At 34.3% G+C, this 144,179-nt stretch overlaps 12 protein-coding genes and 1 long non-coding RNA gene across 19 annotated transcripts in view; 7 read left to right on the top strand and 6 right to left on the bottom strand.

Annotated features, from left to right (window-relative positions):
- LOC126653858 (peptidyl-tRNA hydrolase, mitochondrial) overlaps positions 1–3,663 on the top strand; it is a 4,033-nt gene extending 370 nt beyond the window's left edge. Inside the window, exons 1-8 of the mRNA XM_050347837.2 lie at positions 1–58; positions 708–792; positions 1,687–1,754; positions 1,858–1,908; positions 1,991–2,064; positions 2,618–2,676; positions 3,017–3,093; positions 3,219–3,663. The exon at positions 1–58 is cut by the window's left edge and continues 370 nt beyond it. Coding sequence (XP_050203794.1) covers positions 1–58; positions 708–792; positions 1,687–1,754; positions 1,858–1,908; positions 1,991–2,064; positions 2,618–2,676; positions 3,017–3,093; positions 3,219–3,332 — 586 coding nt within the window. The 3' untranslated portion in view covers positions 3,333–3,663. The remainder of the gene's footprint in view (positions 59–707; positions 793–1,686; positions 1,755–1,857; positions 1,909–1,990; positions 2,065–2,617; positions 2,677–3,016; positions 3,094–3,218) is intronic.
- A 28,787-nt stretch (positions 3,664–32,450) lies between these two features.
- On the bottom strand, positions 32,451–35,177 carry LOC126686079 (uncharacterized). The gene is made up of 3 exons (XR_007643779.2): positions 34,712–35,177; positions 33,917–34,003; positions 32,451–32,641 (listed from the first exon to the last, which is right to left on the bottom strand). It is a non-coding gene; the product is annotated as an uncharacterized LOC126686079 (long non-coding RNA).
- Positions 35,178–51,458: 16,281 nt separating this feature from the next.
- On the top strand, positions 51,459–51,965 carry LOC126687534 (uncharacterized). The gene has a single exon (XM_050382095.1). The coding sequence runs from the start codon at positions 51,459–51,461 to the stop codon at positions 51,963–51,965; it is 507 nt and encodes a 168-aa protein (XP_050238052.1).
- Positions 51,966–52,106: 141 nt separating this feature from the next.
- On the top strand, positions 52,107–53,265 carry LOC126685808 (uncharacterized). The gene is made up of 2 exons (XM_050379766.2): positions 52,107–52,484; positions 52,766–53,265. The coding sequence occupies exons 1-2, from the start codon at positions 52,139–52,141 to the stop codon at positions 52,801–52,803; spliced, it is 384 nt and encodes a 127-aa protein (XP_050235723.1). The 5' UTR covers positions 52,107–52,138; the 3' UTR covers positions 52,804–53,265.
- A 9,735-nt stretch (positions 53,266–63,000) lies between these two features.
- On the bottom strand, positions 63,001–64,887 carry LOC126685806 (protein ASPARTIC PROTEASE IN GUARD CELL 1). The gene has a single exon (XM_050379764.2). It carries the CDS (start codon positions 64,745–64,747, stop codon positions 63,284–63,286), a length of 1,464 nt encoding a protein of 487 aa, XP_050235721.1. The 5' UTR covers positions 64,748–64,887; the 3' UTR covers positions 63,001–63,283.
- A 15,506-nt stretch (positions 64,888–80,393) lies between these two features.
- LOC126685807 (actin-related protein 4-like) lies at positions 80,394–90,195 on the top strand. Of its 3 annotated transcripts, XM_050379765.2 has the most exons (20): positions 80,397–80,529; positions 80,647–80,738; positions 80,876–81,043; positions 81,150–81,223; positions 81,292–81,372; positions 82,069–82,129; positions 82,257–82,306; positions 83,098–83,152; positions 84,537–84,614; positions 84,720–84,773; positions 85,432–85,485; positions 85,574–85,634; positions 85,961–86,012; positions 86,134–86,200; positions 86,991–87,053; positions 87,152–87,214; positions 87,879–87,941; positions 88,697–88,761; positions 89,679–89,747; positions 89,852–90,195. In XM_050379765.2, the coding sequence occupies exons 1-20, from the start codon at positions 80,517–80,519 to the stop codon at positions 89,895–89,897; spliced, it is 1,329 nt and encodes a 442-aa protein (XP_050235722.1). In that variant the 5' UTR covers positions 80,397–80,516; the 3' UTR covers positions 89,898–90,195. The 3 variants fall into 3 exon arrangements, 1 of the variants encoding a protein (XP_050235722.1); XR_007643736.2 differs by lacking the exons at positions 88,697–88,761; positions 89,679–89,747; positions 89,852–90,195 and having other exon boundaries at positions 80,395–80,529; positions 86,950–87,053; XR_007643737.2 differs by lacking the exons at positions 85,961–86,012; positions 86,134–86,200; positions 86,991–87,053; ... (3 more) ...; positions 89,679–89,747; positions 89,852–90,195 and having other exon boundaries at positions 80,394–80,529; positions 84,537–84,606.
- A 15,041-nt stretch (positions 90,196–105,236) lies between these two features.
- Positions 105,237–110,122, top strand: LOC126653555 (aspartyl protease APCB1). Its single transcript, XM_050347470.2, has 9 exons — positions 105,237–106,102; positions 107,195–107,312; positions 107,888–108,117; positions 108,214–108,453; positions 108,848–109,001; positions 109,090–109,175; positions 109,504–109,618; positions 109,692–109,764; positions 109,865–110,122. The coding sequence occupies exons 1-9, from the start codon at positions 105,534–105,536 to the stop codon at positions 109,981–109,983; spliced, it is 1,704 nt and encodes a 567-aa protein (XP_050203427.1). The 5' UTR covers positions 105,237–105,533; the 3' UTR covers positions 109,984–110,122.
- Positions 110,123–110,993: 871 nt separating this feature from the next.
- LOC126687121 (serine/threonine-protein phosphatase 2A 65 kDa regulatory subunit A beta isoform-like) lies at positions 110,994–117,494 on the bottom strand. Its single transcript, XM_050381505.2, has 13 exons — positions 117,355–117,494; positions 116,569–116,975; positions 116,222–116,468; positions 115,348–115,460; positions 115,009–115,088; positions 114,707–114,848; positions 114,482–114,562; positions 113,705–113,809; positions 112,774–112,956; positions 112,515–112,607; positions 111,897–112,036; positions 111,750–111,816; positions 110,994–111,278 (listed from the first exon to the last, which is right to left on the bottom strand). The coding sequence occupies exons 2-13, from the start codon at positions 116,959–116,961 to the stop codon at positions 111,159–111,161; spliced, it is 1,764 nt and encodes a 587-aa protein (XP_050237462.1). The 5' UTR covers positions 116,962–116,975; positions 117,355–117,494; the 3' UTR covers positions 110,994–111,158.
- Positions 117,495–122,093: 4,599 nt separating this feature from the next.
- On the bottom strand, positions 122,094–126,106 carry LOC126688075 (aluminum-activated malate transporter 9-like). Its single transcript, XM_050382649.2, has 6 exons — positions 125,443–126,106; positions 124,838–124,975; positions 124,467–124,736; positions 124,204–124,340; positions 123,960–124,106; positions 122,094–123,168 (listed from the first exon to the last, which is right to left on the bottom strand). Exons 1-6 carry the CDS (start codon positions 125,825–125,827, stop codon positions 122,476–122,478), a joined length of 1,770 nt encoding a protein of 589 aa, XP_050238606.1. The 5' UTR covers positions 125,828–126,106; the 3' UTR covers positions 122,094–122,475.
- Positions 126,107–128,983: 2,877 nt separating this feature from the next.
- On the bottom strand, positions 128,984–130,186 carry LOC126687981 (uncharacterized). 2 transcript variants are annotated; one of them, XM_050382535.2, is made up of 3 exons: positions 130,000–130,186; positions 129,818–129,896; positions 128,984–129,333 (listed from the first exon to the last, which is right to left on the bottom strand). In XM_050382535.2, exons 1-3 carry the CDS (start codon positions 130,123–130,125, stop codon positions 129,218–129,220), a joined length of 321 nt encoding a protein of 106 aa, XP_050238492.1. In that variant the 5' UTR covers positions 130,126–130,186; the 3' UTR covers positions 128,984–129,217. The 2 variants fall into 2 exon arrangements, with proteins under 2 accessions (XP_050238492.1, XP_050238491.1); XM_050382534.2 differs by having other exon boundaries at positions 129,812–129,896; positions 130,000–130,182.
- Positions 130,187–131,979: 1,793 nt separating this feature from the next.
- Positions 131,980–132,982, top strand: LOC126688129 (non-specific lipid transfer protein GPI-anchored 10). The gene is made up of 3 exons (XM_050382723.2): positions 131,980–132,415; positions 132,497–132,622; positions 132,724–132,982. Exons 1-3 carry the CDS (start codon positions 132,070–132,072, stop codon positions 132,861–132,863), a joined length of 612 nt encoding a protein of 203 aa, XP_050238680.1. The 5' UTR covers positions 131,980–132,069; the 3' UTR covers positions 132,864–132,982.
- Positions 132,983–135,660: 2,678 nt separating this feature from the next.
- LOC126688128 (uncharacterized) lies at positions 135,661–137,588 on the bottom strand. The gene is made up of 2 exons (XM_050382722.2): positions 137,096–137,588; positions 135,661–135,978 (listed from the first exon to the last, which is right to left on the bottom strand). Exons 1-2 carry the CDS (start codon positions 137,528–137,530, stop codon positions 135,805–135,807), a joined length of 609 nt encoding a protein of 202 aa, XP_050238679.1. The 5' UTR covers positions 137,531–137,588; the 3' UTR covers positions 135,661–135,804.
- Positions 137,589–140,165: 2,577 nt separating this feature from the next.
- The window catches only part of LOC126654012 (uncharacterized), a 4,067-nt gene continuing 53 nt past the window's right edge, over positions 140,166–144,179 (top strand). Inside the window, exons 1-2 of one of the 4 annotated variants that reach the window (XR_008791032.1) lie at positions 140,166–142,036; positions 142,158–142,446. Coding sequence is in view for 3 of the 4 variants with exons in the window: in XM_050348046.2 (XP_050204003.1) it covers positions 140,377–141,132 (756 nt within the window). In the remaining variant the exon portion in view is untranslated. Of the gene's footprint in view, positions 142,447–144,020 lie in introns of those variants that run through there. The other 3 variants (XM_050348046.2, XM_050348044.2, XM_050348042.2) reach the window with 3 other exon arrangements.

The following is a 144,179-nucleotide window of genomic DNA, read 5'->3' as shown; positions in this document are numbered from 1 at the left end:
TTGGCTCATTGTTGGGCTCGGTAATCCTGGCAAAAAATATCAAGCCACTCGCCATAATGTTTGTTAACCCTTCTCATCTCTCTCTACAGTAATTTTCATTATCTCATGCAACTCTTTTAATCATTGCTTATTCTTAAGTATTCCAACTAGGGGTGTAATCGAGTCGAGTCGACACTGTCAAGCTCAAACTCGACTCAACTCTAAAACCTTAGTCTCGAAATAGACTCAAACTCGATTGAGTTTCATTTTAGGAGCTCAAATTCGCACTCGGTAGAAAAATTGAAACCCGAGCTCGGCCTGAGTCATTCGATATAGAAATAAAAATATTATTGTAAATATATAAAAATATTAAGGGTAAAAAAATAAATTACCTAAAGCTCGATTAGGCTTGCGAGCTCATCGAGCCCATCAAGCCAAGTATTTTAGAGCTCGAACCCGACTAGATAATTAACTCGAGTAGCTTGAACTTGAGCTCGACTCGATATGAGTCGAGTCGGTTTTGAATATTTTTCGAGTTAATCCCAAGTAGCTCCTGAGTTGGCTCTACTCGGTTACACCCCTAATTCTAACACGACAGAAGCCTAACTGGTTTGTTATATGAATGACGTGGCACAATTATTACGTTAAAGTTTTGTAATTATTCGAAACAAAGAGATTTTAACTGTTTTTGTTTGTTAGTTTGGTTAATTTTGGTTAATGAACAACAGGTAGGTTTTCAGATGGTTGATGCTATAGCTGAAGCTGAAGGGATATCTATGTCCACTGTTTCCTTCAAAGCTCTTTTTGGAAAAGGTTTTTTCTCAAATTTTGTTACATTTACCAAATACAAAGCTCACAACTTTGATGCATTTCTTATTTTACTTTTAATGAATTGACGAACAATGGATTTTTAGGTTTTAGAGCTCTTTTTGCTAGTTATGTTCTTCATCATATGTTTCTGTCGATTTTTCCTTTTTTTAATATAGGTGATATATGCAAAACAATTAAGTAATTGACTATGTAGTTACCCGTGCATTGCCTTAAGTGTCGTTTCCATTATTGTATTATTCAGCTTAGAAAATTACAAACTTGATTCGGCTCTAGGGTATTATACAGCATTTATGTTATTTTGGAAATAATGCTATATCTTTTAGCTTTAAAATTCAAGGTTCTTGTTGCCATTACTATGGGATTCAAATAGTTTATGTCCAGTCATTTACAATTCTGATTCACTATTTAAAGGAGTGTCTTTAGCAGATATTCAATAGTATAGGGGAAATAGATATCAGTTTGGTATATGTATGAACTTCTCTAGTTTTTTCGATAGGATCCTTTAGTCATATTTCTCTGCTTATCTTTTTCCACTGTAGAATGTGATTCGTAATTTCACAGTGAAGCTACTATACCGGTGATCAACCGCCGACTGTCACTGCTTAGAATTTGCAATTTAGTATGAACTAAATGTGATAATTAATGTTTAGCAAGAAATTATATATGTTATGGACATTATCCATCTTAATTTACACTGAAAATTACCATCTATTGAAACCACAAAGCTTTTAATAAAGGACAGAAATTAAGGAGATAAATGAGTTACATCGTAGGTTCTCCATCTATGGGAATCATAGTGGAATAATACAACATTTGATATATCATAACATTTTAGTTCCACTTTCTCTCAGTAATTATGATATTCTCATATTCCAGGTCTTATCGGAAATGTTCCTGTAATGCTTGCCAAACCACAAACTTTCATGAATGCAAGTGGTGAGTCTGTAAGTAAGCTAATCTGGTAAGACCTTTACATGCACCTATTGTCACGGTCTCTCTTTTTCGTGTATATTAAACTCTGATGTTGACTTGTGATGCATTTCTTAGGTTGGGGCTATTGTCTCATATTACAAGATTCCACTGAAACAAGTACTTGTGGTAATGTGTTGGCCTTCCACTGCTCTTGGCTTACACCTGATCTTATTTGGCTATATTTGATCTCATTTATTATTTGTTACAGATTTATGATGACCTAGATTTGCCTTTTGGGAAGTTGCGACTATTGCCAAAAGGTGGACATGGAGGGCAGAATGGGTATCTTTCCCTTTTTCACTTGATCTCAGTGCCTTTATACTACCGTTATAAATTCAGTTGAAAATTTTTGGTTTCTAAATTACATATGCCCATCGATCATTATTTGGTGTAGTTTTCATTTTGGATAGGATCAATATTGGTGGGTAAGATGCACATTAGTCATAGAATCCATAGACAGACGCATCGTTGTACAAAAACGGAAAATGCTGATATGAATTTTTTTATATAAGAATAGGCTATAATTATAGAGTTTCGGAAGCATAACAGAAATAAAACATCAAAATATAGAATTCGATAACATTCCGTGCAGAGGTATTTTCCTCCTATGCAAACCATCCTGTTCGATTTTGGAAGTTTGCTTTCCATGTTTTTGCATTGCAATTTGAATCTAATGTGATCTGCAATTTTATCTCGGTGCAATATTGTCATTTCCTTAGCAACCATTTTACTGCTTCTTCTGCCAAACATGCGTCAATGCATCTGTGGATTTAGCACATAACTATATCAGTATGAGTAGTAAATTTGATGTTGTCTTACTTTTGCTTTCTTTTAGGATGAGGAGTATAATTGATCGCTTGAAAGGAAATCGGGATTTTCCTCGTTTAAGAATTGGTAGGTTTGGTTTAGCCTAGCACTATAACATAAAATATATTCAGCAAAGGTTCATTTCGACCCGCCAACTTGAGAAAAAAAGATCAAAAGAGTACAGATTCGTGGAGGAAAAGAAATCCTCAATTTGGGCCGGTTACACCCTAATCTTACGTTAGGCTTGATGGTCAAAAGTGGTAACTGACCTGACAAGTTGAAAATTGTTATTTTATCAAAGTCACGAACATGGACTCTTTTGATCTTTTATTCCTAGTTGGAGGGTCGAAATGCACCTTTATTGAAAATGTATTCAACATGCTTCTTTTATATGTGCTATACTAACATATTGTAACACCATTCCTAGGTATTGGGCGGCCACCTGGGAAAATGGATGCAGCGTACTATGTTCTCCGACCTTTCGATAAACGAGAGCGTGAAGAGGTATATCAATTTACAGAATTACTTAAAAACAAGACATTATAAATTCTAGGGAATACTTTATTTTAAGTATTTGCTCTAATTCCCATTTCAGTTGGAGTTTTTTTTTCTTTTGTCGAAAATTTCAGTTGGAGTTTACGATTCATCAAGGCATAGAAGCCATCCGAATTCTCTTACTGGAGGGATTTAATAAAAGTGCAACGTTTGTCAACACTGCAAAAACTGTGGACCAATGTAGTTAACAGTGGCTCTTATACCTATCTATTGATTCATTGATCACAAAAAAATGGTCATCAAAATTGAAGTTTTTGGTCCGTCGAATATTTGTTTTGTTGGAAGAGAAGGCGGGCAAAAACATCAGTCCTTTTATAGCTTATGATTCTTTTTTTTTCTTTTAAAGAACAAAATGATGTTTTATTATTGTCTGTCCTATAATTAACCCCTCATTATACTTGTCTTAAGAAATTGGCAATGCTAAACCTATGTCTACTTCAACTCATTTGAATGACTGTAGATGGAAAATTGGATATGCATTAATGCTTGGTAGGGGAGTGTACTTGGATGGTTACTTAATCGAAATGTCCAATATGAATTCACTGATTGATTGAATGCTTAAAATTGAACTGATCAATTATGAAATTTTAATTGAAACTGAATTGATCGATAAATAAAAATAAAACAATATCAAAATCAAACCAAGCCGAATAGGCTGGTTCGGTTAAAATCGAAAAAATACAAGAAAAAATTAAAACAGAAAGAATGTTAGTTTATTTGGTAACAATCCAAATTTCAAACTAATCAATAAATAAGAAAAGAAATTTTAAAACTGAACTAATATTTTTCACCGAATTGAAGAGACTACGAAACATCTGTTTGATTGGTTAAATCGGGCAATCATATATTTTGGAGAAAATATCCATATATACTCTTAATGTCTGGACTTGAGATTATTTATGTTCTCATGTTCCGGAAAGGTGCATATATGCTTCTAACATTTTAAGTGAGTTTATTTAGACTCTAGTATTTTTCCGAAAAAGATCATATATGCACCTAAACATGTTAAAGTGTGAAGGTCTAAATAAGCAAATTTGAAAACGTTTGAGATACATATGCACTTTTTCAAATCATAAAGATATATATGATCTGAACCCAAATGTTAAGAAAATATATGAACAAATAATCAATTCACTCCTGAACTTGGCACAAAACATCAAAAAAACATTTTGGAGGCTCTTGGTACAAATAGATCCACAACTATGTGACATTGCTAATTACACTGATTAATTACAATCAAAATCCTAATTAAACACAATTAAAACCTTGATTTAACCAAATTATTCTAATTAAACAACTAAACCTAATCCACCTGAAACCGCCGCCGCCACTGCCCCTATCTTGAAAACTGCCGCCGAAAGCCGCTCCTTAGACGAGGAATTGTTGCTCCTAGTTGACGGGGCAACGACAGGCTAGGAGCAGAGCTAATCGCTTGAGACGATGAGCTGTTGTTCAATGGAGCAGATGTGCTCGGAGTGGTGGGTGGAGGCGGACAGTGGTGGGTGGCGGCGGACGGCGGTCGGAGGAAAAAAGAAGAAAAGGGAAGAAGAAAAAGAATGGGAGAAAGGGTGGAAGGAAACAAGAAGAAAAACAAAAAAGAATATTGAAATTATATAATTATCTAATTTTTAAAATGATAAAGATATATTTAAAAATTTAAAAATCATCAAGCATTAATTTAATAAATAAATAAAATATAAAGAATTTTTTCGAAAAAAATCCATTTTTTATATGGAGACCATAACTTATTTATGAGAATGAGAGTGGAAAGAAGTTTTTTTAATGCTAAATGACATAGTAGTGAGTTCATTTGTACCATAAATTAGAAAATGATTTTTTTAATATTATATATATATAAATATTTCATTATTAAAAAAAATATTGCTATTTTTTATATGTATATTTTGCTCATCCTGATGCATAGAGTGTATTGTAATATCCCGTATTTTTAAATTATTTTTTTCATTTATTTTAATTATAATTTTTGCATTCCGTCAAATTTTAGGTAATTTATTATTATTATTATTATTATATTTTTTATTTAAATTTATATTAATCGCTCGTTGATTCGATCGTGGTTCGATTCGTGTTCAGTGTGTGTTATTAATTTGTTTTTTTTAAAGGAAAGAAAAGAAAAGAAAAAGAAAAGTGTATATAATTTTATTATGCATTAAAGCCCATGTATTGCTTTTCTTTTTTTCAAAAAGCGTGGCCCATTCTTTTCTAAGAATGAAAAGCCCACACATTTGTGCTACATGAATAATCCATATTCATGTTGCATGAATATTGCAGCAGAAACCTTTTTTTCCTTTCTATAAACATAACCTGCATCACGTTTCTTATTTAAACCTAATGTTTCATTCGACTTATAACAAAAAAACTCAGCCGCCATTCCTCACTTTGATAATTTGAAACTTCATCATCATTCATCATCTCTTTTCATCCGTTAGCTTCGGTAAGTAATCGTTTAACTTATCGCTTTGTTTCGATATCGTCAATTACGGTTCTTGATTCCTATCTCTTTGTATTAGTTGTAATCTGATTGTTCTTTGACGATTTATATCGACTCAGCGATCTCTTCGATCCTTACGTATTGGAATCAATAAAGGTACGTAAAAATCCCTCCGTTTGTCGCCGTTTCGATGTCGACTTGTTTTAGCTATATAACTGCCGATATTTTGGATTTGCTGCTACGTTTCTTTGTTTGTTCTTTGCTGCCATCATACCTTTGTATCACATCATATTCGTACAAAGAACCCTTTTGCTTGAACTTGAAATTGTTTCGTCGCCGTTTCGATCGCCGCCATAATTCTTGAGTTTTGCCAAATGTTTGGTTGCCGTATATAATTTTCCTCTTAAGCTGAGGTTATTCTTGGAGTTTATACGTTATTGTTGTGATATCAAATTAGGGATAGTATTGATTATGGTAATGATTTGGTTTAATTAATATACTTGGTTTCCATTGATTTCTGTAACTTGGTTATGAGTAACATATTGTGTGTTCATGGCAAACATGGAGTTGTTATTTGTTTGAAGGTGATGGCTAATTGATCAAAATGGTCACCAAATTGTTTTACTTAAATCAATTGAACTATTCAAGTTAGTTTTGCATATTAATCTTGTTTTGATAATAACTTGAACTCATTTGATTTTAAATAGACAAATTGATTACGTTAAATATTTTATAACTTAAATTATATAATTACTCTGGTAATTATATTTAATTTTAATTAAAATGCCAATTTGGCTAATTTGCAATTTGGCCCCTAAAGTTTCTAAATATTTATTCAAGTTAAGTTTTATCTATTGGATAACTTTTGGACTTTCGATTAAATTATGAATTAGTAAATTGAGATCGAATAACTAATTCGTTTTAAATGTCAAATGGGCTAAAGTACCATTTAGTCCCTAGTTGGCTAAAGTACAGTTTAGTCCCTAAACTTTTATAACTTAAAATAATTAAGTTTTGGTTGTAACTTGGGTTAGTTGAATTATAAGATATTAAATCCTATTTTAATATAGATAATTATTTATCAAGTATCTAAATTATAAACTCGGGTTTATAAATTTAATAAAGTTTGGTTTGGGTTAGACTGTGGTCGCCCAACAAGTGGGAAGAAGCTTGGTAGTTTTTAATAACTCGGCTGACTCACTAATATGGATTTTAACTCGGATTTATTTAATTATTTTATGTACCATTTTAAATATGTTTATATGATCTGTACTTTATAACTTGGGTTATATTTGGAATGCATTTAATATAAGTGTTTATTAAATGTGACTTGGTTTTGCGTTGTGCTAGTCCTATGTGGTGTCTAGTACTCTTTAGAGTTAGGGCCTGATTTTAATTATGATTTTAATATTTTATTTAGACCCGTCGACTGTTCGTACTTCAGAGGCGAAACAGAGTTAGGTGCTTGTCAGGATCACGTGGATTTAGCAAGCAGTGAGTTTATATCTCTATTTATCTCTTTATTAAGCAAATGTTATATTTTATATATATATATATATATATATATATATATATATATATATATAAACAGCTTTTGAACTGTTTTCGGCATTGTGGATTTAATTTGGAACGTGCTACTCGATGGGCATCATTGGGACTGCGTGCGCACCGGTAATGATTATGGTATTGAGGTAGGTTTGAGATACGTCTCACCTTAGTGAGGGCACCGGTGGAAGATACGTCTCCTGGGCTCACTATTTATTAAGTGATAGTCGGGGGTCGGTTATTGAGATACGTCTCACCGACACGATAATGGATTTAGAATTGTGGTTTAGGGTTTCATTGATAATCCATAATGAAAATGTTTTATTAAACGTTTTAAAGGTTTTTAACTTAATAAATGTAAATGGTTATATAAACTCTACTCAGTAAATCTGACCCCGTTGTTTTCCCAAATTTTCCAGGTTTATGATTTGAGCTTTGGTCGATCTCCATTTCTTCTTTCTCAGAGGTTTTTATTTTATTTTCAGAATAAAAGAGTCGAACTATTTTAAACTCTTAGACCGCAGTAGTAGTTTCATATTATTCTTGTCTTAGTTTTACGTTTATAGTTTTGACTATTGTTTGTTGGATTGGTCCAACTATTACTTTATCGCTTTTGGCATGATTACAGTGTTTATGGTATTTATATTATATTGCCATATTGTTGGAGATTATTCTGAGATAAGCGTACTTTAAATATATATATTACTTTATGTACTGCTAGACTAGGCGTCTCGGTTGCCCCCGAGCATGTGGTTTTATATATAATTTGAATTTTTATAGTTTTTTTTTGTTTGCTAAAAAATCAAATAGAATTAAAAATATATCTTTTTTTGTCTTTAATTTTTCTAATGGTTATATGGTTAAAAACCGCAAAACCGAAAAATCGAACCGTTTTTTTATGGTTAACCAATTTACCGGTTAACCGTTTAAAATTTTAGGTTTAGGTTTTTAATTTTAAAAACCGTATTACAATGGACCGGTTTACAAATTACCCTCATGGACCGGTTAACCGGTCCATGCCCACCCCTAGTTATAGTTGCACTCCAATTCTTCCTATTTTATCTATTAATGACTTTGTTATCCTTCATTATTTCTTCTATATTCGGCAAATATCTTTTTATAACGGCCAAATATTGTAAAAAGGCTAAACCTTTCACAAAGGTTTTACAAAAGTCCTGACCTTTTAATTTTGTCGATTTTGACCAAAAATTGATTATTTGATTTCACAAAAGTCTTGACTTTTCATTTTGTCGATTTTGGCCAAAAATGGATTATTTGGTTTCACAAAAGTCATGACCTTTCAATATTTGGCATGCCACATAGGCGTCACATAGATAAATTGAAATCAAATTAAGAGTTGGCCACAATTGAAACCAAATAATTTGTTTTTGGCCAAAATCGACAAAATTGAAAGGTCGGGACTTTTGTGAAACTTTTATGAAAGGTTTCACCTTTTTAAGAGATTTGGCCTTTTATAACACAATCCTATACTTTTCAGCTGTGTTTTAAAAACTGGACCGGTTCAACCTGTTTAATAAATTTTAAAAAAATATAAAACAATTAGAATCTACCGATATTTTACCGGTTCAATCTCCGGTTTACTGGTTCAACACCGGTTTTTATCGGTTCAACCGAAAGATCCGGTTTTTGTTGTTGTTTTGGACCGGATTTCGGTTCGACCGACCGGCCCAGTTTGATTTTTAAGACACTGCTATTCAGCTTTTTAATTTTACTAGTTTCGCATTACGTGCTATGCACGTGGCTCGTAACGTAACTCGTCAATGAACATAATAGTAAATTTATTGTAATTGTATTAATTTTTTATTTATAATTAATATTAAATTAGTTAAGAATTTTTGTAAAAATAAATGTTATTCGGTTATTAAATTTTTTTTCCATACTGAATTTATTCTTCTTTTGGTTTTATAATAAACATAATTAAATAATTAATTTAATTTTATTAATAATATCTTTAAAAATAATAAGATGGAAATTTAAATAATATTATTTAATCAAATACAGTATTTGCATTTTGTAGTTCAATCAAAATAAAAGATAGGCATTCCTACTAATTTGGAGACAATTTAGTTATTTTTTACATCTAAAAAGTAAATTGAAGATAATTTAGCTACCTATTCTAATTAGGACTTTAATTATAATAGTGATTAATTAAATAACTAATTAGTTAATGACTATAAAACCTTTATTTAGTAATAAACTGAAAAGGATTATTCAGTAAATTTGTCTGTCCCCCCCATCCGTACTTTTATATATAGTACTAGTTTTTCGCCACGTGCTACGCACGTGAGCGGCATTTATATGACCCGTTATATATATATATATTTATATTTATACATATATTATTAACAATTTTTTTGAATATTATATATAATTTTTTTACATATAGTTACAAACTAATTTCAATTGGAATAGTAGTATGTTTGTGATATTTGCATGATCTCTTATATATAAATATTAATTAAATTATTAAATATAACATAAATATCTTGAATTTTAAGAATTAATTATACATTATTTTGTACAAATTAAGTTAAAAATGTAGCACATAAGTTATATATATATATATATTAAATATTATTTTTTTATTAAATTATTTTCTATTGGAATCAAAATTATAGAACATGGGTGATATTCATATGACTCGTTATATATATATATATATATATATATATATAATAAATATTAAAAAATTATTAGATATAATATTTAGCTTTTGCTAAATTAATTTAATTATTTTACACTTAAATTAATTTTTATAAATTTAAATTGTCATTTGTAGATGTATCAAATAAGAAAACAATCTTCATTCCAAAAATTAAAATAAAAAGATAACCTAATTAACAACAATGCAAAGTCCATGCGTATAGCAGTATAACTTGATTTTCCCCTTCTTTTTGATAGAAATATGTATATCTTAGGCTAGGGTTAAAGCTAATGAAAATTACATGAATTTTCTTCTGTTCTTCAATTTCTGAGTTCAAAACTGATTTTAAATTATTAGCTTCCTAAAATATTTTAATTTTACAAGAATTTTATTAGTTATTACCCCCATAATTCTATATATCTTCTATCTCTACTTTTTTTATTACTAAATACTATTTAATTTATGAAAGTAGCATAAATTAAATAAATATATACTAATAATGTATAGCTTTCAACCTTTCTTTTCCAAAGAATGCCAAATAACATAAATTTGCTTCTAATAATCCAACATCTTAAATCGTATATTTTAATCATGCAAAAAACAAATCGTAACTATCAAATGTTAAAATAGAAATTTACAGAGCACTAATATATAATTATTAATCAAATTATCCTCCAATTCCAAGAACAATATATCTAACATTCATTAACAAAAAAAATTCTACATTAATTTAATACTAAAATAACCACCATAGATTACTAACCTTTAATATGCTTAAAATTCTTGTAGTTTTGATGGACTTTCAATTCAAAATAATAACATTCCGATGGATAGAGAGCAACATGTCGAAGAGAAGAACCAAACAAAACACGTATTATAAATCGCCATTATTTTGTAATATAGATCTGATTGCAACATAATGTATTTTATAGTTTAGATAGTAGTGGTTTAGTTAAATTCAATAAGCGCGACTTGGCTATTTCAATTAGAATTGCTTTCTTTATATTAATTAAGACTAAATAGTATTATTTTTATTAGAATTAGATTAGTATTAATTTAGTAATTCTTGAATTATTGAAATCTATTATTGTAATTTTAAATTAGACGTACACTAAATTTTTCATATCTTCTTTATTTTTAAATCATTAAAAGTTGAGATTGTTGTTATTTTTATTGGCTATTGACAATCAGAGTGGAGAAAATAAAATAAAAAGGTTGAATGTTCAGGATTTCCGCATGCTTCCAGTAGAAGTTACACCACACTACAATTCTTTGTTTATGGGAATTAGCTTGTAGTGATTTACAAAACGTAAAGAATAAATTCTATATTCCTATTGTCTTAAGTAGTAGTATATTACTTCTCATAGTTACTTACCGAAACTAAACTCTAACTTTATACATTTTTTGATTTAAAGTTAGACTCCTATTTATTTTTGTATTCTTTTCCTTATTAGAGTAAAACTCTTAGTTAATTACACTTGTTGTAATTATTAATTTATGTTGATCCATTATTAATTTATGTTGATCCTAATATCGTAATTTCCCCCCCCCCTCACACTTATAGAATAGTTACTAGCGTTTCGCCACATGCTACGCACGTGAGCGGCATTTACATGACCCGTTATATATAATAAATATTAATTAAATTATTAAATATCATAATTTCATTTAAAAAAATTATAATAGATTATTTAAATTTATATTTAAGTTATATCTCATGATTTATATTTATATGACCCGTTATATATATCAAATTAATTTTTAATTGCTATAAATTATATAGGATTTGGCCACGCACTACCCCTGTGAATGGGTGGTATGTATCTAACCCGTTATATATATTAAATATTAAATTTGTTAAATAAAATAATTTAGTTATTAATGAATCATTTTAAATAAATAAATTTACATGATTAGTTGTGTAATTTTTTTTTTAGTTTAAATTAAAATACTGTAACTTTTAATTATAGTTAGAATATAAAATCGTTTTCTTACACTTGCACTAAATTAGTAGGAAGCCTTTTTTTAAAGGAAAAGAAAAATAAAAAAACCCTAAGAAACGTGTACTGAAATATAGTTTTCTTTTGAATTTTTATCACTTTTCAATTTTTACTCCTAGTTTAGTTATTCTTGTATAGGTATATTACGGAGGACCAATAGACTGTTAGTATTATCTTTAAGACTCCTAGTTGATTATGTAATCCTATATTCCTACGTTTTAAACGGTGCACTAATTATAAAATTTGGACTTTTAATTTAATTAAAATTCTATTTTATTTTGAAAATTTTCTAATTTTTTTCCTACTTAACTTTGAACTCCCAACTTCATACCTCTTATACGAAATTCTTTTTTTACTTTATCTTTTAATTTTAACTTTTAATTAATTACTAAAATATGCATAGTTAAACTCTTTGAATTTTTATTGTATTTAAACTATTAATAAACACTACTATCGTAATTTTTTCTGTCCCCCCCTTATTCGCAATAATTTAATTAAAATCTAATCACATGAGTAATTTTATACGGTCCCTAATTTTAGCATTAGAAAATATGTTTTCTCTTAATTAGTTTATCCTTTTTATTAAAATTAACTTTTTAGTTATTTAATATTTATAATTGGAATTAAATGCTTAATTAACTTTACGCTTTATTAGAATTAAACTCCATTTAAATTTATATATAAAACTAAATATGTTATACCTTTAGCTATTTTTTAAAATCTAAATTACAGCTATATTTTTAGAAATAAAATTAAATCTATTATTTATTATTTAATATGTCACTTAGTAAAACATGTAGATGGACAAAACTTTAGCTAACTACCTTAACTAAAATGCTTCTCCGTGCATATCTTGCTAATTTAAGCAAATATCCCTCACCTCTTAAAGATCTGCGTATTGAAAACTATTAGCATTAGTTTTGCAATTAAATTCTTAGTCCTTATTCAAATCAAACACTCATTTAATTATTATTTTTAAAATTAAACTTATATTTAACTTTGTAATTTTTTTGGTTATTAAAGACTAATATCATAATTTTGCATGTCCCCCCTTCTCACATATAAGATAATTATAGATAGATAGATAGATATAATTCATAATATGCGTATGTCACATTTTAATATTTATATGTATTCTTAATGAAAGCCATTGATATAACAAAAGGCTAGAATTATTACTACTACAAAGATTATGGAACTTTAATTTTTCTTATGATTATTTTATATTCTGTTATAAAAGAGGAAATGAGAATATTTTATTTCTATTTGAATTTTTAGTTTTTAAATTTTTCATAATCTTATATTTTTGGGGCTGTTTTTAAAGTTATTATTTAGAAAAATTCTTAAGCTTAATACATCATTTGACCCCTAAACTATGCAATTTTATTCTCTGAGACTCTTAAACTTATTTGATATTCTATTAGACCTCTTAATTTTATTTTTTGTTCTATTTAACCCGTCAACTGAATTTTTTTTGCCGATCTGACCTTTTTCCTCCTACGTGGCAAAAGTGTGTGTTTTCAAACGTTTTGAAACGCGTGAATGATAATTAAAATGCATAAATTGTTCTATTGAACCCCCGAATTACACTATCTTGTTTTATTTGACCCCTGAACTTATTTTATTTTCCTATTGCACCTTCAAACTTTTAAATTTTACCTATTTAACCTTCTCGAAAATACAATTATTTAATTTTTATCCATTTAATCTTCTAGAAAAATAAAAAAATATTGAAATTTTGTCAAATAATTACATAATATAACTCCTTGTACATGCAAATATTTGTTTACATTTCAATAATGATAAATGAAGTTTGTCTGTTTTAACGATATTATAAAATATATAAATTTACTACTGTGATAATATTAAAAAAAAGACTAAATTTTTTAAAAATTATAATTTTTAGTGTTTCACGAATTTCCAATTTTAAAATTTTTAATACACCAGCTTTTAATTTTTTGCAATTTCAAACTTTTCAAATCAATTCTGAATTTTTAAAATTTGTGTTAAAATTGAAAAACACGCTAAATTTCATGATTTTTAAAGCCTTAAATGATTTTTTCAAATAATATATAAAGTACATCAGTTTTTATTTTAAATAAAAAAACTATTTAGACTCAATATATTTTTTGACCCCTAAACCTTACCCTTTTATTCCCTATGATCTCTAAACTATTTTAGTGTTCTATTGGATCTCTTAACTATTTTTTAATTCTATTTAACCTCATGTCAGCAAAGCCATGTCAGCAATTTTATCCACGTCATCGCGCGTGGTGTGCACATTCCGAATGAGGGGTTAAATAGAACAAAAGAAAGAGTTAAGAGATCCAAAAGAACACGAAATTAGTTTAGAGGCCGCAGAGAATAAAATTGTATAGTTTAGGGGTCAAATGATGTATTAAGCCACCACGTCATTCATAGACTAAACCTATCATATTATGACACGTCATTAAAATAATGGCACTATTGTAATATACTATTTAAAAGTGTAAATAAGTAATAAACAAAATTACAATAATGCCACTATTTTAATGACAAGTCATAATGTGATAAGCTAGTTCACGGATGGCGTGGTAGACTGAGTCTAAATTTATTTAAATTATGCGTGTACATATGTCAGGACCCAAATTATTGAGCACAGACTGGCGCTAGGGAATGCCAGTGGTAGCTCTGAATCCCGTAGCAAGGCTAAAATACTCTATAAACTTTTCGCAATTAAAAATATATTACTCGTAAAACGTTTTCAGAAAAGTCTTTAAACAAGATAATTATGATTATTAAAATATCATATTCGTTTTCTGAAAACCAAAGCGAAACAATTCTTAAAAATCAGGGTCTTATAAAACGATATCTCATATCCAGCACCGCCCTGTTTCTAATCATAATCACAACCAATTCCATTCATGAAAATTGGTTAAGTAAATCAAACGGAAAAAGGGCACAACATTATAAAACTATGTACATGCATTATATCATATTAGAGTTAACAACAAAACACCGTTTAATACAAAACATCATTCATGGTCGGACATCTATTGACTACTGCAGTGCTACAAAGTAAGCATACTTTTGTACATAATTCAAAATGTCATAGACTTCCGGAACAAGGATGGAAGTCCAACACGTCAAAATACTATTTACTTGAAAGGAAATTGTGAGGAGTTAGTATATGGGGATTAACGAAAATATAAAACATCTTTATATGCATCCAGATACCGAACCGAATGAAACCCTAAGTTCATTATGTTTCTCTATTAAGTTCGTACTTCTTATTTATTCAAGCAAAGCCTAGTTATTGTCCCAGTCCCGGGATAGTTCCACCGTGCTGACTGGGAGAGATACAGGTCCCGGGATAGTTCTACCGTGCTAACCTCGTATCTCGATTGATGTAGTCCCGGGATAATTCCACCGAGTTCAACTCACATCAATCATCTTAAAGGATATTCTTCATGGCTTCATATCTTATTGAATATTGGTTGTATTTTATGTATATTAAGTTTATTATGACTGGTGTACACACAGTTCTATTGTTGCCCAATAGATAGCTAGTTTCATCGGATTTTTATAAGGATTTTAAAATATTAAAATGCAATAATACAGTTTAAATAAAGCATTTTATAAAATAATGCAAGTATTAAAAATCGACAATATTAATATAAACTCACAAAACACGTTATTCCAAAAACACCGCGTTGCTCAGAAACCATTAAGCTTCCCGAGCTCCTTGTTCGGTAGCTGGTTGTCTCTCCAGATCTAAAACGATTCCAAATCAAGAAACCCACATTAGAATCTTATTCTAAGATCGATTCTAAACTCAAGACACGATACACTAAACTCATCGCATATGGACGTATAGACTTTAAACTATTTCCGTCTATAAACTACTCTAACTAAATCTCGATATTGAACTTCTTGTTCAATTCTAATACCATTATCGGTAAGGACTTATAGTCCTTTTAACATTAATCACTTTGATTAATGTAGGGCTTTATTAAAATCATATCGTTTTGATAACCGAGGTACTATTCCAAAATATCTAGGTTCTTTTAAATCTTTTAAGCGTCCTAGTTTACCTTTTGAAATTCAATCGAATCACGATGGATTACGCGACTTGAAATTGTCTTAAATCAAGTTTTCGCGTCGCGTCAGGGCCCTGAAAGCCCGTATCGAAGATTTTCCTTGGCGAAGGACTGAACGTTCGTGCAGCAGCGTACTGCACGTTCGTGCAGTTGCTGTGCTGCACGATCATGCAGCAGTCTGCATAATCGTGCAGTTGCTGTGCTGCACGATCGTGCAGCACTTACTGCACGTTCGTGCAGCACTTACTGCACGTTCGTGCAGCCTGCTCGTTGCTGACGTGCAGCCCCGGGGTTCACTACCCTGGTCATTTCCGACCTTCTATCGCCTCTAAATCAATCCCGCAACGCTCAAAAACATCAAAGACACAAGATTCAAGCTTAAAACGTCGAGATTGAATACAATATCGTTAAAACGATAAAACCGCTCGAAACCTTAAACTTTAAATTAATATTTCATTAATTATGTTCAATTAAACGGAAATACGACGTGCTTACTAGGGATGGCAATGGGGAGGGGATTTCCCGTTCCCCGTGGGGACCCGCCCCTAATGGGGCGGGGAATCCCCACCAATTACCCCCATGGGTACGGGGATGGGGGAAAATCATTCCCCAACCACGGAGATGGGGAGGGGACGGGGAGTATAGTCCCCACTCCATGGGGATCCCCATCCCCGTCCCCATGGGGATCCGATTTATATTTATGTATATTTATATTATATTATAAGTTTTAGTATGTTATTTATAATTTTAAATAATTTAACATAATTTTTTTTATTAGTTTCTATTTAGTTATAAATATATAATATTATAAAAGGTAATAATATTTTCTATAATGATTTTTTTTTTAAATATCTTATGAAAATAATAAAATTATTTATAAATTATATTTAATTATACGGGGAACGGGGATCCCCATGGGGATGGGGAATCCATGGGGATGGGGACGGGGATGATTTTATCCCCATTAATTAAATGGGGACGGGGATGGGGATTCCCCATAGACGCGGGGATGGGGATGGGGATGGCTTCCCCGTCCCCACCCCGCCCCATTGCCATCCCTGGTGCTTACCGTGATTTTCCGTTGGATTACGATCAATTCGAGCCAAGAAATGTCGAAAACGGACGAGAAACGAAGATCGTGCGACGAACCGATGAATTCGACGATGATAGTGATGAAGGATGAAGATTGGGGTTTCTGGATCATTCTTTGAATGATAAACTTATATATACTTGGATAAATTGCACTTTGGTCCTTGAAACTTTCAAAAGTTGCAATTTAGTCCAAAACGTATCCGCGTCGAAATTTTAAACGGTCTCCGACTGACTCGAAACTTTTACCATAAATACAATAAAATATTTCGCGGATTTTGGCGAGATAATTATTATCACGGGATTTATATTTTATTTTATATTAATTTTCTAAGCATTTTCCTCCAATCCCGCTAATCTGCTCAATAAAAATTATTCTAAATTTCCGATATTATTAAATTAAATCCATCTTAACTTAATTTATCGGAACTTACGACACGTGGAACGACTTAATTATTTTAAAATATTTGGGGTATTACATTCTTCTCCCCTTATAAAAATTCGTCCTCGAATTTTCCTAAATTCTTCTTACTTACTTTATTCCATTGATACTTTTACAGTCGTAATACTTTTACCTATCAAGTATTACGTTCCTTTGTAAAAACTTGAGGTTTTGTGCTTAACTTGCCATCCTGATGAACTTTCTTGATAGCGGGATTGCGTCCAAAAGTTGTTACCATCATTGCATTTCACACTTATCGCTTCTTCTTACACCCGACGTCCTCAGGTTAAGCTTGCTGGTAGTAGACTCCCTTGTTTGCGTACTTCATATTACTTGCTAGAAGTAATTGTTTCACTTATGGCGTTCCGCGGTCGCTTCTTTATTGAAAGTTACTTAATATTTTGTTCCTTATTCCGTTACTGCCTTGATTACAAGTTCTGACGGTCTTGTCTTTGTAAATACCATACGCTATCGTCTCAGTAAACCATCGCGTCTTTTGAAATTTCACTTGTCTTATTTCTTGACGGTTTCTTGCTTACTCGCCTGTAGCAAGGTTTTCTTATTTGCATTATGCAAATTACTTATCCACAACAATCGCCTCACTTGTAGCTCTATTAATTTTAATCTTGTGTTTATTATCTCGTTATCTATCTTCTCATGATACATAACTTCACGCTAGTTGATCGTAGAGTGAGAAGATACTTTGTCCTTATTACTTATCAATTCTTCACTTCATTAACTTCGTGGTCTTGTATCCCGAATCAAATCGCTCTCTAGTTATGTCATGGTATGAGTACCAGAACTTGTTCAAACTACTCATATTTACGTCTATGTCCTTATTGAAGTGGTTTTACTTAGACTAGGGAAATCTTGCTATAGCATCTGTTTTTGCTACGTTATCCGTACACATTCTCCTAACTTGTACAATTTAACTTAATATTTCCTTTTCATATTTCATGATTTCCTGGTAATGAATCTTATGACGTTGAATGCATTCTTGGCAATACTTGATATATTTCATATCCATGTTCCATAGCATATCTTGTCTCTTGGTCTTTGATTCTATTCGTTTCACTAATTGGCATTACTTTTCCTTCACCTAAGGTGTATCTTTTCAATTTCCAAATTTATAGGTTAATTTTGTAGCCTATGCTTATCAATAGCTATAAGTATTCTTCATGCTGTTTCGATCCATTTCTCAATGCGTCGTTGTCCTTTTACATTCTTTCAATAGCTTCTTATCTTAGTGACTTATGGTTTTCATTAGACATTCCTTATCTAACGACACTTTACTTTAATCTGATCTTAATCTTCATGTTGTTATACTCTTATGTCGTTACTGACCTTGTAGATTCTCAAACAATCTTGATTCTTCATAAGGCTTTTTCTCCAATAAGAGAATTAGACCTTACTAATTCAGTCCAATTATTCATCTATCCATCATGTTTAATAGATGCCTTGCCCCTTTTCCATTACACATCCTTTATGAAAATTCTCTCCATGTTAGTTCGTACATCCGTAGATAACTTGTACTTGAAATTATAGAAGTAACGTTTGTAGACTTCTATAATCATCCTTCGTTTCCTTCTTGTACTCGAACTCCTTATGAATACTTTTACTTACAATTCATTCTTGTCGTAATTCATTTTCTCCTTTCATATTCCTTAATTTCATTTACTAATACTATCTCTCTTATAGCTTTCATAACTCCTTCCATATACTTCTTTGTCGTCGTTCTCGCACTCCTCATCATTAATGAGAATCTTGGACGTTGCTTCCTTTGGATCATTTTGAAATCCAATTCGTTAACATTCACTTATACTCATGGAATGCATCCACTACTGACATTCATTAAGTCAACAAGACTAATATTGGTCTCCTATTAACGCATTCTCTTAAGATTCCTTGATTTCTCGTGCGAAATCCTTGTTGAATATTGTAATCAATCTTCGTAACTTTTTTCGAATCTTCTCCTCATACTAGTCACTTTGTACATAATTGCCTCGATCTGTCCAGACGTCTCTTGAAAATTTCCGGATCCTAAAATAAATGTCGCTACCACAAAAAGTTTGATCTCGTTCCATCAACCTCTCGAAAGTTGAAACATCGATCATTAACGCTCTTCATGTCTTTTCTTTCTATTCTAATTACTTATGAATCGTTAATAAACTCTTAGCCAAGAATAGCTTATATTGTCCTTTAACTTGCTACTTTAGGTACCAATCCTAACTTCGCGCATCCTCGCTTTGTTCTCTCTCATCGCAAATTTAACTGTTTCATCTTTACAAACACCAGTTTCTAATTCCACAGAGGTCTGTCTAGTTATGCTTATTCAAAACATTTCAAACTAATTGGAAATCTTTTGTTTCTTTACAACGTATACCTTTATGAACATACTTGTAAATACATTTGTGAGCTCACGTTTAAAATATTTCTATCTTAAATAGTACATAGTAAATCATAAAATACATACATAACTGTGGCAGGGTAATGACACCTCTCATCACCAAGGAGTTGCTCAACTCTATAATCGTCATCTAATGCACATGACGCATGTTCTAATCATATTTCGTTCTCTTGTTTAATCATTAATTGTGATATATGTATTTCTAATAGTGAGTGCACCATGCATGCTTATGACATGTCTAGCCACAATTACACAAATTTTAGAAAGTTTTAATGAAAGTTTTTAGGAAGTTCAAAATCTCTTCTATAATACGTTAAAACATTTTAATATTCAAGCTTCACTAGACATTTCAGCTCTATGGATGATAAACCTAATCCCAATATTCATGGGTAGATGACTGCCTCTACTAAGCACATAACAGTTTATCATCTAGTTCCTATATATAAATAAGCATAATATAAATTAATTAACTTGACCTTAACGTAATAATACCTCGATTTATAGTGTTGTGTTTTAAAGCATTATGAGTTTGTTGTGCTGTTCCACTTGTCGTAGCTTGCTCCCATAAGTTAATAGGTTCACCTGGACTAATTCCCGAGCTTCCAACCCTACGCCTATTCACCCTTGGCATATTCCTTCTCCGGCCATACCCTTGAAATTGATGTGTATCTTCGTAAATATTCACTCGAGTTTGTCTAGTAAATCCTATACCCATTGGTCTTGATTGCTGATAAAAGGGATTCATCCTTCCTACCTGAAATCTCTCTTGTTCTAAAATAGGGCATTCTCTTATAAAATGACCATACTGGCTGCACCAAAGGCAATTGTGCAGAATATAACGGCAAACACCTGAATGTCGCCTTCTACACGTTGGACAGGCTAATGGAATGTATTCTGGATGTCTTGGCCTGATATTTTGGTGAATATTACCACCTCTTACACGTCCAATATTCATTTTGCGGTTAACTCTTATAGGCCTTTGTGGGTTTCTGGGTCTTACCTGTAACCCGTAAGCACCTTGTCCTGATCTTTCTAATAATTCTGGTGCACCACTAAGAGATGCAGATCCTAATATGTTTGACTGCCTGTGTTCTAACATCTTATTCCTATTCTCCAATTCATTCATACGCCGACCTTGTTGTAGCATAATTTGATTCATCCTCAATCATTACTTTGCATAACAGCAATTCCTGGTAGCAATTGATTCATATCGATGTTGGGTTGTGGTTGCACTTCTAATGCTTGCGCCTCTTCTCTGAAATCTTGATTCATATCATCCACTTGATTACCAAATTGTTGCGGCATTTCCAATGCCTCCCCCACTCTAGTGTTACCTTGAATTCCATCTTGATCATGTACTACTTCTTCTTCCATATGTATTGGTCCATCCTCTATCATGTCGTCATAGGCTTCATCATGAGTCCCCACCTTACCATATGTATTGGTCCAACCTCTATCATGTCGTCAATCGTCTTTGATCCTCCATCTACTAATAATACGTAACTCGTTCAATCCACTACCGAATTATACTAAACAATCGCAACATGCCTATGTCATACTAACATGGCAAGCACACATCTATATAATCAAGGCTTAACAAAAAAAAAACGATATATTAGCGTCTAACCGAGACATATAAACATAAATCAAACGTCTACACATAAGCAAAATGTTTACGCGTACGTACTTCGTCAACCGATCCTACCGAACTTACAAACGGACTCGCATCGAAAAAAGTGGAATAAAAACTTTTAAAATCAAATGAAAACTGATCAAAGACATGACTCGAACCCTATGTGCTGCAGTAGTTCCTAGGTAGACTCATACACAAAGCAGTGGTATCCTGGACCAACTGCTCTGATACCAAATATGTCACGACCCAAATTATTGAGTCGAGCCCGTCGTAAGGAATGGGAGCGGTAGCTCCGAATCCCGTAGCAAGCCTAAAATCCTCTATTAATTTTTCGCACTTAAAAATATATTACTCGTTAAATATTTTAAGAAAAGTCTTTAAACAAGATAATTATGATTATTAAAATATCATATTCATTTTCTAAAAACCGAAGCGAAGCAATTCTTAGAAACCAGGGTCTTATAAAGCGATATCTCATATCCAGCACCGCCCTGTTTCTAATCATAATCACAACCAATTCTATTCATGGCAATTGGTTAAGTAAATCAAACGGAAAAAGGGCACAGCTTTATAAAACTATGTACATGCATTATATCATATTAGAGTTAACAACAAAACACTATTTGATACAAAACATCATTCATGGTCTGACGTCTATTGACTACTGTAGCGCTACGAAGTAAACATACTTCTGTACATACTTCAAAATGTCATAGACTTCCGAAACAAGGATGGAAGTCCAACACATTAAAATACTATTTACCTGAAAGGAAATTGTGAGGAGTCAGTATATGGGGATATACTGAGTGAGTTCATTTAAATACTGTAGAAAATTAACGAAAATATAAAACATCTTTACATGCATCCAAGTACCGAACCGAATGAAACCCTAAGTTCATTATGTTTATTATACATTATGTTTCTCTATTAAGTTCGTACTTCTTATTTATTCAAGGAAAGCTTAGTTATTGTCCCAGTCCCGGGATAGTTCCACCATGCTGACTGGGAGAGATACAGGTCCCGGGATAGTTCTACCGTGCTAACCTCGTATCTCGATTGATGTAGTCCCGGGATAATTCCACCGAGTTCAACTCACATCAATCATCTTAAAGGATATTCTTCATGGCTTCATATCTTATTGAATATTGGTTGTATTTTATGTATATTAAGTTTATTATGACTGGTGTACACAGTTCTATTGTTGCCCAATAGATAGCTCATTTCATCGGATCTTTATAAGGGTTTTAAAACATTTAAATGCAATAATACAGTTTAAATAAAGCATTTTATAAAATTTTGCAAGTATTAAAAATCGACAATATTAATATAAACTCACAAAATACGATATTCCAAAAACACCACGTTGCTCAGAAACCGTTAAGCTTTCCGAGCTCCTTGTTCGGTAGCTGGTTGTCTCGCCGGATCTAAAACGATTCCAAATCAAGAAACTCACATTAGAATCTTATTCTAAGATCAATTCTAAACTCAAGACAGGATACACTAAACTCATCGTATATGGACGTATAGATTTTAAACTATTTCCGTCTATAAACTACTCTAACTAAATCTCGATATTGAACTTCTCGTTCAATTTCTAATACCATTATCGGTAAGGACTTATAGTCCTTTTAACATTAATCACTTTGATTAATATAGGGCTTTATTAAAACATCATATCATTTTAATAACCGAGGTACTATTCCAAAATATCTAGGTTCTTTTAAATCTTTTAAACGTCCTAGTTTACCTTCGTGCAGTACGCTGCACGTTTGTGCAGTTGCTGTGCTGCACGTTCGTGCAGCCTGCTGGGTGCTGACGTGCAGCCCCGGGGTTCACTCCTTTGGCCATTTCCGACCTACTATCGCCTCTAAATCAATCCCGCAACGCTCAAAAACATCAAAGACACGAGATTCAAGCTTAAAACGTCGAGATTGAATCCAAAATCGTTAAAACGATAAAATCGCTCGAAAATTTAAACTTTAAATTAATATTCCATTAATTAGGTTCAATTAAACGGAAATACGACGTGCTTACCCGTTGGATTACGATCGATTCGAGCAACGAAACGTCGAAAACAGACGAGAAACGGAGATCGTGCGACGAACCGATGAATTCGACGATGATTGTGATGAAGGATGAAGATTGGGGTTTCTGGATTATTCTTTGAATGATAAACTTATATATACTTGGCTAAATTTAACTTTGGTCCTTGAAACTTTCAAAAGTTGTAATTTAGTCCAAACTTATCCGCGTCCAAATTTTAGACGGTCTCCGATTGATTCTAAACTTTTACCATAAAAACTATAAAATATTTCGCGGACTTTGGAAAAATAATTATTATCACGGGATTTATATTTTATTTTCTATTAATTTTCTAATCCTTTTCCTTCAATCCCGCTAATCTGCTCAATAAAAATCATTCTAAATTCCCGATATTATTAAATTAAATCCATCTTAACTAAATTTATCGAAACTTACGACACGTGGCACGACTTTATTATTTAAAATATTTGGGGTATTACAATATATGAGAAGAAAATCTATTTATTTTTAAAAAATAATAAGTTTTATGAAAATAATAATAATATGATGTGATGTATACAATCTGAAAATGAGTATTTTTATTAATAATATTACTATTGAATAATTAATTTATTTAAATAAAATAAAATTGGTAATTTAGAATAAATGGATTAACAAGATTCATATATGAGAATAAATAAAAAAACAAATATAATCCTATTAACCTATCACAACCGTTTGATCTCGAAACCTAATTAACACCCATTATCCATCTATTGTTTTTAATAATATCCTAATAGTCTCTTTTGTTGTCCGCCGTCTCTGTTTAAAAGAGATTGCAACTGAGTTTTTGTCTGAAGAAAATTCGGTGAGTTAATATAACCAAATTAATGTGATTTCTTTGTGGTTCTTATTTTAATTTTATTTGTTGCTTCTGTATAGAGCTTGGCTGTTGGTTCTTTTTTCTTCCTCGGTGGACCTACAATTGGGATGTTGCCGCGTTACGCCTCCATCAGACCACCGTCGATTCTCCTAGGTCAGTTCGACCTGCCACTGATTACAGGTATGGAAGATGAAAATGAAATGTGGAAAGACATATATGATGCTCGTAAATCAAGTATATGGGTAGTTAGTATGTCTGTTAGTTTTTAGGGAAATATCCAGACTTCGAAAGCCATCGGTTTTAGCATATATAATGTTGGGCTTATAATGACATGTGCTCATATTTTTGCAACTGAAATTGGAAAAAGACATCCTATTTGTGTTCATAAGATAGATCAAAATAAGTCTTTCAATGTTAGAGCTGAGTTAGTATTTACTTCTCTGAATTGGGATATCTCAATACTCAAGATAAAACCTCAAGATTTGTATTATGAAAAATTTGCAAATGATGGCTCACTAAGTGTAGGTCAAACTATTTGCCATATTGGAAATAATCACTTGACATTGGTAGAGTTGCATTTCCCTGTAATGATATAGTATTTCCAAATAAAGCTAATTACAAGTTTAGTCTTGAGGCCCAACCCCGGGTTTATCCCATATATGTCCTATATCTGAAACATTTTTACTTATTTGCACCCCGGAAATCGATATTTCCGGGTTTGTGCCATTTTTATGGGCCGTCCGCAGAAAACATATGCGGACGGCCCATTTTTGCATGCCGTCCGCGGATCCTTTATGCGGACGGTCCTTTTGCTCCACGTCTGCTTCAACGTGGAGAAAAAGGCATGCCGAGAGTATTTACTTCTCTGAATTGGGATATCTCAATACTCAAGATAAAACCTCAAGATTTGTATTATGAAAAATTTGCAAATGATGTCTCACTAAGTGTAGGTCAAACTATTTGCCATATTGGAAATAATCACTTGACATTAGTAGAGTTGCATTTCCCTGTAATGATATAGTATTTCCAAATCAAGCTAATTACAAGTTTAGTCTTGAGGCCCAACCCCGGGTTTATCCCATATATGTCCTATATCTGAAACATTTTTACTTATTTGCACCCCGGAAATCGATATTTCCGGGTTTGTGCCATTTTAATGGGCCGTACGCAAAAAAGATATGCGGACGGCCCATTTTTGCATGCCGTCCGCGGATCCTTTCTGCTGACGGTCCTTTTGCTCCACGTCTGCTCCAACGTGGAGCAAAAGGCATGATGAAGGTATTTACTTCTCCGAATGTGGAAATCTCAATACTCAAGATAAAACCTCAAGATTTGTATTATGAAAAATTTGCAAATGATGGCTCACTAAGTGTAGGTCAAACTATTTGCCATATTCGAAATAAATCACTTGACATTGGTAGAGTTGCATTTCCCTGTAATGATATAGTTTTTCCAAATCAAGCTAATTACAAGTTTAGTCTTGAGGCCCAACCTCGGGTTTATCCCATATATGTCCTATATCTGAAACATTTTAACTTATTTGCACCCCGGAAATTGATATTTCCGGGTTTGTGCCATTTTTATGGGCCGTCCGCAAAAAAGATATGCGGACGGCCCATTTTTGCATGCCGTCCGCGGATCCTTTCTGCGGACGGTCCTTTTGCTCCACGTCTGCTCAAACATGGAGCAAAAGGTATGCTGACAGTATTTACTTCTTCGAATTGGGATATCTCAATACTCAAGATAAAACCTCAAGATTTGTATTATGAAAAATTTGCAAATGATGGCACACTAAGTGTAGGTCAAACTATTTGCTATAATGGAAATAAATCATTTGATATTGGTAGAGTTGCATTTCCCTGTAATGATATAGTATTTCCAAATCAAGCTAATTACAAGTTTAGTCTTGAGGCCCAACCCCGGGTTTATCCCATATATGTCCTATATCTGAAACTTTTACTTATTTGCACCCCGGAAATCGATATTTCCGGGTTTGTGCCATTTTTATGGGCCGTCCGCAGAAAACATATGCGGACGGCCCATTTTTGCACGCCGACCGCGGATTCTTTATGCGGACGGTCCTTTTGCTCCACGTCTTCTTCAACGTGGAGCAAAAGGCATGTTGACAGTATTTACTTCTCTGAATTGGGATATCTCAATACTGAAGATAAAACCTCAAGATTTGTATTATGAAAAATTTGCAAATGATGCCTCACTAAGTGTAGGTCAAAATATTTGCCATATTGGAAATAATCACTTGACATTGGTAGAGTTGCATTTCCCTGTAATGATATAGTATTTCCAAATCAAGCTAATTACAAGTTTAGTCTTGAGGCCCAACCCCGGGTTTATCCCATATATGTCCTATATCTGAAACATTTTTACTTATTTGCACCCCGGAAATCGATATTTCCGGGTTTGTGCCATTTTTATGGGCCTTAGGCAAAAAAGATGTGCGGATTGCCCAGTTTTGCATGCTGTCCGCGGATGCTTTCGGCGGACGGTCCTTTTGCTCCACGTCTGCTCCAATGTGGAGCAAAAGGCATGATGAAGGTAGCCGTCACAACTACCTTCCTATTACTCTGAAAATCAACGTCTTAATCGCTCTGTTCTTGGCTTGAAATCCGTAAGTCCTTATCTCTTTTTCTGTTTTATTTCAATAATAGTCACGTTCCGTTTTTAATGGATATCTCATTCGTTTTAGCATCAAATTGGAATCCGTCTCGTCTCAGATGTAGTAGACACAAGCATCTACGATCCTACGCTTGAAAATCGTTTTTTTGTACGCTAACCTCTTCGTTATAATCACCGTCGTTTCATCGTTTTTTTGATGTTTTTGGTTGCGTATGCAAATGATGGCTCACTAAGTGTAGGTGAAACTATTTTCCATATTCGAAATAAATCACTTGACATTGGTAGAGTTGCATTTCCCTGTAATGATATAGTTTTTCCAAATCAAGCTAATTACAAGTTTAGTCTTGAGGCCCAACCCCGGGTTTATCCCATATATGTCCTATATCTGAAACATTTAAACTTATTTGCAACCCGGAAATTGATATTTCCGGGTTTGTGCCATTTTTAAGGGCCGTCCGCAAAAAAGAAATGCGGACGGCCCATTTTTGCATGCCGTCCGCAGATCCTTTCTGCGGACGGTCCTTTTGCTCCACGTCTGCTCCAACGTGGAGCAAAAGGTATGCTGACAGTATTTACTTCTCCGAATTGGGATATCTCAATACTCAAGATAAAACCTCAAGATTTGTATTATGAAAAATTTGCAAATGATGGCTCATTAAGTGTAGGTCAAAATATTTGCCATATTGGAAATAATCACTTGACATTGGTAGAGTTGCATTTCCCTGTAATGATATAGTATTTCCAAATCAAGCTAATTACAAGTTTAGTCTTGAGGCCCAACCCGGGTTCATCCCATATATGTCCTATATCTGATACATTTTTACTTATTTGCACCCCGAAAATTGATATTTCCGGGTTTGTGCCATTTTTATGAGCCGTCCGCAGAAAACATATGCGAACGGCCCATTTTTGCATGCCGTCCGCGGATCCTTTCTTGGGATGGTCCTTTTGCTCCACGTATGCTCCAACGTGGAGCAAAAGGAATGCTGACAGTATTTACTTCTCCGAATTGGGATATCTCAATACTCAAGATAAAACCTCAAAATTTGTATTATGAAAAATTTGCAAATGATGGCACATTAAGTGTAGGTCAAACTATTTGCTATATTGGAAATAAATCACTTGATATTGGTAGAGTTGCATTTCCCTGTAATGATATAGTATTTCCAAATCAAGCTAATTACAAGTTTAGTCTTGAGGCCCAACCCCGGGTTTATCCCATATATGTCCTATATTTGAAACATTTTTACTTATTTGCACCCCGAAAATCGATATTTCCGGGTTTTTGCCATTATTATGGGCCGTCCGCAAAAAAGATATGCGGACGGCCTATTTTTGCATGCCGTCCGCGGATCCTTTCTGCGGACGGTCCTTTTGCTCCACATCTGCTCCAACGTGGAGCAAAAGGCATGATGAAGGTATTTACTTCTCCGAATGTGGATATCTCAATACTTAAGATAAAACCTCAAGATTTGTATTATGAAAAAATTGCAAATGATGGCTCACTAAGTGTAGGTCAAACTATTTGCCATATTCGAAATAAATCACTTGACATTGGTAGAGTTGCATTTCCCTGTAATGATATAATTTTTCCAAATCAAGCTAATTACAAGTTTAGTCTTGAGGCCCAACCCCGGGTTTATCCCATATATATCCTATATCTGAAACATTTTAACTTATTTGCACCCTGGAAATTGATATTTCCGTGTTTGTGCCATTTTTATGGGCCGTCCGCAAAAAAGATATGCGGACAGCTCATTTTTGCATGCCGTCCACGGATCCTTTCTGCGGACGGTCCTTTTGCTCCACGTCTGCTACAACGTGGAGCAAAAGGCATGCTGACAGTATTTACTTCTCCGAATTGGGATATCTCAATACTCAAGATAAAACCTCAAGATTTGTATTATGAATAATTTGCAAATGATGGCTCACTATGTGTAGGTCAAACTATTTGCTATATTGGAAATAAATCACTTGATATTGGTAGAGTTGCATTTCCCTGTAATGATATAGTTTTTCCAAGTCAAGCTAATTACAAGTTTAGTCTTGAGGCCCAACCCGGGTTCATCCATATATGTCCTATATCTGAAACATTTTTACTTATTTGCACCCCGGAAATTGATATTTCCGGGTTTGTGCTATTTTTATGAGCCGTCCGCAGAAAACATATGTGAACGGCCCATTTTTGCATGCCGTCCGCGAATCCTTTCTGCAGACGGTCCTTTTGCTCCACGTCTGCTCAAACATGGAGCAAAAGGTATGCTGACAGTATTTACTTCTCCGAATTGGGATATCTCAATACTCAAGATAAAACCTCAAGATTTGTATTATGAAAAATTTGCAAATGATGGCACACTAAGTGTAGGTCAAACTATTTGCTATATTGGAAATAAATCACTTGATATTGGTAGAGTTGCATTTCCCTGTAATGATATAGTATTTCCAAATAAAGCTAATTACAAGTTTAGTCTTGAGGCCCAACCCCGGGTTTATCCCATATATGTCCTATATCTGAAACATTTAAACTTATTTGCACCCCGGAAATCGATATTTCCGGGTTTGTGCCATTTTTATGGGCTGTCCGCAGAAAACATATGCGGACGGCCCATTTTTGCACGCCGTCCGCGGATCCTTTATGCAGACGGTCCTTTTGCTCCACGTCTGCTTCAACGTGGAGCAAAAGGCATGCTGACAGTATTTACTTCTCTGAATTGGGATATCTCAATACTCAAGATAAAACCTCAAGATTTGTATTATTAAAAATTTGCAAATGATGTCTCACTAAGTGTAGGTCAATATATTTGCCATATTGGAAATAATCACTTGACATTGGTAGAGTTACATTTCCCTGTAATGATATAGTATTTCCAAATCAAGCTAATTACAAGTTTAGTCTTGAGGCCCAACCCAGGGTTTATCCCATATATGTCCTATATCTGAAACATTTTTACTTATTTGCACCCCGGAAATCGATATTTCCGGGTTAGTGCCATTTTTATGGGCCTTAGGCAAAAAAGATGTGCGGATTGCCCAGTTTTACATGCCGTCCGCGGATGCTTTCTGCGGACGGTCCTTTTGCTCCACGTCTGCTCCAATGTGGAGCAAAAGGCATGATGAAGGTATTTACTTCTCCGAATGTGGATATCTCAATACTCAAGATAAAACCTCAAGATTTGTATTATGAAAAATTTGCAAATGATGGCTCACTAAGTGTAGGTGAAACTATTTGCCATATTCGAAATAAATCACTTGACATTGGTAGAGTTGCATTTCCCTGTAATGATATAGTTTTTTCAAATCAAGCTAATTACAAGTTTAGTCTTGAGGCCCAACCCCGGGTTTATCCCATATATGTCCTATATCTGAAACATTTAAACTTATTTGCAACCCGGAAATTGATATTTCCGAGTTTGTGCCATTTTTATGGGCCGTCCGCAAAAACGAAATGCGGACGGCCCATTTTTGCATGCCGTCCGCAGATCCTTTCTGCGGACGGTCCTTTTGCTCCACGCCTGCTCCAACGTGGAGCAAAAGGTATGCTGACAGTATTTACTTCTCCGAATTGGGATATCTCAATACTCAAGATAAAACCTTAAGATTTGTATTATGAAAAATTTGCAAATGATGGCTCATTAACTGTAGGTCAAAATATTTGCCATATTGGAAATAATCACTTGACATTGGTAGAGTTGCATTTCCCTGTAATGATATAGTATTTCCAAATCAAGCTAATTACAAGTTTAGTCTTGAGGCCCAACCCGGGTTCATCCCATATATGTCCTATATCTGATACATTTTTACTTATTTGCACCCCGGAAATTTATATTTCCGGGTTTGTACCATTTTTATGAGCCGTCCGCAGAAAACATTTGCGAACGGCCCATTTTTGCATGCCGTCCGCGGATCCTTTCTTGGGATGGTCCTTTTGCTCCACGTATGCTCCAACGTGGAGCAAAAGGAATGCTGACAGTATTTACTTCTCCGAATTGGGATATCTCAATACTCAAGATAAAACCTCAAAACTTGTATTATGAATAATTTGCAAATGATGGCACATTAAGTGTAGGTCAAACTATTTGCTATATTGGAAATAAATCACTTGATATTGGTAGAGTTGCATTTCCCTGTAATGATATAGTATTTCCAAATCAAGCTAATTACAAGTTTAGTCTTGAGGCCCAACCCCGGGTTTATCCCATATATGTCCAATATCTGAAAGATTTTTACTTATTTGCACCCCGGAAATCGATATTTCTGGGTTTGTGCCATTATTATGGGCCGTCCGCAAAAAAGATATGCGGACGGCCTATTTTTGCATGCCGTCCGCGGATCCTTTCTGCGGACGGTCCTTTTGCTCCACATCTGCTCCAACGTGGAGAAAAAGGCATGATGAAGGTATTTACTTCTCCGAATGTGGATATCTCAATACTTAAGATAAAACCTCAAGATTTGTATTATGAAAAAATTGCAAATGATGGCTCACTAAGTGTAGGTCAAACTATTTGCCATATTCGAAATAAATCACTTGATATTGGTAGAGTTGCATTTCCCTGTAATGATATAGTTTTTCCAAATCAAGCTAATTACAAGTTTAGTCTTGAGGCCCAACCCCGGGTTTATCCCATATATATCCTATATCTGAAACATTTTAACTTATTTGTACCCTGGAAATTGATATTTCCGGGTTTGTGCCATTTTTATGGGCCGTCCGCAAAAAAGATATGCGGACAGCCCATTTTTGCATGCCGTCCGCGGATCCTTTCTGCGGACGGTCCTTTTGCTCCACGTCTGCTCCAACGTGGAGCAAAAGGCATGCTGACAGTATTTACTTCTCCGAATTGGGATATCTCAATACTCAAGATAAAACCTCAAGATTTGTATTATGAATAATTTGCAAATAATGGCTCACTATGTGTAGGTCAAACTATTTGCTATATTGGAAATAAATCACTTGATATTGGTAGAGTTGCATTTCCCTGTAATGATATAGTTTTTCCAAGTCAAGCTAATTACAAGTTTAGTCTTGAGGCCCAACCCGGGTTCATCCCATATATGTCCTATATCTGAAACATTTTTACTTATTTGCACCCCGGAAATTGATATTTCCGGGTTTGTGCCATTTTTATGAGCCGTCCGCAGAAAACATATGTGAACGGCCCATTTTTGCATGCCGTCCGCGGATCCTTTCTTGGGACGGTCCTTTTGCTCCACGTCTGCTCCAACGAGGAGCAAAAGTCATGCTGACAGTATTTACTTCTCTGAATTGGGATATCTCAATACTCAAGATAAAACCTCAAGATTTGTATTATGAAAAATTTGCAAATGATGGCTCACTATGTCACGACCCAAATTTATGAGCCGCGACCGGCGCTAGGGAATGGGAGTGGTAGCTCCAAATCCCGTAGCAAGCCTAAAAACCTGTGTAAATTTTTCGCAAATCAAATCATATTTCATATATCAAAATACATGTGACCCCATTTTACATAAAAACATCAGAGTTCAAAATGCGTTATACAAATACATAGACAAAAACATCTAGACTACTGCGGACCGCTAGAATGAAATCCTTCTTTTACTTCTTGTGCAAATGACTTCCGAGAATTAAAACTTCGGAAGCTTAACTCTTCAAATCATATCATACTATCCCTGAAAAATGGGAGGAGCAACGGGGTCAGTATAAAACTGAGTGAGTTCACCAAATCACACGCAATATCACATAAAGGGTTAAAATCGTTGAAAACCCCCTTTGTATATAGAAAATACTCTTTTGAAATCATATTGCATACCTTGTTTACTTTCCTTCATATCTCTTTGTTTATTTCATAAACTTATAGTTTATACGTATTTGACATCTTCGATTTCTTATTATGGTTTTGATATTTTTCTTCTCTCGTTTTGTTTCATTAGTTTTGACCGAATCTTAAATCTTAGTTTATATCATCATGATTCTAAGTCGAACTAAATCATTGGCAAGTCTCTTGTGACTTGATCCTTATGGTTGGGTCCCGAGATAGTTCAACCGAGTTACCCATAACCATATGGTACAGTCCCGAGATAATTCAACCGAGTTACTTGTACCATTTCTCAATCCCAAACGATCGATAGGAGTCCCGAGATAATTCAACCGAGTTACTCCTTAAACACGGGTCCCGAGATAGTTCAACCGAGTTACCTTCGTGTCTGCATTCGGACTCTGCACCCTGCAGGTCTTTTGAACTTAACTGTCGATTCATATGATTCCTATTGACATTTAATAGGAGTAATTGTTCACATTGTGTCTCGATCTTGTTTCGTATTGATTCTCGATGTATCACACTTACTTTTTATTTCGTATGAGTTCCGAGGATTATCATCGAGAATGGATGAGATACAGGTCTCGGGATAATTCTACCGAGTTCAACCTTGTATCTCAGTTCTTATTATTTTGTGCACCATAGTACAATTCTCATTTTACGTTTTTTTGTATTTTTCGTTCTGTTGTATTGATCCTTTATGGACCATGGCATGCACATTACAATTTACAAGCATACATCTATAACACACGCACGTATGGGTATTTATTATGTTTGATAGTACATATCGGAATGTACTATATTTCCTTATTCATATCTGATCTGATACTTGTATATTATTCGATATTCGATTTATTAGTACATATAGGAATGTACTGTACTTTTCTTATTTATATTTGGTTCAATTCACATTTTATTACTTTACCCATCCCCGGTGTTTAAATATATATACTCTTTTCATTTACTTGTATTATTATCAAAATAGCACAATACGATAAAACATCATTTTCAAAACATACATATATATGCATTTTAAGAACATACATTTAAACATAAAAATATTCATATAGCTTTCGTATTAAAATACGTAGCTCTACGAATATTAGCGAGTAATTTAAAGTGTACTCACCACTTGCTTATCCATTTACTCTAATCCAGCAAAACGTTAATCTCGATCCATAAATTCTGCGCCTCGTCGGTATTCACCTCGTTGGGTCTACGCAAATTCGATAACGATACGAATTAATAATAATTCTACTCACCATTTTCCATATGAAAGTTGTTTTTACAGTTCATTTTGATTACCAAAACGCTTATTTAAAATAGTCCGACCTCTAAACAAAAGTGACATTCTTAAAATTTAGAACGTCGCCTACAACTTTTGTTTAGGTCTCGGACCAAAACTAGCACCTGAAGGTGTCGAAAATCAGCTCGGAAGTTAAGACCTTGAGCTGTTAAAACTGCAGGGCAGTTTTACGCAATGAACTGTTTTGATTAGTTTGAGCATCATAGAGTCCGATTCAACAGAAACTCAAACTTAGAAAATTATAGTTAACATCCTAAAGTTTCCGTATCAACAAACAGAACTTAATTTGGAGATATACAGCTCGAGATATCGCTCTTGCAATGTGGCTGTTTTGCGGGACATTTTTCTGCAAAACGTCCAACTAGTTTCCGGACTAACGTCTATTAAAACTAACTAAACGAAAGCCAATTGGAGGCATGGGAGGGGCTGGACAGAATCTAACCAGGGCCTAGGGTCAACAAAACACAAATCACAACCCTCAAACTCACCATCATCACACAACAATTCAATCAAAACCAAGTTCTACAATTCAATCACCAACATTACCAATCACCCTACTCAATTCTTATCAAATTTTTATCAACAACAACTCATAAAGTTCAGAATATAAACCCTTACCTTAATGATGTCTTCTTGGCCAAGCCTTAGCCATCAAAAATATTCATGAATTCTCTTAATCCAAGCTCATAAACATGATACAACAAACAAACAACCAAAACCCCAATTAAATCTCTAAATTAACTCATGAACCCTAATCAAGAACAACTCTCACACTCATTATAATCAATTCAATTCTCAGCCATAATCACTACAACTAATCAATTATATAGCATAAACATCAAGTCTTAGTTAATCAAGCATCATCACCATCAAACTTGCAAAACCCGAAATATAACTCTGAAACCCTGACCAAAATTCGAGCTCCTTACCTTAAATTGATGCCATAGAGTTGTAGATAATCACTTCCTCGTTCCGTGGCCGCAAGAATCGCTCAATTTCGTTGAGAAACGAAAAAGATATGAAGATTTGAAATTTTGGAGAATTTGGAAATGAAGAGCTACGGATTTTACCTTTGGTTTGCTGCAATTTTGTGTTTAAATGAATGATTATTCATTCATAAAAGATGATAATAAGTGGGTAAAAATTCCACTTAGGTCTTTGAAGTTGTCACCTCCTTTCTCTTCACTTTCTAGCTTATCTTTCGTACAATTTAGTGCACTAATCTTTTAATCATTCAATTCTCGATAAGTTCCGTATTATTTATTTCCCAAATAAATAACATTAGTCTCATATCTTTTAATATCACTTTCCAATAATATATTTTGGCAATTTTGGCCAAAAACGCTCAAATTTCCATTTTGAGCTAACTTGCACTTTTTCTCACTTTTTCGTCCAATTTTTCATTTTATTGACCATTGATAACAACTTTATCGATATTATTTTCTTATCTTGAAAAAATAGAGTAAAACACAACTTCTTCCGGAAGTTTGTGGTTAAAAGTCCACTTTAGTCCTTAAAGTGACTAATTTGCACTTTAACCCTTATTCTTAACTAATCATCAACTATCTTCTAAAACGATTTCGTACACTTACGAAACTTTGACGATTGTTTATTATTAATATTTCACGGGCCTTGGCGTGAATATTATTAGTTCGGCTTTCCAACTTATTTTATTTTATTTTTTTATTCCCTTTTTGTCTTGATTAAATCCAATTTATCGCATAATAAATTTTCAATTAAAATTATTATTTTACGATAATTCCAATAGACCCGCTTCGGTGTAAGTCCTTATTATCCAATCCTAATCTGATACTCTCATTCTTAATCTTTACGATTATGCCTCGTGGCACTACACGCAAATACCTCAAAAATTTAGGTTATTACACACTAAGTGTAGGTCAAACTATTTGCTATATTGGAAATAATTCACTTGATATTGGTAGAGTTGCATTTCCCTGTAATGATATAGTTTTTCCAAGTCAAGCTAATTACAAGTTTAGTCTTGAGGCCCAACCCCGGGTTTATCCCATATATGTCCTATATCTGAAACATTTAAACTTATTTGCACCCCGGAAATTGATATTTCCGGGTTTGTGCCATTTTTATGGGCCGTCCGCAAAAAAGATATGCGGACGGCCCATTTTTGCATGTCGTCCGCGGATCCTTTCTGCGGACGGTCCTTTTGCTTCACGTCTGCTCCAACGTGGAGCAAAAGGTATGCTGACAGTATTTACTTCTCCGAATTGGGATACCTCAATACTCAAGATAAAACCTCAAGATTTGTATTATGAAAAATTTGCAAATGATGGCTCATTAAGTGTAGGTCAAACTATTTGCTATATTGGAAATAAATCACTTGATATTGGTAGAGTTGCATTTCCATGTAATGATATAGTTTTTTCAAGTCAAGCTAATTACAAGTTTAGTCTTGAGGCCCAACCCGGGTTCATCCCATATATGTCCTATATCTGAAACATTTTTACTTATTTGCACCCCGGAAATTGATATTTCCGGGTTTGTGCCATTTTATGAGCCGTCCGTAGAAAACATATGCGAACGGCCCATTTTTGCATGCCGTCCGCGGATCCTTTCTTGGGATGGTCCTTTTGCTCCACGTATGCTCCAACGTGGAGCAAAAGGAATGCTAACAGTATTTACTTCTCCGAATTGGGATATCTCAATACTCAAGATAAAACCTCAAGATTTGTATTATGAAAAATTTGCAAATGATGGCACACTAAGTGTAGGTCAAACTATTTGCTATATTGGAAATAAATCACTTGATATTGGTAGAGTTGCATTTCCCTGTAATGATATAGTATTTCCAAATCAAGCTAATTACAAGTTTAGTCTTGAGGCCCAACCCCGGGTTTATCCCATATATGTCCTATATCTGAAACATTTTTACTTATTTGCACCCCGGAAATCGATATTTCCGGGTTTGTGCCATTTTTATGGGCCGTCCGCAAAAAAGATATATGGACGGCCTAGTTTTACATGCCGTCCGCGGATCCTTCCTGCGGACGGTCCTTTTGCTCGTTGGAGCAAAAGGCATGATGAAGGTATTTACTTCTCCGAATGTGGATATCTCAATACTTAAGATAAAACCTCAAGATTTGTATTATGAAAAAATTGCAAATGATGGCTCACTAAGTGTAGGTCAAACTATTTGCCATATTCGAAATAAATCACTTGACATTGGTAGAGTTGCATTTCCCTGTAATGATATAGTTTTTCCAAATCAAGCTAATTACAAGTTTAGTCTTGAGGCCCAACCCCGGGTTTATCCCATATATATCCTATATCTGAAACATTTTAACTTATTTGCACCATGGAAATTGATATTTCCGGGTTTGTGCCATTTTTATGGGCCGCCCGCAAAAGAGATATGCGGACATCCCATTTTTGCATGCCGTCCGCGGATCCTTTCATCGGACGGTCCTTTTGCTCCACGTCTGCTCCAACGTGGAGCAAAGGGCATGCTGACAGTATTTACTTCTCCGAACTGGGATATCTCAATACTCAAGATAAAACCTCAAGATTTGTATTATGAAAAATTTGCAAATGATGGCTCACTAAGTGTAGGTCAAACTATTTGCTATATTGGAAATAAATCACTTGATATTGGTAGAGTTGCATTTTCCTGTAATGATATAGTTTTTCCAAGTCAAGCTAATTACAAGTTTAGTCTTGAGGCCCAACCCGGGTTCATCCCATATATGTCCTATATCTGAAACATTTTTACTTATTTGCACCCCGGAAATTGATATTTCCGGGTTTGTGCCATTTTTATGAGCCGTCTGCAGAAGACATATGTGAACGGCCCATTTTTGCATGCCGTCCACGGATCCTTTCTTGGGACGGTCCTTTTGCTCCACGTCTGCTCCAACGAGGAGCAAAAGGCATGCTGACAGTATTTACTTCTCTGAATTGGGATATCTCAATACTGAAGATAAAACCTCAAGATTTGTGTTATGAAAAATTTTCAAATGATGGCTCACTAAGTGTAGGTCAAACTATTTGCTATATTGGAAATAAATCACTTGATATTGGTAGAGTTGCATTTCCCTGTAATGATATAGTTTTTCCAAGTCAAGCTAATTACAAGTTTAGTCTTGAGGCCCAACCCGGGTTCATCCCATATATGTCCTATATCTGAAACATTTTTACTTATTTGCACCCCGGAAATTGATATTTCCGGGTTTGTGCCATTTTTATGAGCCGTCCGCAGAAAACATATGCGAACGGCCCATTTTTGCATGCCGTCCGCGGATCCTTTCTTGGGATGGTCCTTTTGCTCCACGTATGCTCCAACGTGGAGCAAAAGGCATGATGAAGGTATTTACTTCTCCGAATGTGGATATCTCAATACTCAAGATAAAACCTCAAGATTTGTATTATGAAAAATTTGAAAATGATGGCTCACTAAGTGTAGGTCAAACTATTTGCCATATTCGAAATAAATCACTTGACATTGGTAGAGTTGCATTTCCCTGTAATGATATAGTTTTTCCAAATCTAGCTAATTACAAGTTTAGTCTTGAGGCCCAACCCCGGGTTTATCCCATATATGTCCTATATCTGAAACATTTAAACTTATTTGCAACCCGGAAATTGATATTTCCGGGTTTGTGCCATTTTTATGGGCCGTCCGCAAAAACGAAATGCGGACGGCCCATTTTTGCATGCCGTCCGCAGATCCTTTCTGCGGACGGTCCTTTTGCTCCACGCCTGCTCCAACGTGGAGCAAAAGGCATGCTGAAGGTATTTACTTCTCCGAATTGGGATATCTCAATACTCAAGATAAAACCTCAAGATTTGTATTATGAAAAATTTGCAAATGATGGCTCACTAAGTGTAGGTCAAACTATTTGCCATATTCGAAATAAATCACTTGACATTGGTAGAGGTGCATTTCCCTGTAATGATATAATTTTTCCAAATCAAGCTAATTACAAGTTTAGTCTTGAGGCCCAACCCCGGGTTAATCCCATATATGTCCTATATCTGGAACATTTTTACTTATTTGCACCCCGGAAATTGATATTTCCGGGTTTGTGCCATTTTTATGGGCCGTCCACATAAAAGATATGCGGACGACACATTTTTGCATGCCGTCCGCGGATCTTTTCTGCGGACGGTCCTTTTGCTCCACGTCTGCTCCAACGTGGAGCAAAAGGCATGCTGACAGTATTTACTTCTCCGAATTGGGATATCTCAATACTCAAGATAAAACCTCAAGATTTGTATTATGAAAAATTTGCAAATGATGGCTCACTAAGTGTAGGTCAAACTATTTGCTATATTGTAAATAAATCACTTGATATTGGTAGAGTTGCATTTCCCTGTAATGATATAGTTTTTCCAAATCAAGCTAATTACAAGTTTAGTCTTGAGGCCCAACCCCGGGTTAATCCCATATATGTCTTTTATCTGGAACATTTTTACTTATTTGCACTCCGGAAATTAATATTTCCGGGTTTTTGGCATTTTTATGGGCTGTTTGCAGAAAACATATGCGGACGGACCATTTTTGCATGCCGTCTGCTGATCCTTTCTGCGGACGGTCCTTTTGCTCCAACGTGGATCAAAAGGAATGCTGACAGTGTTCCGCGGACGACTTTGTCATATTCAGGGAATTTATTCCCTTTATCCAGACAAGGAATAAATTCCCTGACAGAGGCGGGTCAATTGTTGACCTGCCTTGGTCTGTGTTGCCGTCCGCGTAATATTTACGCGGACAGCAACACTATAAAATGAGGGGCTGAGCCCCATTTTTTCCCACAGCACAAATCATGAAAAAATGGGGGCTTGGCCTCTCATCCCTCTCCCCCTATTCCACGTTTTTTTAAAATTTTTTATTTTTTTCTAAAATTTCAATATATTTCGACGTTATTAGATTTTCAATGATTGCATATTTGGAGTATTATCCTTTATTCAGGCAGCGTGGACTACAAGAGGTAAGTTATTTTTGTAATTTATTTATTAGAAATGAAGTTAATATAATATTAAAATTTAATTAAAATATTAAAAAAAATAACTTAATAGAGTTTAAATGTTAGAATTTAGACTTTAATTTATTTGTTATAAATTAATTTAATATCGCTAAAATGTTAAAATTTAAAATTTAATTTATAAAAAAATTCAAAAAAATTAAATGCCAAATATGATAATTAGAATTATTGCTATACAAAGAAAAATTTCCATGACAATTGAAATATTAAAAAGTTAAAATTAAATGTTACAATTTAAATGTTATAAATTATGAATTAACTTTTTTTAAAAATTGTAGTGATGACGACCGTAATAATGCCGTCGTAATTAATTTATTGGGTTGGCACAATAATGGACACTTCAGGTGGAGTAGATTATTATTTAGGTTGTCGAAGAATAGTTGAACTGAGTTTGCGAATGAGTTTTTTAGAGTTAGAGAACATAGTTAGAAGGACAATTGGTTTAGGTGATGATACCGTAATTACGAAGATTTACTTACGCGTACCTCAATATGATGCAAATCACATTGTCAGTTACTATGCATATCCTATAACAACCGATGAGAACGTGTACAACATGCTTCGTAATGCTGCGAGGACCCCGAACATGCTTCGTAATGCTGCGAGCCCTACACGGATGAGATACTGAGTCTCCTCCTCGCGTACTGTTTAGAGGGCCGACGTATTTGGCGGTCTGTTGTTCCGCTCATTTATTTTCATATCGTGGAGTGGCACCAGCCCGATAGAGTTCTGCAGCAGTTTGGTCTACAACAATTTATCCCACTTCAGCCTAGACAAGACCATGTCCTGCATAGTTATACGATAATGGGCAGTGACAATTGGCGGCACACGCATGCTTTCTACATCGATCTTTGGGATAACAGGTTGGATCATGTCGTCGACGGACCCCTTTTACAAGGACCCTCTCCATACCATTCTGAGTATATGGAGTGGTTTCGGCGTGTCACGCGAAGATGGGTCACACCTCAGGTTGCAAGAGAGATAGCACATGTACTTAATTATGATATACAGTTTATATGTTTGTTTACGGTTTATCGATTTCTGGTTTTATTACGATATATCTCACTGTTTCCATGTATTTTTTTCAGGCTGATGCGATGGAGACTATGCATATGGAGGCTGACATTTCTTCACGGTTTCGGTCCATTACACGGAGTTCACAGTTGGCATCATAGGAGGAGTGGCGTGACGTCACAATCCCACCGACACATCTTTCCATTGAGTCGTTTGGGCTACCGGCCATTCCTCAGCCAACGATAGATCCACAGACAATCCGGTCTTGTCGTCGACAACGACATCCGCCTCCTCTAGCGCCACGGTCCCTTGCAGATGACCCTATGCCCGAGCCAGTGTTTTTCACCCCTTCAGAGAGCCAGATTACTACCACTTCACGCCGCCGCCACCCAACTTCATTCAGGCATCCTCGCATTATGATCAAAGAGGATTGCTTCACAGTTTCAGCGTTCATCAGCATCCCCTTTTCAGCATGCATCTACACAATATGGCCACGCTGGTTCAGCACCTCAGTTGTACCAGGCATCTACACCTTTTGAGCAGCCAGCATCAGCTTCTCATTTCTACAAGTCCTCTGCGCAGTATCAGCAACCGTCTTCAACTTCACATCCTGGGATGTGTACTTCGTTTCCACCTGTAGAGTATTCTCATTTTCCATTCCCTTTGGATCTTTTCCAGAGCCCACATCGGATGACTCCCACCTTTGCTGACTGGTCAGCGGGCGGATTCTCGCTAGATGACATCCAAGAGTTTCCGTAGTAGGGTTTGGTCCAGTCTACCTCGGTTTTTACTAGTACCGTCGAGGGATCTGCGGAGGACAATAGTGACGACGACGATGAGGGCGACCAGGAAAAGGAGGACGGTGGTGGTGGTGGCGGTGGCGCGGGTAGGCATTTTCAGACACAGAGCACCGGACAAAGAAATAGACGTCAAGCCCGAAGTTTACGTGAAAACCTACCTGTAAATCGTAGATATGATTGATTTTTTTTTTAATGAATAGACTTATTTGTATCTTTAATGGAGAATAATGTGTGTTTTAATTTTATTTTATTTCACATCATATATGTTTTAATTTAATATTTTTTTTCAATTTTAAAATTTAATAATATTATATTAATAAGTAATATTTTATTATTATTTATTATTTAAAAAATTCATATTAATAAGTAATATTTTAATTAATAATTAAAAAAATTTAAATTCATATTAAAATGATTAGTGAAATATTATTAACAATATTAATATACCAAAATAATTTTGAGAAATTCTCCCAATCATTGTGTAAATGATTGGGAGAATTTCTCCCTCAATGATTGAGAGAATTTTATCTCCCAATCAGTAATTCAATAGTGGTCCGCATAAAAGAAATGCGGACCACCCATAAATTATCCACGTCTGCTCCACGTAGGAGCAGACGTGGAGGAAAATAGCAGTCCGCAGATTATTTTTGCGGACTGCATGTTTTAATGGGCCGTCCGCACATGTTTTCTGCGGACGGCCCTAAAAAATGGCACAAACCCGGAAATATCAATTTTCGGGGTGCAAAAAAGCAATAATGTTTCATATATAGGACATATATGGGATAAAAACCCCAACCCCCCCCCCCCCTCCCTTATGTTCAGGGGCGGATCTACCCTAAGGTTAGGGTAGGCTTTAGCCCGGGCTGCCATAAGAAAATTAGAGGTTGACGGTGTAGTAATGGAGGTGCCGCATACTTAAGTTGCATGCTTTTGGTTGGTCAGCCATGGCTGCCGTTTGAGGGAGGAAGAAAGGAAAAAGAATTCTTTCTTTTAGGTTTAAACGACTCTTTCATTTGTTTTTAACTTGGGTTTTTTACACAAATCCCTCAAAAATGCTATGATGTTATGTTTTTACCTCACAATTTTTGTTTTGACAGTAATCTCCCAAAAAAATAGAAATCTTTCTACAAATCCCTCATAACCCAAAATAAACTAATAAATGAAATAAATGGGACACATTTGCCCTTTTCATCACAAAATTACACAGAGCTCAATTATATTCCTGCTACTTACACCGGCCACCTCACACTCTCCCACAACAACCGGACAACCACCACCACCGTCATCATCACTCTCTGAATGGCGATCTGTCCACTGCGCACCATCCGACCCACGAGACGCGCCGTCGGCGGAGGATGCAGCTACGACGGCTTAAATAGTGCGAGTTACGGAATGACGAAAATAGGACTGAGCGAAGCATTGTTCTAAAGAGGACAGATCTGTGGGGTTTGTTTTGAATTGAGATGCGTTGCTGATTTAAAGTGATGTATTCTGGGACTTTTGTAATTGTTTCTGTTTAAACTCCTTAAGGATTGATGATCTCTATAATTAAAGTTCAAAAGAATTTCTTTCCTTTTTTTGGATGTCAGCTATCTAAATTCTTATTTGGAGGAGCAGCAATAGTAACCTGGTACTGGTAGAAGGAAGGCGGCCAATGGAAAAAAAGAAAGGAGGACGGAAAAAGTTTTTGGGTCACAGTCGTTGAAGATAGAGTCTGAAGTGGCTTATTTGAAGAGAGTGGCTAATAAAGAGTCTGGACCACCTAATTGAAGAGTTGAAATAGTTGTTTTAAAGTATTTTACCTTCAATGTTGAGTTTAATTCTATCAGACAGATGATGGCCGGAGCTGAAATTAGATGTTTCAATGGCCATTTTCGCAGTCGACCGTTGTAGACTTGGTTTTAGTAGTAGAGAAGTTGATTTGACCTTTTTTAGGTGTGTGCTTCAATAGTACAGAAGTTGATTATTATTTTGTAGGAGACATGAAGTTGATTAATGTCTTAGTTGGATGAAGGATGAAATTGGTGTTGTTTGGCTGTTATTCTTAGGAAAGATTCTGCTACTTATGTACATAGCAAGAAGAAAACTTGTGAATCTTTTGTTTGTTCCAGGGCGCATTGAATTATTGAACAAATTGGTGTTGAGATCAAAAGGAAAAGAGTAGTAGCAATTGGTTGCAGCAATGTTGTTGAAATTCAAGTTGTTTAATATTGATTTCAAGTTTACAATTACTAAATAGTATATTTTTATTTATTTTGATAAGAAAAAATTATCCAGTTTGTGAAACAAACAATTGAAATTAAAATGATTGCGAAGAAGGAGCCCTGGAGATTGTAAAAAAGCAGCAAGAAATTTTTATTAAAAATTGAATTAAGATAGTTCAGTCGATATAGGTTCATATCCGGTCCACATCAGGTTGATTTTTGGTTTTATAGACTGTCCAATACATTTCACTTAAAAGAGATATTCAATTTGTATATTACACTAAATTTTAAAATTCTCTCTATATAAAATATCAGTTAAGATTGTAAAGAATAGTATCAAATTTTATTAAAAATTAAATTAAGATAGTTCAAATGATATAGGTTCACATCCGGTTCACATCAGGTTGATTTTTGGTTTTACAAACTGTCATATACATTTCATTTAATAGAGATATTCAATTTGTATATTACACTAAATATTAAAATTCTCTCTATACAAAATATCATTTAACATTGTAAAGAGCAACAAAACAAATTTTATTAAAAATTGAAATTAAGATAGTTCAGTTGATATAGGTTCATATCCGGTTCACATCAAGTTGATTTCTAGTTTTATAAACTGTCAAATAATTTCATTTAAAATAGATATTCAATTTTTATAAACAAAAATCTCAAAAAAAATCTCTATATAAAATGTCATTTAAAATTATAACAGTAGCAAGATAAATTTTATTAGAAATTGAATTAACGTAGTTCAGTTGATATAGGTTCACATCAGGTTGATTTTCAGTTTTATGAACTGTTAAATATATTTCACTTAAAAAAGATATTCAATTTGTGATTACATTAAATTTCAAAATTCTCTTTAGATAAAATGTCATTTAAGATTGTAAAGAGGTCTAAGACAAAATTTAATAAAAAAATGAATTAAGATAGTTCAATTGACATAGGTTCGCATCGGGTTCACATAAGGTTGATTTGCGGTTTTATAAACTGTCAAATACATTTCAACTAAAAGAGTTATTCGATTCTTATAAAAGACTATATTTCAAAATCTATACATATAAATGTTAGTTAAAATTATAAAAAGTTGTACAATAAGTTTTATTAAAATTGTACTAAGGTTGATATTAGACTAATAAATGATTATAAATACAGTTATTTCTATTTATGCATTGATTACTTTTCTTGTTCTAATTCCTTCAATTCTCTTATATATTTCTCTCCTTAACTATTATGTAAATATGTCCTTATACCTAACTGGCTAAGGAAGTACTGCACTCCTCTCTTCTTCGCTACAAAAGAGGTATGTATAAATCAATCAAATTCCAACTGTTAATTTATATAATATAAGTTAGGCTTTAACATTTTCCACCTACTGTCATCAAATGAGGCTTTCAAACCATCTTAATTTGGCTCATGATTAGCCTTCATCAGTTTATGAATTGAAACAAATTAAACACAAATTACAAATAATAGCCACCATCAATCCTCTTTTAATTTGACTTTTGTGTGTAAAAATCCAAATCCACTAGTAGAAAAAGAACAAGAAATTATGAAATTAGGCGAGAAAAAGACTACAGAAGAAGAAATTGAAAAAGAAGAAAAGTTTGAGTTTGCTATTCCAAACTCAGAGCTGGTGAAGGATACTTTTGTAACAGCAAAATCAGAATAATTAATTATTCAACACCTCCATATTATCAAAAAAAAGATGAACGATAACCTAAATCAACTCATACTACTTTTGCTAGCAAGCCAATTAGATTGGCATCACATAATCTATTCAGCAAAAACAACAAATACAACATCATTTCCGTCATCAGAGATAGATGAATTCAAAACTGTGCCGGAAATATCAGATGTGAAAACAAACTCTTCTCCAAATTTTCTCTTTCCAATTTTTCACCGCCGCAAGCTCCGTCGTGATGATCGGAGATCGTCAAAAGTAGATCTTGCTGCAATGCAAAACAGCAGTAACAAGGAAAAAGAGACCAAAGAAATACGATTAGCCCTATATCTGCTCTGCCCCCTATCTATTAGTCTAAGAGATTTAGCTAAGCCACCATTGCCACCATCGAGTCAACCACCAACGATTTGGTCAGCAATCAACCACATCCATACTAACAATAGGATAGGGTTAATTTAGTAATTTGTAATTGAAAGGGGTAAAGCTGAAAAGGAACAATTAAAAAAAGGGGATTTTTGCCAAAAATATTATATTGGGTCACTAACATAATATTTCTAATTTTTGGGGTATATGGTGACATTTTCTCTTTTAACTTTGAAAGGCTCTTTGGGCCCTTTTTTTTAACTTTAAATAAAGAGGCCAAATCGTTTGGCCCGTAGTATTTTGTTGGATTAGAAGAGACTTAAACTCTCAATTTCAAATCAATAATTCTCAACTCAATTCTCTAACTCAACCTAAATACTTTTAATATGTTCAATCACTAATTTTGATAATTTTATAATTTTTTTCCTTTCAAAATCAATCCACCTCCTAATTTTGAATAAATGTTACTTTAATTTTTTTATCTTATTTTTATAATTTAATTTATATAATTGTATGATAATTATATAAAATTATTTTTTTAGGTTATTCAAATTGATTAATCATGAAAAATGCAAAAATACAGTATTTTTATTTTTTATCATAATTTTTGTTTACTATTTTGTTTATAATTAATTTTATTTAATTGATTGATGAATTTTACTATTCAGATTTTCTGTAAAAATTTGAAAAAGGATGTCTTAATGACAACTAATCAAAATTAATATAAAAATTATTGTAATACATATTCTTATTTTTGTTAATATGTGTGTGTGTATATATATATATATGTGTGTGTGTGTGATGTTTAGCCCGGGCTGGAAAAAATTTCTGGATCCGCCACTGCCTACGTTACTGCTGGAGATATTTGAGCGGAGCATGAAAAATATTTAGAGCAACTTGAGTCTTCACTTCCTTTGATACTTGGTAACGATTTTGGGATTATGGAGGGCTGTTTTGGTGGTTATTTAATAGTAAAGGAAAGTTGTGGGAATGGTTATAATAAGTAGGACTAATGAGATGTTTGTTGTTCATGTGAGTGCGTTGAAACATGCAAGAGATACATATCTCGCAAGTATAGATAGTGCAAAAATGACTCGGATATGTTATTATTTTGTTAATATTTAATAAAGTATAGAAAGTGCTTAAAACTTTAAATTTATTTTGTAGGACAATACTTCTTTGAAGTGATCCAAAAAAGGTATATATGTTCATTTAGAGCGTTTAACTTCTTTAAGTTTGATTGTCTTTTTATTAGTTTATGAACAAAGGATCAATTCACCCCCTCAACTTGGCACAAAATATCAAGTCATTCTCGTGGTTTTTGGTACAAACAAATCCAAAATTTGCATTTTCATATCAAAAAAACCCGCAACTTATATTTTCGTATCAAAAAGGCCCCTCTAACATAAAAAAAGAGTGGGATTAACTAATTACAAATTTTAATCCTAATTAATCCTAATTCAATACTAATTTAACATAATTAAAATTTTAATTAATTTTAATTAATTAAAATAGTTATTACTTTTTCTGCCATTTTCCCTAAATAAACCTAATTAAACCCTAGCTAGACCTAATTACACTATAATTTGACCTAATTAACCCAAAAATTCTAAATAAAATCTTAACAAATCCTAATGAAACTTATAAACCTAAATGAAACCCTAATTTAACACACATTAAACTCTAAAAAACTTGAATGAACCAAATTCCGCTGCCGCCTTCTTCCTCCTGCTGTCGACCAACCGCAACCAACCCACCAACAGTAGACCCACCAGCAGACCATCCGCATCAAAATTATTGCGAAAATCACAAAATTCGACTCCAAATCTTAAAATTGTTGCAAAAATCAACTTTGGATCTAATTTAATAATCACTAACAAATATTCTCTAACAATCGAGCAACAACCATTCCACTTGACCAGCAACCGTTCATCAGTAGCATAGCAGCAACCGTGCGTCGTTCGTCGATTGCAGCCGTTTGTCAACTTTCTGCCTCAACCATTCTCTTGTTGTTCTCGGTGGTGATGGTGGCGTTGCGGTGTGAAGTTCTATGTAGTTGAGTTTGTCACGACGGAAAGGACATGTTTGTTGAAGGACAAACTTCATTGTGTTGCAGAGATCAATGAAGAAGTTCACTTTGGAAATCCATATAATCAGAAGATTAGGTAAAGAAGGAACAAAGAAGGATACGGGATTTGGGTGGGTGGGTGGGTGGCGGTGGGGACTGGGTTTTAGATTTAGAGAAAATTTTGATTTAGGGTTAGTTAGATTTAAATTTCTTTTTGGGAAAAGAAGAAAGTTGGTCCCTGAGTTTTTATTTAAAAATTAATTTAATTTTTAAACTTTAAAAATATAAGGATTATAAATGAAAATTAAAAATAATTAAATGTTAATCTGAAATATAAAATAAAGTTAGGGGTCATTTTAACCTTTTTACATTTTAAAATGGAGAGTGTATCTCACTTGAGGAGGTGAGAGTGGGGGAGGGCCTATTTGATACGAAAACGCAAGTTTTGGGTCTGTTTGTATCAAAAGCCGCGAAAATGACTTATTTGATATTTTGTGTCAAGTTGAGGGGGTGAATTGATCCTTTGTTCATTAGTTTATACACCTTATAGATGATATTTTTTTAACGCGTGACTCATCCACTAACTGTTTTAAACATCCACCTAAAAATGTGTGTTGCAATACGTGTAGGGAGATTGACGGAGACTAAATGGATTAATTTATATAAATAAAATAAAATTGGTAATTTAGAATTAATGGATTAACAAGATTCTATATGAGAATAAATAAAAAGACAAATATAATCCTATTAACCTATCACAACTGTTTGATCTCGAAACCTAATTAACATCCATTATCCATCTATTGTTTTTAATAATATTCTAAAAGTCTCTTTTGTTGTCCGCCGTCTCTACTTAAAAGAGATTGCGACTGAGTTTTTGTCTGAAGAAAATTCGGTGAGTTAATATAACCAAATTAATGTGATTTCTTTGTGGTTCTTATTTTAATTTTATTTGTTCCTTCTGTACAGAGCTTGGCTGTTGGTTCTTTTTTCTTCCTCGGTGGACCTAAAATTGGGTTGTTGCCGCGTTACGCCTTCATCAGACCACCGTCGATTCTCCTAGGTCAGTTCGACCTGCCACTGATTACAGGTATGGAAGATGAAAATGAAATGTGGAAAGACATATATGATGCTCATAAATCAAGTATATGGGTAGTTAGTATGTATGTTAGTTTTCAGGAAAATATCCAGACTTTGAAAGCCACCGGTTTTAGTATAGATAATGATGGGCTTATAATGACATGTGCTCATGTTTTTGCAACTGAAACTGGGAAAAGACATCATATTTATGTTCATAAGATAGATCAAAATAAGTCTTTCAATGTTAGAGCTGAGTTAGTTTTATTTTTCCGAATTGGGATATCTCAATACTCAAGATAAAACCTCAAGATTTGTATTATGAAAAGTTTGCAAATAATGGCTCACTAAGTGTAGGTCAAACTATTTGTCATATTGGAAATAACTTATATGGATCACTTGGCATTGATAGAGTTACATTTCCCTGTAATGATATAGTTTTTCCAAATCAAGCTAATTACAAGTTTAGTCTTGAGACCCAACCCCCCCGCTACGTTACCGCTGGAGATATTTGTACTTCAATTTATGGAGCAGAGCATGAAAAATATTTAGAGCAACTTGAGTCTTCATTCCCTTTGATACATGGTAACGGTTTTGGGATTATGGAGGGCTGTTTTGGTGGTCCTTTATTTAATAGTAAAGGGAAAGTTGTGGGAATGGTTATAATAAGTAGGACTAATGAGATGTTTGCTGTTTATGTGAGTGCGTTGAAACATTCAAGAGATACATATCTCGCAAATAGAGATAGTGAAAAAATGACTCGGGTGATGTATGGATCTTGTCACCAAAATTGCCAATTTTACAGACATCTTTCAAGAAAGCCATCTTAAAGTGAATGAAAAGGAGTCATTCAGTTACACATGCATCAAACTAAAACCGGTCACCATTTTGTCTAGGTCTTGATCAAAGTTAGAACCTAGCTCCTAACATGACAAATTCAGTTCTATTTTCACGACTTCGCCGCCGCTTCATCCACCACTTCGGCTGTTGGAAAGCCAAAGCAGCAACATCCTTGGCTCATTGTTGGGCTCGGTAATCCTGGCAAAAAATGTTAAGCTACTCGTCATAATGTTTGTTAACCCTTTTTTTTTATCTCTGTATAATAATTTTCATTAACTCATGCAGCTGTTTTAATTTTTTTTTTTTTTGGTGACAACGACTCACTCTACTGAGCCGAAATTCAATATAATTGTCAAATCCCGGGATGTGGACCGCCCGCAAGCCCACATACCTCGTAATTTCGGGCTTTAATGTCCAGCAATCCAACTTCAACCACTCCATATTAAGAAAGGGCGTAGGCGGGGTTCGAACCCGCGACCTTTGGCGCCCAGATGGCTGAGGTTTAAATATTGTCATCTTTTTCATTATCAATTCTAACTAGGGGTGTAACGGAGTCGATTCGACGCACTGTCGAGCTGAAGCTCAACTTGACTCTAAAAATTTAAGCTCGAAACTCAGCTCAAACTCGATTGAGATTCATTTTAGGAGCTCTAGAATAATTGGAAGTCGAGTCGAGTGGGCTCACCTCGATTATCTATGTAAATATTTAAAAGTAAATATTAGTATAAAAATAAAGATATTATTGTAAAAATATAAAAATATGAAGGGTAAAATTAATTAATTACCTAAAGCTCAAATTAATTAATTACCTAAAGCTCGATTAGGCTCATCGAGCCAAGTATTTTAGAGCTCGAACTCGAGCTCGACTTGATATGAGTCGAGTCGGTTTTGAATATTCTTCGAGTCAATTCTTAGTAGCTTGCAAATTGGCTCGACTCGGTTGCACCCCTAATTCTTGTTAGCATAATTAATATGCTATTGGAGTAATGACCAAGTTTATGACTTGGAGTCGTGGCCAAGTATAAGACTTGGAGTAGTGGCCAAGTATAAGATACTTTCCTTTATTATTGCTTAGCCTTGCCTATATAAAGGCCTCCTATGTTATTCTAGGATTTAGGCTTTTCTCTTCTATTGTTAGCCTCTATTTCTTTGTATCTTATTCTTATATTCAATCAATGGTTTCGTATATTTCTATTAATATTATCATGATATCAGAGCCAAATTATTCGTCTGGTTGTTAGTCTTTTCTACTCCTCCTTTGAGTTTGTCCTCTCTAATTCTGTTGATTTCTTTTTAATATGGCTGAAATTCGAGATGATTCGCTTCAAGCAGTTAGTGTTCAGTTAGATGGTAAAAATTATGCATATTGGAGTTATGTGATGAAAAATTTCTTGAAGGGTAAACAAAAGTGGGGTTATATTTCGGGTGATTTTGTCAAGCCTGAGGATGGCACAACTGCTGATTATGTGTCTTTGTTAGATAAGTGGGAAGTTGCTAATTCCAAAATTATTACTTGGATCAATAATTCTGTTAAGCACTCGATAGGTACCCAGTTAGCAAAATATGAGACAGCTAAGGAGGTTTGGGATCATCTATCTAGACTGTACACACAGTCTAACTTTGCAAAACAATACCAGTTGGAGTCTGATATTCGTGCTCTGCAGCAGAAAAGCATGAGTATTCAGGAATTTTATGATGCTATGACAAATTTGTGGGATCAACTGGCTCTCACAGAATCTGCTGATTACGAGGCTTTGGGCCTTATATTGCACGAAGAGAGGAGCAGAGATTGGTACAGTTCTTAATGGCTCTTCGTGATGAGTTTGAAGGACTTCGTGGGTCCATTCTGCATCGTCATCCGCTGCCTTCTGTTGATTCTGTTGATTCTGTTGTTAGTGAACTTTTGGCTGAGGAAATTCTTCTTAAGCCTTCTGTTGTAAAGGAAGTTTCTACGGTCTCTACTCCATCAGTCTTCGCCATGCCTCCACGACCAAACTTTTATCCTCAAGTCAGGCCGTATGGAACTGTTGCTCGTGATGAATGTAGTTTTTGTAAACAGAAAGGTCATTGGAAATCACAATGTCCAAAGTTGGGTAAAGGAAAGCAGCAATATACTCAGCAACAACCCCATCAGCAGTCTCAGCAATGGAGTTACCGACCACCAGCTCCTCATAATGGACCTCCTCTTCTTCCTCGTCCTCACAATGCATTGACGACTTCTTCTTTAGATCCATCAATGGTTGAGCAGTTTCAACAGTTTCTTGCATCTCAGTCACATGCCATGGCAGCTTCATCTCAAATAGGTTTGTCATCTAGTTCGTCAGGTATATCTTCTTCCTCTTGGATTTTAGATTCTGGTGCTTCGAATCATATGTCACCTAATTTGTCATCTTTTACTTCTTTGACTCCTAAAGTTTCTGTTCCTGTCATGAGTGCTAGTGGTACACCTATGCCCTTGCAAGGTGTTGGTTCAGTTACTACACCTTCTTTTTCCTTATCTAATATTTATCATATTCCTAGTCTTACTTTAAATCTTGCTTCTGTTGGTCAAATTTGTGATAATGGTTGTTTAGTTTCCTTTTCTTCTTCTGCTCGTTATGTTCAGGATCCAAAGTCTCAGGAAGTGATTGGGACCGGCCATAGGGAAGGAGGACTTTATATATTGGATCAGCTCAAAACTCCTAAGATTGCGGCTGCTGTTTCTAGTGTGGATGTTTCGTCTTTTCGTTTTAGTCAGTCTTCTTCTGTGTTTTATTTGTGGCATTCTCGCCTTGGTCATGTCTCTAGATCTCGATTACAATTTTTAGCGTCTACAGGAGTTTTAGGAGATTTAAAAACTCATGATATTTCTGATTGCAGTGGTTGTAAACTTGCAAAGTTCTCTGCTTTGCCTTTTCCTAAAAGTAATTCTTTTTCTGTTGCACCTTTTGATCTTATTCATTCTGATGTTTGGGGACCCTCTCCTGTTCCTACAAAGGGGGGCTCTCGTTATTATGTCTCTTTTATTGATGATTGCACTCGTTATTGTTGGATTTATCTTATGAAACGTCGCTCAGACTTTTTTGACATTTATAATGAGTTTTGCTCTCTTGTAAAAACTCAACATGAAGCTGTTATTAAATGTTTTAGATGTGATTTGGGAGGCGAATATACTTCTCATGCTTTTAAGAAACTTCTTGCTTTAGATGGCACAATTTACCAAACTTCTTGCACTGATACTCCTGAACAAAATGGGGTTGCTGAAAGAAAACATAGGCATATTCTTGAGACTGCTAGGTCACTTTTATTGTCTGCTAGTGTTCCTAGTGAATTTTGGGGGGAGGCAGCTCTTACTTATGTTTATTTGATTAATAGAATTCCTACTTCTCATAATTCTGGCTTGTCTTCTTATGAGAGATTGTATGGTTGTCTTCTAGATTATTCTTCTCTTCGTGTTTTTGGTTCTACCTGTTTTGTTCTTCTTCCTCGTGTTCAGCAGAGTAAGTTAACTTCACGATCTGCCATATGTGTTTTTCTTGGTTATGGTGCAGGACAAAAGGGGTATCGTTGTTTTGATCCAGTCAGTCATAAGCTATATGTTTCTCGTCATGTTGTCTTTCTTGAACATATTCCTTATTTTACAATTCCTGACCATTCTCACAGTATATCTATGCCTGATCTTATTCACATTGATCCTTTTACTGCTGATAATGATGAGATACCTCGTGATGGCCATCCTGACACTCCTATTGGCCCCTCAACTACAGTCACTACCCAATCATCTTCTGAGACTGCGGATACTACTGAACATCGTTATCCTGTACGAAATCGTAAGTCTACTAAACAACCTGATTTTGCTTATTCTTGTCTTTCCAGTTCATTTTCTTCATTCCTTGCTTCTATTCATTGTCTTTCTGAGCCTTCATCTTTCAAAGAGGCAGTTCTTGATCCTCTTTGGCAACGTGCTATGGCTGAGGAGCTCACTGCTCTTCACCAAACCCATACTTGGGATTCAGTGTCTCTTCCTACAGTAAAACGTGCTATTGGTTCTCGTTGGGTCTATAAAATTAAAACTAAGGCTGATGGATCTATTGAAAGATATAAAGCTCGCTTGGTTGCTAAGGGTTATTCTCAGGAATATGGTATGGATTATGAGGAGACTTTTGCTCCTGTTGCAAAAATGACTACAGTTCGAACTCTTATTGCGGTTGCTTCTGTTCGTCGTTGGGATATCAGTCAAATGGATGTTAAAAATGCCTTTCTGAATGACGACCTTCATGAAGAAGTCTATATGGTTCCTCCTCCTGGTATTGATCACCAACCTGGTGAAGTTTGCAAACTTAGGAAGGCTCTTTATGGTCTCAAACAGGCTCCCCGTGCCTGGTTTGAGAAATTCTCTACTGTGATTACTTCTCTTGGTTTTTGCCCAAGTAACCATGATTCTGCTTTGTTTGTCAAGTGTACCTCGGCTGGTCGAATTTTGCTTTCGCTTTATGTTGATGATATGATTATTACAGGTGATGATGTTGTTGGTATTAGCTTATTGAAGTCTAAGTTGACTCGAAGTTTTGCCATGAAAGACTTGGGTCCCCTTCGTTACTTCTTGGGTATTGAAGTTGCTTCTTCTCAAAAAGGGTATCTTCTTTCTCAATCTAAGTATATTTCTGATATTTTTGAGCGTGCTCGCCTCTCGGATAACAAGACTGTTGATACTCCAATTGAGCTCAATGCTCGGTACTCTATTTCTGATGGGTCTCCACTGTCAAATCCGAGTCTTTATAGAACGGTTGTTGGAAGTTTGGTTTATCTCACTATCACTCGCCCTGATATTGCCTATGTTGTTCACATAATCAGTCAGTTTGTTACTTCTCCTACTACAGTTCATTGGGCTGCTGTTATTCGCATCTTGAGATATCTCTGTGGCACTCAGTTTCAGACTCTTTTGCTTTCCTCTACTTCATCTTTGGAGTTATGTGCTTACTCTGATGCTGATTGGGCTGGTGATCCTACTGATCGCAAATCTACTACTGGATTTTGTATTTTTCTGGGTGATTCTCTTATCTCTTGGAAAAGTAAAAAGCAGGATGTTATATCTCGGTCTTCAACAGAGGCCGAATACCGTGCTATGGCTTCTACTATTTGTGAAATCGTCTGGCTGCGATGGTTGCTTGCTGATATGGGCGTTTCTTTGCGGCGACCAACTCCTTTGCACTGTGATAATAAGAGTGCTATCCAGATTGCTCATAACTCGGTTTTTCACGAAAGGACCAAGCATATTGAGATTGACTGTCATATTACTCGCCATCATCTTCAGAATGGCACATTGACATTGCCATTTGTCTCTTCCTCCTTACAGCTTGCAGATTTGTTTACTAAATCATTGTCCTCTTCGCGCTTTCGTTTTTTGACTGACAAACTCTCGATGCTTATTGCTATCGCATCATGAGTTTGAGGGGGAATGTTAGCATAATTAATATGCTATTGGAGTAATGACCAAGTATATGACTTGGAGTAGTGGCCAAGTATAAGACTTGGAGTAGTGGCCAAGTATAAGATACTTTCCTTTATTATTGCTTAGCCTTGCCTATATAAAGGCCTCCTATGTTATTCTAGGATTTAGACTTTTCTCTTCTATTGTTAGCCTCTATTTCTTTGTATCTTATTCTTCTATTCAATCAATGGTTTCGTATATTTCTATTAATATTATCAATTCTAACATGACAAAGGCCTCATTAGTTTGTTACAGAATGACTTGGCACAATTATTGCGTTATAATTTTACAATCTTTGGAAACAGAGAGATATTAACTTTTTTTGTTTGTTTTTGGTTGATGAACAATTCAGATGGTTGATGCTTTAGCTGAAGCTGAAGGGATATGTATGACCACTGTTTCCTTCAAAGCTCTTTTCGGAAAAGGTTTTTTCTCAATTTACCAAATGCAAAGCTCACAACTTTTATGCATTTCTTATTCTACTTTATATGACAAGCAAGAGTTCTGATTGCCATTTAGTTACGTTCTTCATCATATGTTTCTGTCGATATTTCTTTATTTTATAGTTGATATATGCAAAACAATTATGTAACTACCTTTGCAATGCGTTAAGGTTCTTGTTGCCATTACTATGGGATTCAAATAGTTTATATACCGTGTCCTGTTAGTTTAATTCTGAAATTAGAGTATCCAAACTAGTATCTATCCAGTGGTCATACTGCAGGCTAAATGGAGTTGAACATATGTGGCCTTTTCCTTACATGCTAAGAAGGATGAATATGTGAACCAATGCTCAACTGCTAACTGTCACTGCTTAGAATAATATATATATTCAACAAAGTTTCATTTCGACCCGCCAACTTGAGAAAAAAAGATCAAAAGAGTACAAAATCGTGGCTTTGGAAAAGAAAACCTCAATTTGGGCCGGTTACACCCTAATCTTACGTTAGGCTTGATGGTCAAAAGTGGTAACCGACCTGACAAGTTGAAGGTTGTTACTTTATCAAAGTCACGAACTTGGACTCTTTTGATCTTTTATTACAAGTTGGAGGGTCGAAATTAACCTTTATTGAAAATGTATTCAACAGGCTTCTTTTATATTTGTTGTAGTAACATATTTTTAACACCATTCCTACGTATTGAGCGGCCACCTGGGAAAATGGATGCAGCATACTATGTTCTTCGACCTTTCGATAAACGAGGGCGTGAAGAGGTATATCACATTTACAGTATTACTTAAAAACAAGACATTATAATTTCTAGGGAATACTTTTTTAAAAGTATTTACTATAATTCCCATTTCGGTTGGAGTTTACGATCCATCAAGGCATAGAAGCCATCCGAATTCTCTTACCGGAGGGATTTAATAAAAGCGCAACCTTTGTCAACACTGCAAAAACTGTGGACCAATGTAGTTAACAGTGGCTCCTATACCTATCTATTGATTCATTGATCACAAAAAAATGGTCCTCAAAATTAAAGTTTTTGGTCCGTCGAATATTTGTTTTTTTTTTTTTTTTGATAAATGATATGTGTATTAGCTCAACCACAAAATGTGGATTGCAAAAAAACTAATACAATCAAGAATGGAAAAAGAAACCCAAACTTTTAAAAACGTCCATACAAGAATAAGAAAAGGCCGAATATTCGTTTTGTTGGAAGAGAAGACGGGCAAAAACATCAGTCCGTTTATAGCTTATGATTCTTTTTTTTTCTTTTAAGGAAAAAAATGTTGTTTTATTATTGTCTGTCCTATAATTAACCTCTCATTATACTTGTCTTACGAAATTGGCAAATGATATACCTATGTCTATTTCAACTCATTTGAATGACTGTAGATGGAAAAATGGATATGCATTAATGCTTGGTAGGGGTGTGTACTTGGATGGTTACTTAATCGAAATGTCCAAATTGAAGAGACTACGAAACATCTGTTTGATTGGTTAAATCGGCCAATCATATATTTTGAAGAAAATAGTCATATATACTCTTAATGTCTGGATTCAAGATTATTTATATTTTTATGTTTCAAAAAAGTGCATATATGCTCCTAAGTTTTAAATGGGTTTATTTAGACTCCTAGTGTTTTTCAAAAAAGATCATATATGCACCTAAACATGTTAAAGTGTGAAGGTCTAAATAAGCAAATTTAACGTTAGAGGCACAAATGCACTTTTTCAAAATCATAAAAATATATATGATCTGAACCCAAATGTTAAGAAACTATATGAACAAATGATCAATTCACCCCTTGAACTTGACACAATATATCAAAAAAAATTACTTTGGAGGCTTATGGTACAAACATACCCACAACTATGTCAATTAGCATAAAAAAGGCTCCCCGGACATAAAGCCCCTTCTAAAAAATAGTGACATTTGCAATTAAAATCCTAATTAAACACAATTAAAACCTTAATTAAACCTAATTAAACCAAATTATTCTAATTAAACAACTAAACCTAATCCACCTAAAACCGCCGCCACCGCTACCCCTATCATGAAAACCGCCGCCGGAAGTCGCTCCTTAGACGAGGAGTTGTTGCTCCTCGTTAACGGGGCAACGACAGGCTAGGGGCAAAGCTAATCACTTGAGACAACGAGCTGTTGTTCAATGGAGCAGATGTGCTCAGAGTGGTGGGTGGCAGCGGACGTCAGTGGGCGGCGGCGGACGGCGCTCGGAGAAAAAAAGAACAAAAAAGAAGAAGAAAAAAAATAGAAGGAAAGGGTGGAAGGAAAGAAGAAAAAGAAAAAAATTATTGAAAAATAGAATTATCTAATTTTTAAAATTATAAAGATATAATTAAAATTTAAAAATCGCCAAGTATTAATTTAATAGATAAATAAAATATAAAAAAATTTAAAAAAAATCATTTTTTATATGGAGAGCATAACTCATTTATGATAATGAGAGTGGAAATAGATTTTTTTGGATGTTAAATGACATAGTAGTGAGTTCATTTGTATCATAAATCAAAAAATGATTTTTTTAATATTTTGTGCCAAATTCAGAAGGTTAAATTGATCATTTCTTCAGATGTATATTGCCCTTTTTTGATACTTCTTCCGTTTTAATAGAGTTGTCCACTTTGAGGAATTGTTTTGTCTCAAAATTCTTGTCGACTTTTAAAAAGTAATTAATTTTTATAATTAATTTTTTTATATTACTTACATTTAAAATTCGCTAATGAGTATTTGAAAGTAGACCCTATATTAAATAAGGGTATAATAAAAAAAATATAAAATTTATAAATAATATTTTTTTCTTTTAAACTGTGTGATAAAGATAAAATGGACAATTCTATTGGAACGAAGAGAATATATATTTTGATCATCCTGATGCATGATGTGTATGAACATAATGACTTTGGGTAGTCCATGATTCAACTGTCGACCAACTTTGTTGCCAACTTGGAAACTTAATCGAGTCACCTAAAGTTGGTCACGGAATTTATTGGCAAGGATGGAAAACAAGAACTTGGTAATATATTCAATTTCTATTATCTATATGAATTTATATCCCAACTACTATTCTTTTATAAATTTTCAAAAATTAATATTTTTTCTTTACATTAAATCTTTTTAACTAAAACTCTCAAAATAAATGAAAGAGTGTTTCGGTTATATAAATTATAAATGTAAGAGAGAAATTAATAATTTTGATAACGGGTAAATCACTTCTAATTTTATTCTTTCCACTTTTTTTAAATAAATTCCATATTTTTCATCTTTGGTGATTGAAGAACTCCAATTTAGAAAATAGTTTTGATAACGGGTAAATCACTCCTAATTATATCTAGTGCTTTTCTTCAAAAATCTATTAATAAAATTTATTTTTCTTTTTTGTTTTAATTGCACCAAAAATTACCAACTTTCGTGTGTTTTTGGTATTTAACATAATCTTTTTTTCTTGGTATAAAAAATCATCAACTTTCATTTTTTGGCATATTCGTCCACATATCTGTTTTCTTTGAAAAATTAAGCGCAAAACGACGCCGTTTTAGCGCAAGATGGCGCCATTTTACATTCAAAACGGCGTCGTTTCTCAACTCGTGGACTTATATGCCAAAAAATGAAAGTTGATAATTTTTTATGACAAGAAAACAAGATTATGTTAAATACCAAAAACACGCGAAAGTTGGTGATTTTTTATACAATTAAGCCTTCTTTTTTTGTCTCGGTTTAAAGAAATTTTAACGCAATTAAATATTTTGAAAGTTTTATTAAGATTCCAAACTCAAAAAAACATAAGTCTTTAAATTTTTTATATTTGGGTTATTTATAAGCGCTAATGTCTTTAAAAACCCCGACTTTTTAGCCACTTTTCAGTCCTATCTTTAAAACTGATCAGTTTTACCCTATTTCGCATATTCTCGTTTCAATTGTACCCTAAATTATAAAATTTACCTTTTTTATTTGAAAAAATTCCAAAAAGGTTATTCAAACTAACCCTTTTTGCATTAAATTGATCTTTTTACATTAAATTAAGATTTTTTTGAACTTTTTCCAAATAAGAAAATGACAATTTAAGGGTACAATTAAAATAAACGAGAAAATGCGAAGAAAGGTAAAATTGACATGTTCTCTATGTCATGATAGGATTGAAAAGTGGCTAAAAGGTCGGATGTTTTTAATGCAGTAGGTCTATTTATAATAATGTTTTTAATGACCGTTTTTTATTAGCTAATTCTGAATTCATATTGAAGACGAAATTTAAAAAACTTGAAGTTTTAAGCATCGAACGGTTTCAAGATCGTATTTTCAATATATAAATTATAAACATATATGGGTGGTCTTTTTATTGGTTAGAAAATTGCTATTCGATGATTGTATTTACAACTCCCATCATTTTCTTTTAGAATTATACATTCAATGTGTCGAGGAACTGTTAATTTCTGTAATTTTTATTGTCATTAATAAAAAAATTAGTTTTTGACAATCCTCTTAAAAAACATGATTGAAAAACTTGAAATTTTAAAAGATAAAGATGTTTATTGGACATAATCGGATGAGATTCAAGTTAAGACTCCGTACAGTGGAACTTTGTTCATCATTATGTGCCAAGATGGCTTATTAGTGAAATTCCGGCTTAATTTTTTATTATTATTATTATCTTTTACTTTTATTTTTAATTGTTTCATATTTATTTGTTACATTAGAGTATTTGAGAAATTATTATATATTTGCTTGTTTTAGATGATTTTTTTGTTTATAATTTAATTTTCTTCTTCAATGAATCTAAATTAGTTAAAATAAATATATTTAATTTATCAATTTTATAATCTTCTTTTTTTAATATTACATGGAAATTTTATGATTAGTTAAAGATATAATTATTGTATTTTTTTGGTTTTTGTAAAATTTTGATTTTAATTTGATAGATTGGCAGCACGAATTTCATATAGTGATCTAAGACTCAGCCATTTAGATGTCATGATCGCAGATTCAAACTCCAACTACGCCTTTTAAAAAAATTGAGAGCTTAGTTGCATGCTATTATAGTCCACATTTGTCAGAAATTTAAGCTTGCAGCGGGTTACATCTCGAAATTTGACAATGACCATAAATTTTAATTCAGGGGAGTGAATCCCCATCACGAAAAGATATTAAAAATAGTTTTTGGTTAATACTTTTAATTATAATTAATAATTATTGGAACAAGTGTTTTTGTATTTCTAATTTTAATATATGCAAGTAATTGGCATTTTAATGTGTTTGCCCTGTATAGAAAATCATTGTTTATTTTATAAATAGAAAATTAGTGGCTATGGTAAAAAAAACCAGAATCGATGATCATCAACAATACCTAACAATCGATAATCTTGATCAAACTCTCAAAGTCGGAGATAAATTAGCAAAGATCTCTTATATTGTTTTAACGATTGTGAATCCCGAACCCATGATCATCGACTTGCATTTTGATCAATCGTCAAATCGGCCGAATCGTAAACGAGCCAAACAATGAATAAGGGCAGACAAAAAAACAGGTCAACCGAACCGAACACTTATCGAGACGAACACAAAGCCCCTCCATAAGACTCGATTCATTTACATCCCTAGGCTGCATACATGCGATAAGATAGAAGAAAACATCCGAAAGTAAGCAGAAAAATCTAACGGACATAAAAACCTGCCGACAATCACGGTACTCGCACCACGTGTTTTGGGGTAGATAGTGCTTTCTGTGTGGCCCTTCTTACACTAACACCATCTTTTATGGCTCAACTTATACTTATGTTGTCTTAACCCATGTGGGTCCCCTTCCCCTTAATTTCATGTGATATCTCGGATAGCGATTTTTACACTCCTCTCATTTATAACCACACTCCACATTTAATTTTTTCAATATAAAATGACAACTATAACCTTAACTATTTAGAATTAGTTATCTAATTATTTATATAAAAAATCACTTAATCAATAATATTATTTGAATACATTGCAAAATTTGGAAAGAAAATTATATTCAATTCATATTTTCTTTTTACCAATTATTTTTTATTTTCTTTCAATCGATTTACAATTTCTGCATTGTAAAGTAAATTTATATTTTTAATTTCATTGAATAATAAATTATTTTAAACTAATTATTTTTTAAATTAAATTTATAGAAGTGAATTGCAGTATAACCATTTCAAAAGAAAATTGTCCATATATAATTTTTAAAAAAATACATGCACTGGTATTTAAAATGCGCTAATTAATATTTTAAAAAATTAATTAAATTTATTTGTTTTAATTATAATAGAGAGAGACATAAAAAATATATAAAATTTAATTACCATAGATATCTAATGTTAAGGATAACTATGTATATTAATTCTTTATCATACTTAAAATTTAAATATTTAAAAGATACTGAATTTACATATTCTAACAAATAATTATTTGTCATCATTAGATTAAAATGATTGAATTTATACTTTTATATACATAATAGCTTGAGTTTGGTTAACTCAATTTTATAGTGCTCAAGTTTTGTTTTATTATGAATTCAAAATAGCAGATATATTTTTTAAAATAAATTATATAGTTCATGGAAAAACAAAAGGCGTGGTAATTAAAACGTGATCAATGCAATAATGGGCAAAATTGTCATAAAATTAATTATAACCAAAACTGGAGTGCTGTTATCAACAAGGGGAGTGCGAAAATCCCCACCCGATATCTCCACATCACGGACACCAACACAAGTGGACCCCACCTCAATTATTTAATATCATAAATATTCCAACAAATCTACCAACCAAAATTCAAACCTAACAGACAAACCATCCCTTCTTCCCGCCTCATAAAGCCATCGTAATTTACATCCACTTGCCACGTGTCACACATGCATGGCCACTAGTAATTAAATATGTAAACCGATAAAAATACAAAGAGACATTTTTATTCTCTTGATTATCCTTACAATTTCAAGTAATTTACTATACATGCCATTGAACTGAAAATCAAATGAGAAACAAACAAACAGATAACACAAATTACAATTATGGTCTTAATTGATGACCCCACCTAGGCACAACTAATGGGTTATTTTCTTTGAATTTTCCTAAAATCCACATAAATACTTGTACTGGTACTTTTTTAACTAGAGGATAAAAAGGTAATTTCATCACCTTAAACCTATAAAAAAACTACGTACGGCTTTTTTTAACACTTATTGGATGAGAATCCAACACGATTATTAGCCAAATCGAAGCTGACACGTGTACCCTGTTGCTGCACATTTCCTATTATAGACAAAGACGACGTCGTCGGAGCGAATGCAAAGCAGTATGTCCCAGATGAATCCACCGGAATCAAGTAATTAGCAGCTGGTAAATTCCACGAATCTTGTCCGTTGAAATGAAACGACACCGTTGGCACTTTAACACTACTTTGACCTGATAAATCATAACACGTGTCGAACAATGCCACACCACCAGTAGATCTCAAATGCCGACTCAAACTCACAAACGAGTCACGCAACGAGTTGTACGCTTGGCTCTGTAACCGAGTGATCGCCGTTCCGCAGTCGACAATCACACCGCCGCTACCGGAATCGTCAAGTCTAAACACTTCCTGTGGAATCCTAAGCAACTGACCTCCGACGCTGATTCCGGTGAGCCCTACGTAGTAAAACGTATCGATTTTACTACTCTTGAGCAACGGAGCAATAACCGAGTCACCAACCGGAGCTGAGTTGAAATCAAGCGTTGATGAACCGGGCGAGTCACGGTTCACTAAACAGTAAGATAACGACGTCGCTTTGAGCTGTGACGTCAGTGATAGTGGGCCACCGCCTAGTCCAAGTAAACCAGCAGCACCGACGAATAATCCTTCGTTATCATGACCACAGCCTATAGCCACGTTATTAATAGTACCCGATCCAAACGACATCGTTTCAGTCACGAAGTCACCGAAAGTAAACGATCCGTCACCGTAGTTAACTTGGTAAAGACACTGCTCGTTATGGCAACTCGACATCTGTAAAGCGTTGCATTGCTGTGAGTCACAGGTAAGCGGATTGTAACTAGACGACGTCGTTGGGGTGAAAATAGGATCCGTTTGTTGGTAACAGTCGGAGCAAGGCTGGCATTGGATCCAGTTAATATCCGAACCCGTGTCTAAAACCATGTAGTATGATTTAGCTGGGTTACCAACTCCGACCCGAGAGAAATACTCTCCACTTCCTTGACTCGTACCCGACGAAACCGGAGTGGATAAATCTTCGGGTTGGATCTCAGTTTGCAGAGGCTTGAGATCAGATTTGGATACCCCATTTAAGACAAGCTCGACCCGAGTGGTAATAGCCTTAACACGCGAGATATCGCGGGTCAGACGAGATAGAACCAAGGATTTGTAATCCTTATGCTGAGAGTTGAAGATGATGTCACGTGAGTGAAGCGTGACTGAAAACGACGACGAGTTCGTTTGCTGCATGAGTTGTTCTTGAGAGACGAGTGTTTGTTGTTGTTGTTGTTGAGGGTTGAAGGAGAGGATGCTTAGAGCCTGTTGAAGAGAAGACGACACGTCGAGCGTTGTCGTTTTGGGGGAGTGGGTGCGGGAAAGAGATGAGGAGAGGGAAAGGAAAATGGCGACGGTGAAGAGTAATGATTTAGCGGCGGCTGCCATTTTTTTCTCTCTGTTTGGTTGGGTTAACAGAGAGAAATGAAAAAAAAGGAGAGGTTTTTGAGGTGAAGAAGGTAAGCTAGTTGGGTTTATTTAGAAAGGAGTTGGAGTGTGTATAAAGATTAAAGAGAGAGACTGTTGTCACTCACGTCATGCTGGTTTAAAATGGTGAAAACCAATAATAAGTTAAAAATGTAGAGAATTTATAAACTCCAATGACATCAAAATAATTATCTATTTTAGACTGTAATAATAACTTTTTAAAAATTATTATCGCCTTATTAGTTAAATTAAAAATAAATTACTTTAAATTTCTTCACATTTGTCATGAGTTACATTTTAGTTCTTTTTATTTAAAAATCAAACGATTTATTCACTTTTAATTTCAATTTAGCATCTCCGTCTATTTTCGATGTTAATTAATCAATCAAAAGACAAAGGGAGTCAAATTTGAGGGACGAATCGTAGATAAAAATATAAATGGAGAATTAAATTGTTTTTTTTAATGTAGTCTTTTGACTCGGCTGATTAACACTAAAAACGGATTGAAGGACTAAATAGTTGACGGAAATAAAAATGAGAGATTAAATCGTTTGATTTTCAAACCCTTAGGTGACCAAAATGTGAATTTTGACATATGTGAAGACTTTAGAGTAATTTTTTTAAAATTAATGGAGTGCTAATAGATTGATTTTTTAATATATTTATATATGTTTAAAAAATCAATTATTTTGTCAAATATGTTTATTTCATTTTAAAAATATATTTAAAAGGGAACAAAGAAGAAATAACATAGGCACATACATATAATTATCAATTTGTCACTGAATTCTATTTTTCCAAGAATTCATTATTTTAATAAATAAATAAAAAAATACATATGAAAAAAATGATTAGAAAAGGATATACGTTGTTTCAATTTATTTTAATTTCAAAAATTTATTCACTTCATTTTGAATTGATAGATCGGTTTATTATTTTTTGAATCTCAGATCATAGACCAACTTATATTTTTGATAAACAATTCAAAAAATTATTCACTTCGTTCCATATATATATATATATATATATATATATATATATATATATATATATATATATATAACATTTTTAATATAATGTAAAATAAATTGAACCAATAGACTTATTCAATACAAAATGTACCAATACCAAAATTTGTCATTAATATGCTATTTATATATAAAAAAAGTGTAAAATTATTAACTTAAAAAATAGATAAAATAAAATAAAAATTAATTAATTTAACTACTCTTTCCATTTCAATAGAGTTGTCTATTTTATTTTATTTTAAACCTAAGTTTTTTGTTTATTTTAAATAAATAATAATTCTTGAAACTAAATTTTTTTTATATTTTTTTTATATAAAATCTAATAATGAGCTGCTATTTATTGAAATATATATAAAAAAATTGTTTTGACGATATAGTGAGTGATAAAAAAAAGTGACTATTCCATTGAAATGAAATGTGATTTTTTTAATTTATGTATTTGTTCAAATAGTCTATTATTTTTACCCCAAGAAGCACTTAAATTATTAATTTGTTAGCCTATTTTTTTTTTTTGATACTTATTTATATTAATTATTACTAATCCAATTTTAAATAAGATGAAACTTATATTTGCAGCCTAATGTTATAAGCAATATCTTAGAAACATTAAAAAGGATAGAGAAACTTTAGGTGCTCATTGATTGCCGGGTCTCTATATCTACGTCTTAAAAGAGACGGGTCCATTTTTGTTGGTTCGTTGTGGAGCTGGAGAGAGGACATGGGACGGAGTACGTATCCTTAAATGCAATGGCACATCATCAACCATGTCACCATTTTATGGATATTTCTTATCTTTACTGAATTTATCACAACCGATGATAAACTTCATATTAAATAAAATAAAATATCATATATGATGGTTCCGACTTTTAAGCCGAGTCCGATCTCTGATCAAATCTGCAATTATAAATCGACTAGAACGCGTCGATCCGGTGAGTCCAATGACACTTTGATGTTTAAGTCGGTGATTGAAATACAAAGATGGCAATAATTCAATATTTTTTTCTCCAACGATAGCATGTATAGATAGATAGTAAAGGTTACACAAAACCATACGGGTTATAGAAGTTTAAGAAACGAGTTTTAGCTAATTGAGCTAAATTATGAGAATATGAAACATTTACATTTGTAAGAAATTCAGCATGACTCAAAAACTAAATCCGATAACCTGACATAAAACAGATAACATGCTATATAATTTGCAAATCTTACTTACCAAAATAAAAATAAACTATTTTATATAAAAGAGACAACAACTTTATAGAAAGGACAAAATAAAATATTCAAAATAAAATAAAATAAACAATAAAAAAATAAATAAAACTGATATAGCTCATACTCTTCAATCTATCTTTATTTCTTAGTAATTAAATTGCGCTTTGTTGATAATCTTAATCCATTAGGAAAAAATATAAAAAAATCGCTAGTTATTATATTTTATGAAATTAAAACAACATTAAAAAAAAGATGGCTACCGTCAACAAAGAAAATCAAGACAGCCAGTGAAAAAATAAGAAAAAAAACTATTGGCAGTTAGGAGTTGTTTAGAGAGAAAAAAAAGGTTTTTTTTTAAAAATTTAGATTTAGGTTGGTATGCTTTCTTTTATGCAAGCATACAGTTGACCCTTTAATAATTGATACACATGCATGGTGGATCAAAAATTTATTAATTATTAGAATTATTAATTTATTGAATTTGTATAAAAAATTATAAAAAATAATTTAAAGCATCTATATTAATAGATCTAATATTATATTATATTATAAAAAAACTAACTAAATACACTTTACAATCACTCAATTTAAAATAAAAATAAAAAATTTATATTCAATTTAAAAAATATCAATTGATATCAAATCAGAAAATAATTATTAAGAAGTTGTATTCATAAAATAAAGTAATTTTTAATATTTTTTATAATAGAGATACTTTATTTATTTTAATTTATTTATCTACTAACTTCTTTTAAAATTTATCAAAAGAACAAGAAAATCATAATTTGATGGTATTTTAACTTGCACTTTATGAATTAGGTTCTGTGTTGCATACCCAATGCAAGTGGAATTTGAAGTTTTTGATGTCCCTTCTTCGCTTTGTGCCGCGTCCATGGGGTGCGGTGAGCACTGTATTGGTCTACTTGTTGCTACCTTGCCAATTTGGCTTTTTAGTTAGTATTTCCTCAAATAAATCATCAATTGTTGTATATTTCTTATAAAAAATCTCTCTAATAATTAATATTCATGTAGAATATATTTTAAATTTTATTAATTATTAAATATTAGAATTATTAATTATCCGACGTGGAACGAAGTTGGTTCCCTTAATTTTCTATTAATTATCAGAATTATTAATTTATAGAATATTAACTATTAGAGGGTTGACTGTATATTAATCTAGTAAACAACCCTCGCGATGCTTCGGGAGAAACAATTATTTTAACAAAAGACAATGAATAATTATATTAGTATTAAATTGTATTTAAAATATTATACTTCAAACATTATGATAATATAGTTTTCTAATTACAAAACAAAAATATTAAATGCACTACAAAATAAGGGAAGTAAGGGGACAAAATTAGGGGACCAAAATATTTTAATTGTCCCCAAAAAATGGAATTCAATAGAAATAGGGACCTTTAAAAAATTTGTCCCCAATTGTTCTATTATAATATTATTGGGGACGGAATTCCCTATTTAGTATGGAACGAAAACCTAAAGGGAAGTTTAGGTATTTACTCTAAAAATGAAAATATTTGCACTTTATAGCTCAACACGGAAAAGTTACAGAAAATACCTCATGTTTTTTCCAGATTTATGTTTTTACTCTGGGTATTAAAATATTTATGATTTTACTCCGTTATCATCTGGTTATCATAAACACTTATGTAATTTATTTTTTCCGAAAGTTATCATAAAATTATCATAACCTTATCATACTTCATTATCATCTAATTATCATACTGCAGTGTTATGATAACGACATGATAATATAGTGATACTGACATGATAATCAGACATTGTTTTATCATAACATAATCATAGATATTATCATAACATTATCATCTAGGTACCATATATATTATCATCTCGGTGTCATATGATAATATTATAATAACGACATGATAATATTATGATAACGATATGATAATCAAACATTATTTTCTCCAGAAAATCATTTTTTTCTTGCAGTGTCATGATAAAAATATGATAATATAGTGATACTCATATGATAATCAAACGTTGTCTTTTAAAAAAAAATCATTTTTTCTGCAGTGTTATGATAATACAGTGATACTTATATGATAATCAGATGCTGTTTTGTGCAGAAAATTGTTTTTTGTACAGAAAATCGTTTTTTATCATAAAATCGTTTTTCATGCAGATTTTTAGATTTAAAATTGAGAAAATCAAAGAGTAATTTATTTAGATGTAAAAGTTAATATAAATCGTATTAATCACCACAAATTTAAGAAAAACTAAAAACAAATATGAAAAGAACGACGGAGCGACGGTTGAGTGATGGCGGAGCGACGATGACCGATGAAGGAACAATGAAGAAGAAGAGAAGAAATAAAGAAGAAGAAGAAAAAATGGCGAAGAAAAGCCAAACAGAAAAGAAGAGAAGAAGGAGAAGAAGAAGAAAGAGGAGAGAGGAGAGAGAAAGGAAAAAGAAAATAATGACAGTTGTCATTAATTGTCACTTGAGAGTAAAAAAATTATGATTAGAGTAAAATAATAATAAAAGCTAGGTATAATTATAATATAAACATTTGATAGAGTAAAAAAATAAAAAAAATAAAAGGGTGCGGTATTTTCTTTAACTTTTCCTTATTGAGGTAGGAAATCAAATTATTTTTAAAAATGGAGTATTTATCCTAATTTACCCAAACCTAAATAGAATAGGGGACCAAATTACTAAGCTACTCAATTTGCAAAAGAAAAAAGCGGCAATTTAGAAAATAAAACAAAAAAGTGGGGGTATTTTTTTGGTGTAAACTAGTGAAACTATCGTGCCTCTTTTGGGGATACAAGTGATACTCTAAGGCAATACTCCCATTGTTGTTCACAATTTTTTCATCAAAGATAAGTTTGTTTTTATAATTTTATGAAACATGCTTCTGTATATAAAGAGTCTCTGTTTAGAACTCAAAATCTCATTATTTTTTTGTAGTTGACAAAATTGGATTAAGAGTTGAGTTTGGGGAATCACTTTTATTTAGTGAGCACAATCGGATTCAATTATTTCACAAGAAGAATATTGTGGGTCATCGTCTTTCTAAGTTTATTTTCGCCCTAATTGATTTTTTCTTTCTTTTTCTTTTTGGATTTTGGTTTCTTCAATCACAATTGATCATGCATGAAATAAGTATTTTTCTTTCCATTATTCTAGACTTGCTTGTTTCAAATTGGTTTTGTTTATGTTATGTGTTAAATTATATGTCTTGGCATTGTATTTTGTGTTGATTGCAACTGAATTTGAGTTTGGAATTATTGATTTGGTTGGTTAAATTGATAGGTTTATAAAAAAAATTGGTTGTATATAATGCATATTAAATTCTGCTGTAAACTGCAGAATTAAAATTATGATGATTCTGCAGCAGAATTAGATATCAGAAATATTAAATTGTATTATGTTTAGAAATAATAGATTTAAAAATATTAGATTTATGTTGAGTATATGTTTAATAGATTTAGAGGTATGAAATTTAATTATCTTATTTTTTTTACATTAATCTAAGAAATATGATATTGATATAGTTTTAATTTGGATTTAATCTCATAGCATATGCCTCCAGAAAAACATTGGATGGAAATTGATCATAATAAAGATCCTATTTATATTCGTGGAGTGGATAAGTTTTTATCTTATGCATTGAGTCATGCATCTAATGACAAAGTTATTCGATGCCCATGTATAAAGTGTAGAAACGTCAACTATATAGAGAGTTTTGAAGTTAAATATCACCTGATAAAGTTTGAAATTGTTAAAACTTATACTGAGTGATATTTGCACGGCGAGTCCTCAAATGAAGCCAATGATATCTTTGATGAGCCAAATCTAAACGACGAGTCTTTTTTTGATAATGAGATGATTAGATTGGTAGAAGATATTCATGTTCCTTCTAACCTCAACAATGATGGAGAAGGTGGTTACAACTCCCCAAGGTCTAACAGAGAATCTATTGAAGAAGAGCCTCAAGGGTATGCAACCAATTTCTACAGTTTGCTAAGGGAAGCTAAAAAGAAATTACATTCGGAATGTGAGCTATCGATATTGTCTGTTGTAGTTAAGATACTTCATTTAAAGAGCTTCCACCGATGGACTAATAAATCTTTTGATGATTTACTTAAGTTGTTGGGAGATATTATTCCAAATGCAAAACAGACTATACCAGAGTCGTACAACAGTGCTCGTAAATACATTAGTGCTTTAGGCCTTAATTATGAGAAACATAATGTTTGCTTGAATCATTATACCTTATATTGGGGATCATTTTCTAATGCAACTTCTTGTGGAATATGTGGATTATCAAGATGGAAGTCATGTGAAGGGGTAGATAGCGGTAAGCGAATTCCGCACAAAGTGCTCAAATATTTTCCTTTGAAGCCTAGACTGCAGAGATTACTTATGTCTAGTCAGATTGCCTCAAATGTGTCTTGGCATAAAAATAAACAGTATGATGATGGTGATAAAGAGATAATGCGACATCCGTCAGACAGTCTTGCATGGAAATATTTTAATGAAATGTACAATTTATTTGCAAGTGATGCTCGCAATGTAAGATTAGGTTTAGCAACTGACGGTTTTCAACCTTTTGGGAATATGAGTTCTCAACATAGCATTTGGTCTGTCATCCTAATATCTTATAATCTACCTCCTTGGATATGTTTGAAGCAACCTAATATGATCATGTCAATGATCATACCTGGACCACATAGTCCGAGAATGGGAATATATATTTTTCTACAACCTTTAATATCCGAGCTTAAAGAATTATGGGAGGTTGGTGTAGACACTTATGATGCACATAACAAGAAGAATTTTAAATTGCATGCAGCAATCATGTGGACCATTAATGATTTTCCAGCATATGCAGACTTATCAGGGTGGTCAACTAAAGGTTATAAAACTTGTTCTTCTTGCCATAAAAATACGACTGCTAAACATTTATCTGGCTCAATGAAGATGTGCTATATGGATCATAGACGATTTTTGCTTCGAAACCATAAATGGCGTAAAAATACTGCATTATTTAATGGTGCAAGAGAAATGAGAGAAATTCCAAAGCCATTGACCGGTGATGAAGTGTTGAAAGAGTTCAATAATTTCACTCAACTTCCATTTAATCGAGGCATCAAAAGGAAGTATGATGCGTCCAATAGTTTTGAAAACTGAAGAAAGAATAGTATCTTTTTTTATTTATCTTATTGGAAAAAATCTTCTTATTCGACATAAAAGTATGATGCGTCCAATAGTTTCGAAAACTGGAGAAAGAAGAGTATCTTTTTTGATTTACCTTATTGGAAAAAATCTTCTTATTCGACATAATCTTGATGTGATGCATATTGAAAAGAATGTGTAATGTGTTGGGGACTGTGATGAACATCAAAGGTAAAACGAAAGATACATTGAATAGTCGTTATGATCTGGTAAGTTTGGGAATTAGACTTGAACTTCATCCAATTGATAAAGGAGACAAGGTATGTATTCCAATGGCTCGTTATATGTTATCCAACTCTGAAAAAGATGATGTATGTAAGATGTTGGCTAATTTGAGGAATCTAGATGGTTTTCTTTCAAAAAGTTCCCGATGTGTGAATGTGAAAGAACATAAATTATCAGGAATGAAGAGTCATGATTATCATGTATTCATACGACTTCTTCCTCTTGCTATTCGTGGTTTCTTGCCAAAAGATGTTTCCGAGCCCTTAGTCGAATTAAGTGCATTCTTTAGAGATTTTTGTAGCAAGAATTTAGATGTTTTTAGTTTGGATCGTCTTCAAAAATAAATAATTACAAAACGAAAATATTAAATATGCGAAATCCAAATAAAAAGTACATACATTTCTAATCAAATCTTGTTTTTCCAGCATCGCACTTATAACAATATTATTAATTTTTATTATTACTTCTTCTAAATTCTTGATCCTTTTTTTAAGTTTGTTATTTGTGTCCATCAACTTGTCATGGTCATTTGTCATTCTCGTCCATGCTTTTCAGCCACTCTTGGTCTGCTAAAGTCCCATATGTCCAGATTGTAGTGATTGGCCAAAAATACAATGACAGAGTGAGCTGCTAATTCTTTAGCATGTTCGTAACTTTCAAAACTTATTCCAGTTTGTTCATAATTTATTTTACCAACTTTATTGTCATTATAAGTAAACACCACAACTTCTTGATAAACACCCGGTGCTGCCTACGGAATGTGTTTGTAAAAGTGATCAGGCAGCCCCATATGGTTTAATGTGTGTGCGAGTAAAGTTTCAGATGGATATTTTTACAATATCCATCTATAAACAGAGAACACAAGAAATTGGGAATTATAAGATGCATTTTAATAAAAACAACTTTCAAAAAAAATTAACGTATCAGCAGTTTGCTTTCAATCCATGTTGGCCAACTAAAATTCATAAATTTAAGTAACAGAAAACTTTTTAGTAAAAATAGTAAAGTTAAAAGATAAAAGAATAAGAGATGGAAATAAAGTAACCTTATTATCAATATATTCGAAAAGATAAAAAAGAGAAAGAACTACATACCAAGAGTTCGAGTAAAAATTGTGCGATTGTGGTTCTGTTTCTGCTCTTTATATAGAAAGGTACTAAAGAACATAATGACCTTTTGACGTTGAAAGATAAGGTTTAAAAATTGCCAAGTAGCATGTATAATAATTGTATGAACTGACAAAGAAATAACCTTTATATTAACCCCTGCTGTTATATTTTAATATATCTGAAAAGTAACTCTTAATTTTACTTTAGTTTTCAATTGGTAGACCCCACAGTCACATCAGCATTTGTAAATTACACGACCATTTTAGATTCAACAATTTGGAGCATATCGATTAAAAGAATATACTGACTATTTTTCTTTTTAAAATAGATTAATTTTATATTTTTTAGATTAAAAGATATTTTTGCTTAACCAATATTTTAACTTTTTAATTTATCCTATAAATATTAATTCCTTTTTTATGCAAAAAAATATATGTTTTTTTAGGTTTTTTTTCTTCTAAATTTTTATTTGGAAACCTCTCTTCTCTATATTTTTTTATTTTTTTTACTTTGAAGTTGGATAGTCTGTGTATTACAAAACTATTATTTAATTAAGTGTGCCTTTGAGTAGGTAAAATTGTTTCGGTAACATTAAATATGAAAATTTTATTTTTTAAAGGAAATAATTTTGTTTTTTTTTTCAAATTTACTTTCTTTACCAAAACTATAAATCTTATATTTTTGTTACAATTTTTTTAAATGTGCCTTTTTTGCAAACGTTTTTAGTGTTTTTAAGTTTAAAATTGTGTAACTCATGTATTAAAATTCATTATTTAATTGAGCATATATATTAATTCGGTACCATTATTGTAGCTATATTGCATCTGACTTGTTTAATTATTCTGTTGTATAAAAAAATTGAGTAACCAGATACTTGGGGAATATCAATTGTACTATAATTTCAGTTGTTTGGTTTGACTACTTAAAAGAACAAATGGCACCTAATGGATAATAGGTATGAAGGCAATCATAAATCTATATATGATTTATAAAATATAGATATAATTGTGGCTTTAAATCTAGAAGGATCACATGGCTTGCTAGCAATATTGAATTGATGGACAACCGCACAGATGATCTAAAAGGGTACAAAACTGAAGCAAATTCACTGTTCAATGTACAGAGAATTTGTTTCAGTTTTATACTTTAGATATAGATGTGTGTGTGTTTGTCTTTAATCATGTATGGAGGTTTGAGTATGATTCACTATCACTAACTCTATCAGCTTAGGTATATTTTCATTATATTTCAATCTTTATTTTCATGGGATTTGATTTTCTCCTTTTTTGTTATCATGGGATCGTTTTTTTTACATCTATCGTGAATATATATTTTCTCTCTCATCTGACGTTCACCTTTCGTGTGGTGTGCGCTTGTCGTCCCTATATTCACATCAAAATCACTAGTTTAACTTTTATCCTCATCGAGTGACTCACCAACAAAAAAAACAATCATTTCATTTTGTAGACAGTCAAGCCAAAACCTTAAATAACAAATTCTAATCCCTATAAAAGCCACACAAACCTTAATTCTAAACCATTTTCCATAAATACTAACTTAAAATACTGAATAAGGGACCAAATGTTTACTTGATTAAGTTATGACAATTTCTAAACTCGCTATCTTTTTAACTAAATTGGAAGAAGGCAATTCTAATTTACTAAAATCTAATAGTCTTAATGAAAAGAAGCAACCATACTTTAAACTATGGTGCTCAGTTCACCAAATCATATGTCAACTTGGACAAGTGGACTACAATGAAGATGTCACCTAATAGTATTAGGAATACTTTATATATCGACATATAATATCTCACTCTCTTATGATGCATAAGACATCGTGTATTAGCCAAAAGATCGTATAAGCATAAAAAATTGTGTTTGGATCTTCACTAAAACATAATCTAACTAAAATTATCTTCAAGTATCTTTGATAGAGATGATCAAACTGCTTTCGCCAGAGTAGATGATGTCCAAAGGGACTTGTGCTCTTCCCATGCAATAGATATTTGTATTATAATTCAAGCATAAGTCTTGGAAAAAATGGACCTCCACTAGACCTATCAACTGTCCCTATCAAATAAAGTAGACTGGGAGAACTAGAAGAGGCAAATAGAATAAGCAAATGATTTACAAGTCTAATCGGATACGAACGGATGACATATTGATTGCCTTCGAGACTATAAAGTATAAATCATCTCTCTCTTTCTATTCTAAAAAAGTTTTGGTTTAACAAATATATTTGTCTTAATTTGAAAAATAAAGGTAAGTCTGCATAAATTCGATCGTATCCATACAATTGACGATGACAACGAAACTCATTCTGAATTTGAGTCAGACTTTCTAACCAATATCATAAATGTATATGGCTTTTGGTGAGATAGTCAAACTAGACAAAAATCGATTAGATATAGATAAGTTGAAACGAAAGAAAAAAGTAACACTTTTTAAGTATGACTTAATCCACCTAATCAATATGAATCTGGAACATAATTAATTTAAAGGATTTGTCATTTTTAAAATTGTTGATTTACAAGAGGCTAAACCCATCATAAAATACTACAATATTAGCTTGTATTTTTCTTAGTCCTTAACAAATATTTTCCATTTAAGTAGTATCTTAACTATTTATTTTGTACAAATATGGTCTTTTTGTGGAAGGAATTCCAAAAAAAATCCTCATTTTAATTGGCATGATGCGATAACGTTTTATATTAGGACCGCATATGTACAAAATAAATACTTAAAGAACTATTTAAATGTAAAATTTTGTTAAGGACTAAGTGGAACTAAATTTAATAGTACAAGGATTATAAGATGGGTTTAGCAGCAACAAGACCCATGCTCTAGATTTTCGACTCGACATGGTTTGTTTGTCGAGTCAAAAATCTAAAAACAAATCATAAAATTAGTTGAAAGATGAGAAATAATTATTGGTGAGTACATTTATAAAAAAGAGATCGACGACGAAGAGCGAAAGGGAGTTGTTTTGTTTCTTTTGCATGCTATTCCTTTTTTTTTTATTTTCTCTACAAATTATATACACGTGGCAACTTTGAATGTATTGGTTATAAATTGTAATATTCTCGTCATCTAAGCTATTTTATGATAAGTTGATAACACATTTGATCATAAGAGAATAGATTGGGACTTGTTGGTATTTCAGTAAAATTCTAATTGTGTAATTTTCTCCGTGAAATAAAGAGGAAATTACCCCTTGTACCCTTTTTTCTTTACAAATACTTTCATATAAGTTTCAATTGCAATCATACATAATTTTTGATTTATCTTTTCAAAAATACCCCTTTCTCTCCATATCACCTTCTTTACTATTTCTTAATCTCATCTTATAATAAAAAAACTGGATAATGATTATCAGGATTGAAAGTGAATTCAGTTGAAAAGTCTTAGAAATAACATCATCATTAAGAAAAACATGGTTTATAATCGAGGACCAACCAATTCCGCCACTAATCAACAACTTCACCTCTAATAAACAACAACTTCACCTCTAATAAACATCAATTGAATCAATTATCGATGAACAAAAAAAAAAGCAAACAATAAAACCAAATCAGTTGTTAAATAAACAAAAGTCAATACAATAGAAGCAAGAATAACCACTCACATAGCATGAATTTGTCAAGAATAGTACAATTATTGTATATCAATTATTAAAGCATAAATTTGTTTATCTTAAAAATTGGAAGAGCTCAAAGTATGCGAAAAATAACAAAGAAAAGAATTGTTGGTGTGTGATATTAGAAACTTTATAAGTCTGTTGATAAAGGTGATGACAACACCAATCAGTGGCGAAGGACCTTCTCCTGCTGCTAAGCTGATGCTCCAGCACCAAATGATGATGGCGGCTGCTATAGGTGGTGGGCTGAGTCGAAACGACGGAGTTGATGGGTCCTCCTTCAAATCTCTAAGACTAAATTTTTTTATTTTGATTGTTATATTTCTTATCTTATCACTGAATTCATTATGTGAAGATAAATAAAGAGCAACTAACAATCAACTAACGAGCAAATAACGATTAACTAACAAGCAACCAAAAAACTATTTGATTCTATAAATTTATTCTAATTGTAATCTTTGTACTAAATTTGAAAAACAAATTGAGAAGAAGATCAGAGAAAGTAAGTTTAGAATGGTAAGCTCTGTATAAATGGTGTTAATTCTGTTAATAAAGAGGAGAAGGTAAGTTTGGAAACTTATAATTAAAAAAAACGTACATTTGCTAATTTTTAAGTCCTATAGTAATTTTAAAAAGCCCTAGTTCAAATCAATAATTTATGTAAGGAGCCTTAAAATAAAGAGAAAACCACACAAATATCACTATTTAAATAGAAAATAACAAAAATACATACCAACCTGATAATTTACATTGATACCAAAAAAAGATAAAAGTTACATATGCTAAGCAAACTACTAAATAGGAAACACATGACACACACAAAGCAAAAAGAAAAAAGGTCAAAAACGTGTCATAACTGGTCAAAAACGCGTTTGACATGCATCAGTGCATGTCAGCGAGTCTCAGCATGTCAAAATAAATTAAACATGTATCAGCTATGCATCTGGAATGTGTCACTGATTCATTTTCTCATATTTTAAAAAACAAATATTATATATATATATATATATATATGTGTGTGTGTGTGTGTGTGTGTGTTTGTGTGTGTGTGTGTAAACACTCACATATTATTTTATGTACTATTTATGTGTATATGTATAATATATTTTAAATTTAAAGATATATGTATCACATACTTTAAAAACGCATGAATTATGTTACAAAAAGTAAATATATTATATATTATGTATTACAAATATATGTATGTACCATATATAAATTATATATGTAAATTGCTTCTAATGTGTATTCGATATATGTATTTAAAAAATGTGTCTTCCTATTAAATATTTGATGCTTGCTCCGTCCTTTTATTTTTTCATGTTGTACGACGTTTTGCTTTTTAGCTCACTTTATTGTTTATATTTATAATGTATTTACGATGTATCGGTCATGTATTTACAATGTATTGCAAGATATAGACGATACATCAGTAATGTATTAAAATATTATTATTAATTTTTCTCCTTTATATCTATATTGTATCGATGATGTATTTATGATGTATCAATAACGTATTAGGATGTATCGGTCATTTTAAAATTTATTTCGTTAAAATAATCCAAAAAATTTAAACATGTATCAAAGCATCTGTTATGTATCGGAGATGTATCATCTATATATCACTAATACACACATGTATAGGTGATTTTGAAATTTATTTTGTTGAAAATAATCATTCTGAGTTGGAGATGGATTCTAAAAATTATAATCGATGGTGTATCTACGAAATTCATTTCGTTGAAATAATAATAAAAAAAGAACATGTATCTACAATGTAATGGTGTATTTTATGACGTGTCGACGATTTATCTATAATGTATTGGTGGTGTATATATACGATGTATACATTATGAATGTATCTAATATGTATAATAATATATACACAATAAATTAAACCAATAACTATATCAAAAAAATCTACAAATTAATTGAAACTTAAAAAGAATCTACAAATTGGAACTTAAAAATCAAAATCAAAAAAATCAAGAACAAACTCACCACATAACACAACTCAAAAACCAATAAAACCCAGCAAAACTCAGTTCAATATACACCAAATGCAAGTATCCAGAAACTTTAATCTCATCAAATAAAACTATTCAAACAAAAATTTAAATGCAAACAAATGTTAAAAGCCCTAAACTTTCATTAAGTTTTAAGTTGATGATCAATTAACTAGAGCACACTAACATCAAATAGAAAACATCAAGCACCAATAAAAAAAAATAATTTTCATGGAAAGTAAAGTACATTTTGCTCTAACAAACTCCAATTCAAAAACCTTAAAAGTAGTATTAGAGGCTTATTGATGATATACAATATGATGATGAAGTAGACAAAGTTATCATAAACCTACCAAAGATTTCACCGCATTTTACTTTTTCATGACTTTGTTAGACGATGACAATGAGGATCTTTTTGGTTTTCGTTCTCTTTGTGATTCAACTCATCTGAGAGTGAAATCCTCTAACCCTGTATATATTCTTTCAAAAAATTTGCCGAAAAAGCTTATGCTTCCATACCCGACGGATCTGGATCTCGAGACTTTTCTTTCGAACAATGAGGCTGAAGATGTTGCTTGAGAATTATACTATTTCGACTACCATTGTCTTCCTCTAGAAAAATGTCAGATTTTATTGGATAATCTGTATAAATACTTCTCTTTAGGCTTTGTTATTGACCCATTTCTGGTTATCGTCGGCGCCAGTGGAGTTGTTTCTGCTTTCCTGGTAGCAGCAGCAGTGGATCTGAATTTGAAAATAAAATGGGTATAAAATGTAATAATTAAGCCAGCTCATCTATTGAATATAAAAGACATTTTTTTTAACAATAGTTACATTAGTAGTTAGTGGTTAGTAATTAAACTTTCATTCTTAATTCGGCCTTACACACTGGCCCTACTGAAACTCGAAACCGAGATCTCAGGAATACACTGGAGCGCCTTAGCCACTTGAGCTAGACCTCAGTGGCGAATGTAAAAGACATTTGACAGAGGATAAAACTTAACAAAATAATTATTGTGTAAAATTCTCTAAAATTTATGGTATTTGAGTAAAATTCTCCCGAAAAAGTAATTATTGTGTAATTTTCTCTAAAATAGGGGCCAAGAACTTAAACCCGGACCCGGATTAGGAATTAAAACAAACCTGAACCGGGAAATAGAGATCCGACCCAAGTCAACACTCGCACTCTTCTCGTTCCTTTTCACTTTCCTCTAACACTCACCGTAATCCTTTAAACCCTAACTTTGCCCTAAAACCTTCGAAATCAAATTCGCAACCATGTACGGAGGAGGTAAGCTCAAAATCACTCCAAACTGCTTCTCAAGAACAATTCTATAGCAGAATTTTGAATTTCTTTCACTTGTTTGATTACACTAATTTTTTCGTATTTCCAATTTTTTGTTTGCAGATGAAGTATCAGCTATAGTAATTGACCTCGGCTCCCATACTTGCAAAGCTGGTTATGCCGGCGAAGATGCTCCGAAAGCCGTTTTCCCCTCGGTTAGTCTCCTTTTCTTCTTACTTGACCTACATTGTCAATGTTGTTTCTTTAATGCCCTTATTAACTGCTAATATTGATATATAAGGTATTAACTGAATTTTTAGATGGAATTTTACACCGTTAAGTAATTTCTCAGGTGGTTGGATCGATTGATCAAATGGAAATTGAGGACCCTGCTAGTGTTGAAAAGAATGCTTCTGCAGATTCGAAGAGCGTTAATGTTAAAGATTCCGAGAAAGTCAAGGGAAACCGTAAATTATATGTAGGATCTCAAGCTTTAGGATTTCGTCGGGATAATATGGAGGTTTGTTTTCCGAGTCTCTTTAGTTTTGTATTTGGATGACTGGTATAGGTATCTGCAAACCGTGTAATGTGTAGTGTTTTAACTTGCTGTTCTGCTGATGTACCAGGTGTTATCGCCCATAAAAGATGGGGTTGTTGTTGACTGGGATATTGTTGATAGCATTTGGGACCATACTTTCAGGTAGTGGCTGGTTGTTTATTGAGAGTTTTTTTTATACAAAATCTGTTCTAAAATGTTAGTATCTTTAGGGAATGTCTATTGGTGGATCCTAAAGAGCATCCAATGTTGCTTGCAGAACCTTCATTCAACACCCAACAACAGAGAGAGAGGTAATTTTAATCTGTTGCAATTGCCAAACTTTGTTACACTAGTGATCCCTATTTTCTGTTATGTAAATTGAATAATTGACTTGACTTGTTTTATTCTTTTGGTGCGTTACATCTTAATTTACCCTTTTTGTCCCTGTATTTGTGATTAAAGAATGATGTCTGTATGCATATTTATTGTACCATTTTTTTAAGCAGCCTTTTGTTCTGCTGCCTCATGCGGCCCCTAGTTTCTCTATTTTCTCCCATTTCCCCTGCCTTTTCTTTACCTTGTAACATTCTTGTAATCAAACAGTTGAGCCTGGTTTTTGTTTCTACATGAGAGTGACAACTGTGGACAAAGTTGGTTGAGGTGGAAAAATTTTCTTTCAGGTTTAGCAGTCGTATTAGGGATTTTTAACAAGAAGTAGCACTTATTCTTCATGAAATACGGAAGACTAAGATCAGTTTAGGGATTGTTTGATAGAAGTAGCGCATGTCATCATGGAAGACAGACGAATATGTATAATTATATTATAGTTCGCAGGATGTACTTTTACTGCTTTAAATTAATTTTTTTCTAGCATTTTTTTTTATCAGTGTTTTGCTTAAGTAAATAATGTGATAATCTATTATGCAATTTTTTTTTTGCTTGCTAAAATATAAATAAACATCAAAGCAAGAATTTAGACAATTACTTCCTCTTCATGTATCTCACAGGACTGCAGAGCTAATGTTTGAAAAATACAATGCCCCAGCCTTATTTTTGGCCAAGAATGCTGTATGCACTTACTGCATCCTCTTCTCACATTATTTTTGTTCTCAATTCAACAGGTTTTATATAATTTTCTTTTCATTTCCTCACCTTATACTTGATTTTAATTAATTGGCGTATTTTTCAATGTTAGGTTCTTACATCGTTTGCTTCAGGCCGTCCTACATCACTAGTTGTTGATTGGTAGGGCCATATATTATTGTTTAAAATTGTTTTGCTATAACTATTTGTCAGTTTATAATTTATCTTCTCTTACTTGTTGCTAAATTTTTTGAGGCATTGTTTTGGGGCTTAGGCGGCACAAAGAAATTTGTCCGTTGATTTTGGGGGAATGTTCTCTTTCCCAGATCTAGGCTTCATTCTTGGATGTCCTTAGGTGGCTTAAGGTCTTGTAGGCTTGTAGCATGACATGAAGAGGAAGTGCATCACATGACCTCTTAAAAAGAAAAACTCTGGTGCATAAAGTCCATTATAATTACGTTGATTCACTGTACTAAAAAGTAAAAACTAATGCACTATAGGCATTACATGGGCTGTATTGAACTTAAGGTGCAATTGCTTGAACTTTTTAACTTCCAACCCCCTACAAGAAATAGGACTTTTCGATGACTTGACTCTTTAGTTGACTTAATTTGGAAGATAGAAATTGCTGCCCAGTCCATTCCAATAAAGCTGAAATTGCTAAAGACCCTTTCAATGAACCACTAAATAAGCTGTTAAAAGAAGCACATGTATAAGTATAAGATTAGAAGAAGACTATGAAGTAATCTTATATTGCAGATGAACCTATGTGAATTGTGCCCCATAGTATCAAGAGTAAAGATTCTATATATGATGTTGGCTAGAGTAATTAAAGTATGGATACTTTCAAGATAGACATAGAGTGTGGTAGAGCTTTAAAGATTAAATTTTGACATTGATTTTTTTTATTTTTTGAAATACCCATAACTTTTGTCAAAATGGTACTTTTTCAGTGGCGGAGGTTCAACTACTGTTGCTCCAGTGCATGATGGTTATGTTCTTCAAAAGGTAATTCTCTTTTTACATCTGAATGTAACCCCTATGACAGCAAGACTTGCCAAAATATTTTGGATATACTGTTTTCCCTTAAATTTTCCAAAATAAAAGAACTGCGTGATTCCTTGCCATTTTATTGCGTTTTTATTGTTTTTATGCTGTATCAGTATTAGACAATCTCAAAATTTTCTTTCACATTACCTTTAGATTGCTAGGGAGTTCCTCTGAAGTTATTAATTGTGTCGGATTTGAGTTTTGGCTACCAGATTAGCAACATGTCCCTACTTTGGCTGAAATTTAGTAATTATTTTACTATCTGCTTCTGCATGCATGCATGCTAGCTATGTTTTGCAGCGTGATTTTGTATAACTGGTGTTTTGCCACCTTTATTTACTGAACCAAGAAATTTGCTAGTGTTTGTAAATCTATGAATGTGTGTGTATATACAGGGATTTTTAACCTCCGATTATCTTGTGCTCTTACTTATGATTTTAGACAATTGTATGTCATTTATGGTTGACAAGCAGAAAAAAAAATTAAGGATGATTATTTTTGTATTCTTTTAATATATATTCGACCGTGTGTTTCTCTCTCTCTCTTTCCTGTGAGCAACTTGTGAATATTTTTTCTTCTTAGTCATGTTTATTGTGCTCCAGAGATGGTATGTTGTGGAAATTTGTGCTTATCAGCATTGATGATGTTATTTTCTTTTTAGACCAGCAAAATATATGCAAAAATCCAAAATTCTGGCATCATCAAGGCTTTCAGTAATATGTTTCTGCACGAATATGCTTACAATAAAGATCATTTAATTTTAAGGATTATCTAGACTTTCAGTAAAGATCATCTAAGATAAATCTAGGCTTTCAGTAATTTCGGTGATCTTTATTGCAAATAGTAATATTTTATGCAAAAGCACTTGTAATTGATATATAGATGGCTTTCATGATTAGAATTTGCTAATCTTACTGTTGATTACTTCATTGATAAACATAAAGGCATTGATGTCTATGTATTTCGGCGAGTTTACTACTTTCGATGAATATCAGATTTTTTGTAAAAACTCCTGGACAGCACAAAATCAGTTTTAAGATAATAGTGCAATTGTCATAATGACTGGTATTTAATGCAACATGCTAACAGGCGGTATATAATGCCTTTTGATAGCTGAAGAAGTTCTGAGACTATGCAGCAACTTTTATAAACCATATTTTGCTACATAGTATGTGGATTAGTTTTGCTTTCTGCTTATGTCAAACTCTCTAGAACTTCTCCAATAATAAAATTTGGTCAAGTTGATATCCTTATGATAATAGCAAGGCTCTAAACTGCATTTATAAAAACTCTAAACTGATGGTCTTTTTCTTTTTTCTTTCCACATTTCTTGTGACATTAGGCAGTCCTTTCTTCTCCCATAGGAGGAGAGTTTCTCACTGATTGCCTATTAAAAAGCTTGGAGAGCAAAGGTATCACAGTAAGTGGCTTATTTGTTCAATATTACCTAGAAAGACAAATTTCTTTTGGCAAGACTTTTGTTATTATGTTATTATCATTTAATATGATTTTTTTGGCTTTGCAGATAAAACCAAGGTATTCTTTTAGGAGAAAGGAAAACCGGCCAGGTGAATTTCAGGTACTTCAAATTGTTACTTGTGGTTTCTTTAACTAAACATACACACATCAGCGTATGCCTATGCATATGCATATGCATGCTCTTATGGGAAGAGGAGAGAAATGTTTTTTGTATAGACTACACATCTTGTAGCTATAATAGTTTGTCATAGGAGGTGAGCCTTGACGCAGCGGTAAAGCTGCTCATTTAGTGACCTATAAGTCACGGGTTCGAGGTATGGAAATTCCGTATTGGCAAAATCCAAGGGAAAGGTTACGTATAATTGCCCAACATCCCCCATCCCCATAATAGCCGAGGAGCACTTTGTGCATCAAATAAGCCCTTTAATTATTCAGTCATACCCCATAGGAATTCTCTATTATCTCCTTTCATATTTGACGAGGGAAAAATTTGTTTAATTTGTGTGTTTATGGTCGGCAAGGGCTTAAATGATTTTGACTTTTTGTATTTGAATTGGTATGGTTTGAAGGGAAAGCTGCAGTCAGATCTGAATTGTTTGGTATCTGAGGTTTTTGGGTTACAGAAAACTTTGTTTTTTTTAAAATGACAATCATTTTGTATTCTGATCTAAGTCTCACTTAGTAGCAAGAAATTTTTGTGTATCTTTTCTGGTATTCACTTTTGATTTTTTTACCTTATTTGTTTGTGAATGTCACAGGCAGTGGATATTGATTTTCCTAATACAACCGAAAGTTACAAACTCTATTCCCAGGTCTGTGATTGATCCTTGAGTTTCTCTCCTTGAGAGGATGTCATCCTGTTTTCTTTTCCTTACTTTTTGAATTTTCTATTTAAAACAGAGGGTAATTGCAAGTGATATCAAGGAATGCGTTTGTCGAGCCCCAGATACGCCTTATGATGGTATCATATAAAATTTCCCATGTTTGCTTTTGGAATTTGTCCATTGCGATTATTCAATTACTTTAAATACTATTTTCATATCATATGCTTTTAGTTATTCTGCTATATGTGTGTGTTTTTTTGTGGAAGATTATTACAATCGTGTTTTCCAATTTATTCCAAATGCATGTTCTAATAATTTTTGTTGCATGATAGCATCATAGTTGTAAGTGCATGTCAAGTTTTATGAAGGCTCTTCTTTCCCTTGAAGCTTTATGTATACTAGGTCTTCTTTTAAGCTAACTCTACTATCTCTCTCTCTCTTATTATTTTCTTTATTAATGCAGAAAAGGCGTACTCAAATATTCCAATGACTCCATATGAGCTTCCTGATGGACAGTAAGTCTTTTGCAATATTACATTTCCCAACATGGATACTAGTTGAGCATCCTTTATTTTGCAATTTTAAACGAAGAGTACTTGTTAGTCATCTGATATTGGATTTTTGATTGCAAAATAGGACAATTGAAATTGGAGCTGATAGATTCAAGATGCCAGACATTCTTTTCAATCCATCCTTGGCCCAGGTGTGTTAATGAACCTTGAGGGTGCCATTGTATTATATTCTGTTCTGCCTATCCTAGCCCTTATGTTTATTCTAACAATAAAGGGCAAAATGTGAAGATTCATGTAATTTTCTAAATGTAAATTATATCTTTTTTACCTATAGTATTTGAGGGCATTTTATAACAATAATATGTGCTGACATTGAAAGAAGGAACTGTTCAATTTTCTAAAACTCCACAAAGCTACAACATGTTTATGATGGAGATGGCATTTCTTTAGATTATTGGAGTGCTCAAATGATTTTATTTATACTGTTTTATTCATGTAATTTTCTTCTAATTTGTGTCACATATACAAATTTTATGTCATCATCCCATTAGCTTGGTTACAAAAATACAATCCACATGAATACTTCTCTTGCTCATTTGTTTTTGAAGAGATATTTACTCGTAAATTCTATTTTTATTTCAGAGTTAAAACTTTTTCTCATGAAATTTGATTTTCCTTGTTACTCAATTATTGTTATTTTGTAGAAATTAAAAAACAATTATAGCTATGTTGTACAAAAGAGGAACTAATGTCCGTTTTATCTCTTATTGTAATTGCACTTGTAATTAAGACCTATTAATTATCATTTACTTGATGGGGCTCTATGCAAATCATGGTTTTGATGATGAGATATTTAATGATTCAGATGGGCTCATTATTAAGTCTTTTTTATTTTGTAAACTTGGTATGGTATGTTGATTGGCAAGCTGTTTTTCACTAGTATGTTCACAAAGCTTTATCTTGTTCTCATCGGACCGTCAGACAATTCCTGGCATGGAGAATATTGGGGAGATTACTTCTAATGTTCGTGGTTTGCCACAAATGGTAAATTCATTCTTCTATCTTTTGATTGATTTCCAAATGTTAAGACCTTAAATAATTGGTATATTTACCATTGTCGTACTTTTTTTTAATGTTGTCAGGTCATAGAGAGCATTAATAAGTGTGATGTGGATATTCGGAGAGAACTATTTAGTAGTATACTGGTAAGTTGATGTAAATAGCCTTATCTTGGTTTTTTAGACTGGAGAATTAGATGGTCCTTTTTTAAGTTGTAGTGTATTGGTATAAGTCTTGCATGGATATCAATTCACAATGGCAAAGCTATTTTTTTGTCGAAGGGATATTTGCTAATATGCTTAGGAATCAAAATCTTCATTGGCGTCGATCATATTTGATCTCTTCTAGAAATATTTTTCGTTAAATGTGAAGTGGTATAGTTTAGGAAACATTTAATCTGCCATACAAACTACCCATGCAGATTCTTTGTGTATATTTGGCATGTATCTTCCCCATGATATGAGGACTAGATTGTTTCTAAACAGTAATTATTCCTACAGCTTTCTTGCTTTTAGGTTGCTGAATCAGGAAAACAACTTGCTAAAAGTTTCAATATTTGACAATTTTTTTAATGCTTTTACTTTGGATATCAATGTGAAGCATGATGTTGTCCACATTCATGCATCTACTCCATTTATAAATAAAAAGTAGAGAAGAAGATAACTTTACTTATTCAAACCAGATCCTCTCCCTCTCAATTTTATTGCATTATGCATTGCAAGATTCATGACCGAGTAATGTAGCTTTGACATTATGGTTCATTGTGATATGTTAAATTGAATTGGTCCTTTTGTTTCCTTTTTAATGTAGCTTGCTGGTGGCACAGCATCAATGCAACAGTTGAAGGAACGTCTTGAGAAAGATTTGCTTGAGGTGCAACCCTTAATTGTTTTTGGAAAAACCCATTTCTTCTTATCTGTTATATTATTTATTGTTCAAGCTTCTTATCTGTATGGGAATTAATTCTTGGGGATTCATTCACGATCCTTAAGTTTCATGCATGATCCACATGACAAGAACTTTTAGTACTTATTATCTGGTTTAGTAATATTCATGACTTCATACTGTCAGTTTCATCAGTAGCATCCATCTTAATTCCTTTCAAGCTTGATGCACCTTTAAATTGGGTGTCTGGACTAGATTTAAATAATCAAACTCCAAATTTATGTTTTAAATTACGAAATGACATTTTAACTGTAAAATTCTCAATTTAACTTGCAACTAGATGCTATTTCCACTGAAATTCAAGTTATTTAAACTTGCAAGTAATTTAAAAAATTTACTTTCCTTGTATTCAAATCAAATCCTTTTCCAAGAGCTATACTCTATTTTCAACTCCTAGTCTTTACAAAACATTTCCTTGAAGGAATGCTATTTCATATTGAACTTCAAACATGAAATCTTTTTAGTTGTATGAGAAATTTCATTCATCCTCTCTTTTTATGTGTGTTTCCTTAGCTGTAGTTTATGTTGCACAGCGCAGAAAATTATTTTTAAAGAGTTATTAATTGTAGAAAAGAATTTGCGTATGTCAAAGAAGATGTTTTTATTGGCAGGATGCCATCACAATAAATGAAAACAAACTTTAGGTTCATTTGCTGATCTAATGGCCATTTATTGACATGCAGGAGTCTCCTCAAGCTGCTAGAGTTAAAGTGCTGGCAAGTGGAAATACAACAGAAAGGAGATTCAGGTTTCATTTGAGCTCTCTTTTCTTATATTTTGGTATTGTTTGTGTTAGTGTTAGAAATCATCTTTCTCATTCTGGCGATGGCCACTGCATCATGGTTTATTTTATGGATTTTGCCATGCAGAAATTTACCAAAAGCGTATATTAGGGTTTCTTAGTTTGTAAGTGTTGGACTGGCAGATGCTGCAACAAAGATGCGACGGGTTAAAATTTCCGAAAGAAAATAATTTAGAAGCTAATATGATTTATTAGTAATTTAGTAGTTAAGCAAAGGATTTGAATTTGTCCCTGAGCACCAGTATGAAAAATAACCAGCGGACTGCTTTAGCCTAGATTCTTAGGGAATTTGCAGTGGTAATTTTAATTCTCACTACCTTGATTTAATGGCGGGAGTTAACAATGACGAGTAACCTGCTTAAATCCCTTGATCTTCTGATACCATCCAACTTGTAGATGATGTTGGTAGTCTTGTCCTATCATTCAGTGATTATTATTTTTATTTTCAAAACCGAGCAAACCCATTTTAATTTTTACAAGAATCTTAACTATTTCAAATTGAATTGAACCAAACCAAAGCAGTCAGTTCGCTTTGTGTTAAAAGTGAACTAATATTTTTTATTTTCAAAATTGAACTGAACCCGAAATAAAATTTAACTTATAGTTATACCAAACCAAGTTTGGCTCGATTATCTGATTCTGTTTGGCTTTTGCGGACCCCTACTCATGAGGGCCATGACATGAGGGTATTCTTAAGCTTGTGATTGCTTTCCTTGAATTTACGTATGCAGATGGTAGCCAAAAACCAAATTAGTTTCCTTTGTTAGGAAGCATTTTTAGTTATATTTGCATTCATACTGCCGCTGTTTATAAGTCTCTTCTTTTACTAAATTTATTGCCACTCATTCTTGCACTGTTGACAGTGTATGGATTGGTGGGAGTATACTGGCTTCTCTCGGTTCATTTCAGCAAATGTGGTTCTCAAAGGCCGAGTAAGTACAAATTTTTGGAGTACAAGTTTGAAAATAATGGTAGTAAAATCTGCACTGAGCAGATTCTTTTTTCCCACTATAAAAAAAGGTGTATTGATCGACAGGTATGAAGAGCATGGAGCTTCTTATGTTCAAAGAAAATGCCCTTGATAAGGAAACTAGATTGTACCTGCATATAATGGCGGATTAAGCTATGGCCAGAGATTAGCTGTCAAAAGAAATCTTAGGTTTAAAAGTAAAATTATGCAATAACATTGACCTTTCGGAGGTTCATATTTAACGTACTTTCTAATCAAAATTATGGTATGTAGAGCAGTTTTTAACTTCATCATGTATTATTCTCCAACTTAGATCACCTTCCATCTCATTCTGTAGCATAGGTTTATTATTAGTATATTTAAACATGGATGGACCGGTATGAGCTTATTTGAGTTTAGTGTTGGAATTATTCACTTGTTTCTGGATTGAATGTTGGAAATGTTGGGAGTCTTAATCATAAGCTAACCTCTGCCATTCTAAATCTGATTGTGTTTAATCGTACTGTCCTTTGGATACAATCCTACCTCAACTTAATTGTATCAAACCGAGGTATTTGAGGAATGTTCTTTAACAAATTGACTGTTAAACTGAGGTTTCACTTATAAGCATTTTTTGGCATTAAATTAGTGCGAGATTCGTACTGTGTTATTAAGAAGGCTTAAAGATTCAAATATATAACTTATTTTAGATTTAAGTGGCAATTTGCCCTTTCAACTTGTAAGCAATGGATAATTAACATATAAATTAACTTTGTGGGCAAATTAGTCATGAACTTGTTGATTATAGATAAATAATCACATTTTGGCAATTTGCCCTCTCAACTTGTAAGCTAATTGTTCCCTAAATTGGCAATTTGACCCCTCAACTTGTAAACTAATTTGTCCAAATGAGATTAATTGCTATAATTTTCAAGTTTGTGACTAATTTGCTCACAAAGTTAATTTATGTGTTAATTGCTTATTACTTACAAGTTAAGGGGGTACATTGACTTAAATCTATCTTTTATGCTCCAAACTTATAAAATTGTTATTTTTATTTGCTTTTTAATTTTAATTGTATTCATTATTTTAAAATAGAGTTTTTCCATTTGAAAAAAAAATTAAATATGTCAATCATATTTGACATATAATTTTAATTTTAGTATTCTTTAATCATTAAAATGTATTTAGACTATAGACTAAATATGAAGAATAAATTTGAATCTTCTTCACAATAAAAAAAATAATTGCAAATGAAATTGAAAATAAAAAAAACATAAAATAATGATTTTAAAAGATTGAATAAGAAAAAGATAAAAATATGGAATGTTTTTAAATGATTAGGCCTTTTAGCAAATAAAGCTTTTAATAAACTTTGATTTTTCAGAGAGAAAAAAAAAACTCAAGATTTTATTCTTCATGTCATGTTCGGTTTAGAAATTTGGAGAATTTAGTAGATTAAAATGTGTCAATAAGGTTTAACTCAAGTGATTAAAACATTCTAGTGTATTTTTGAGATTTCGGCTTTAAATCTGAGCGAGAGCAGTGGTTCAAAGGCGATTTAGAAAAATGAAATTTTAACCGCTAATATAGTTAGATTTTATCTCAATAAAAAAAGCAATAGATTAAAATGTTGAAATAATAGCGTTGAAAGATAACAAATTAAATCAATCTATGTCATCCGTGAACTAAACCAATCATATCATTATAACTCATTAAAATAAGAGTATTATTGTAATGTCATTACTCAAAAGTGTATGTGAATAACAAACGAAATTATAAAAATACCCTATTTTTAATGAGATGTTATAATATGACATGGTAGACCGGTCTACATAAAAATTTCTCTAAATTAAAATAGTACAAAAATGTTCCTGATTTACCAGCAAGGATGGCACATGTCCACCACCAGGCTACAGAATAGTCTCACTGTTCTTGCGTGGCGGCTTTGTAGAAAAAGTTTTTTTTTTCAAACTTAATTTAAGCCTTTAAGTTTCCATTTTAGTACGGCTTAAATGTGTTATTCGACTCTTCAACTTTTTTAATTTAATTGTCTGGTACACTAACATTTTTTTTCCAATTGCACATACAATTTTATTACTACCTCAACCTCTCATGGCACTAGTTAGCTGAATTCGCGTTGATATGTAACTGTTCGCCTGGAAATATTCCGGACTCGAATCTTTGAATTTATAATCGGGATCGGTTTGAGGTTTGATACTTTAACGAACCTATGCAGATATTCACAGGGCTTGTTTGGTTAAAGACACTTAACCACGTGATTTAAGAAGTAATAATCTGGGAGTTAAGAACTCAGGCGAGATTAATACCGAAAACTACTTCTAAATTAAAACAATCCGGAGACTGCGAGATAAAAAGCACTGGGCTTGGTTTTTGATTGATTGATTTGTTGATACAAAAACAATGAAGCTCTGAGCTATTTATAGCTCCTCATAATCAAGATTCCTAATTTAACTAGGACTAAGACTCTTAAAAGAAAAACACTCCTAATGAGCTACAAACTCCTAATAAACAGAAAAGGCAATAATAATAAAAAAAGCTTTCTTTCGGGCCTGACCCCTTTGTAAGCCCATTTGCAACTCCTGACTCAGCATCCTTTTGGGCCGGTGTAAACAATGCCCCCAACAAGTCTGAAACATTCATTTTCGGGCTTGTTCCTTTTCAACCTCTTGGCCCAATCTTAAAGCCCAATAATCTACACGCTCTTCTCTCAAAGGGGTGCGCATCTATTGACCCTTCGGTACCCCCTTCATGCCACGTTGTCTCCAGCTGTCACCCACGATGTCACATCTTGGCCCCACGACCTCTCGGATACCTCTAACTTTGTTTCTTAAGAAAAATATCACTTCATTTCTTCACTTACCTACTCTCTCTGCAATTATCAAGCTTTTTCTCTCTCTTCAGCAAGTTCAAACAATTTACTGTCTCCTCTGGTAAGTGTTCGCTCTTTGTCTTTTAATTCTGACTCGCCCCTTTTTAGCGATCGCCTAACTAAGGTATTCTCATTCCCTGCAGTTATCATGGCTGCTCCTCAAGAAACTATCGCCACTCAAGTTGTTGACAAGATAGCCGATACCCGTGCTGCTGCCCCGAATACCGAATTCCAGGTAATTGTAGACGCAGGGGACAACCAACTCTGCGTGGGTCCTATTATTACCTCGCCGAGCCACCTGTGCGATATCGCTACTCCCTATCATGACGAAGTCCCACCACGCTTCTCTCTCCCACATCAGTCGTCCATTTGGTTCAACACAACTTTCCGAAACTGGCCAGTCGAACACAAAGGATACCAAGCCTGGGTAAACAGACTGAAACCCCACTTTGGACACATATGGACCGAGGTCGGAATATCTGACATGATTAGTCTCTGTAAGGCGAGCCGCCCAATAGCCAAGCACTACATAATGGGTGCATCTCTTTTTTGGTCCAGCGCAGTGAACTGCTTCTGCTTTAAATTCGGCGCCATGACCATCACACTTCTGGATTTAGCAGTGATGCTAAATATCCCAATAGTTGGCGAAAGGATCTTGCCCAACCTCTCAGCTGATGAACCAAACTTCAAGTTAACCAAACCCCAACGAAGTTACGGCCCTTATATCAACATCTTTCAGGGCGATACAGATACTGTTCCCGACGATCGAGAACACGTAGCTTTCTTGGCTTTCTTCATCTCCAAGTTTATCCTATGCCCGGCTTCGTTCAGGGTAACTCAAGACAGTTTCGTCCTCGCCGCAGCTTGGGCCGAGGGTCGAAGATGTAACCTGGGTGAATTCCTGCTCGCCCATCTATACCGTTCTCTCAATGACATCGCCCCGCATGCCGAAAAAAGGATATTCAAATGCCCTGGAGGTCCGTTATGGGTCGTCCAACTCTGGTTGTCAATGTATTTTCCAGAGCTATTTGAGAGTGTGCCTTCAATCAAAGCCGAGCTAAATGGGTTTTCTCTCATATCTTCTGGCACTCGCCTCGGCCATGTCTTGGATGTTCTTGAAGTTTTTAACAACTCGGTGAGGGCGTCAGAGTTGTTCTGCCCAATCCTATCCATGAAGTACCCACCATCATGGCTTCTGATCGGCTGGGATGGCGAGGATACTGAAGAAGTCCAAACCCATCCAACTACTCGGCTAGGTGGCCAGTACTGGGGAAGTGCCCTAAAATCCAGAAATTTGATCGCTGGTCTGGAGTATAAGCAGAGTAGCATTGAATTATACTGCCCCAACTATGTATCTCGCCAATTCGGTTTTAACCAAGGCATTCCCTGTCCTTTATTGATCTCCGTCAATAACTGCGGGACCCATAAAGCTTCCTTAATAGAATTAATGCCGACCTCCAGTTTATAATTCGTCTTAATAAGGCTTATCTTCCCCCCATTCCAGACATGTCTCGTCCTTCACCCAAACCTAAAACTACCCCTGAATATGAGAGCTGGTGGGCTTCGGTCACAGAGTCCTTCTTCGATCTTTCGCCGAAAGAAATCCTTTCTCTTCACGATTTTTCTTTACCTCCTTTGTCAAGAACTCCTATTCATGCCGATCTCTTTCTTTTGCAGGCCCCGAAACGTCCCCAGTATGAAGGTATTACTTTTCACCTCTACGAAATAGCTAAATTCGAACGTTTTTACAAGTTTAAGTATGATCCCTTAGATCGTCCAGGCATGAACCTTTTAATGCAAAAACATAGGCGAATAGCTAAACGTAATTTTGAGAAAAAAATGATAAAACTTTGGGAAGAAAAATACCAGCATCAATACTCATACGAATTTTTCCTAGCTCATATTCGTCCTAAGTTTAAATATAAGAGCCCACCGGTTCCGAAATGCAACATGTCCACGAACATTCCCATTAAAAAACGTAAAAAGAAAACCAAAAAATCCGAGCCGATCATTAATAATGAGGGAGTTTCTTACACCGGTATCAGATGTCCGTCTGATGCCGAGGCTATAGCCGAATTGGTCCGAGTCGGTTATACCAGAATCCCAGGTAATCCATTCTTTTCTGTCTTTAAAACCGTTTTTTCATTGTACTTACAACTTGGATGAATTCTGCAGTTGGTGTGCCGAAATGGCACAAGGATGACAAGTTCGACACTGATGGAGACGACGAACCTGAAGCTAAGCGGTCGAGAGCCAAACGGCCAGCGAAACAAAAACCCCTTAAAGAAGCCAAGACAAAGAAACAGAAGGTAGAGCCAAAAGGATCTCGCCTGTTTGATCCTTCGCCCAAGAATTCAGATTCTTCCAAACGGGCGACTCCATCCGCCAGCGCTCAATCGTCTTCCAAGGGAGAGACGAAGACCGCCGAAGGTTTCCATGCCGAAGAAGCAGAGTGCATGCAGACTTCGGCAGAGACTAACTCCCAGCGTACTCCAACTGCAGCCCGGATTTTGGCGAGCATGGAGGTTCCTAAAAAGCTGTCGCCCCTTGCCCCGGAGTTGCTGAATCTGTCCGAGAATCTGGCCAAGAAATCGGCTACCAAGGTACTTTTCTGCTTTTACTCATAATCTTTACATTTCCTGGCAGTTGATATTTTATTGTGGTCAATTGTGGCAGATTCCGATCGCCGATCCTGCCCTGGAGGACGATGTGACGGCGAAGGCGGATGCCTTTTTGAACTCGGATAGTGACGACGAGCTGCCGATTGCCCCAGAAGATGGGTCAATTATTCTGGAGGCGAGCAATCTTTCTGAAGATTGGGGCGCCCATTTCGATGTTATGTCCCGGATGAAGACCCTCGGCGTTTCCCTATTCAAATCGCCCGAAGAGATTGCCAGGCTGAAGAAAACTGCCGCGGCTTTATCTGACGCCCCTTCAGAGGTTCTCGGCGAGGAGGCCCGGGATGCTGTGACGAGGTTATCGGCATCTCTTGAAGCTTTTCAGAAGATATACAATGACTCGCTGGCTGTACAAGCCGAATATGAAAAGCTTCTCGCCCAGGAAACCGAAGCTAAAGAGAAGCTCGAAACCTTGAAGACGAATGTGAAGACGGCCGTTACAAGCTTGACGAATCGGCGCTCCCGGGCCAAAGAGTTGCAGGACAAGATCGCCTCTCTGAAGGTCGAGTTAGACGCCGAGGCGCAAGGTATCAAAGACCTTGAAAGCTGCATGGATAAAGACATGGTCGAAGGCATCGATGTCAAAAAGTGTCGGAGCCTTCTGAAGGGGAGTATCTCAAAGCTTGCGCCGAAGGTGGATGGGGCTCGCAAGGAATTTAGCACCATAAGGAGCGAATTGGGGCTTTGTTTTTCCCATTTTTGAACATTTCCAAAAGTTTGTTTTTGTTTGTAATCCACGTATATTGATACTTTATTGATCGGCCAAGGGGCCGTATCTTTGTTTATCTGACATTTGTTATTATGCAACTCGGCCGGGTGGCCGAATATTGAAGTGGATTTTTATGAATTTATTTCGAACTGTTTTTTTTTATATGCTCTGTTATTATATAATCGGTCCATAATTGGTCCGATATGCAATAATTCATTTCATGATTAGTTTTTACATATAAATGTTGAGAAAACGGAGTGCCCGTTGAAAAACTCAACTAAAACAGCAACCCGCCGAAGTATGCACTATTGTCTTGCATAATCGGCTAAAACAACATATAAAGACGTCGCCGGTAATAGGACAAGCGTTTAGACCGCTTCGGGGCATTTCGGCGAGAATTTGTAGACACGTCTATTCTTCGTTGCCGGAGAAACAGAACGAGCATTTCTCTTCACTCGGTGTTTGGCCAAATTTTGCGGCCGCGTCTATTCGTCGTCGGCTCCAAACAGCCGTCGGTCGATGCCATCCCAGCAACTAGGGACATACTTTTTTAGGAACTGTCCATTGATTGCTCTGTCATGCTCCTCTCCGTCAATGTTTTCCAGTAAGTAAGCACCGCCTTCTAACTTGTTGACTACAATAAAGGGGCCTTCCCAATTCGGGCTCCATTTGCCAAGCCGAGTGTCTTTATGGCCGATAGGCAAGACTGCTCTCCATACTATGTCGCCCACCGTAAAAACTTTCCGTTTTACCCGTTTGTTGTAAGCTCTCTCGACCCTTCTTTTCTGGGCTTCTAAGTGGTCTAACGCCGTCAGACGTTCTTCGTCAAGGTCAAGAGAATCTATCACCATTTTGTCAAAGTAATCTTCTTTGGACAATTCGCTCTGGTATCTGCGGCGAGTAGACATGACGGTCAGCTCCATTGGCAACATCGCATCATAGCCATAAACCAATCTGAAAGGCGAAGTCCCAGTAGCTGACTTCTGACTGGTTCTATTCGCCCAAACAGCTTCTGATAAAAGCACATGCCATTGTCTTGGGTTTTCTTCAATCATCTTTTGAACTATGAGCTTGATAGCTTTGTTCGTGGCTTCGGCTTGTCCGTTGGCCTGGGCATAGTATGGTGTTGAGTGTAACATTTTTATCTTCATTTGGGAAGCCCACCAACTTATATCGCCTCCTGTGAACATCGTCCCTTGATCTGTGGTTATGGACTCGGGCAAGCCGTGTCAGTGGACGATGTATTCTTTGAAGAACTTGATCACCGCTTCTTGTGTCGGCGACTTCAAAGGTTTAGCTTCGACCCACTTGGTGAAGTAGCAAGTGGCGATAATCACAAAAGTATGACCATCAGACGAGCCGGGTATACTTTCCCTATCAGGTCGACCGCCCATCCTCTGAACGGCCATGGCTTGATGATGGAGTGCAGGTCTTCGGCCGGGACGTGCTGTATTGGGCCGAATTTCTGACAAGCTTCGCAACCTTTGGCATATCTTATGCAGTCTTGTTCCATTTTCGGCCAATAAAAGCCGTATTTATGGATAAGCCACCTCATTCTGGGGCCCGCCTGGTGGGCGCCTGTTATACCTTCGTGTACCTCGGCCATAGCAAGCATCGCCTCTTTTGGACCGATGCATTTGAAGAGTAGCCCTTCAAAGCCCTTCTTATATAATTCGCCGGCTAAGACCACGTAATTAAGGGCTAAAGTCCTCAACCTCCTATTCGTGGCGTCTAGGTTTTCGAACCACTTCAGGAGCTCGTCCCTCCAATCTTGGGTGACGTCCAGCTGGTAAACCGATAATTGTCTTTCGTCGATCGTGATGCCCCCGGTGTGGAGATTCGGTGTTTCCCTTTCTATGGCGTCAAACTCTCGGTTTACCTTGTAACCACTACCGTGCTGAGCTAGGTCGTTTGCGACGCCGTTATCGGCCCTCTCTGTGTATTCTATCCTCGTGTCCTGAAAGCCTTCGACCAGGTGTTTCGCCTTGTTGCAATACCTCACCAACAGCTCGGACTCGCATTTGAATTCTCCTGTCACTTGTTTAATGACTAGCAAAGAATCTCCCTTTACACTGATCGCCCTCGCCCCTATCTCGGCTAAAATCTCAAAACCGAATATGAGGGCCTCATATTCTGCTTGATTGTTGGTGCATTCGAACTGGAGTCTGAATGACAACTGGTAGGATGCCCCCAAGGGCGTGACGATGTGTACTCCCGCGCCTGCCCCCTGGCTTGTCCTGGATCCGTCGAACCACATCTTCCACACGGCGATGTCGAAGAACGTGACTGTTTCTTCCTTGAGGGTAATACCAGGGTGATCGGCCAAGAAGTCTGCCAACACTTGTCCTTTTACTGCTCTTTGGGGAACATACACCAATGTGAATTCCGACATTGCAATCGCCCATTTTCCAATCCGATTCCTTAAGTATGGTTTTGATAAAATATACTTAATGATATCGGTCTGGGACAAAACATACACTACGACCGGCAACATATAGTATCGCAGCTTACAGCACGTGAAGTACAGACATAGACACATTTTTTCTATGTCAGTATAGCGAATCTCTGTGTCCGTCAGTCCTCGGCTCAAATAGTAGACTGCTCTCTCGATCCCATCGTCCTCTTGGGCGAGCATACATCCTAGGGATTCGTGTGCAGCCGATAGGTATAGCAACAACGGCTTATTCGGCTTTGGAGGGGTCATAACCGGAGGTTTTGCCAAGTAACCTTTCAAATCGTCGAACACCCTCTGTTGCTCGTCCGTCCATATCCACTCATCGGTCTCTTTTCCCCTAAACAAAACACTCCAGCTGCGAAGTCGGCCTGCTGTGTTTGCTATGAATCTTCTTAAAAAATTGATTTGACCGATGAGCCTCTGGAGCTGCTTCTTGGTTTTGGGTGGTTCAGCATTGATAATCGCCTTGGCTTTGTTCTTGTCTATTTCTACTCCCCGCTGGTGAACCAAGAAACCCAAGAAGTTTCCAGCCGAAACGCCGAACGCGCATTTCAGAGGGTTCATTTTTAACCCATTACATCGTATACGCTCGAAACCTTGCCGGAGGTCGGCCAGATGAACTTCGCCGGTATTTGACTTGATCACGACATCGTCGATGTAGACCTCAAGGCAGTCAAGACCTCTGAACATTTTGTTCATAGCCCTCTGGTATGTTGCCCCCGCGTTTTTTAAGCCGAAAGGCATCACTACCCATTCGTACGCTCCGATCGGCCCGGGGCATCTAAAAGCCGTTTTGGAGATGTCCTCCTTGCTGATTGGAACTTGGTTGTATCCAGAGTGTGCATCGAGGAAACTGAGTATCGTGTGTCCTGCTGCCCTGTCTATCAGCATATCGGCCACAGGCATCGGGTATTCGTCCTTAGGTGTAGCCAGGTTGAGGTTCCGAAAATCTACGCATACTCGTAGCTTCCCGTTTTTCTTCATCAGTGGTACGATGTTAGAGAGCCATTCGGTGTACTGGGCTTCCCGAATAAACTTGGCATCTTCCAGCCGCTTAATCTCATCCTGTATGAGAGTATCCACTTCCCTGGACATTCGCCGGGGAGGTTGCCGAAATGGCCGAAACCCACTCTTTAATGGAAGTTTATGTTCGGCGATATCAGGATCAAGGCCCGGCATTTCTTCGTACGACCAGGCAAAACAGTCGCGGAACTCAATGAGTAGGGCGATCAGTTGTTCTCTGAATCCCTCGTCCAGTCCTGCGTCTCTGTCCCCAGATTGATCTCGAGGAGGTCGTCCTGTACTTGGGCGGGGTCGTCTTCTAACTTCCCGGTTGCCAATCGTATGTCTCCGATCCGCAGCGATCCTGTTGGGTCCTGATCCTGGTCCTCATAGATGCATTCAGCCGATGTAATATCATACAGCGAGGTTAACTGTCTAATTTTCTCCCTCAATTCTTTATGTCGTGCTATCATTTTGAATCTTTAAGGATGGTGGATCGGCCTTTGCCCCCGAGGGTCACTGATACCGGCCGATCCGAGTTAACAAGCAAGCGAGGAACGCTCGTCTCTCCTTTCGAACTAAGGGATTGTATGTTGCGCACCTCTTCGTCGTATAAACGTGCTTCGAGTACGTTATGGTCCTCGCCGAAGGGGTTGGGATCACCCTGCACAACTTCGGCCTCGCCGTCATCTCGCCATATGAAGAGCATTTGATGCATAGTCGACGGTATACACATGTTGGAGTGTATCCAATCGCGGCCGAGCAAAATATTGTAGTTGCTCCGGGAATTGACTACGAAGAATCCTTCTTCGGTTTCTACTCACCCTACCTTAATTCTGAGGGTAATGTACCCCTCGGCCGGCGTTTTGCCCCCTGCGAAGTCAGTCATGTAAACATCGGTCGGGTCAAGCTGATCCCGCGTTATGCCCAGTTTTTTGAGCATTTTCGCCGGTAGTATGTTGACGCCAGCCCCGTTATCGATGAGGACTCTGTTAATCGACACCCCGTTCAAATCGGCCTTGATGTACAGTGGCCGAATGTGCCTAGTCATCCTTGTTGGAGGTTTGCTAAGGGATACTACCGCGGTATCATCGGCGCTATCTCCTTCCGGTACGATTACATCGCCTTGCAACGTTGCCTTCTGCCCCGGTTTATTTCTGTATGAGTTGGGGAGCGTGACCACTTTTACTCCGTATTCGTCCCTTACCACCGGGACCCAGACTTTCAACACGCCCTTCTTGTGCGAGACGACGACCTCGCGGTCTTTAGGCAATCTTGCTTTAAGCTGACCATCGTGGTGCGATACAAGTACGTCCTTGTAGGACGATCGGCCGCTAGAATCTTCGTCGTCTTTGTGAACTGCCGTAGCGGACTCATTGGCCGCTTGTTTTTCGCTCTTTGGCATCCACACCTTCCTTACCTTGGCATTTCGCCTATCAGGTGATTTGGCATCCGCATCGGCCTGGTTCCTTGCCCCCAGTCTCTCGGCTATTGGCCTATTTCCGTGCTGCTCTCTGGGAGCCGATTCTGTCCCGTGATTCGCCCGTGACTCTTGTCGCAGCCTTTGCATTCGCCTCTTCTGAGTTTTCGTCATACGAGGGGTCTCCTCCGTTGGCCGAAATATCCTTTTGAATACATTAGTGGCAGGCCTCCGCTGTGGCTCATGCCTCTGCCACTGTTCTGTGGGCGATCTTGGCTTAAAGGTCTTGGGATGCTTCCTCGTGTTCTCGCCTCCTTTGACCTTAAAACACGTACTGCATGAGGGGCAAGTCATATCTGCCGTGGGCGAGCTGTATCGCTTCCTCTTCTGTTGCTGAGGTCGCCCTTTTTCTCCTCGCCACTTTGATCCGTCGGTCTCTACTCTAGGCTTGGGCCTTCTAGGGTTCCACTTGCTTTGTATCTGCCCTTGCTCTAGGTAGCTATCAAAGTGGGGCCGAACGGTGTTAATGGACACGCATTTTACATTGGCCTCTTTCTTCGTTGGGAAGAGAAGTTTTCCTTCGTTAATTGCCTTCTGGATCACGTTTCTGAAATTTACGCAATTGTTCGTACTGTGCCTCCAGGAATTGTGGTACTTGCAATAATCTTTACCGACCAGCTCCTCCGATGGTGGAATTGTATGACCTTCGCATAAGGCGATCTGTCCATCCTTCAATAAGGCATCGAATATGTCGTCGGCTTTAGTCAGATCGAACGAATACTCCTTTTGTACCACCGCAGTTTTATTTCTCTTAACAAAGCCAGGCTTTCGCAAGGCCGAACACTCCAAGGGTTTCGTTCCCAAAAATTCGGCCATGTTGACTTCATCTTCGGAACCACTATCCTCGCTATCGAACACCACGGCCACGTCAAGCTGGTCTTTGTAATAGGTCCCTTTAGATGCGCCTCTCCTCTGTTCTTTCTCCTGGAGGAGTCTTTCGTAGCTCGTCACCCTGTTCGTTAGCTCGAACAAGTCACGAAACCTGTGGCCCTCGAAGTGTTCCCTCATGGCGAAACTCATCCCTCTTACCACCATAGGTACGCAATCGGCCTCTGACATTTTGGTGGAGCACCTAGTCCTGAGATTTCTAAATCGGCCGATATACTTCTCTGCCGATTCGCTTGGTAGCTGCGAGATTCGGGCGAGGTCGGCCAGGGTGACATCAGGTGGTGCCCTGTAAAACTCTTCATGGAAGAGGATTTCGAGGTCCTTCCATGTGTCAACCGAATTGGGCGACAATCTAGAGTACCACGTAAACGCCATTTTTGTCAAAGAGCTGGCGAAAAGCCGGAGCTTCCAGAAATCGTGAGCGGCTGCTTCGCCGCATTGGGCTGAAAAACGGGCGACATGTTCAACCGTAGATTGGCCCTTCTCTTCGCCTGAAAACAGACTAAACTCCGGCACTTTATACCCTCTTGGGAAAGGATATAACTTGTCAATCCAGTCCGGATACGGTTTCATGTACGATGGGCGAGGCATGGGTCGCAGGTCCACTCCGAGCCTTTCTAGCATGTCCACGAGTTGCCCTTGATTGTATATATTTGGATCGCCTCCCTCGGAGTACGATCGTTCGCCCGTGTTGGGCTCCTGGGTGTTGGCCCCAGTAGCTCCCCCTTGTGGTCTAGCTTCGCCTTGTGGGTTGGACGAGCTTGCCCCCGGGTGATCGGCCCTTCCTGAGAACTCGGCCTCGTTCCTCGTTAAGAGCTTAACGGAACCATATGTATACCCCATCTTGCTGGGTTGTTGTTCGGCCGAACCACCTGGTTGACCAACACGGCTCGGTGTTTGGTTCTGTTCGGCCCTCCTGTATCCCTGATCGGCCGTGGATTGCCCAGAAAATAATCGCCCTAGGTTTTCCATTGCCTTGTTGAGGCCGTCTAAGTTCCCTTGGATCTGCCTTTGGACCGACGTTTGGTCGGCCATGATGTTCCTCATTACTTCGGACATCTGATGCATAGCACCGTCGAACATCTGTTTGTTCTCCTGCGCTATCTCGCCCCTCATGGCTGAGAAATCGGCCTGTGATAAAGAAGGGCGAGAGGGAGGAAGCTGGCGTGAGTAGTCTATCATGTCATCGGTCGCGTCGTCGACCTTGTCCTTAGGTAGGTTTCCCTCGGTATCCGTTGTATTCGGCACCTTGCTTGATTGGTTCACCTGTTTGTCTTTGGCCATGGTTTCTGATCTATCCGAATCTGATTCGTCTACTATGTCACCTTCCTTCCGTTGTTGTCGGCGTATGGACCGAGCGTGCCTGGAATCGTCCTTAAAGTCCGTTTTTGTGCTAACCATAAACTGCTCCCCAGTGGAGTCGCCAAAAGATGTTCGCCTGGAAATATTCCGGACTCGAATCTTTGAATTTATAATCGGGATCGGTTTGAGGTTTGATACTTTAACGAACCTATGCAGATATTCACAGGGCTTGTTTGGTTAAAGACACTTAACCACGTGATTTAAGAAGTAATAATCTGGGAGTTAAGAACTCAGGCGAGATTAATACCGAAAACTACTCCTAAATTAAAACAATCCGGAGACTGCGAGATAAAAAGCACTGGGTTTGGTTTTTGATTGATTGATTTGTTGATACAAAAACAATGAAGCTCTGAGCTATTTATAACTCCTCATAATCAAGATTCCTAATTTAACTAGGACTAAGACTCTTAAAAGAAAACCACTCCTAATGAGCTACAAACTCCTAATAAACAGAAAAGGCAATAATAATAAAAAAAACTTTCTTTCGGGCCTGACCCCTTTGTAAGCCCATTTGCAACTCCTGACTCAGCACCCTTTTGGGCCGGTGTAAACAGTAACATTATGATGATGTAAACGCGTTGATATGAATATATTAGGCTTAATATATTTCTTGATCTTTCATTTGTATTCATTCACTTATTAAACTCTTAATTTGTCAGTTTAATTTATCTCATATTTCAATTTACAAATTTTGCTTGTTTAACCTTTGAAAAAGTGAGGGATGCACATGATGTGGCGAACAAAAAAAATGATTGATTTAATTTAAATATCATAATTAACTCTTTAAGTAAATTATTATCTCTTATAATGTAGATAAATTTTTCGATACAACTATGGTTGGTGATTTCCAACGACGTTTAAGTTCAAATGCTGGTCGACCTAAGGATTTCGAAATAGAATGTCCTCGCTTTTTACTTTTTTATCGTTAATGTTAAAAAATTTCAATATAATATGCCCGGATTAAGTCTTCTAATTCCATTTATGGTGTTAGATTTTCCAGAAAAATGAATGTAGATATTTGAAATACCAAATCAGCTTTTAAAATCTACTTTTTTTCTCCAAATTTTAAAATCTAACAACCAAACGAAAAATTAATTTTTTTACGATGTCGATGACGTGTTTGACTTGAATCGTGATATTCAATGTTATAAACAGTCAATTCTCTTTTAATTATTGTAGTAAAATTAATTTTTTCATTTTAAAGATTTGATTGGATTTGATGAAAATCCTAAACTATAAATGTCATTGGTTTTCATTTTTAAGAGAAAATGATGAACTTTAAATGGAACTCTTTGAATTTTTTGACTTTGATACAATATTTTTACAATTTTATTATTAGGTTATGCATCTTTAGATATAAAATTTATACCTAAATTTTAGTGATGTTAGAGCATCTCTGTTGCATATGCTATAATTTGTATTATTTTTAGATAATTTAAAATAGGCTTAATCACCAAAAAAAGCTCCACCTTTTATCCCCTTTTCAGTTGCACCCTGACGTTGCAATTTTGTCAGTTGCACCCTAATTCGCACCTTTGAGTTTCAATTCCACCCTCAAAATCAAATTGGACTCTTTTTCACTCGAAAAAAATTCATAAAAACCCTTATAAAGTACTCATTTGAACTCTTTTCCACACAAAAAGTTAAAAATGGATGACTTATTTTAATTTTTTCCAAATGGAGAAAAGATCAATTTAGTAGTTGAGGGTGGAATTGAAAACCAAAGGTGCGAATTAGAGTGCAACTGACAAAATTGCAACGTCAGGGTGCATTTGAAAAGGAGTTTAAAGGTTGGGGTTTTTTGGGTGATTAAGCCTTTAAAATAAAACAAACATGATTTTATAATCAAATTTTTTAAAAATTACATTCAAATGTAAATTACCTAATCCACTATAGTAAAAAAAGAAAAAAAACTATAGTCTTGAGTTGAAAAATGTCCTAATAATTTGGTTCCTTCCTCGATCTTTCCCTTCAATTTTACACGCCAATTTTCTCATAACACTATTCTTATTTTAAAATCTCAACTTCGCCATTGCCCTTCACATTGACTTCTCAACTCTCACACTGTGACACAGTCTTCTTCTTTACTCTCCGGTCAATATAAATTATGACATAAAATAAAGAATTTTTATTAACCCTTCTAAGTCTTTGATTTAAGCTTAATTTATCCCCCTTCACCAATTCATCATGACCAATTCTTGATCCAAACAATCCTTATTTCCTGCTCAATTTTTCAAAATTTCCAGTTTCCAATTTCATATCTTGTTTTTAAGGCATACCCAGATAGAAAAAACAGCAAAAAATGGAGTCTAACGATGAATCATCTCACGTTAAAGTAGTTATAATCTCATTCCCACCACCAAATAACCCATCTTTAGGCAAAACCATCACTGCTTTTACACTCACTAACACTGATCATCACCATCTTTTCCCCCACCAAGATCAAGTCTTTGAAGCCCCAGTTGAATCCCCATCAATCCCACCACAAAACCCACAAATTCAATCCTCATTTTCACCTCTCTTTTTCACTACACCAATCAAGCTTTTTTTGTTCTTGGCTATTTCTTTTTTTGCTGTTATTGCCTTTAGGTCCCTGTTGTTTTCAAGTACCCTTCAAGAATTAAAGTCTTCTGAATCTGATAATGATGAAAAGACTCAAACTTTTATCTTTCCGTTGTATCATAAATTTGGTATTGGTGAGGTGGCTCAGAGGGATGTTGAGCATAAATTGGTTAGGTTTGTTAATAAGGAGAATTTGGTGGGTTCAGTTGGGATTGTTAGTAAAAAACATAAGCTGGGTTCTTTAAATGGTGCTTCTTTGGTGGATTCTTCAACTGTTTTTCCTGTTAGAGGCAGTGTTTATCCTGATGGGTATGTGTGTTCAATTTAAATTTGTCTATTTGATTTTGGATTTGTAGCAATTGGTTGAGACAGATGGAAGATTTGAATTTTAGGTAGGGGAAGTTGCAATCTTTTAAAGGACTATAAAAAGTTCGTTTTGTTGGTTGGAATGGACCCATTATAGCTTTACATTTAAAAAGAATTGTCTGATAAACAAGGAAATACTTTAACAATCACTTTTATGTAGGCTTTTTTGGTAGTGATCTTTAAAAAGCCACTAACAGCAATATAAAATTTGATGATCATTATAATTTATATTTCATTATGGTATCTGTTATTGGAATTCAATTTTATCTAATGTCCAGTGCTTTTGCTGAAAGAACTTGAAATTACTGAGTAAGACACTATTGTAGTATTTAGCCACTAACCAGAGCTTGTTTCCATAAAAGATAGTTTCATGCATAAAATTAAGGAAGATGAGTGCTTAGTTTTGTGTCATCTCAGCTGGTTGAGATTTCAATTGTCAACTTTTAAATTTGAGGTTAAATCCTAGAAAGGAGCTTTATAAATTATTTATTGAATTTTTTTACAGTGGATACATATTGGAAAGTCCACCGTTGTGGTTTACTTGTTTGACATGTAAAATTATTAAACATAGATAACTCGATTAACACATGATTTAGCATGATATATTAGTGTTGAATGTGCATACGAGACTTTGAAACTTGCAACATTTATTGCTTCGTTCTTCTGTGTTTGGGATGTTGTTATCCATTGTATGCTTTTTTCAAAGTCTACTGGTTGAAACTTGGAGTCTTTCTAGGATTGTTAAGGGATTGGACCAGAGAGTAATAACAGTGTGTCTAGTTTAAATTCAGTAGTCTTCTATTTTTCATTTTTCATGAAATTTATGGAAAGTAATCAATTGAATGTGTGATGATATTAAAGCGACTATAACAAGGGGGTTGAAGAATTTTAGTTGGATGGTTCACTGTAGAAAAGATTATTCTCTTGCCCAACTTTGGGATTACTTTCCTGTTTATCTGTTATTCCAGCATCTGTCCCTCGCTCTCTAAATTGCACATTTTCAATGATTTCAATCTCGCTCTCTCTTTTTTGCAGAGTATATTTCACATACATACTTGTTGGGACCCCTCCAAGACCTTACTATCTTGATATCGACACTGCAAGTGACTTAACATGGATTCAATGTGATGCTCCATGCACCAGCTGTGCCAAGGTAACACCTAGCTGTTATTTACTGGTCCTTGAGCTTACGGGTTACTCCCTCCGTTTTGAAATACTTGTCGCTTTAGCCATTTTCACATAAACTAAAAGCAATAAATATGTCTAAATTTATATGTACTTTTACTAAATTAGCCCTTCTTGAAACTTGTTAACATTAATTACTATAACTCTTTATTTGTATTTTTGTAGTCTTTCAATGAATAAATGAAGGATATATGTGGAAAAATAGTAATAAATGTTTTCTTGGTATTCTAAAGTGACAAGTATTATAAACAAATTATTTTCTCTAAAGCGACAACTATTTCAAAATGGAGGGAGTAAAAGATTGAACTCATTTGTTTTTTGTTGTACATGTATATTTCGTACCTTGCATATATCTATATGGGTAAAAATGCATGTAATAATACACGTTCGAGAAAATATACTGCTGCTTTCTCCTGCCTAGTTCTACATCATCGACAATTATTTGTAGTCATACGTTTTAATTATGATGTAACGTTGAATTTAGAAGGTTTATCGAAGTTATAAAAAAACAAGATTTTGACCTCTTCTGTATGGTTGGTGTAGGGAGCCAATGCTTTGTACAAACCAAGAAGAGACAATATTGTAACGCCAAAGGACTCACTATGTATGGAACTTCAAAGAAATCAGAACTCGGGATATTGTGCAACATGCCAACAATGTGATTATGAGATTGAATATGCAGATCAGAGCTCGTCAATGGGAGTTCTTGCACGGGATGAACTTCACCTAACGATGGCAAATGGATCTTCGACCAAATTAAAATTGAATTTTGGGTATATCCTCATTACTGACCAAGGAGTCAATTCCCATATGTTATGTCTGTTTAATTTGATATCGAAGTGTTGATGTGTTTCACTTTTGTCTGGAAGGTGCGCATATGATCAGCAAGGCTCACTCTTAAACACTCTGGCGAAAACAGATGGGATCCTTGGATTAAGCAAAGCTAAAGTTAGTTTACCTTCTCAGTTGGCAAGCAAAGGAATTATTAAGAATGTCTTGGGTCATTGCCTCACCAATGATGTTGATGGTGGTGGGTATATGTTCTTAGGTGATGATTTTGTACCACGGTGGGGCATGGCATGGGTTCCCATGCTTGACAGTCCATCAATGTGAGTAATACCTGAATTTTTTTTTTTCGAGAAGTTATGATTTTATGGCATTTTAACAAGTAGAACATTATTAATAACTATAAGCCTACCCCATCTAATGTTGAGAAGAACTTGGTGAAAAATGGAAGTTACACACGAATAAAACAAGTAACACGAGAATGTACTTTACACTCCAAAAATCATGTTGTCATTACTAAAAACATTAAAGCTTAAGAAGAAAAAGATATCTGGATCTTTTTGGGTATAGATTTAGAATTTTTTTTTTGTTAAATATCTTCCTTTATAATCCTTCCTTCCCGTGTTTTCCCTTATATTTGTGTTTGATTTTGTAAACCGCCCAAGATTGTTATGCTTTTTTTTTGTGTTCTTCATTTTAATACTATTTTCTTTCCAGAGAATCATATCAGACACAGATTCTGAAGTTGAATTACGGAAGCAGCCCACTCAGTTTAGATGGTCAGGACAGAAGAGTCAGAAATATTGTGTTTGACAGTGGAAGTTCCTATACATACTTCACAAAGGAAGCATACTCTGAGTTGGTTGCTTCGGTAAGCAGTCTCATTACTGCTTTTATCACCAATTATTTCTTCCAGAAGACGCATTGCTGATTATACTGATTTCAATGCATTTATATAGCTCAAAGAGGTATCTGGCGATGCACTTATCCAAGATACATCTGATCCAACACTGCCCTTTTGTTGGCGTGCAAAATTCCCGATCAGGTATAGCAGAGAAACTATCAACTATTAGGAATAATTTTTTTCTCCAAGTATTTTGTTTTTAGCAAGATGCCAGTGACTCCTTAAAGTTCAAATTTGCTCATGGCCCGAGGAAAGATTACTTGCTAATGGAAACGGAAAATAGCAAAACAATATTTTTCAAAAGAATAAATTATAAATATGAAATTTGTGAGTTTCAAAAGTGTTACGAAAACGAAATGCCAAAAAGTAAGACTGGACAAGTTTTCTGTGCAACATAGCTTGCTAGCGTATTTCAAATGGCCAAATGGCTTAGTATGTAAGTTCTTAATCAGAAACCATTTGCATGCAGATCTGTTTCAGATGTGAAGCAGTACTTCAAGACTTTAACCCTTCAATTCGGAAGCAAATGGTGGATTATCTCCACCAAATATCACATTCCTCCAGAAGGCTATCTAATCATCAATGTAAGTACAGTTTACGTCTCGAGTTCCATGTTTAGAAGGAAGATGTTTGCGTAACGAGATGAATGTTCTGCAGAATAAAGGCAATGTCTGCTTGGGTATTCTTGACGGTAGCAATGTGCATGACGGATCGACGATTATACTTGGAGGTATGTTTGGTTTGTTAACTTGGAGTCTGCTAATCCATGGAGTCAGTTTTGACTTGAATAATGTGTAATGAATCTATATGTCCAATATATGGGATTGCAGATATATCAATGAGGGGGCAATTGGTGATATATGACAATGTTAACAAGAAAATTGGATGGACTTCTTCAGATTGTGTGAAGCCCAATTCACTCGACAGCCTACCCTTCTTCGAGGGATAAGATAAGATAGCCTATTTTTGTAACTCTAACTCTAACTTATACATATTACCCCACCTTTGTAAATATTCTCCAGACAGAGCCTCATACTTCATTGTCAATACCATTTGTTAGTATCATTAATATAACCTAACTTCTATTATTATCAAAAGAAAACCTAACTTCTATTTTCTAACTTTTAATTATTGACACAAATTAAACTTGCCAATGAAAAATCATCAGCAGAAGTAAGAATGCAAGTCCCTCATTTATACATATTAATTTCAGATTAAATTATTGTTCTGAAGCGAAATGAAGCAAGTAGAATTTAACCGCGCTTGATTAGTGATATAGAGACTTGTTATTTTATAAAGTACAGCAAAAATGCAGAATTTTACATCTTTTTGCAATTTTTCGATGTAAATCTAATCAATTTTTTTTCTAATTAATTCAAATGTTCCAAAATTTAGTTGAATTTACAATTTAATTCCATAATTTAACAAAATCTATTTTTAAAAATTAACTTTTAATCATAAAAAAATCTAAATATGAATTAATATTTCAGTGGTTAAAATAAAAAATAAATAATTTAAAACTAAATATGACAAGATAAATCAAATAAAGCTAATAAATAAACATTGTGTCAAGATGAGAAATTAAAAAATTAAATTGATTGACAAAAATAGCTAGAATTATAAAAAAATATTAATATTAGAACATTATAACTAAAGTAAAGCTTTGGTTAAAAATACAACCTCTAAAGGTTTAAATTTATGTTGCTATTAGGCCTACTTATTTAAATATGAATCAAAATTCAAAACAATGAATTACTATTGCATAACTATCCTGTTTGTTACTTATTTCACGAACCAAAGATAGTCTTAATAATCATTCGGGCGTAGCAAGCAGCTCCTTTCAGGTGTCTCAATCTATTGTTGGCTCTCTTATTTTTTTCATGAAAGAATAATACAAGGAAAATCAACTTTGTAAGATTCAACAAGAATATATGCAAATAGCAAAACATGACACATACATGCGATAAAAATAAAAACTATCTTGCATAACAAGAAATCGTTCAGGAGGAAGAAAATTAGGAACTTCTGTAGGGTATTACAGGTATCAGTAAAATGATTTAACTGAATAAAAGCGGGGGGAAAACAGCGAAGGAAAAGAATTCCTAATTACAATAGAGAATGAATCTAACTAGACATCATAACCTGATCACTTGATTGTAGTGCTTGGGTAGCAAAAAATCTAACATCAACATCTGGGTCCTCGCTTAGCTCAACCAGACATGGTCGAATTGTCTTCTCCACCACCTGCATCGTTCAATCATTAGTTCCACACCAAATCCCTAAGGACAGCAAATAAATCTGCGGATGCTATTTCGAATTCCTACTTTAAAAATTCTAGCCGATAAATCCGGTCACCAAGTTGAATCATGCTCCTAATTTGTTTCATAGTGCCATACAGAATGAGTTTTTTTGGAAAACATTGTATGAAAGTTATTCAATAAGTGACAGTTGATATTTGACATATAACTTGGGAAGATAAAATTTGACACTAACTAAACCACTTTTGGAAAATACTGATCAAAACTATTCACGGTTTATTTTTCGTGTATAACTTGCTGCAAAATAGAATTTTCATTTGTTTCAAACGTATTAAGTTAGAAAAACTCGCTTTCAGTTACACTTCTCAGTGCCTTGATTGCATGATTAAAATCAGAAGAACTGAAGAGCACATTGGTTCCAGGGACAGGCGTTAAATAAATTGAGAAAAGTACTCACAGATTGATCAACTATGGGAATAAGTGACTGCAACACCTTAGCCACATTGAATTTGATGTTGGGTACCCTGTAAAATTCAAGTCTTAGCTCCACAACACAGCAAAAGACAGGCGGCTCACAATCAAGATCTGAAGTCGAGCTACTTACCTATCTTTTGAAGCGGTGACTACAACAGGAAGAAGTGTGGAACAAGTAATTTCTGATCCCATAACAGGGGCGAGCAGCGAAACTGCATGCAGAATGGTCATTCGATACAGATAATGTGGGTTGTTGATCATGTCCAATACCTAAAAATAGCTCACCAAGTAAGTAAGAAGAATCGGCAATTAAATTATTTAACACGTGTTGGAGCCAAGTAGTTAAGACAAATCAACACTTAAATTTTATACATGTTGGAGCCAAGTTGCTTAGACAAAGAAACAATTAAATTTTATAGATGGTAGCTGATAGAAACTCCATGTAGCCAAACACTTCTTTGGGTACCTGAGGAGCATGAAATGAACCAAGCTGATATGACTTTTCAAATGTCAACCTCAGTTGGTCTATTTCCTGCCATACTTGAACTCCGTTTGAGCCATTATATTTTATTTGGCTCATTTAGTTTTGCCCCACAGACATTCCTTCTACAGGAATCCCAAATCCAATCAACCAAAATGGAAATGGCATCCACATATAAGCTGAACTACTTGAATGGCAATGGGACACTATTATCTTTTCCCCCCAGATTAATCAAAAGCCAAAACATTTTAGTACAGTTGAACAAACCTGAGGAACTATGTGCTGCATTGCCCAATCTGGCCCGAATTCTTCTGCAAGGCGCTTCACATTGTTAGCAGCTGCATCGCGAATTGAGTAAACCTACAAAAAAGCCAACATAATTAGCTATGCACCAAAAACAGCACAGATGCTAACTCTGAGCTTTGCAAAACATTGCTTTATAAAGCTGACAGGAGCTTCTCAAACAGCCAGTAACATTGCTTTAGGGGAAGGGGTTGATAGTGAGAAGTCATGAAGCTTCACAAACCTTATCTTTCAACCATTGCATGCACAAAGCACCAAGCTTATCATCAAAAAATCCTACACCCAATTGGCTAGCCAATAAAGGTATGTATTCTATTATTGCAAGTCGGACCCTCCAGTGTCTATCCTCTGCAAGCTCTACAATTGCTGGCAACAGGGACTGGGATAACAAATCAATACCAATCACCTGCATTAAAGTTCATGTGTCAGCACTGTAACTTAAGCAGTGCTATCAGTCTAATGAGTGATAACATAAAAAAGTTACCAGTTTTAGCATTAAATTTAATTGTTTTAGCATTAAATTTAATTGCAGTTCTAGCATTAAATTTCTTTTATCACATGGTGTGTCTCTTAATTAAGCCTCTAAACCTCCTATGAGTAAAGAAATTTGAGAAATACATGAGAAATAAATCAGAATACATGGCTAATAAAAGTATATAAAATCAAAATTAAGGTAGATTTGCATAACTAGTCATCCAGAGATTTCATACACAAATTTAATAATCTCGGTTAATATAGTTCTAATGTCTAAACATACTCTTTAAAGAAACCTGCATATCTTCTGAATAATAACTATTTCGTGAATACTTTCCCCCGTGCAAAATCAAATTTCAGCTTATGCTTTGACATAAATCCATTGGCTTAACGCTTCAATCCAAGAGCCATATATAAGAAATTAAGAATATTTTAAATTAAAATAGTATATTAACAGTCTCATGTTCCCTGTATCTACATGTTAACTAAAATTTCAAGAAAGAAATGCAAAATAGAAGTGTTCCAACAAATAATTTATTTACTGTCACGAAACATATACAAGGAGTGAAATCTATTACATTTCTTATTTATGTTCGTAAACAACCAGAATATTGTTGGGATCCAAGTCAAAAAATATGCAGCTGCATTCATAACAAACCAATTTAAAAATTTGAACAAACCTGATTGACTTGATCAAGCTTGCTAATAATATTCAGGCGGACGTCAGGAAATTCATCTTTCAAAAGAGAGAGAAAAATGGGCAGTAGCTGCTCTATTGTTGCATCCTACAAACCATCAACAGTGTGTCACATGCAAGGAAAGAATAAAAGAACATTCTCTTCAAGGAAGGAGCCACTTTGATTGCAATACATGGTGGCAACAAAGGTTATGGAAGTTAATCAAAAGATGCATAAACATGAGTTTTGTCTCAACCAGGATAAATATTATATTATAGCCAAGAAAAGAAAGTAAAAATATCATCAGACATGCTTAGTGCGGTGGCAACATACAGAAATGCACAGATTTTGAAACAATACCGCGCAATGATGAATAGAATCAGATTTTAAGATCTCAATAGAAAATCATGAAAATGAAGCTAACACAAGACTATCAACTGGCACAAACACATAATAATAAGTAATAACAATACCATCCTGAAAAGATCCCATGTCCATAAGCATTTATGCCAAGAAAGTAAAAGAGTACGTAAAATGAAAGCAGTAAAATGTAGACAACCATTTACAAGAAAATATAACTTCTGTTTTGTAATACATTAGAGCTAAACAAACTCAGAAAATATTAGTTAAATTCAGAATAAAGCAGTTGCCTGCAAAAAGATTCACCTTACATATTTCATGGTATGAGACAGACGTACTTTATTTGTGGAAGGGCATTGATAGATGCAATTATGATTTCCTTTGACAAATGACAATTTAATTCTGAAGGCGATGTGTTACCTTCCCCAAAACTGGTGCCATTCCCATTATAACAGAAGCCAAAGCTGAACGGACATGTTGAGACGAATCTGTAGACAATTCCTACAATAGGCAAACTATAAGGTTAAGTATCAATTAGAGATGTGAGGCCTGATTTGTACCAAAATTGGATCTCAACTGCTGTAGTTATACATAAAACTTGCCTAAAATAGGACTACCATTTCATGAGCATAAGTAATTAACTACCTTCACGCAAGGAAGAATCCGCTGAATTGCTAGTTCTGGATTCAAGATTCGGCAAAACTTAGTCACTTTACCGGCAGCTGCTATACGTACTTCAGCTTCATTATCACAAAGTAGTCGAACATATGCGGGAACAAGATCCGACCTAAAATATACCATCAATGCAGCATATTAGAATCCAAGCAACAAGCCCTTTGACAATCATACAAGATCAATAAAACCTTGTAGGAAACCATAAACTACCAATGACGTTCCTTAACAGTTACACACATAAAACAGCTAATACACAGCGAAAAATTTATAACCTGGTAGGCTCAGGACCAACAGCTTCACATAGCTCATATAATTGGTTTGCAACCATGTAACGGACACGCCAAGACTTGTCCTGGTCAAATGAAATTTTGCAACATGCATTATGGTCAAATTAAAGCTTTGCAATTTATCATTCTAGGAATTATAAATAAGAAAAGAAAGAAACTTCAATTTAAATACTATACATCTAGGAGGAACAAATCTAAACACTTTTTCTAAACCAATAGAAGCACCCAGATTGCCTTAAATTTAACCAGACAAAAGAAACATGCCAAAATCGAAAAATGAAGCATTAAATGAAAAAGCATATACACTTCTAGAACATGTGATACCTGAGAGAAATTGACAATGACAGGGAGAATATGTGCTACGCAATCTTGGGGTTCCAACAGCTTTCCAAGTGCTGCACAGCCCTCAACAGCCAATAATCGAACGGAATCTTGATCTGAAATAAACAAAAATATAAGAATTGTTTATACTTTCACCGTATGATCAAGAAAAACTTAGATATGCTTAACAGAAGGCTAAAATAGCTGAAATTGTGCCCATAAAAGATACAAATTTCTGGTACTGTGCAGAGCAAATTTAGTACAGCCTTGAAAGCATAAGGACCCTCTACTATCCAAAAAGAAAGGAATGCAACTTAAGACAATTATATGGAAGTAAACAAGCATAAAATTAACAACCGTAAGGTAAAAAAAGTTTATAGATACAATCAAACACAAAGGGGAAGTGGTTACTGCATGCTAACCACTAACAAAAAGTAGATATTCTCAATATACAAGGACAAGTAAAACTAAATTTCTTTAAGAAAATGTTTTCAATGAAATGCTCACAAAACAAAAGTTCAACATCTTTCTCAGGATAATATGGGAATTGAATGAAGGGAGCTATCCAAATCCTGCAAAAGGGTTTGCAATGAAGAAAAGACGGGAATTTCTGGTACTGCGCAGAGCAAATTTAGTACACCCTTGAAAGAGTGAGGTCCCTGTACTATCCAAAAAGAAAGGAATGCAACTTAAAAGACTGGAGAAGAATTCTGGAATATCCATAGCATCTAATGCAACTTGTCCTTTTCTAATTCAAACTACATGCCCATCGGTTAACAATGATAAGTATAAAATAATATAACTGTATGTGGATATGTATTGTAGAGTCATTGTAAGTTATCAAGAGAAAGATAGGTAGCATCTGCGTATTAAATACCATCTTGTGTCAAATCCTCAAATATGGACATGATGTCAGCCTTCAAATGGGCAGGCTCAACAGTTGCAGCAAATTTTCCTAGGTTTGTTGCAGCAGATCTCCGAACCATAGGCATGTCATCTTGGCATAGTTGACTGTATATTGTGCGTAGTTCAGATTTTACTGTCTCAGGAGCACTTGGATATGCAATATGAAACAGGCCGCATGACGAAACTCTAGCAGTAAACCATTCACCAGCAGCCAGTCTCTGTATTTCAGAAATCATAAGTCAATGTGCAGAGAACAAGACTGAAAACCCTCAAGCATGAACCATGAGAACTGAGGAAAATAAAGTGTCATTTCAATACCTTCACCAGCGGTATAAAATACTCGACCAAGTCCTGCTCCCTCATCTGCGCCCCAATTCTGCACAAGGACTCCACTGCTTTGTCCCTCACACAAGTTTCCTCAACAGTACACAAAGTCTCCAACGGCGGAAGCAAAACATTGGCATGTTCCACACCGCCAACATAAGGAATAAATACCCCTAACTCTTCCGCCATTGCAAGAAGCACTTCATCATCATCGTCATTATTCTCACTTAAGAAAGGAATCAACTCCTTCCGCGTCCTCTCCTCCCCAAGCGCACGCGCAATAGTAGAAAGCCTTCTAATCGAATTTAAACGGAGCTGAATGTCCTCATTTTTTAGCTCATCAATAAGCACAGCAATCGGGTACAAAGGCTCGTCGATTGTCGCCATATTAGCTTTCGCAACTAGAAAAACACAAAAATAAAGTTCTTAAGCAGATGAATTAACACTAAATATTTACACAAAAATTAATTCTAAATACTAAATTCATAATGCCTATGGTTCGGATATATAATTCATAATTTGGACAAACTAAAATGAATAATCTGGATAACTAACTTAGTATTTCTTGTAAAGTAATTAAGAAATAAATTATCAGTAATCACAAACGAACACCTCAATTAAAAAGATCATGAAAACAATTAATAATAATGATTACAATAACCCAAAAAGAAAGAAAGAAAATAAGACCTAAAAGATGAAAAATTGGGGAAGATCTGAAATTGAATTAGAAAAGAAGTTAAAGATTTGGTATTGCGGAGTTGGAATGAGTTGGGGTAGTACCTTGAAGAAATGTAGAGAGAGATCTGCAAGGAAATTTACACTTGTTCTTCTTCTTCTTCTTGTTCTTGTAGATACAGAGATCCAAAGTTTTTTTTATTTTTTAACTAAGAAATGTGTTTTTTATTAATGTTTTTGTTTGTAAGTATGTTTTTTTACCTGAGATACGGACTTCTTCATTTCTAATTTTAGCGTTTGGGATTTACTGATATTTTTTCAGTGATTTTTATATAACTTACCACAAAAAAAAAGAAATTAGAGCAACGGTATTTATTTAGTTATTTACAATCCAAACTATATATAATTTTTTTATTAACATTCTAATTATTTTTGTTCAATTCGATGTTGGCCATTTTTTTTTAGAATTGATATTGGTCAATTATATCAAGAGTTTTAAATTAAAAAATAATCAATTTTAAACTTTTTTTTAATATAATCATATAACTAATTTTTTAAAAACTAATAGCTTAATAAATACTTATATCTAGATTTTTTTATTTATGCTTTTAGTATTAAAAAATTTCAATATTAAAAAAATATTTAAAAAGGTTAAGAAAATAATAACATGAATATATATATATATATATATACATATATAAATTAAATTTATTGAAATTAATTTTTATGAATTAGAATATTAAAAATGAGGCTATTAATCAACTATGACATCTGAGTTTAGCCTCCTATCACAAAACCTCTTAAGGAAAAAAAAGGTCACTAAACCTTCTAAATTTTGCTTGTTGGGCCAATAAACCCCTTCTATTCCGAAAATGACCAAAATACCCTAAAACCTATTAAAAATCAAAGCAACTCAATTTAATCAAATCTAATGTCACTCGCCCAATCTCGTTGAAGAACAGACCCAAATGAATTTGTCCTTCAAAGACGACGGTGGCGGAGGTTTTGGAGGTGGCGGAGGTTTTCGGCTGCGGTAGACGCCGGTTAGAGGGTTGGGTAGGTGGTTTTGGATTTCATCGACTTTGCTTTAATTGGATCGATTAGTGGTTTATGTTTCATTTGGTTGGCTGGGTGATCTTAGTTTTGGTTTAATTGAGTTGGTTTGATTTTTTTTATAGATTCTAGGGATGTTTTGGTCATCTTTTTAGGTAAAAAAGGTTTACAGGCTCAATTAGCAAAATTTAGGCGATTTAGTCACATTTTTTAGGGGATTTTGTTATAGGGGGCTAATTTAAGTGACATAGTTGATTATTAGTCTAAAAGTGAATAAAAAAACTAAAATATTAATGAAAGATCGTATCATTTTATTTTCAAATATAAGGAAAAAGAGTGCGAGTATCATTCAAATTTTATAGAGATAATGGAAGAGATATTTAATTTAAAAATTAAGTTAAAAAATGAATGTAATTTTTAATTTTTACTATCACTAATAACCACTTACCACTGGTCACTATTAGATCACCTTCAACCATCATCGACCATTGGAGTCTAGTGGTAGATCAATCACAAATATGTATGAGTTTTTTGTCGATATTATTTATTATATTCATCTCAAATTAATAATTTATTTGTATTTTTTAGGTAAATTTTGGATTTATTTAAAAATTATCAAATCATAGCTACTCAAATATAAATAAGATAATTTTATATAATTTTCACATGATTAGAGATATCCAAAAATAATTAAATAATTTTATATGTTATTTTAAGTAGGATATTTTTATTTAATAAATCAAAATTTTAAAACAAATATCTTTATGATTTGAGTTAAAACTATTAATCATATTGATTAACTATACTGATAAGTAAAGTAGTAGTAAGTATATATTAATTAAATTCGTTATAATTATACTAGTATATTTTTAAATTATAGTAATAAATATTAAATTAGTTAGAATTTTTGTCGGATTAGAAAATATCTTATGAGTTGTATTAATTTAGGCTGATAGTCTTAAAAATTACCGACCTTTATTTGTTTTCAATTGCAACCCAAAATTATAAATTAATCAGTTTTATCCTATTTTATATTTTTAACTTTCAATATATAGCACCTGAAAATTTGATGAACTCTTTTCATTTGGATAACATTGAAAATAAACTCTTCATATTTATCAAATATGCTAAATATTCTTTAATATTATAAATTGAACAAAGGATCACTTTACCCCCTGAACTTGGCACAAAGTATCAAAAACGTCAAAATTAGCAAATTGGGATCACTTTTACCCTAAACTATCAAATTTGGTACAAATACCCCCCTCTCCACTCTCACTTAAAAGAGTGAGATACACTCTCCGGTTTTGTTAGTGGTTTCATTTTACCAAGGTAGTTTTTGCTAGAAAAAATTCAAAATAGTCCTAATTTTTTTAAAACATTTTAAATTAATACCTAATAATTAAAAAAAACAATTTAGTCTCTCTAGTTAAAAACTTAAAATAACAAATTAACCCTTTAAATTATACATATATAACAAATTAACCCCTAACTTTTTATAATTTAATAAAAAAAAATTAAAGAACAGACCCACGGGTCTGTTCTTGACGACCTGTGGGTCTGTTCATCACTTCCATTAGGAAGTGAAGAAAATTTTCTTCACTTCCTAATGGAAGTTATGAACAGATCCAGATGGGTCTGTTCAGATCCGCTCCTCGAGAATCTGCTCCTCGAGGAGCAAATTTCTGAGGAGCTGTTGCTCCTCTGAGAAGAGGAGCAGCAGCTCCTGTTCTCCGGCGAGGAGGCTCGCCGGAATAAAAAAAATAAAAAAAGAAAAGTTGAAAAAGGTTTAACTAGATCCCTAAATTAATTAGAATTTAATTGTGATTAATTAGTGTTTAAGTATAATTAATTATAGTAAATTAGGATTAATTAGAACTCCACTCTCCAATTAAGATGCCACGTCAGCGTAGGGGGGGTTTTTGACTCGGTTTTGCCAAGTTCAGGGTAAAAGTGATCCGGTTTTACCAATTTGGACGTTTTTGATACTTTGTGCCAAGTTTAGGGGGTAAAGTGATCCTTCGTTCATTATAAATTATACAAAACACCATCTTCTCCACAAATTCAAAAAAAATTATCAAAAAAACAATTTAAATTATTTTATATAAATTAATTAAAAATATCTCCAACTTCGTACCACCTTCCTCGGACCCCCCCCACTGCCCGTCCGTCCTTAGATCCACCGCCGTCCTCCATGGGAGAACGAGCAAGAAGATCTGCTCGTTCTCCATGATGGGAGGACGAGCAGTAGATCTGTTTAGAGCAAATCTGCTCGTCCTCCAAGAAGATCCGCTCGTCCTTTATAGGAGGACGAGTGAGGACGAGCAGATCTGTCATTCTCCCATGGAGGACGAGCAAAGTCTGCTTGTCCTCTATCTCGTCTTCCATGAAAGACGAGCGACGGTGGGTGTGACAGGTCTGATGAAGGCGGTGGTGAATCCAGAGTCGGAGACACATGTCGGTTCTTAATTAATTTATTTATTTATAAAATTATTAAATATCTCCAACTCTGCGCCGCCTCCCTCAGACCCGCTACTGTCTGTCCGCCCTCGGACCCTCTGCCGTCCTCCCAGGACGAGCAAGAAGGTATGCTCATTCTCCATGGGAGGACAAGCAATATATCTGTTTGGAGCAAATCTGCTTGTCCTCCAAGCAGATCCGCTCGTCCTCCATGGGAGGACGAGGGAGGACGAGAAGATCTGTTGTTCTCCCATGGAGGACGAGCAAACTCTGCTCGTCCTCTATCTCGTCTTCGATGGAAGACGAGCGACAATGGGTATGGCAGCTCCGACAAAGACGGTGGTGAATTCATAGTCGGAGGCGTTGACACATGTCTGTTTTTGATTTACTAATTTTTATATAAATTTATTAATTTAATTAAGTCTATATCTAATTAAATATTTATTTAAGATCTATTTGAATTTGTTCAAGTAAAAAAAAGATATAACCTTTAAATTTAGTTGTTTTGAATATTTTCATCCTTATAGTAATAAAATCGTTCAATTTCTTCAATTTAGGGTAAAATTGACGAAATTACAAAGTCGGGGTGTAATTGAAAACAAATTCAAAAGTTAGTAGTTTTTCGTTCTACTAGCCTTAAATTTATTATATTAAAATTTACTATATTCAGATTATTATAAGTTATATTAATATTTTTTTATTGGATAGGAAAATATCTAATGAGTTGGATTAAATTTAGTATAATTATATTATTTTGTTTTATTTGTAATCAATATTAAATTAGTTACATAGTAATCATTATATAGTATTGTTTAATCACCTAATTCAATTTAGAAAGTTAGAGTTTTAATTGAATCAAAAAAGAAGTTAGAAATTTAACTGGATTAGGAATATCTTATGAGTTGAATTAGGATGATTAATTTAATAATAAATTTTACATATTAATGATTAAATAGCATTGTTTAATCATCTAATTCAATTTAGAAAATTAGAATTAGAATTGAATTAGGAAAGAAGTTAGGGTTTTAATTGAATTAGAAACAAAATTGGAGTTAAATTAGAATAATTAACTTAATAATAATTTTACATATTAATTATTAAATAATATTGCTTATTCACCTAATTCAGTTTAAAAAATTAAATTTAACTGATTAGGAAAAAAAGTTAAGAGTCCCAATTGAATTAAAATAATTAAGTTAATAATAAATTTTGCATGCTTTACGCTATTTTTAAATTTTGGGTTGGAGTTGCTCTAATAGCAACGGTTTTTCTACGGGGAGATTACGAGTTAGATAGCACACTTAGAAGCTTGAATATACAGGAATTATAGCTGCACAAAACATCTTGACAAATTAAAAGAAAGGTAAATTCTGTCTTATTTACAAAACATTTTTAGTTAAAAATTTTGCCCTGAAATCCATGTATAAGGTCCTGAGCTTGTATCAAGTAATCTCACTATCCAGTTACACTAAAAATTCATGAACTGCCAAATGCCTGCAACTCCATAGTCAGAAAAATCTATTGAGCATCTTCGGTTATCATTTTGGCACCCGAGAGCAAGAGGGTGAATTTGTTCCGGTAACTCCACCTGTCAGCAGCAAAACTGAAAATTTATTGTGTATCAGAATATATAAGATATAAATTATATCAGTAAGATATCTCTTTTTTAGAGATTTCGGCACTTTGAGATTGTTATTCCTATGGACCCTTGCACTAATTCCAGAACTTTAAGGTTCTACGCAATCTGGTCCAGAAACTGATAGGCGCTGCAATTGGCAGCTCCTCCGGTTCTTTAAAGTTTGCCTTCTCGCTTAATTCTTCAAATGCATCGACAAGATTTTGCAGCCTTGCAACAAATTCAATCAATTGTGATGTAAATGTAGCGAGACTCAATGCACTTGCACTTTCGTATGTTTTTGATTCTTCCACTTGGGGCAATGTTTCAGAAAACGAATAACGAGCAGGCCAAGAGATCTGCTTAGTTGACATGGCTTCGGAGCGAGGAACTGGAGGCAAGTAGGACCTTAAGTCGGTGGTATGCGTATGGCCATCCCCCCAACTTTTCGGTATAGTTAATGATCTGAGATCGAGCACAGCTTCACTACGGGATTTGTGGTGCAAGACTTTAGATACATCATCTTCCAAGTTAATAAATTCCTGCGGCTCTCCCGAATCCTTTCCCGGATGTCCGATTTCCCAGCATTCTGCGTTGACAAGAAGATATGATTTTTTATCCACCTTGGTTTGCAGTTCTTCTGCTGCCTCGTGCACCTCATAAAGAATATCTCCTAACCCGAGTTTCTCCATCTTTTTAACTTTGTTCCCAAGTTCACGTAACACTTTAGCGCCTTCAGCTCCAACCCTTTGCAGCTCTGGACGAAAGACTTGTCTTTTCTCAGCAGGAGCCTAACATTTAAACATCAACAATACAGAAGTTACACACTTCTGATGCATCAGAGAACATAATCCTATATTCTTTGGTAAAATATGAACAGATAGGCCATTACATGAAACTAAAGTTTATAAAAATTTCAAATTTAATCATCCAAAATGTTAATCTGTTAAGTGAATCTCCAACCATGGCGTTATTATCTCTAACATACTCCGCATATAAATGCTCATTGGGTTTGAAGTACAGACAAGCACGGAATCAAATGAAGTTGTCAGGGACCAAACACCAGACTTTTTCATCGCAGTAACTATGCTACCGTGTCAAATAATCAATTAACCTAAAAATATAAATAATTAGATGAGACTCCAATTATGATTTAATTATCTCTAACACATATAATTATGCAATATGCATAGCATTGTGAAAAGACATAACATAAAATGAGCAGAAACGGCCATTAGGTAGAGCAAATAGAGGAACTGAATTAAAATCTATCTAGATAAACTAATAAGTTCATCAGATTTCAGGGAGAAACTTCCACAGATGAAGATCAAACTTGTTCTGATTTATCAAGGAACCATAACAGTCAGACAATGAAGATTTACAGTATCAACTTGGTTTACTGTTTACAGGCATGGGATATATTTTAATGAGGTAAAGTATTGACGGGTAGAAGTTTCATGTGTACAATTGAAATAGTACTTTTTAATTTTGATGACAAGAAAGGGCAATGACAATTTTGTCACACATGCTAAAATACTCTCAACGTAATCAAAATCAAACTCGAGATGGAAAACTTGTCTACCTGTATCTCTGACAGTATACATCCGTGCAGCGCCATGATCATGAATGCGCAATGCCTTAGAGAGCCACTTACTTTGACATAGTTTTTCCATGGGTATCCAAATGACTTATATCGACCGTGAGGTGGTTCCCAAATAGCAAAACTCATCTTCACAATGAAAGAAAAATAGAAAGAAGTTAATAAAGAGTAAAAAATAGATAACTGTACGCATTTTATTAATGCAGGATATTGCAATCAAGAATACCAGTGCGTCCTCTTGGCTTGTAGACTCGACGGCGGCTCTGTAGCCACGATAAAGTGGGTCATCAGAAGCTTGGTAAGTAAGAATTTTAGAAGGGATTCTCTCATATTCAACACAATTCAGGTATCCATTAACACAACCTGAATACAAGGTAATACAAGTTAATCAAGCTTGAAACTAGGCATTTCAAATGAACTTTAAAAGGATAAAAAGCAGCATCAATGCACAATAATAAACCAAGGAAAAAACGTGATAGCAAAATTAACCTTCCAAAGAAGTGGCCACGCTCATGAAATTTTTTACGACCAAATCGTGCAAGTCCTCACCAGCCCAGATAGGATAAATGAGTACATTAACTGCCAATGAAACACCGGCACCCAGTGCAATAAGTAGAAATCGGGTTATAGCTGTATGAATAAATTCCCTGGTCCTATACCCCGATACCATGACCATACAATACGTCAACAAGAAAACTCGGAATCCGTATTCATAAGGTTTCATTGTCGGATAGAGCTTCGCATAAGATGCACAAAAACCTAGCAACCACAGAGCAAATCAAGAAACGCGAAAGTTAGAATGGTTAATGTGGCAAGAAAATGGTACTTGCTAATTTAAAGTGATTGTTGCAAACCCGCACCTATGGAGAAGATACTAACAACAATGAAAACTTCTTCCCACTCCCCAGCTAATTTACCCAATTCCGCCATTCCCAGAGCAAGACCGCCTGCTGATAACGTCCCAAGCCCACGATTAAATCCTTTGCTTAACGTTGCTCCTGAAAAGTAGACAATCAAACTTGAGCAAAGCAAAAAAAGAACATTGATCAATCAATACACCTTCATTACAACCTACACACTAGAACATATATATAGTTAAGGTAAGACCGATTTAGCTACAATCACAAGTTCAAGTGCAACGACACTACTAAATCAAGCGCGTAAAATTTACTAAAACCCCATATAAATTTGATCAATGTTCTGCACTAACAACTCCTTCCGTTACACACAAATTACGTTATGTTTGGTTCATGTAATACGTGCGGAATGGAAATAGCTACGAATTTCGTCGAAGATTTATCACCCAAAATCAATTCAAACACGACCAGAAACAAACACAAACAGAACCCAGTTTAACCTAGTCCTTATTTTGTCTTTATTCATTTGACCACAAAAAAAGAACCATCAACATAAAATAAACCAAACAAATGTAAACTCAAAATCAAAGAGGTAAGAACTTTATTACCAATACTAAATTCAAACACAACAACAACGGTAAGAACAGCCCAAACAGAGTAGCGACTGAGGTCCTTATTAAACGGCTCTTTCAAGAAAATCAGCAATGAAATAAGCATCAAAGCCAGCCCCATTTTAGCAGAGAATACAATTTTTCTCGGGTCGTTTCGACCCATCTCATAAGCCTCAACGGCAACATACTGAACATTCCTCACAAATCCAATAAGCTTATCACAGATAAATCTGTAACTGCAGCAATTTCTTGAGGATGATGGGTAGAATTGTTCGTCTTCAATGTTGGGAAATTGGAGCTCTGAGTACCCTTTTGTTGACAGTAATAATCTCTCTCGTTTTTCTGCTAAAGTGTAACGGAAAGATCCCATCTTCCCCGCCATGGCTGTAATTCTAAGCTCTCTGTAATAACAAAAAAAAATTAAAAACAAAACCCAGATGGTTTTTTTGTTGTGTTTTTGGTGATAAATCTGAATCTGAGACAAAATAAAGTAATAATAAAATAATCTGAAAATAATGATACTCAAATAATGATACTGGGAACAGTGGAAAGCGACTGGTGAAAGATCTGATTAGTTTGGGGTGCAACGGCAGCGTTTTGGACGGTGGATTTAAAGGTGGGAAGGGAGAGGGATGAGGTGGCAAGTGGTGGACAGATCGAACGGTTTGCGGTTAGACACGTAAGCTAATGGGGGGTGAGTTTGTCAGAGTTGGGGATTTGGTAAAGATTTGTGGTTTGTCCAATTGGGTGACTCTGGTGAAATATAAAGCATGAGATATTATGTTAATATTGCATCAGCATTAGTTTGCACGGGAAATTCTTTTGTGATTTTGTCAAACTGTTTTTTACTTATTGTTATCTCTATTTTCTGTTCAGGCTCTATCTAACTTAAAATTCTATTTTAACATAAAAATTAAGAAAATGGTCATTCATGTCCTTAATATTTGGTTTGAGGATCAAATAAATCCTCAATGTCCATAAAGGTTCAAATATGCATCCAACGTCTTAAAAAGTAAACAATCAGACCCTCCGTTTGATAACCAAACCCCTAACGTCTCATTTATGAGTCAAATGCATGGTTGCTCACTTTTTAAGACATTAAGGGCATATTTGAGCCTTTTTAGGTGTTAGAAGCTCACTTGACTTTATAGACAAACCTTAAAGACATAATTGATTTTTTTTTCTCTTAAAATTAACATAAAATAACATTTATATATATGAATGTATTAGCGGAAAAATATATTTATTTATGGATAAAAATACCGTTTACTATTAACACTTCCATGTACATCAAAATTCTCTACATGTCTTCTCAACATAAACTATTAGAAAACTTTTCTAATTCTAATCAACCACTTAAAAGTCTTTTCTAATCCTAATTAAATATACAACATTGTAATATCTGAATAACATCAAATCTTTCTACATGTATTGTTTTATTTATACTATTGATTTACTTTTTAATTTTCAAATTCTACATTTAAATAAATATCAATGACGATAAATAAAAAGAGAAATTATAAAAATATTTTCATATTAATTATGATATTAGTGAAAATAATAATTGGGAAAATTTCTATATTAATATAAATAGAAATAATTTCTCCATTAATATAGTCCATAAATAAAAAAATTAAAATACATATAATGCACATTTAATAGCGAATAATCATGCAATTATATAAATTAGTGGAATTATAATATTGCCCATTTATGTTTATGAGACTATAAAACAAATGTTTTAAGGTCCCTAAACTCACTCACACATTTTAGAAAAATCAATACTATCTCAGGGTGAGAGTAAGAGTTTAGAAGAATCTCGAAATAATTTTTCAAAATTGGAGTTCGAAATTTGCCGGAAAAACATAACATTGGCTGGAGGTAACTCGATATTTTTCACTTCCGCTTTAACGTGTTCATATTAATTAGAATATCTTTACCATGTGTAATTAGTTGTTCATACATATATTTAGTATCGAAGCCTCTACAACCTTTATCTTGTTTTATGAAAAACATTTTTTTCCATGAAAATTTATGGGGTATTATTATTTTTGTTCTTGGGCTTAGTTTGTTTCATTTGATGTTGTTCTTACACACAATTACGATGATATAATTTGGTGTACAAATTAATCAGTTAATGCATGTTTATGCATCTATCTAATGTTTATGCATCTATCTATTTATTTATATGGAAAGGAAAAATAAACAAAGTTGATGCATGATATGTAATTTATTTGCACTATTAAGAACTTGGAAAGACCCATTTTTAGGTCCCTAAATTATACCATTTTTTGTTATCTGATCCTCAAAACTAATATTTTTCCTTTTCCTATCCTTCAATTTAGTAAAAATACATTTCAAGTCCCTAATGACAAAAATAACGTTGTTTTATTATATTTTCGAAAGTGCAAATTTTTACCTCAAACGACATCATTTTTATCATTTAAGGACTTGAAAATGCGTTTTTGCTAAGCAGACAACCTTTTCATTTAATCATCCAGATTCCTAGTTAAAAATTGAATGCTCCAATGCAAATCAGAGCAATAGGTGTCAAACCTTAGAGATGACAAGGTGACAAGGTCAATTCTATCAGAAAATTGGACAAATTTTTGCAATTTCTGCAAATTCACAAGCACAAAAACAAGAGGCATCATGTCACCGATACCAGAAACCAGGGGGCATCAATCTGTCGATAGTTCAGAATCTAGAGGCATAAATCTACCAGATACTAGAACCCGGAGGCATTAGACTGCCACCATCAGAATCAGAAGGCGTTAGGCCTCCACTACTAAAAACTAGAGGCATCAAACCACCACTATTATAAATAGTTTTGATTCCGCTGCGTTGATCACGAACCGGTCACAACAGTTGGTATCATAACTTCAACAATCAATAGTTACAACAAAATACATCTAAGATATTTATTTTTTAACTATTATTTTTATTTTTTATTAAATTCGAGTTTGACCTAACTCGGGCTCAGCTCGCCCGGCCTTACATCCCTAGGTCCTGGTCCGCCATTTCTCCAAGAAATTGGTGCTTCGTAGGCAAAATCAGTATAAGAAGTTAACTGGATCCATTTTCAAATTAACAAGTTCAGGACTGCAATTTTGTTGCAGAACAATTCAAAGATAACAGAACGCGTAAAACAGGATTAATTTGATGCATTTGCTGGGCAAGATCTTTATACATTCAAAACAACACACAATCAGTGGCGGAACCAGGACACTAATTTAGGAGGGTCGAAATTTTACGTCCGGCTATTTAAAAAAAATAAACTGCTGTAAAACAATTTAAATGTGTTAATTTTCAGTTGTAGGGGCGGTTTTAACCGCCTCTGCAGAGAAAAAAACCGCCCCTAACACATGTAGGGGCGGTTATAACCGCCCATACGGAAAAAGAATCCGAAAAATCTGTTTTTTTTTTAATTTTTTTCCGGCGAGGAGGGTCGGCCGACCCTCTTCAACCCTCCCTAGTTCCGCCCCTGCACACAATGATACAATCAGTAAACAATCAAATAGGATAGAAACTCAGTAACTTTGCGCTCAGCAGTATTGTCCTAATTAATAGACTTCAAATACAAAATACTATTCTTAATATATCTAAAAACAAAAAATACTGTCCTTAATAGCTTAAATTAACCGAAAATGAGTTATTTAACATCGAGTCATCAGTTTAGAGACTGCGTTAACTCTTCGCTCGCTGGTAAAACATACAACAGGAAATTTTATGTGCAGTTTCAGACCAAGTATATATAACTTTGGAAGGTTAGCTAGCAGCTGGCTAGATTCTTGTAGACTGCTGTAACTTTGGTTGAAGAATTAATCCCAGATTTACGAGTAACGGTCACTTTTTTTTCTACAACATGCACCACCACTGACTCTACATCTGCATTAATATATAAACATTACAATAACAATTAATTTTACATTCATTACAAAAAAAACAATTAATTTTACCTCAATTTTTATTTTTACCAGAGGCTGCAACTTCTCAAATGCTAAATAACAAAAAGAAAATGTCGGTTGTCTTCCATTTCGATAAAAAAATTTAATAGTCTCATTTTGTCTTTTTCTTGGGTCACTGACTTTTTTTCTACACACCGATTTTTTTCCCTTCATTTTTTGTTCCACTAGCGTGCCATGTTGCAGAAAATACAAATACTGAAACTAAAAATACTAAAATGAGGAACAACAATTTATTTTTTATTTTTAAAGAACCGGTTCTAAATATAGAATTTGGAAGTTTAAAAGCGTTTTGGGAAATACGGACACGTATAACTCGATAAATTTTCCGTAAAATAAAATGCCGGAACATAAAACTCGATAATTTTCGTGCAACACAGCTACTATAATGTGCATCTTACCAGTACCTATGGTGGAAATTGCATGAGCCAGCCTATTTTGGCATGTTGTACATCTTAAATCAGCTGCTAAAACTTCCTCTTTTACCTATAATCATCAGCACAAATAGCTAGCCATTAAAGGGTACTCATAGATTAAAAGTTTGATAAATACTACTGTACTAAAAGAATTAGAAATCAGAGACCAAAACCTGAGACAAAGTTGAGGAATCATGAGGGCAGTTTTGGAGATTGAATGTAGAAGGAAGCAGCAACTTTTTAGTAGAATGTTTGAAGAATTTGAGTTTAGAAAACTCCCTTTGAACCCAAGATGCCATTCTCAATAATTCAGAAATTGAGCATAGTGTGGCTAATAAGTTGAATAAATAATGGAGGAATGGACCATATAAATTTCTTGATTGAGAAAACATATCTTTATAGTTGTTGGTATAGTAAAGTGATGTGATATGTGCATGTGATTCTGTAGGCCTTTAATTTATCATTTAATTCATAAAAGACATTTCCCCTTCCTTCCTGGGATTAAATGCCTAATCGGTCCAAATCGAGACGGGAACTATTTTAAATTTGAGATCGGTTTGATTCTAAAATTTGAAATTCAATTTTAGTTTGATCGAGTTTGTCTAAGAATTTGGATCCGGTCTAATATATAATGGAGAATCAATTAATCTCGACTCGGATTAGATCAGGTCGATAATTCATACAAATTATAAAATTAAATTTAAATTTTATCAAATTAAGATTTTACTTTATACATATACGTTTATAAAAGTTTTTTAAAAAAGAATTAATCAAAATTTAAATTTAATCCGGTAACTTATCGAGTCGAGTATTTTAATATTTGGACTCGGCTCAAAGGTTAACTTGGATAATTAAAACTCGAGCTCGAACCGAAGTTAAATTTTAAATATTTTTTGTACCAATTCTAAATAACTCACCGAGTTGATTCCACTTGATTTATATGCATGTTATGTACATGTACATTAATATTCAACATTAACAGAAATATCTATCTTTAGCTTCTGCAAGCAGTTTTTTTTTCATCTGTTTCAGGCTCTTTCTCAAACTTAAATTTATTTACGAGTATATTTGAATTTGAAGTGAAAATCAACATAAAAAAATTCAAACTCTAACATTATTATCTCTGGTCTTGAACTAATAAAATATTATTTTATTCTTCTTTCTTTTGACTATTGGGAAACATATATTTTTTACGCTTGTAAAAAAATTAGTCGAAAGTTATACAACGAACGTACCATTTGAGCTATAGTTTATTAATATATTATTTTATTATTTTATTCAGTTGTTGTCCTGGCATATATGTCCATCAACTTAGGTCCATTTTGGGAAAAAAAAGAATAATAATTAATTTTACTTAAGCACATGGAAATCGATCGAAGAAAGCAAATTTTTTAGTTGAAGTTGATAGCTTATTTTGCTCAATCATAAAGCAAAGCAAACCATATATTTTTGTTTGTTCAGATTTGGCTTTCATAAAGTAAAAGCCATGGTCCAGACATAGACACTATACTCTATTCTATTGCCAAGACAGCCAGAAATCAGTATTACATCGCTCGTCAAATGTTATTATCGAGTCCGATGCGTTGTATGTTATTCTTGATATTAGACGGCCTCTAAAAACTAGTACGGCACATTTACAATTGCTAAAGTAATCGCGTTTTTTGTTAGGTCCGCAGGAATGGTTTGATATATTCCTTACTTTTCTTACGGTGGTTCGGATTTGACTTAATGTATTTTATGCTGATTTTCTCAAAAAAATAAATAAATTCAGGTCCCTAAGTTAATAATTCCTATGTACAAGTTAGTCTAGTTACATATATGGTTTAATAAAGCTATACTCATGAGTCATGAGTCCAGTTCAGTAAAATAGTAATTTTAGCCATTAAGTTAATTACTATATAGATTCATCTAGATATAAATGGAATTAACTCTAATTAGAATTTAAGTTCAACCTTAGTGAGTGGTATAAATATGATTTATACAAATAGAAGCACACTAATTATGTATCTAATTTAAAAATTCTGCTGCAGAAATAAAAATGGTGCAGATTTTGTGATAGGTTTTAAAGATCATGAGAAGAAAAACAGTCAATATGGTAGAAGTAGTTACAGAATGAACAAGTAGTGCATGCAGAATAACACACACCATGCATGAAACAACTCATGCTCTTAATGCATTTTCCTCTTATTTAATCCCTTTTTTTAACCCTAAGTTTTATTCTATGCCCAAATCAAACCAAAACTATGGCCTCTGTTTATCCTAATTTTGCCATTGCTTCCATAGCTGCTCTGCTTCTTTTCATTTCCCTTCCACCCAAAATCCTCACACAAGTCACCCCACCAACTCCAACTATAGCTGATTGCACTCCAAGGCTGCTGCCATTGACAACTTGTGCTCCGTTTGTGCAAGGCTTCGCCCCGTCACCGCCGTCAATGTGCTGCGACAATCTCAGGCAACTCCACCAGCAGCAACCTGCCTGTGTTTGTCTCTTGCTCAATGGTACCACCTTGAGTTCCTTCCCAATTAACACCACCCTCGCTCTTCAGCTCCCCGCTCTTTGTCGCCTCCAACTCGACAGATCTTGTTCAGGTAAGATCTATACACATAATCTTCCTTAGAATAACTCATTAAGAGCTATGCAAAGACTTAAAATGGTTTAATTTCCTGAAGGGGTTCCTGAGCAAACTCAGCCTCAAGTGCCTACTACTTCACCTGCATCTCGAGTTCCACCTGTTCCGCGAGGAGCCAGCAATCATTCTTCTAATGCCACACACACCAACTCTACTTTTGTTGCTGGTATGAACATATAAATCCTCATATTGTCAATTAATTTCTTCTGATTTTTTTCTACTCATCTAATTTGCTACATTTGATTTTCCTGACCGGATTTTTTCCAGCTTCTCCAATGATTCAAGTGTCACCAAGACCTATTGTCATGGGAATAGGACTCGGCAGGAGCGCCGCTATCAAGTTGAAGACAGAAGACCTCTTGGCCATGACTCTGTTAGCTATTCTTCTTACAAAAGCAATTCACTAAAGATCATCAGTTTTCATATTCTAATTTAGCCTATTGGTTTTTTCTGTAGTAATAGTCTAGCTAGCACCTTGGATCTTTATGATTCATTTAAAACAGCAGTATTTTGCTGTTGTACTACTATCATTTGTATACCCTTTTGCTAATTTATAAAAATTCTCACAGTTTCTAGCTAACAATTAATTTTTCAATTCTATATAACATCTGAAACCGTAACCCCGTAAAAGAATGCAAGTAAGCTTGAGATAAACTATACTAAATTATCAGAAAATCAACAACAATCAGCTCTGTTGGAATATGCCTAGAATTCTAATTCCTATTTGGATTAGGACTCTATTGTGGAGTATTTAGGTGAAGGATAACTTTGTTGTCATTGAGTAATTAGGAAGTATAAATCCAATTAGGATTAATATTCCTAATGCCATATAGACTATTTATTCACTATATATACACTACCTTATTCACCTTTTAGAAGACACCAAAAACCGAACACACAATGTAGACATTGATGTGAATAAGGGGAAAAGGGGGTGTGTGTGATGTGAGGAATATAAGTTAATTCTTACCCTTTTGGGTACTTCTTGTAGAGAGAGAAACACTTTGTGGGTTTTTCTTCTAAGGGCATATTTACTAGAGATGTTCTCTATTTGGTGATTCTCCACCAATTTTGTACTCCTTTTGATGATTAGTGGATGGCTCGAATCTTTCGCCCGTGGATGTACGCTTTAATGCAGAACCACGTAAATCTCTTGTGTTATTTATTATTTTGCTATATTATTGTTTATTGATCAAATCCATAATTAAATACCTACCAATGGTTTCGATTCCGCTGCGCATACCAATCCGGTCAAGAACCGGTCACGACAATTGGTACCAAAGATTCAACAATCGATATCAATGTTACAACAATTGGTATCGGAGCCAATTTGGTTTTCAGATTCAATTTTGGATTATGATTATGATGGCAAAGTATTATTTGGAGGATTTCGCAAGGCGCAATTACTTGACACAAAGAAGATTATTTGGAGATAGAGAAGCCACCAAAATTGGAAGTGCCGAAAGTCGTCAATTGAAGACAGACTTGGGTATTAAAATCCTTAAGGAGATTTTTGTGATGGAGATTAATATGCTACTTTAAACTACAAAGAAAAAGGTATGACTTTTCTAAACACACAACTATTTGAGGATTTTATAGAGCCTTTGTAAGATGAATGATTGGGGTAATCTCTTTATACTCTCATGAAATTCTATTAGTGATTTGAATTCAAAAATTGCTTTTAAGAGTTTGTTGAATGAAGAGTTCATTTGGGCATAATCAGATTTTGATAAAATCATGATATTGCAAAAGAGATTTTGTTTTGAATAAGTAGCAATCTTATACACAAGATGGATTACAACGTTTGTAATTTGGAATGGCGTCACTATTGGATCACTCATAAGTCAATTTGTTTGGAGATAATTAGATGAGGACTGAATGCTAGCGATTACAGGCGAATCAGGTTAGAGAACCAGTCTACGCTTAAAATTGCAGCATAATTGTTTTTTATCCCAAATTTATGCAGGTTCAGGTTGTTCATATCACATTTGTGCCAATTTCGATTGGTTTTCCGTCTATAAATGAGTTGATAGTGGAGTGTAGTTATGGGTAACGGTCAATACATGCAGAATTTTGGGATATTGGTTCAGTCAAGGGCAAGATGCATAATGAGACGGTTAGAGCAATAATGAATGTTCAACATGATTTCTATATGCACATGTCTGGTATCTCAATATATAAAACTACGAGTTTTATGGGTTATTTGGCGATGAAGTGAGATTGGATGCTGCACTTGTGATGTATGCTCATTGGGTTGGTCGACTTATGAAGATTAAGGGATATGCTACGACCTCAACATTTGTTTTTTGATTTAATCATTATAGGCTACTAATGACGTTTGTTTCTGGTATCAGTTTTAAGACCAACAAAATTCGAAGCTTCGTGAAATTTTGATTGATACACCCGAAGATAATAAATCTTCAAGTCATTTTTGGTTTCAGCAAGTTCAAGACGTTCTTGAAACTTGTATGGTCCTCCTCAAAGAACCTCTTTTGGAATAAGTTCAGTTTGGACTTAAATGGAGAAGGTGGAGCACAACAGTAATCACAGTTTATTGGAGAATTCAAGTCAAGGTGGAGATTGTTGGAATATGCCTAGAATTCTAATTCCTATTTGGATTAGGACTCTATTGTGGAGTATTTAGGTGAAGGATAACTTTGTTGTCATTGAGTAATTAGGAAGTATAAATCCAATTAGGATTAATATTCCTAATGCCATATAGACTATTTATTCACTATATATACACTACCTTATTCACCTTTTAGAAGACACCAAAAACCGAACACACAATGTAGACATTGATGTGAATAAGGGGAAAAGGGGGTGTGTGTGATGTGAGGAATATAAGTTAATTCTTACCCTTTTGGGTACTTCTTGTAGAGAGAGAAACACTTTGTGGGTTTTTCTTCTAAGGGCATATTTACTAGAGATGTTCTCTATTTGGTGATTCTCCACCAATTTTGTACTCCTTTTGATGATTAGTGGATGGCTCGAATCTTTCGCCCGTGGATGTACGCTTTAATGCAGAACCACGTAAATCTCTTGTGTTATTTATTATTTTGCTATATTATTGTTTATTGATCAAATCCATAATTAAATACCTACCAATGGTTTCGATTCCGCTGCGCATACCAATCCGGTCAAGAACCGGTCACGACAATTGGTACCAAAGATTCAACAATCGGTATCAATGTTACAACAAGCTCGCTAGTAACAGTTTTCATACTGAAATATTTTTCTGTATGCTTGAGAAGGTTACAGCAAAGAAGTATTACCTTAAACACTTTGATTTTCACTATAAATATGGCAAAAAGAAAAACTTTTCACATGCCGATTATGAAAGGGAAACTAATCCAAACTAGGAGCAACCTCGGTGGGATTTGATTCAAAAACGTCAGAATTAGAAGCATCGGGTTCTTCTAACATCTCTCGAGTTTGAGATGATTCTTTGTAAGCAGGAGTCTCTTTGAAATCTGTTGCTCCTTGGTTGTATGTTGACACTGCTATTCCACAAGCAATTAACTAACAAGAACAACAAGTCACAATCAGGAAATGCAGAAATTAAACATAAGGACCTCAAGAAAAAGAGGCCTAATAGGAAATCCAACTATATAATCAAGAAAAACCAAAAACCAAAAACCAAAAACAAGAAGAACATCAAGAAAAGTAATTAGCAAAGTAGTAACAATCTAGAAAAAGAAGCTTAAATTGCAAAACTCACTAGAAATAATGAGTGATTATTTCACATAACGGTTGTACCACATCATTCGTGCAACAAGCCCATGAAATGTTTGCCGTATCGGGATTTTGAATAATTACCATTAAATATCCTAACATTGCAAACGTGTCATTGATTTATTGCATGAATGATGCGACACAACCGTTGCATTGTGTTGATTAATTATGCAGAAATAACAATAAAGAAGAAAAGAAGAATTAACAATCAAGAAAAGCAAACAATAAGAACATCAAGAAAAGTAGCTCATTAACTAGCAGAAGCATTCAGAAAAGCACAGATAAAAGATAAGAACATCAAGAAAAAGAAGCTTTAATAGAAATCTAACTGAAAACAATAATAAAGAAAAGCAAGAACAAGAATTAACAATCAAGAAAAGCAAATTTCAAAAACAAAACAGGAAGAAAAAGAGCTTAATAACAAGGTAATACAAACACGCCAGAAAACAGGACACTTGCATACAGACACGGAAAAACAATGTTATTTCTAGGTTTCCGATATCAAAATTGAAGTTCCATATCCCAGACATCAAGAGTCCGAGATGTTTCCGAAACGGGACACTTATGTTGATCAAATGAAGTGACCGAGTCACGGTCGATATCGTCACTCACATCAATATCGTCACTCACATCAATTGCGACCTAGCTTAATAATCAAGGAAAGCAAAAAACCAAAGACAGCAAGAACATCAACTACATCAGAAAAGTAGCTTATTTAACTAGCAGAAACACAAACAATCCATAAAAAGCACAACTTAAAGATAAGAACATCAAGAAAAACAAGCTTAAACAGAACTCTCACTACAAATAGCAATCATCAACAACAAAATACCAATCAAGAAAAGCAAAAAACAAAAAACAAAACACAACTCTACTGAATAGCAAGGTTTAAAGACCAAATTACCGCAAAACCAATACCAAAAGCCCACAGATACTGAAGAAAGAAACCAAAAGCATCCCACTTAGGTCCCTCCCAAAACTCAGTCTCATCTTTTGGAAGCCTAGACAAGATTTCATAATATTCATTTTCCACAACAACACTGCTACTGCTAATTCCAGTGTCACTAATCAAATCACCATTAACATCTTCCATTTTATAGTATTCATCCTGGTCTTTGGTGGTGGTGCTGCTCTTTTTGTTCTTGCTGTCAAACCGGCCACTTTTTGAAGAGGATGAGAATTTCTTAGCTGACACTATTGTATGGATAGCTCTTCTTGGTGTTCGTGGGGAAAATATCTGTGGGTGGTGGGTGTACATGTGATGTTTTGTTGGGTTGGTGGAGGGAATTCTTGCTCCGCCATTGCAGCCACCGTGGCCGGAGGCTATGAAGAGAGACATTAGTGAGTGAGTGAGTGGATGAGAGTGGAGCAAGGATACGGTTCTTGATTTTGTATGGGATATAATGCTGATTTATTATTAGGCAAAAGATACAAAAACAAAAACCTCCAAATTTCCCCAAAAATACAAGCCACCCCCTTAATTTATTTTTAGCACACATAAATCCTCACAGCTCTAATATCAAACAAAAAACCCCTCCGTCCATGACTTTAGGTTTAAATGGTGACGTGACACTAGGAAAAAACGTTCAAAACATATTAATATTTAAAATACTTATCAAATTCATATTTCAAATTTTTTATTATTATTTCACCCTCATAAAAGGTTCAAAAATACCCTTAACTTAAAATACATTCAAACAAACCCTCTTCTCCACTAATTTAAGAAAATAGACATATTTTCCCGACCTGTTTCCGGTAACCTCCCCGACTCACCGCCCCCTATCTACCATCGTCTTCCATGGAAGACCAGCCACTGCTGGTCTTCCAAAGGGGAAGACTCCACTAATTAAAAAAAACATATTTTTCCGACCTGTTTTCCAGCAACCTCCCCGACTTATCACCCCCTATTCGCCATCGTCTTCCATGGAGAAAGACAAATCGTCTTTCTTTGGGGAAGACAGATATGTCTTCTTCATTGGAAGACCAGCAGTAGTTGGTCTTCCTTGGAAGACGAGCCGCTCGTCTTCCATGGAAGATGAGCGGCTCATTTGCGGAAGAGGGTGGTGGCGAAGTGCGGCGGGGGGTCCGAGGCGGCGGTGCCGAAAATGATTAATATTTTTTGTTAATTAACTATAATTAATTAGGTTTTACTAATTGAAAATTTAATTGAATGAGGTTGTTATTTTTTTTAATTGAAAATAAAAAAAATTATTGATTTGGTATACCCGCTGTCGTTTGTTCCGGGAGTGTCTGATTACGGTGGTTCAATTTTTATTTGATTTTAATAAAAAAATAATTAGAGTTAATTAGAAATAAGAGGGTGAAATAATACAAAAATATATATAAGTATAAATTTGGTAAGTGTATAAAAAATTAAAGGTGTTTTTGAACCTTTTATGAGGATGAAATAATAAGAAAAAAAATTGAAATATGAATTTGGTAAGTATTTTAAAAAGTAAGGGTGTTCTTGAACTTTTTTTCTAGTGCTACGTCACCAATCTAATGTCTGTTTGTCAAAGTCAAACTTGGAGAGTTTTTTTTGTTCGATTTTAAAACTGTAAAGGTTTATTTGTGTCAAACAAGGGGCTGCTTTATACTTTTGAGTAAATTTGGAGAATTTTTTTTATGCCTTTTACCTTATTATCATCATCATTTTAATAAAGGTACAATGCCGCCGCCCCCCCCCCCCCTCCTCCCTCCCTCCCTATTTTTTCATGGCTTTAGACAAAAATAGTCATAATTTGGTTAATTTTTTACTCCTTTATCAAATAAAGTCGAGGTGATAATAAACTATTAAACTATTTGGAGTTGAAGGGATAAAACAAATTAAAGTATATTTTTTTAACAATAATTTTGTCGAAAACGAATACTTTTGTCTAAAGTAACTCTTATTTTTAAAAAATTTGTTCCAAATTGAAAAGGTTAAATGAACCTTTGTTGATTATTATTTGCATTTGAGGAAATTATGGTAGGTCAATTTATTCTAAAAAAAATGATGCATCGCCGATTCTTACATATATACAGGTTGAAGTTGATCGGAGTTGGACATTTATTTTTTTCTTTCTTTTTTACGGTTTCTTCTTGCAATAATATGGTGGCCTCTGTTTCTTCTATTTTCTTGAATTGTATAATTTATCCACCAAGACGACGCCGGCAAAGACGACTCCAACGCCGACGAAGACTGTGATGCTTGATTTTTCCCTATTTCTTTAATTGTATAATTAATGGGTATTTGTTGTTTTAGGTTAATTGTTTCTTTTAAATGCGGACAAATACGAGTTTTGATCTTTTTCATGCTATGAATGTGTATAAAGTCCAAAATAATGAGCATAAGGTGTTTGATAAAAGTTCTAACTGAGCTCAAGAATGTGTTTGAATATGTTTAACGTCTGATATATTTTAAAAATATATATAAAATGGTAAACCGATATTTAACAAGTAATAGTTAATTATATTGCAGTAAACCTCTGACTTACATCTGGTAAATATGTATATAGTTCATTTAACTTTTATAATTTTTTTAATAAATTAATAGTAAATTTGTCTTTTTTAATAAATTAAAATTAAATTAATAGTAAAAATTGCTAGACTTGCTGGATTTAGAGCTAAGTTAACTTGTTATTCTAATATTTTACACGGCTAAATCAATTGAAATAGCCTAAAGATATAAATTTAATATAAGTATTATATATAGAGAGTTAAATTGGTGTATAAATAAATCGCACAAATAAAAATTTCCTTAAAAATTGGAGGGGATTTGATTAAAAAAATATTATTAGAATTAGTAATATTCAATTGAAATTTTTTATTTAATGTTAAAAGAGAAGAAATTAGAGATAGTTAGAATAAATAATTTAAAAATTAGATTATAGAATTGTGGAAGAATCTGAAAAAAAAAATGTACTCACTATGATAAATAATAATTGAAAATATAAAGGAATTAGTTTAAAATATAATCAAGTGTGCTTGGAATAGTGCTTTACCCAAATAAAAGAGCAGCAACCCGGTCGAATTTGTTTTAACAAACATATGGTGGGCTTTTCTTAACAAAAAAAGAGAGGCAACGGCATCGTTTTAGCCTTTTAGGTCGTCTTCTTCCCTTGGCTCTGCAGCCCTATTTGATACGGTAATCTTTCTAGAATCTTCTTTGTTCGTTGTTTGTTGCCTTGTGAGTTGCGAGTCCAAATGGATAAGTTGTATACTACTGGTAAGCACATTATATGGATAGTGAAATTTGAGTTCATGGAATATGTTGATACACTTGAAACAGCATTTTGTTCTGGTTTTAGCATAGATGGTACTGGCCTCGTTATGACCTGTGCTCAGCCTTTTCAAAAATGTCAAGGTAAGCCCTCACTTGTCATTTCTGCTCGTAGATTAGATGAAAATGGTATTTTTCATGAAGCTGAGTTGGTATATCAAAAACCACAATGGGATGTTATGCTTTTAAAGGTTAAAGGCATTAGCGACACTACGTTTGGAAAACTTGTTGATGATGGTTCGCTATATGCTGGGCAGCCCGTGTTTATGATAAGTGCTGCTGGTGAACTTGTTGCGTCATTTTTGCGAGGCATGGTCGCTTTTCCATGTTACCATAATGCAGATCTTCCACCTGATGATGGTACAACTTGTGCTGATATTGTACCAAATTCATGGGATAGCATAACGAAGCATAGAGTTATGGGAGATTTATGCTCACTGGATGGATATCGCGGATTACCAATTCACCCTTTACTTCCGATAATACAAATTAATAGCTCTATCCATGCAGGAAGCAGCCACGGTTGCCCCATATTTAATTTGATGGGGGAGATTGTGGGAATGATTATAGGTCTATCTGATGTTGTCATTGGTATACACGTTAGTGCTTTAAGGCAAGTTGTACAAGAGCTGGAAGAGAAGAAGAATGTAATCTCTAGCGCAACAGACCCAAAACCATAAGGTACAGTGTGTTTTTTTTATGTGAACGATGCAACATGCATTAATTATGCATTGCCCATTTATAGGTAGATTCGATGCATTTGTGTTTGGTAGTGTGCTAGAGATAATATTATTGTTAGAGCCTCGCCTAACATTGTGTGTTTTGAGTTGAATTGATTATTTGACGATACAGTTAGGATCAAAGATACCTTTCGATTAATATTCAAAATGTGGATAAAACATAAACATCATAAGACCATGAGTACTAGTATTTTAGATATAATAGTTTAGAGAAAACCTATTGAAAAGTAAATGTGTTCATGCTTCGTATTCATATTTTTGAATTGGATGCATCTGCATCAATGCATCAAACCCATGAAAAGGCTACAAGTCTGAAACGTTAAAAATTGGACCAATTTGTATTTCAGATGGTACCTCAATTAGGTAGGCGTTTAAACTTATTTTATTTATCACCTACATGGTCCAAATTTCTTAGATTTGAGCTTGTAGTTGCATTAAAAAAAAGTGTATTACAGACGGTAATGAAAAATACTATGTTTAATGTTGAGGAAATTAAGTTATGTGAGTTTCAGATTTTTGGGATTGATTGTTGGTTTTTTTTGTCACTATCGTATCTTTGTTCTTTTATAATGGCTTTGCTAATTGCTTTTTCTGCATAACTGAATTTCAGTTTGCATGAAAATGTTTCAAAATCTTACTTCCTCTGTAAGTGATGTCTTGCACCTTGTTTCCAGCTTCAGTGGGCTTCAAGTTTAAACATGTTCTTATCTGCATCTGATATTTACTCTCTTCTTCGAGCTGCATTAACTTTGTATTTTGGCTACAAAGGATCACTCAGAGTTGTGTTTCATTTGACAATTTTTGCTGAAAATGACTCATTTGATATTTAATGCCAAGCGGAGAGGTGAATTGATGGTTTATTCTACCTTCAATGCTGATATTATTACGATGTCTCAAGAAGAAGCATTATGTTTTGAAAATGGAAAATACAGTCGCTAATACCTTTTCTTTTTCCAATCTTATAGCTAGTGTTTGAAGTCGCAACGGCTATGGAACTTGCAGCATTTTAGGAGTAGTTCTTGCATTTACTTGCTCTTTATTTTGACAGTTATGGGGTTTGCAACTTTTTTCTGCTTAACAAATATTTTGTCTAGTTAATTAGAAACGTCAAAGTCTCTTTTTTGATCACATGTGCTGGTATGTGATGTAGCTTTCATGTATTCTGAATGTTACTAGATGGTAAATGTGATGATATATTTAGGCACCTTCTTATTTTTTGGGTTTAGTGTGGAATGTACATTTTGTTTTTGCCAATTAATGTGCTTACATATATGGTAGGACCATTTTGAACAAATTTATGTATATTTTAAATTTTGCTTCATTTTATCATTACTGATGCTGCTCCTATTGCATTATATGGCCGTTAAATGTTCTTTCGGTCTTTTTATTTCTCCACATTTACGCATGATTTTTTGAAATACAGAAACTGGCTGCTGGTGAATGCTTTACTGCTAGAGTTTCATCATGTTGTCTGTTTCATATTACATATTCTTCTCACTTGTTTCTAAGCATATTTAATTTTTTTCTTAACTTTCCATCAATGATATTTTGGTTTATGTTGTGAAAAGTAAATGATATGCAGTTTAATTTGGCTTGAAAATTAGGATTTTTGAATGTTTTGGAAATTTTTATCCCGACTTGCTTTATGAAATCAAAGGTAGATTTATTGTGTTTTGGTTCAATTGGATTGTAAGTTTAAACCGGTTCGTTTTGGTTTAGTCGGCACAAGAATGAAAGATTTGGTGATATTAGTCTTTTTATTTCTTATTTTTGAAATTGTGTTGTTTGATTTAGTAGAAACGATGAGAAATTATATTATGTATAAAGGCGTAATATATTTCCATGATAATGAAACAAGCATATAAGAGCATCATAGCCAGATCAAAAGTGTATTCTACATTTGTACTAATGACAATATAGAATAATACAAATATTAATTAATACTAATAAGACAATGTTTTGAAGTTTTTACTGTTCTGTTGGCTGCTTATTGACAGAAATTGCTCCTTGATTGTCTCAGTTTTTATTATTTTCTTCGATGGTATTTTCAGTTTCTTTTCGCCAGGCTTGCAGGCAAAGGAAAAACCAGGATTCCAAAGTCGAAATTTTCACATTTTGCTATTTAAAATAATCAAATGACATAAAAAAAAGGTTCAAGTATAGTAATTAACAATTGTAGAGGCGGTCCTACGACCATCCCTACAAGAAACAAATCGTCCCTAAAATTTGTAGGGGCAGCTATAACCACCCGTACAAAAATAATATCGTCCCCACATCGGTCGTTTTAAAAAAATTCTCCGATGAAGAGGCTCAGCGGACCCTCCTCGACCCTTTGATCTACCTTTGCTAGCTGGCCTTCTTTCACTATAAATTTGAATTTTCTCTCTCTATTCTATCAGTTCATTTTTCTATTTTCTTCACCTCTGTGCTTGCTAATAATTTCTGCATCTAACGTTTCTTATTCTCACATGTATATGCTTATACTTTTCTTCCCCCTAAATTCTTTTTTTTATCTGCCATTGGTTGCTTTGTTTATATAGAGAAATTATATTGATTTTGATTGATTGCAGAGGAGGCTATTATTTTTCAGAGTGTTTATCCCATGCAACCGTTGTGCCACGTCATTTTTACATCAAGCCAATGAACATTTGCGATAGAAAATCTTTTAATTATTACTTATTCTTTTTATTATTCAATTTTCTACATGGCTAACGCACAATTGATTTGTTGCACGAGTGACATGGCGCAACGGTTGTGTGAAATAATTTTTCTATTTTTCATTTGTTGAGTTGGAGGTTGAGGTTCATGCACCTCTTTTTTACTGGCAGCATAAGGCAACAAAGGAGGTCTGGACAAGCAACAAAGGCAACGGGCCAGGTTTAGGCAGACTATGGTGTATGCAGGCTAATCCAGGCCTTTCCTAGTTTGAGTTTTATATTGTGAAAATTAGAAGAATATTTAAATAATAAAAATATTAGTATTTTTTA

Source organism: Mercurialis annua, linkage group LG6, assembly GCF_937616625.2.
Source record: "Mercurialis annua linkage group LG6, ddMerAnnu1.2, whole genome shotgun sequence".
Taxonomy (NCBI): Eukaryota; Viridiplantae; Streptophyta; class Magnoliopsida; order Malpighiales; family Euphorbiaceae; genus Mercurialis; species Mercurialis annua.
This window is presented reverse-complemented; position numbering and strand designations above follow the sequence as displayed.

Coding starts and splice junctions, on each gene's coding strand:
- LOC126687534 (XM_050382095.1), top strand. CDS start 51,459: ATGGCTGAAATTCGAGATGATTCGCTTCAAGCAGTTAGTGTTCAGTTA.
- LOC126685808 (XM_050379766.2), top strand. CDS start 52,139: ATGCCTCCACGACCAAACTTTTATCCTCAAGTCAGGCCGTATGGAACT. Junction 52,485..52,765: donor TTTGTCATCTAGTTCGTCAG/GTATATCTTCTT, acceptor CGTTATGTTCAG/GATCCAAAGTCTCAGGAAGT.
- LOC126685806 (XM_050379764.2), bottom strand. CDS start 64,747: ATGGCAGCCGCCGCTAAATCATTACTCTTCACCGTCGCCATTTTCCTT.
- LOC126685807 (XM_050379765.2), top strand. Junction 87,215..87,878: donor AACTATTTAGTAGTATACTG/GTAAGTTGATGT, acceptor TTTTTAATGTAG/CTTGCTGGTGGCACAGCATC. Junction 87,942..88,696: donor TTGAGAAAGATTTGCTTGAG/GTGCAACCCTTA, acceptor ATTGACATGCAG/GAGTCTCCTCAAGCTGCTAG.
- LOC126653555 (XM_050347470.2), top strand. CDS start 105,534: ATGGAGTCTAACGATGAATCATCTCACGTTAAAGTAGTTATAATCTCA. Junction 109,002..109,089: donor ACTCTGAGTTGGTTGCTTCG/GTAAGCAGTCTC, acceptor GCATTTATATAG/CTCAAAGAGGTATCTGGCGA. Junction 109,176..109,503: donor CGTGCAAAATTCCCGATCAG/GTATAGCAGAGA, acceptor ATTTGCATGCAG/ATCTGTTTCAGATGTGAAGC.
- LOC126687121 (XM_050381505.2), bottom strand. CDS start 116,961: ATGGCGACAATCGACGAGCCTTTGTACCCGATTGCTGTGCTTATTGAT. Junction 114,563..114,706: donor GGATTCTTCCTTGCGTGAAG/GTAGTTAATTAC, acceptor TGCCTATTGTAG/GAATTGTCTACAGATTCGTC. Junction 113,810..114,481: donor TGGCACCAGTTTTGGGGAAG/GTAACACATCGC, acceptor GATGGTTTGTAG/GATGCAACAATAGAGCAGCT.
- LOC126688075 (XM_050382649.2), bottom strand. CDS start 125,827: ATGGCGGGGAAGATGGGATCTTTCCGTTACACTTTAGCAGAAAAACGA. Junction 124,107..124,203: donor CAAGCCAAGAGGACGCACTG/GTATTCTTGATT, acceptor TTCATTGTGAAG/ATGAGTTTTGCTATTTGGGA. Junction 123,169..123,959: donor GTATACTGTCAGAGATACAG/GTAGACAAGTTT, acceptor TTTAAATGTTAG/GCTCCTGCTGAGAAAAGACA.
- LOC126687981 (XM_050382534.2), bottom strand. CDS start 130,125: ATGGCATCTTGGGTTCAAAGGGAGTTTTCTAAACTCAAATTCTTCAAA. Junction 129,897..129,999: donor ATTCCTCAACTTTGTCTCAG/GTTTTGGTCTCT, acceptor TGATGATTATAG/GTAAAAGAGGAAGTTTTAGC. Junction 129,334..129,811: donor AATTTCCACCATAGGTACTG/GTAAGATGCACA, acceptor ATATTAATGCAG/ATGTAGAGTCAGTGGTGGTG.
- LOC126688129 (XM_050382723.2), top strand. CDS start 132,070: ATGGCCTCTGTTTATCCTAATTTTGCCATTGCTTCCATAGCTGCTCTG. Junction 132,416..132,496: donor ACTCGACAGATCTTGTTCAG/GTAAGATCTATA, acceptor AATTTCCTGAAG/GGGTTCCTGAGCAAACTCAG. Junction 132,623..132,723: donor CAACTCTACTTTTGTTGCTG/GTATGAACATAT, acceptor GATTTTTTCCAG/CTTCTCCAATGATTCAAGTG.
- LOC126688128 (XM_050382722.2), bottom strand. CDS start 137,530: ATGTCTCTCTTCATAGCCTCCGGCCACGGTGGCTGCAATGGCGGAGCA. Junction 135,979..137,095: donor CTTTTGGTATTGGTTTTGCG/GTAATTTGGTCT, acceptor TGTTCTTGTTAG/TTAATTGCTTGTGGAATAGC.